The 144,179-nt window shown below is 43.7% G+C and overlaps 2 protein-coding genes across 3 annotated transcripts in view; both read left to right on the forward strand.

The window, feature by feature from the left end:
* Positions 1–6,220: 6,220 nt before the first annotated feature.
* On the forward strand, positions 6,221–115,970 carry KCNIP3 (potassium voltage-gated channel interacting protein 3). 2 transcript variants are annotated; one of them, XM_066593078.1, is made up of 9 exons: positions 6,221–6,276; positions 23,202–23,367; positions 96,910–97,034; positions 101,750–101,819; positions 110,668–110,738; positions 112,670–112,777; positions 113,992–114,096; positions 114,185–114,247; positions 115,609–115,970. In XM_066593078.1, exons 1-9 carry the CDS (start codon positions 6,271–6,273, stop codon positions 115,654–115,656), a joined length of 762 nt encoding a protein of 253 aa, XP_066449175.1. In that variant the 5' UTR covers positions 6,221–6,270; the 3' UTR covers positions 115,657–115,970. The 2 variants fall into 2 exon arrangements, with proteins under 2 accessions (XP_066449175.1, XP_066449176.1); XM_066593079.1 differs by lacking the exons at positions 6,221–6,276; positions 23,202–23,367 and adding an exon at positions 57,349–57,451.
* A 16,661-nt stretch (positions 115,971–132,631) lies between these two features.
* The window catches only part of LOC136612611 (fumarylacetoacetate hydrolase domain-containing protein 2-like), a 21,466-nt gene continuing 9,918 nt past the window's right edge, over positions 132,632–144,179 (forward strand). Inside the window, exons 1-5 of the mRNA XM_066593080.1 lie at positions 132,632–132,718; positions 135,105–135,368; positions 137,198–137,414; positions 139,806–139,865; positions 142,734–142,893. Of these exons, the coding sequence (XP_066449177.1) occupies positions 135,109–135,368; positions 137,198–137,414; positions 139,806–139,865; positions 142,734–142,893 (697 nt within the window). The 5' untranslated portion in view covers positions 132,632–132,718; positions 135,105–135,108. The remainder of the gene's footprint in view (positions 132,719–135,104; positions 135,369–137,197; positions 137,415–139,805; positions 139,866–142,733; positions 142,894–144,179) is intronic.

Raw genomic sequence — 144,179 nt, forward strand, 5'->3', positions numbered from 1 at the left:
TCCAGCTCCCTGAACACAAGCGGGCTATGAAGAACACAGCTGTCCAGGTGTGTTCTGCATCCCCGCTCAGAGCGCTCAGCTGTATAACATCCGGGCGCTCCGAACAGAGAACAGCTGGATGCAGAAGACAAGCGGCCACGTTTGTCATCTGCATCCCCCGCTCAGAGCGCAAGGTGATCGCTCAACGTTTGAGCGATCACCTTGCGCTTAAAGGCACACAACGATTATCACTCAAAAGATTTTTTGGGCGATAAATCGTTGTGTTTAAACCAGGCTTTAGTTTTACTTTTGACATCCATGTTCTGCAGCCCCCAGGGGTCCGTGTACCACACCATCATGTAGCACACCTATGCCTTCCTATTCAAGTACGCTATTGTTACTTCAATATAGGACACCAGTTCTCAGATATAGCGCCGGATCCGTCTTTTTTACTTCACCCCTTCCATTAGTGTATGTATGCTTTGCATTAGTGGAGTACTACGATGTGTCTATACTAAAGGGTAATTGTATTCTGCAAGTTAACAGATCCCCTCTCTCCTATATAAGGCACTCCTGCCCCTGCCAGTCATACCCTTCTACTTCTTCGGAGCGCAGCTGTTTTACTTCGACACTTCATTCTGAGATACAACTCCCTGGTGTACGGAGCTGAATCCTCTCGTTCCCATGAAGCCGTCTTCGTGTCTATCCGTTCTCCGCGCTGCACAAGTTCTGCAAAGAAAAAAACCCTAATAATAATAATAATGGTCTCCTCGTTCTCCGTGCGAATAGTGTTACTCCGCTAACTGAACCGCGTCTATTTTAGTCTCTGCATTATAAATAGCTGGGAGTGAGCGCAGCCCGCACTCCTTCTGCAGCGTGCATACATGGATGGGTTTGGGTTAATAAGGCATTCTTCACATTAGGGCCCCCACTCTTGATGTATGGGTCTTGGGACTTGGGTTCGGTTACCATAGAGATGTGAGGGTGGGTGTAGCATGCTGCAAATTATCTGCATCACTTTCCAGTGTGATAGTCCGCGGATTATATGAGATATCTGCACTGTGCAGCTATATCCTCAGTAGTAAGTGCCTATGAGGTTAGCTCAGATGTAGCAGAGCTGAACTTGTCAATCAAGCAGGTTTTGTGGGCTTAGGCTGGCTTCACATGGGCGTATTTGCGCACAGTTCATTTCATTGGGTTCGGACGCATGCTCTACTATCTATAATCCTGCGCATCAAAAGTCCCCATAGAAGTCAATGGGGATGCGCAAATGGGCTCAAAATACATTAGGGGATGCATGAAACACTGCGTAATTGAGCAGGAAAAAGAACACATCTGGAACTCATTAGACTAATTAGCTAATTCAATCGTTTTTTGGGTTGTTTTTATATGCGCAAATGCACACGCCTTTCGCGCGGAAAAAGGACAGTAAAATACGCTGATGCGTGCTCAAAAAATCCCACTGTTCATTCCGCAAAAACACTATGCTCATGCGTGTGCAAATACATGTGCACACATGTGAATCTGGCCTTAGGGCTTCTGCATACCGGCTTTTTTGTGCACGCAAATTTGCACGCACCAAACAGAGAAAGAACCTATTGATTTCAATGGGTTCGCTCACATTCTGCGTTTTTTCCTGCGCATTTCGCTCACACGAAAAATACGTGACGTGCTCTATTTTTGTGCACATTTGCACACCAAAGACATCATAAGCAAATGTGCACCTGATCCCCACAAAATTGCACAATGAACTGCGCAATTTCAAGCGAAAATTGATAATACCGGGTACTAATTAGACTGCATACCCTGTTAAATCACACCGCGGGTGTGTCCTGCGCCAATGTGAACAATCCTGGCAACGCAGGAAAGTACAATAAAAAGCACTGATACGCGTGCAATAGCCCATGATAGCGCTCCCTCCACAGAGCAAATATGTCTCGCTATTGCAAGTGTATCTATGCCTACAGTCATCTGCAGGAGCCCGGAGGCTGTGTTTACCCGGGCGAGTGCAATATAGGTCAGAGAAAGTCTGACTTATATCACACTTGTTTAACCTGTGATTTTCAGGCTTCTGCAGTATGTTCATGCAACAAAAAATGCGTCATTCGTATCACACATATAAAAAATCGCATGTTGTTCCAGTAGTTGAAATGAAAAAAAAAACTCATGGAACTGGCATGCAAGTGCAGTGTAATCTTGTCACGTACCCATAGGAAATACCGGACGATTCTGGCCCAAAAATAGGACATGCTGCAATTTTTCCATCTCGCAGTGTCGCTCACGTAAATGAACCCATCGGAGATATTGGGTTCTTTTCACACGCGAGTTCTGTGAGTCTTGCAATCACACAGAACTCATGCTTGAATATCATCCATATAAATGCAGCCTTAGATATTGATGACCTTTCCTTAGGATAGATCATCAATATCAGATCGGGGTGGAGTGACTCCCAATATCCCTGCTGATCAGCTGTTTGAAGAGGTAGCAGTGTTTGCCCAAGCGCCGCAGCCTCTTCCTTGGCCCGTGATGTCATCTTCATCGGTCACACAGTCTTTGTATAGGTCAGTCCCATTCAAGTGCATGAGACTGAGCGTCAATACCAGGCACCTCCACTATGCAATGTATGGTGCTGTGCTTGGTATGCAATTAAGAGGGCGCTGTTGTCTTCGGAGGGTCAGGGCCCCTTCAAACAGCTGTGGTGCTGGCCGTCAGACTCTCACCGATCTGATATTGATGGCTTATTCTAAGGAAAACTCCTTTAACAATTCATTAGCACTTCATTGTATATGACGCCCTAGATTTCTTTAATGCAAAAGAATAAAACATCATAAAGAAAAGTGCCCGTTTCACACATTGCAGAAAACTGATGCAATGGTACCGAGTAAACAACTATACGAACATCCGCAGTGAAATCCACATGTTGTATGAAGAGTCCATGGTCAGCTTTCATGCTAAATTTCTGCCACCATTCTGTGTCAATGGTATCGTCTTCTCATTCTGATCTTACTGTTTTACTATGACATAAAGGAAGGATGGAAGGCTGAGTCAACCTTGAGCCGGCTACCTGAAACAGGCGGGGATTAAACCTGCAACCTTCAGGTCGTGAGCGAGAGCTTGGGACTGCATTTCTGCTGTCTTAGCACATCACTGAGCCCCTCTCTCCATGGACCGCATAATGGCTACATGGTATGCCTCTATGGTACGCCCTTTCCATTATTCCATTATAAGAATGGGGATAAAAAGTAGAATATTAATAGATCCTCTATAAATCAGTAGCACCATAAATAATTTGCACAAACTCACATATAGCATAAAACATCAGATGTAATGTAATGGGCTACCCTAAAGGGTTAAAATGGAGATAGACTGTGACTCGATTTAAAAATTGCATGAAAATTACCACATATGCCAAAATTTGTGTCAAATTTAGGCACTTTGTAGAGAAAGACTGGAGCATTTTTGTGCTTAGTCACAGTGGAGAAACAGTACCAAAGACTGTCTGGTGTCTGGAGCCAAGAGAGAAGTCAGTGCTGCATCCTCAACACCTAGACAGTGACAATGATTGATGGAAACTGTGGCAGAGAAGTGCTCCTGACTCAGGACTAGCCTTGCTTGGTCAAAGTGAGTACTCCAATGCAACATATTGTAAGTGAGGCTAGCCTCAATCTGACAATAAGTGTGTACACCGATAAAAGGGTTAAAGACAGTGTTTAGCAGGCCTGCTATAGGAAATAGGCCCCATATTGTGCAGTAATATTGTGCAAGTGTCTGATGATCAAACCCAAGTTATGAATTATGTCATTTAAATGGGCATTATACATGAATAGGGGAACTAGCTTTTCTTAGAGACTGTGTTGGAGTTTTAACCTCTAAGGGGAAGCTGAGCCATATACTCCCCAACTGGACATTGTGTGAAACGATACTGATAATAGTTGAATTTTATTTATATTCTTCTTCCGGAAGTATCTCATACGGTACACAACCTTTACCAGCATTGACATGTAGTAAGGCCGATTTCGAGTAAACTCGTTCCTTCAGCCAAAATTTTGTCCTATGTAACACCACATAGAACAGAGTGATAACACTGAGGATAGATAATGATGTCACCTGCAGTCCTATGTAACAGCACAGAGAACACAGTGATAATGCTGAGGACAGATAATGAGGTTACCTGCAGTCCTATGAAGGACAGATAATGAGGTTACCTGCAGTCCTATGAAACACCACAGAGAACACAGTGATAACACTGAGTACAGATGATGTGCTGTAGCACAGCAGATGTCAACTGCAGTACTATGTAACAGCACAGAGAACACAGTGATAATGCTGACGACAGATAATGAGGTCACCTGCAGTCCTATGAAACACCACAGAGAATAGTGATAACACAGTGATAACACTGAGGACAGATGATGTACTGTAGTACAGCAGATGTCACCTGCAGTCCTATGTAACGCCACAGAGAACACAGTGATAACACTGAGGACAGATGATGTACTGTAGTACAGCAAATGTCACCTGCAGTCCTACGTAACGCCACAGAGAACACAGTGATAACGCTGAGGACAGATAATGATATCACCTGCAGCCCTATTTAACAGCACAGAGAACAGTGATAACTCTGAGGATTGATGATGTACTGTAGTACAGTGGATGTCACCTGCAGTCCTATGTAAGCATTACTATACAATTACACTCCAGTGTATCAGCGCAGAGAACACAGTGATAATGCTGAGGACAGATAATGATGTCACCTGCAGTCCTATGTAACACAACAGAGAACACATTGATAACGCTGAGGACAGATAATGTACTGTAGTACAGCAGATGTCACCTGCAGTCCTATGTAGCACCCCAGAGAACACAGTGATAAGGCTGAGAACAGACGATATAGTAGATGTGACATGCAGTCCTATGTAGCATCACAGATAGCACATATTAAGGCCGCCTGCAGATGGGCGGGTCGGATCCGGCTGCGAGGATTCTCGCCGCGGGACCCGACCCGAGCGCCTGCAGAGAGCAGCGCGTACTCACCACGGCCACGCTCTGGCTGTTTGATGTGCCAGCTTGCCGGGCAGCCGGCGCATGCGCAGACCGGAGCCGGTGGCCGGGCGGTGACGTTTCTGTGCGGGGCTCTGCGAGCCCCACAGAGAATAAGAACATGCTGTGGTTTGTTTGCCGCGCGAGATTTCACGCAGACAAACCGCGGCCGTCTGCCTAGGATTGCATTTGCTAGCGCAATCCTATGGCAGCTTCCAAGGGCGGAAATTCCGCGGCAAATCCCGCCGCAGAATTTCCGCCTGTCTGCAGGCGGCGTAAATGTTCATGTATTCTTTACAGTAGTCTTTTATATTCATTTATTATTGTTATTGTTTTTGCTATTAAGACTATATTTATTCTCCATTAAATGTGTGTTTTTTGGAATGTCTAGAACGAATTAATTCGATTTACATTGATTCCTATGGAAATAATTACCTCGAGTAGCAACGGTTTCAGGTAAAGCCAATTGGTTTCGGACGGATTACCAACGTTCGTGGATCGTTTTACTGTATTATCCTTAGGATCTAGTTAGCAGTGGTTGGCACAGGTGATTCTAAGTAAAAAGGCTTAACTGTGTAACCCTTATTACTATACTATCGTTGTTCATTTCTATGTTTATCAATAACATTGTAAACTTTGGTTACTCCATCTGCTACATCCTATCCTGAATCCTGCGGCACATGCACAACCTGCCACTGCAACTAATGCCAGAACCCGTATTTAATGGGTGAAACAATATTCAGCTATACTCCTTTCATTTACTAAATGTACAAACAATCTAAATGAATCCGCAGAGCAAAAATTTATATAACTAATAACTACACAATGATGCCATATGGTGCAAATAAACGTATCCCACGAGGCGCGTATGAATGCAAAGATTCTCATATTGCTTCACTTCCCTGTATAACATCTACGTTTTGGTGGTAAAGTATATTTAAAGTCAATACTGGGTATAATTTAGGCCATGATTGTTCCCATCCATTAGAGGTAATAGGCATCAGACAATACGAAGAGAAGAAATATCGGTTTAATCTTTGTGGGATATTGTGGAAATAGCGGCTCCAAATGCAGCAGGATTAGCCGGAGTGGTTCAAGACGTGTGGTGAGTAAATGGTTAATGCAAAGGAGGCTTTTTTTTCCTGGAGACTGGGATAAGAGCCTGAGAGGAGAGAGGAGGCAGCATAGTGCTAGCACTGACACAGACATACAGGCGTGCAGCATCCTTCTGCTCCCCCATCTCCAGAGACCATGCAGGTAAGAAGGGACCACTATGGGGTCCTCTATACGTCCGACTCAATGCTATCATTGCGGCTCTGTCTTCCGTTTCTTGTTTCTTATTCCATTCATTCATTGTTTCTCTTGACTCTATACACTTTTTTCTAAAAGGCACACATAGTGCACAATTCTTTCCTTGTCCTGTACGACCAATTCATTAAATGTTGCAAATCGCTGTCAGCGAGCAGCTGTTCTACTTGCGTGCTGCTAGTTACTTGCCCGTTACAGATGTAGCAGAGCTGAGTGGTGACAGTACTATCACTATGTGTTAGCAATGGTTTCCATAACCTATAACCTTATCTGAAGTCATCCCAAAGAGCCGGTGACAAAATCAGTTCTGCTGCAGCTTTTTATTGTGTTTTTACCATTATAGCTCTAATTTCGTGACTTTGGATTCTGCAGATTTCTGCAAATTTGTGCGCAAAGTGGATAAAGACGATAACCACTAACACTGTTTCCTGAGAACCCCTTTGCTGCCAGGCTTGGGTGCTGCCCATCCGACGATGGATGACATTTCTCATTTTTCGTCAACCACCTGCATCTTATCACTTAGGGCGGCTTCACATGTGTTTTTGCGCGTGGCTCAGCAGAATGTATTTGCGCCATGAACACGTCTTTTTTGCACGCGTGTCGGTGCAGTTTATGGACTTTTTGCACGCATCGGGCATGTTAATTTACGTGCAGCAAACGAACACGCCCTGATTTTAAATTCCAGAGGGGGACTCTTGCACACAAAAATAGAGCAGGTCCTATTTTTTTGCACGTGAGAGAAATGCGCGCACAAGAAAAGGAAATTAGAGCAAACCTATTGAAATCAATAGGTTCTATTCTCTGTGTATTGCGTGATCAAATACGCCCGTGTGAAGCCGCCCCTACTCTCTTAACGCCGGCTTCATACGACTGGATTCCTATAGCGGAATCCGCAGTTGGTGTCCGCACGGAGTATCTGCATAATCGCAGGCAGTGAAAGGTATGTACTTTCGCTTTTTCCTTGACGCTCACAGAAACGGACTGTGCATTCCGCGAGCGGAGAAAAAAATCGCGGCATTGATGTCAGTGGAGGCTGGTCAACTCGCCTCATTGCTTAGCGTGGGAAATATAATTTTTTTAGCAGGTTCGTGGGGTCGCCAGCCATGGTCACAGCCAGATTCCGCTATGGGAACCCGTATGCGGAATCTGGATCGTTCGTACGCAGCCGGCCTTAGAACATATAAGTTGTGAACGTAAAGGGATCCGGTCACCTGGAAAATTGTTTTCAATCTGCAACCAAATCATTAACAGTGTAACCCAACCAGGAAAGACATGATTGTACGCAAAGAAGCGTTTTTGCATTTGTAGGAAATCCTACTTTTGAAGGTTGTGCGCTGATTATGCAAATACGCTGCCTTGAGTCAAAAAGGCGGCACCCTGAGTCCTCCAGGTCGGCGCATCCTTGCCTAAACCCAGGCTCTCCTCCTGCTCGCCGCCACCTCCTTTGTCTTGACATCAGCGCTGGTTGATACGGCGGGCTCATAGCGTCGCCTCTTTGACTCAAGGTGGTGTATTTGTATAATTGGCGCACTACCTTCAAAGTAAGGCTGCCCGCAAATGCAAAAACGCAGTGTTAAAACCCCCATTCATTTACATTGGGTCATTCAAATCCGTGTTTTTCATGCACATGAAAAAAAACGCAGCAGTATCTATTTTGTTTCGTAATACACGCCTAAGGGCTCCGTCACAGGGCACAAACCATGCCCAGTGGGCACAAAAAGTGCTGTGAAGTATGGAAATGTGCGTGCAAAAAAGACTCGTTCAAGGCGCAAATACGTTGCGCTGAGGTGCTCACAACTGCACATATGCTCATGTGAAGCCGCTCTTAGGGCTTCTTCACATAGGTGTGATTTTGTCTTATTATGCGGCCATGGTAATCATAATGGGACGGGACAAAACCATTGATTTCAATGGTTTTGTTTTCATTAGCGGTAGTCTCGTGTGATAATAGTACGGGCGAAAAAAGATGGGGTTAGCCCTAGCTTCCCGCGGTTTTATTCAGACTCGTGCTCTGTCGTACAGAGTTTGAATATTCTGAAAAAAAGGTTCTGTACGGAAATTCCGCGACAATTCTGCCCCATGTGAACCCATCCTTATAGTGTTAATGAGCCCTATGTGTGCATTAGATATGCAGTGAATATGTATGTTACATGTATTTGTTGCATACTGCATATAATGCACATAAAATATATGCATAATACGCAGCCACAATACGCTGGTGTGAATAAGCCCTTTACGCCATGGCAGCCGATTGAAAGTGATTTTTCAGGTGATCGTTCTCTTTGCTGTTTAGCGGTATGGTTTGTCCATGATGGTATAGAAACAGCTTTAAATACAGTTTATTAGTAGACGCAAGACTTCATTAATATTAAAAGTGCATCTGTTCCTTCTAGGAAATAGATGGACAGCGGTAAGGCCTTGGGGCTTATTCACACAGGCGTATTTTCTGTCCGTGTATTTCACTGCCAGCACATGGACCTACCTTAGCTTATGAGCTTATGAGGTTTTTTGCGAACCCATTGACTTAAATGGGAGACTGTTGTCCGAGAAATTGGGCCAGTATAGGACATACTGTTACATTAATATCGCCCGTGTGAATATGCTTCTATATGTGGGAGGGCGTTCCTGAGCATCAATAAGCACGGAGGTTCAGCGATTAGTATTGATGTCTTGCAGCACTGGGTTCTCAGGTTCAGATCTGACTAAGGGCAACATCTGCATGGAGTTTGTATGTTCTCCTTGTGTTTCCTTATGTTTACTCCCACGTGATAAAACTTAGTAATAGGTTATTGACTTCCTTTGATATTGGACCTAAAATACGAGTCTGGTACAGGGACTGTCCATCTCTGTACACTGCTGCAGAACATGTTGGTGCGACTGTATAAGCAATATGTGATACAGTAAATGTCTGATATGTCAATGACATACATGCGCAATATTTCAAAAAAATTAGGCCAAGCAGACCAGAAATAACTTGCTTGATTGACCAAAACTAATTAAATTATCTAGCAACTGAGAAGATTTCTTAAGTATGTCCATCTAATGAAAATCTAGCTCTCCATTAGGGTATTTCCACAGGCGATTTCCCTGACCTGTACTACATGTCCTGTACTGCTCTCTACCTGTACTATACTGCTCTCTACATGTACTACATGTACTGTACTCCTCTCTAGCTCTTCTACATGTCCTGTACTGTTCTGTACCTGTACTATATGTCCTGTACTGCTCTGTACCTGTCCTCTACATGTACTACACTGCTCTCTACCTGCACTACATGTCCTGTACTGTTCTCTACATATACTACACGTACTACACTGCTGTCTCCTCATACTGTACTGCTCTCTACCTGTACTGCTTGTACTACCTGTCCTGTACCGCTCTCTACCTGTCCTGTACTGCTCTCTACATGTACTGCATGTAGTACACTGCTCTCTACTTGTGCTGTACTGCTCTCTACCTGTACTACATGTACTATACTGCTCTCTACCTATACCATACCGCTCTCTTCCTGTACTACATGTACTGTACGTCTCTCTTCCTGTACTACATGTATTGTACTGCTCGGTACCTTTACTGTACTGCTTACTACATGCACTGTGCTCCTCTCTAACTCTTCTACATGTACTGTACTGCTCTCTACCTGTCCTGTACTGCTCTCTATCTGTCCTGTACTGCTCTCTACATGTGCTACATACACTGTACTCCTCTCTAACTCTTCTACATGCACTGTACTGCTCTCTACCTGTCCTGTACTGCTCTCTACCTGCCCTGTACTGCTCTCTACATGTGCTACATACACTGTACTCCTCTCTAACTCTTCTACATGTACTGTACTGCTCTCTACCTGTCCTGTACTACTCTCTACCTGTCCTGTATTGCTCTCTGCATGTGCTACATACACTGTACTCCTCTCTAACTCTTTTACATGTACTGTACTGCTTTCTACCTGTCCTGTACTACTCTCTACCTGTCCTGTACTGCTCTCTACATGTACTACATGCACTGTACTCCTCTCTAAATCTTCTACATGTACTGTACTGCTCTCTAACTGTCCTGTATTGCTCTCTATATGTGCTACATGCACTGTACTCCTCTCTAACTCTTCTACATGTACTGTACAGCTCTATACCTGTACTATATGTATTACACTGCTCTCTGCCTGTACATTACTGCTCTCTACCAGTACCGTACTGCTCTCTACATGTGCTACATGTTCTACACTGCTCTCTACATGTCCTGTACTGCTCTCTACATGTATTATATGTACTGTACTGTTCTCTATCTGTACTATACTGCTCTGTACCTGTATTATATGTATTGCACTGCTCTCTACCTGTACTATATGCACTGTACTGCTCTCTACCTGTACATTACTGCTCTCTACCTGTACATTACTGCTCTCTACATGTGCTACATGTTCTACACTGCTCTCTACATGTCCTGTACTGCTCTCTACATGTATTATATGTACTGTTCTCTATCTGTACTATACTGCTCTGTACCTGTACTATATGTATTGCACTGCTCTCTACCTGTACTATATACACTGTACTGCTCTCTACCTGTACTATACTGCTCTGTACATGTACTGCTCTCTGTTTGTACAATACTGTTGTACAATACTGCTCTCTACCTGTACTATATGTACTGTGCTGGTTTTTTTTGCCGGAACTGTATTACTCTTTACATGTAATACATGCACTGTACTCCTCTCTAACTCTTCTATATGTCCTGTACTGCTCCCTACCTGTACTATATGTACTGTACTGTACTCTACCTGTACTGCATGTACTGTGATGCTCTCTTCCTGTACTATACTACTCTCTACATGTACTACATGTACTGTACTGCTCTCTACCTCTACTATGTGTACTGTACTGTTCTCTACCTGTCCAATATATACTGCACTGCTCTCTATCTGTACCATAATGCTCTCTACCTGCACTATATGTACTGTACTGCTTCCTACCTGTACTATACTGCTCTCTGCATGTAATACATGCACTGTACTGCTCTCTAACTTTTCTACATGTCCTGTACTGCTCTATATTTGTACTATATGTACTGTAATGTTCTCTACCAGTACTATACTGCTCTTTACCTGTACTGTATGTACGGTACTGCTCTCTACATGTACTGTACTGTTCCCTGCCTGTACTATATGTGCTCTACTGCTCTTTACTTGTACTATACTGCTTTTCACCTTTACTACATTTACTACACTGCTCTTTACCTGTACAATACAGCTCTCTATCTGTACTGCACTACTCTCTACATGTATTGCATGTACTGTACTGTTCTCTGCCTGTACTACATGTGCTGTACTGCTCTCTACTTGTACCATACTGCTCTCCACCTTTACTACATTTACTACACTGCTCTCTATCTGTACTGTACTGCTCTCTACCCATAGTACCTTTCATGTAACATTGTCTGCCTGTCTGCCTTTCATGTACCCCTGTCTGCCTTTCATGTACCATGTCCTGCACTGCTCTCTATCCATACTAGCTTTACTGTACTGCTCTCTACCTGTACTATACTGTTCTCAGCCTGTACTACATGTCCTATACTGCTCTCTATCTGTACTACATGTAGTGTACTGTTCCGGTGGAGACGTACTGCACTACTACCGTCAACCATTAAGCAAAGGGAATAGTGGAGAAGAACTTCTGTGTAGTGGCCAGCGCTTGTAACTGCATGCACGGCTCTCATTGAAATGTACCTGCAGTTACAAGTGTCGGCCACTATACAAAGGTCAGCGCGGAGACTTACGCTGCTTCAGCTCCAACCTCTGTGTTATTGTGGAGCTGACAGCATGCACTCGCTCAACTAATCGGTCAGAGTCCCGAGCGACGGACTCCAGCCGATCAACTATTGATGACCTATCCTAAGAATAGCTTTCTCCATTTAACCCTTTCTAATCCATTGTCGGGTCTGCCCCGACATCATAATTTTCCTCCACAGTTCCAATATCGGGACAGGCCCGACACTGCAGTGCAGGGGTGCATCTGCACCCGATCATCAGACACATCGGGTGCAGACACACTTCTGCACTGGTCCTCATCAAGGGCCCCCAAGGAGAAGGCAGAAAGGGTTTTTAACCCTTCCTGGCTTCTCCTTTACACATTACATAGCACTCAATTAGCGCTATGTAATGCACGGAGATTCCGCCCGGCGATCATGTGATCGCTGGGTGCCACCTGACTCCAGCTGTCACATGATCGCCAAGTCGGGAGGCTGAAGGGAGAATGCAGAAGTAATACTTCCGCATTCCCCCGATGGTGATATGACCACCGACACCCTCCTGAACTCTTTCAGATCAGGAGGATGAAGGAAGAATTTATTTTTTCTCATCCATTCAAATAAATTGGAGCTGGGGAGAATGGATGAGAAAAAATAAATGCATTGGAAAGGGTTAAAACCCCTTTAATGCAATACACCACCATGCATCTTGGGATTACAAACGCTGTGTTTAGTTGTAGCGTATTCATAGTACTGCAGTAATAATCTTGTTCCAAGTTCATAATTATCAATTCTGTATTTTTAAATAAAACGTTGTATATTTTTGTTAACTTTAAGGTTCCATCGTATCCTGAAACCGTATCATGCACCACCTCTTCGCTACAAAGCATGTGACATACACTGCCCAACAGGAGACTATATCATCTGTAATCTTTTGTGCACAACCAAATAGACTTCTCAATACTCCTTATTTTAGGGTAGGCAGGAGCACTTTGACACTAGAACTGCAGCTGTTTCAGTCTTCGAAGCCATGACCTCTGTGGTATAGAAAGAAGTGGGATCTTTCAGAGCTGGCAGATGTTGGGTGGCATCTTATACTTTTGATGGGTTGTATTTATCACATATTGTACATTCGATTGGCTTCTGTGAATTTCATTTATATCATATGAAAAGAAGCTTCAAATGTACAGTAAAATCTAAGAAATATTATGATAAAACATAGCAATTAATTGAACCTGCATTATGCTAAGCCTTGTCTGAGATTCAAACAAGTCTAATTCTTTGATCTTGATGTGTTTGAAGCGCCCTCAGAACAAATTGACTAACAAGGCCATGGAACACTGACACTTCCGTCAGGTGTAGAAGAGAATGTATTTTATTATATATATATGGGTGTTATAAGTTATTGCTTTAACCTGTTAAAGGGAACCTGTCACATTTAAAATGCTGTCTGGAGATGAACGAATATACTCATTTCGAGTAATTACTCGATCGAGCGCCGTGATTTTCGAGTACTTCCGTACTCGGAAGAAAAGATTCGGGGGAGGCGTGGCGGAGCGGGGATAGCAGCGGGGAACAGGGGGAACCCTCTCTCTCTCTCTCCCTCTCCCCCCCACTGCCGCTGCAACCCCCACTCACCCACGGCGCCCCCCGAATCTTATCACCCGAGTACGGAAGTACTCGAAAATCGTGGCGCTCAGGCGAAAAAGGGGCGTGGCCGAGTAGGTTTGCTCATCTCTAATGCTGTCCAATCTGCAGGCATCATGTTGTAGAGCAGGAGAAGCGAAGCAGATTGATATATAGTTTTATGGGGAAAGATTCAGGAGCGCCAGTAATTTATTCATTAAAACCTGTGCTTGTTTTGGGCTTAGGAGTCCAGTGGGCGGTCCTATCAGTGATTGACCATGACATTAAAGATTCGAAGAAGCTTTATTGACAGGACTAAATAGACATGTGTTGCCAAAGGGATTAGAAAATAGGGATTGGGCTATACGGATAGCGGATTGGGGCTGGGGAATTAGGAGATAGGGGTACTTCCGGGGTGGGGGTATAGAGGTCCATGGCATATTATGTAAGGGGATATGACATTCTGGTGGAGATCAGAGAGTTTTCTGAAGCGAACACCCCTCACCAATGGGGGTATTGCAGCAGGAATTTGCCTCATCTGCCATGGCCGCCTGGTTGCACTGTTGGCACAGTCTGTTCTCCCTGGACTTGTAGTTCTGCATGTGCCATCCTGATTCAATGGCCAGGCTGTGGGCGCTCAGTCTGCAGTCGCTTCAGATCTAGTGCTCTGTAGGGTCTAGTAGGATTTCCAGATACGGAGCCAGTTTACATGGCTTCTGTATATTGTCAGTTTCCAGGTGTAGCGCCTGAGTGCAGACCTTAGAGGGGGAGCACCAAGGAATAAGATGGTAGTCACAGTGGCTTTGCTGCTTCTTCTGGAAGATAAAATGCGGTTTGGCGCGGAGCTACACAGTGGTAAATTTGGCAGTTCTTATTGCATGCTGCCTGCGAGGTTGGGAAGGGTAAGATGGTGATACCCCAATGAGGTGCTACCCATGAAGTTGTTTTGTCATGGTAGAACAGGGGTAGAGCCTCTATGCCCCTGGAACATGTAGTGTGGTGAGAAGGTACAGGCTCATAATATGGAAGAATCTGTCTCAAAATGGACGCTAGATACAGAATGGAGCAATATAAGATGTGAATAGGCTTGTGTGTATTAATTTGGACCTCAAGACCTGAAAGGTTATGTGACCGGGCAGCCGTCCTTAACAGTGGTACCTCAGTGCAGATGTTACGTTGGTGGAAAGGGTCTCCAGAAGTCAACCAAAAGTAAACCAAAAACAGGTTTATTTCCCCAAGAGCAGATGGCAGTTCAGGTTAACATTCTTTCACCAGTTCACTTGAGATGACTTTAGAATTAACAGTTACATTTACATCCATTGATTGCTTCTGTGCTTTTCTTAGGGGATTGGTACAAGAAACTACCTTGGTACACTCTGCTGATCCTTCCAGCTTCTCTCTCTGGCTGTGTCCATGGCTGGCTGACTTAGTTTCCTTTCCCCTTCTTAATCTCTCTTCTTCTTTCCCGCCAAAACTCTCAGTTCTTGCTTTTGATGTATGCCAAGTTGGACCAAACATACATTTCTATGAAAGCGCATGGAGGTGTCGGGATGCGCCTCTTCATGTATTAAGTGCACCATGCACTGGGGAAAATTGTACTAAACTTGGCGTCGAAACGCCAGACTCAGTAAATTTTCCCCATGGTTCCTGAACACTGATAAGATCCCAAGAGGAATAAGGCTAAAAGACCCTTAGGCCTCATGTCCACGGGGAAAATCAGGCCCGCTACGTATTTTCCATGGAGAATCCGTAGCGGGTCCCTCCTGCCCCGCAGACATGAGGCATAAAAATAAGAATTAACTCACCTCTCGCCCGCTCCGGATCTTCCCTTCGCCGCGGCTTCATCTTCTCTCCGTCGCGGCCGGATCTTCTTTCTTCGGCCCGGCGGATGCGCAGGGCACGTCGGTTGCGTGCCCCGCACATGCGCCGGCCCGAAGAAAAAAGATCCGGCCGCGACGGAGAGAAGATGAAGCCGCGGCGAAGGGAAGATCCTGAGCAGGTGAGTAAATTCCGATTTTGGTCTCCCACGGATCCGGACGGCTTCCATAGACTTCAATAGAAGCCTGCGGGAGCCGTCCCCGCGGGAGACCCGCACGAAAATGGAGCATGGTCCAGATTTTTTCATGTTCTATTTTTTTAAAAATCACTTTTATTGACCATCCGCGGGTATTTATCTACCCGCGGGTGGTCAATGCATCCCTATGGGAAGCGGATCCGCGGGCAGGTGAAGAGTTAAAATCCGCTGTGGATTTTAATTCTTCTTTTGCCCGTGGACATGAGGCCTTAGGGTATTTTTTATGTGGGATGATTGTTGGGCATTTAAGAGTCCAACAGTCGTCCCAATGACACTCAGTAAATGCAGACGCAGTGCATTGGCAATCTCTTCTGGCCACTTGCTTCCATTCACTCTGAACAGGCAGTTGTGCAAAGATGAATGACTGCCTGTTTACATTGATCAAGAAGTCACTCGTTAGTCACTTTGTTGCACTGAATTGAAATTAAATGACTAGTAAATTATGAGCTATCTCTCCCTCAGTGCCCTGTCTGGCCCTGTTTTTACACAAAACGACTATCACTGGAAATCACTCATTTGAGTGGCTTTTTAACCCATAGTCAGCCTATGTAAAAGTACCCTAGATAACTACAGCATCGCCCCATTCAGTGGTTGGCCGCAACCGATAAGAAAGCTATAGCTTGCTAAGGTAGGAATACCCTAGACATCCTTGAAACCTGACCTAGACATATACCTATTTATGGGAGATATCCCACATGCAACTTGCTGTATTTGCAGAGGCAACCTATAATGAATTCCTATGAGAATCGCCTCGCTCTGGGAAAAAAAGACTGCATCAAAAGTGCGCAGAAAGTAGAATAGCAAATACTTAAGCATCTTTGCCTGCAGGTACCATAGTTAATTCACAATTTGGCCCAGAAATGACCCCATAAATGGAAACTATACTTCTCATTCTAATACTGTGACTAAAAGTGCATGGAAATCATTTGTGCCTCAGCCACCCCCTCCCTCTCATTTACTCTTCTTTGAATCCCCAAGTCCAACTCATTTGCCAGTATTTATCTCCCTCTATGGCTTACCCTCTCACTTTCTTCCCATCCTCATTGTTCATCAAAGGTTATTTTTTTTCATCTTGCATGAAGACGGAAGCTATTTTAAACACTTTGATGAACAAGCTGCATAGAATAAGATAATAATAAGTCTTATTTATCCTGCAAGAGATAAATTAGAACCTTTGATGAATAGACCCAATTCTCTCAATCTCTCGCGCACTCTCGCTACATTTCTTCGCATTGTGTCTATTGTTGATGAGAGTGGGACGTGCCTGGCTTATTTCCCCTGCATATTGGCAAGTTGATGTCCCATTTACTGTAAATGAGATATTTTTCTTCTACAACATGGGCTGTTGTCTGGTATTGTAGCACAGCCCCGTTCCAGCAAACCGTTCTAACTAATCTCATGCATCCTGTCTGTAGATGAATTCATTACCACATTTCTATAGAAACCAAGAACTCATCACTTTGAGAGAACTTGCATTGAAATAGATCAGTGATGTAGACACCCATCAATTTCCATCTTTACTGTGATCATTGACTGTGTTGTTGCTTCATACCTAACAGCTGATTATTTAAAGGGGTATTCCACTTACACAAAGTTGCTGTCAAATGAATGAGAATTAAAAGTTATTAAAGTTTACAATGTGGTTCTGCTTTGAATTTTGTGTCTGTCACTCTATAATTCATCACCTTCTTTGGTACTTCAGAAGTGGTTTTTCCCAGGTTGCCCTGAATACGTCCTGTAGATATTCCAGTACTACAGATCGGGCTTGCTCAATCGGAATGACCACGAGTGGCTTTTTTTCTATTCAGCTCTTGAGATCGAATTACTGACCAATAGCATTGCAGCTCTTACTGAGGAAGTACACAGGAATGAAGTACAGAGCAGGGAATTGTGGTGAATGTAGTTTCAAGCTGCATGGCAGCAGGGATGCGAAGGCCATCTTGGATAAGAGATAAGAAGGTAATAGTTGCTGGGTTCATACCCATAACCAGCTGTGCATAAACATGGTGCAAACACCTTTCATATCTGAAATTTTTGAAAACTCGCTTCACAATTGAAATACCCCTTTAAGTTCCAAGGAATGAGCCCAATGTGATCAACCCAAAAATGAATGGATATGCCATTGCATTATGACTTCAGCTTTAGCCCATCACTTCTTTCCACCCCTTGAACAAGAGGAATAAGGCTAAAAGACCCTTAGGCCTCATGTCCACGGGGAAAATCAGGCCCGCTACGTATTTTCCATGGAGAATGTGACATATAGTAGGAAAATAAGAAAATGTGATGCAAGGCATTATGTGCGAAGTGATGCCATGGGAAGATATGTGATATACTGTAACAGGACAACAAGGCACTTTGGCGTAGCAACGCTATGCACCAGAAAGAGATGATATGAGACAAAAGTGTATGACAGGTGTCATTTTGCACCTACGGCACACTAAATCTGTAGTGAAGTGGAGATCTAAAATTGGTGATGTACTCTGGGACCTCCCGATGTCGCCATGCAACAGACCTTCAAGAAAATAGTACATACTTTGACAATGAGCATGGAGTGCTACAAGGCCAATGGTTAGTAAGGTTTGAGTTTCGAAGAGCCTTTTCTCGCCGGAGTGATCCCCTTACATGGATATGTAGAGACCTATAAGTGAACTATGGTTAAAAACACATAACATTAAAGTATCAGTGCCATCCCATGGAGCGCATCCGTTAACCTTTTCCGTAAAGATTATTTTTATTTTTAAAAAGTGCTGTACACAGAAAAACCCTGCTATTTTTACAGAATGTCCAGAAGATTATGTACCGTTGGACACTCGCCTCTCAGGAAGTAATGGTTTATCCTCCAGATATATCCTTTACGGTTGGCCAGTGCAGCCATGCTTATAAGGGGGCACTGTGCCTGGCACTGCTATTGGGACACTATTGCAATGACGGAGTGGTGGTTGAAATGAAGTTCCATCCTCTGGGGATATATACTGTAGAATGACTTTAATGTAGGTTTTACACGCAAGACATTTTACGCATTAAAGGGGTTGTCCCATGAAAAATATTGTCTATAGAAACTTTTTCCTGATAAGTGCAAATACAAAAAATGTTTCTGATTAAGGTTGGATAAACAATATTTTTTTATAGGACAACCCCTTGTAATTAAGAAGTGTAATGACTTTCACTTTAAGCAATTTAAAAGGCCACATTAACCCCTTATTGACGTGGCCTACTTTGGACCTAAGGACTCAATGAGTTTTCGGGATTTTCATCTTCACAATTCAAAATCCACAATTTTTTTTTTTTTTCCGTCGACATGGCCATATAATGGCTTATTTGTTGGGTGATGAGCTGTGGTTTTTATCAGTACCATTTTGGGGTACATATAATGTATTGTATAACTTTTATAAACTTTTGGGGGGAGGGTAGGGTAAAAAAACACATGAATTCTGCCATTTGTTTTTATTTTTTTATGGCGTTCACTATGCAATATAAATGACAGGATAACTTTTTCCGTGGGTCAGTACGATTATTATTATGGACAAATTATTATTTTTTGACTTTTTTTTTGACTTTATAATATTTTTTTTGCATTGTACCACTCAAAGACCCACAACTTTTTCCCCTTTGCCATACACGGTGAGGGCTTGCTTTTTGAGCGACAAATTTTAGTTTATATTGGTACCATTTTGTGGTACAAATGGCTTTTTCATCACTCTTATTGCGTTTTTGGGAAGCAAAGTGAACAAAAAAAGTATTTTGGCTGAGTTTTTTGCTTTTTTTATTATAACAGTTGCCATGCAAGATAAAAAGCAAATACATTTTCAAATTAATTGTACAGGTCAGTACGGATGTGGCAATGCCAAAATATATAAAACTGTTTTAATATTTATTTATTGAACAAAATAGAAAAGTGAACAAAAAAGGGGTTTTCAATTATTTTTTTCATGATATATTTTTACTATCTTTATTTCTGCACCTTTTTTTTTCTTTTAGTCTCTTTAGGGGACTTAAATCTGCAATCCTATGATTGCTCAGAAAATATACTGCAGTACTTCTGTACTGTGGTGTATTATATGAGTTACTTGCCAGTACTTGTTACGGCAGACCTTGAGCCCACTGTTAGGCCTCCGGTTGCCAAGGCCATCTATTGGCCCTCCGCGTCTTCATTGCAAAATACCGATAATGTCACAGAGGGAGCAACCTCCCTTTTTACCTTCACGTATGCCATGATCAACATTGATAATACATGGATGAAATTAACGGCAGGGATTGGTCTTCTCTTCCGGGAGTGGCTCACCCAAAATCCTTGTTACTCAGGACTCGGTGTCTCATGACTTGCAATCTCCAAGACCATTCCTCCAGCCAGTACAGTGTGCCCAATACATTTTCAATTTCAGTGTCCTTCAGATAGCACACAGTAGGCCAACTAAGGTAGTGCAGCACTCCTATGTGCACTACTCATCCGGGGGTTGGTGTACCTTAATGGCAAGTGCCATTCTCCACCTTTACTCTAAGTACTGCCACGAGGTACTGTAAGTGTGCCCAAAGACCCAACCTGGATGTTTGCCCATCACCTTCAATTTAGAGTCTGCAATTCTCATCATGAACATTGGATATTAATGTACCATATATTTCCCAAAGTCCGCATAATAGCAGCAATGTCATACTAGTGCAACATATAACCTAGTAGAGTACACTTATACACAGTTGAAGGATACCATGATGGGCGGCTGGCTATACTGACAGTCCACATCAGTGTCCAACCCTCTTACAAACAGGTATCAGAATAGGAACTTAACACCATCTTAAGGCAGCCTCAGAAAGATCTCCGAACAATGGCCCCCACTTCTCCTCTGCACGCAGATGTAGCTAAGGGACCAAGACAAACATGACTTAAGCTAAACTACCTGAAATATTCATACCAAGAGCCTGATGAAAAATTAACTCTTTCCTCTCGAGGGATAAGAGGCTTGTTCTTTATAAATGCTGTTTCTCTCTTCCTGATTAGTCGATGGGTAATGCGCAGGGACAGTAGGGAGGAGTCTGGCCTTATTTCAGACGGAAACATTTACACCTCGATGAGCAGGAAGAAAAGAGACTCTTTACATACCTGTCTATAGCGGCTTCGTGTGTCCACTAAGAAACAAAATATCATCACACCCTACAGTTGTCCTCTTCCGTCATGTTGGTAAAATGTAAAATCATGTAGAGGCAGAAGAGAATTTATAACAATGTGACAAAAATTGTACAATTCGGGGACTTCTAATACCAGAAAGGATTTGGGGAGAAATGCATAATATGCTAATGGTTCCTCAGAATCATGGTTTTGTGGTAAAATCACAGCATTAGTGCAATTTGTCTTTGAGCTCAATGTTTCCCTTTGAAAAAAAAGATCATGTTAAAATGCTTGCAAGTCACGAGACTTTTCTCCCGATAGGGAAACATTGAAATTTAGTGCGAATCTGGAGAAAACTTTGCTAGTAAAACTTGTGGGTGACCGTGTGCCGCTGCTAAGTCCTTACATAAACCTGTTAATGCATCAGGGGGTAAATGTATGGCATCTAAAGGGGCTGCTTCACTCAGCAAACCCCTCTATTAGCTACTTTCTGCTATAAACTGTTCATCCATTCGTTTGTCGATCTGGCATGTATGGTAAAATGGATTTCACTTGCTCCAGCTTTTCGCATACTATTGGCTGATCTCCAGGGATTTTTGTTGAAATGCAGGACTTTTGTCATGCAGCCGCTGTAGACCACTGTGCCAGTGATTGATTTGACTTTGGGCTACTCCTGGGGGCTGCATCTAGGGGTTTTCTAGGTTTTCACCCTTTAACTTTTTTGGGGGATCTAGTCTTAGCTGCGAGGAGCCCTTATGCAGTTATATGGGGCACCAAGGGTCAGTGAATCAGCCTTCTGCTAACTAGAGTGGGGTGAGCCATAAAGTACCTCTGGAGTGCCGAGGTCAAGCAATGCAATGCAGTTACCGGTCGTAAGCACAGGCGGCTCAGGATGCACTAGATCCACATGATTAACAGGTCTCCCAAATTATCACCCAACCACATCTTGCTGCTCAAACACTAACTTTAATAAATGGTAACAGGAATACCTAAGTGTTCAGCGACCCGGTTCGCAATCTTCTTCCCAAGAAGAGTCACTGCTAGCAAGTGTGTTCACTTTTTCTCTCCTGTGTATGAAGTAGAATTCACTCTCGTTACATAGATGCAGTGTCTTTCTCACTTCAGGATACCGTAAGTGGTGTTCTCTGTGTACTATCTCCCACCTCACCTCTAACTTTATTCCCCTGTATACAGTCTGAATATGGCTCTGACTCCACCTCCAATTATTTGACTCCTCTCTAAAGCCGGAATTTCACTCAAAGGCCCATTAGCTTAATAATAAGTTCTACATTGACAGAAACATCATAGTAGCAAAACACTTTAACCCTTTCCAATCCACTGTCTGACGTCTAAAGACATTATGATTTAAGGCTGTACAGCTCCGATGTTGGAAGACATCTGTCAGGGTTCTCTTACTGTATATTGCCAGCCTCTCTGCTGTCAGAGCCTATCCAACGTGTCACCTCATGCAGTACTGGCTTTAGCCAGCATATAGCGCTGTTGTATAATGGCAGAAAAAGAGTAAGCCCCCTAGGAAAACCAGGATACAAATTGGATTGGTAAGGGTTAAGGGTTACCTCACCACCATTACACAGTCACGCTAGAAGTCCCGCTGCAGTAGCATCTTACACCGACAGGCCAAAAGCACTGTAGGGAGGTACTAAAGGTACAAGCAGAGAAGTAGCCGATATATCAGGCCAAGGTGAGGACAGGTGAAATTCATGCAAAATGGAGATGCAGGCAGAGGTCAGGACAAGTAGCAATCAGGTAAATCATAGTCAAAGTCGAGATCAGGGCAGGCAGAAGTCAGGAAAGCTGTGTGCACAAGTACAGGTCAAAACCAGGAGACAAGAAAAAAAGCCAGTATTGCTTTCACAGAAGCTTTTGCATAAGCACCATCAAGTGGGAGGAGGTGCCTTATAAAACACAAGACACATCAGGATTGGATAGGGATGGGAAAGATGGCAGTGCTAGCTGGCCCTCTGGGCAGAACTAACGGCTGGGGAGACAGAGGATACCAACAGCCATGAGGAGACAGGTGAGGCACTGCCGGCTGCAGCCAGCAACCTTAACAACTGTCTTGGTCAAACCATTTAATGGATCATGGAGCTTTGATATTCAGGTGGGCGCATTGCTCATGTCCACCCAAGTAAAACAAGAATTTCTAGTATCACATATATCAGAACTTCAGCTGCGATGGCAGCTACAGCCATAGTTTTTAAGCATGCATAAGTACTAGCTAACCTGAAAAGTTATGATGGTAATTATTGTAAACCGTATCATAATGTTAACTGACTCCATTTTGTACTTTTTTTTTTTTTTTTTTTGCAGGAAGACGTTAAGGAGAACGATGGAAGTTTATTGGGTGACCCTGGCCAAACCTCTCCTGAGAAGAAAGATGGTGTGAAGTGGCAGAAGCCTCGCTTGACCCGCAGGACTCTGATGAAATGTTGTCTGGTTAAATGGATCCTGTCCAGTACATCTCCACAAGGTCCAGGTACCCGGAGTCACATGTTTACAGAAAATTGTCTTCTCATTGGTGTAATATGGCTACATGAAGCCTGAAATCCGGATGAACTAAACTTATGTGAGGCTGTTTGATGATCTAGGAAATCTACAGATCTTGTGTTCAGTTGTACCCACTGAGCAGCACCCTAAACATTCATTAGGGTGTCATTCAAATGATACATCATATTTTAATTATGGGGCCTTCTAGCCTGATTAGAAGCACTACATGGTAGTGGTTGCTATTCCTTTCAGCACACAAATGCTGCATCCACAACCATGTGAAGCCTCCCAGCCAAAGGTGACCATACACCGGACCATAATCATGTTGCCCATTTTGCTGACTGCTCGCTGGTCATCGTGAAGAAGAACAACAAAGACCTTTGCACACAAATAACCTGATTAATATCTTCAGAAAAGGTGCATTTACACACACAGATGATTTGTCAGAAACTGACAGTTTTGATTGATCATTTTGCATAGGTACTAATAGGTTAATCAGCCCTTTAAGTAGCTAACTAGCTTCATTTGCATGTATTTAGAGAACAGTGGGTGGTCTGTTCTCTAAATACATTGCTATTGTTCTCCAGCAGGACAGCAGCTGTTAAAGAATGTTATCGGCACTGCCCACGGAGAACTCTGTGTGCGGTCCGTCTTATCAGGGATGACGGATTTCATGCTGACCTGAAGTCAGTGATGGACGACAAGTGCACAGTAAGTGCATGATGGGCACACATTTACAAGCAACGATTATCGCTCAAAAGACGGCTTTTGAGCGAATTTTGAGCGATAATCGTTGTTTGTAAAAGGGCGTTTACTCAAGATAAACCTTCAGTAAATACAATAGTAGAATAATTGAGCCAAATCCCTACAAGCTGCATTGTTCCCTGTTTATTGCACTCGGGACTGATCTCCTTCTTCCTTCTGACACCATTATGTCATGTATCAGCATCATAGAATGTCATGGTGCTTCCCTTAGGAGTTAAGACCTGAACAGCAGACAGAAAATCCAGATACTTTAATGGAGAAAGACTAATAGAGAATGAGGAAAAAAGAGCCTGTACCAACTTAGAACAGTATCCATTGTATGGACCACCTAATCCCAAACCATTAGCTTACATTTTTAGAATTCACCACCACAACCTTTGCCCATTTATCTTTTAATATTTCTAGTTCTTGGAGCATAAATTACTTAAGGGTGCCTTAGCAAGTGCCAATGTGTATTTAGCATACATGGGGTAATACACTGGCATAGACAGGATGTATCTGCTATCATACTACAAAGAAAAACATATAAAAATTCCCAGTTTAGAGAAAAAAAAAAAAAAAGGTTTAAAAAAAAAAAAAAGAAGCTCCTCATCATACGTAAATTTGATCAAGGCAGGGCTCACATCAGCACTGGACCCTCCGTTCAGAGGTTCTGTCGTAGATACACAATGAAATACTGTCATAGATACACTATGAAATACCAGAAGAAATAGCGCTGCATGAAATTCAGTTTTTTTAAAAAACCTTATTGAAATCTATAAGGAAAATTAAAAAATCTCTGCGCTCGTTCAGTCAGGGAGTAGAGGCTACCACTGTTGCTTAAATAGCAATATTCATTTATTACAGATATACAGAAGGTTTCAGTCAGTATGCAACGCGTTTCGGCACATGTAAGTGCCTTGTTCAGGCTTGAACTTACATATGTATGCTTACTGTGGATCAGTAAGAATTCATCTCTCAGCGGCTTTCCTGAAAGATCAGGATACAGACGGGCTTGGAGGAGCTCCACCAATACAAAGCGGACCAGGACCCTGAGGTGCTAGTGGGGTGCTCCTAACCAGGAACCCCACTGGGCACCTGATAAGTCCCCACATCTATACATGCTAACAGCACAGAATGTATATCATTACGAGGCGCTGACCAAACTATTTTTATTGAAATGGGGGTAAAAACAGAACAGTTTAATTCAATTTTAATTCCATCTCTCTGCTTCAAAAACGAAACAGAGAAATGGAAAGCCTGGACAGAGGATAGATGCTGATGTGAATGAGCCCTAACTATTAACTGGAAGACACCAATTCCTATACCTAGGTAAGGCAATGGCAAACCACCCCGCAAAAACAGTCTGCCAAGAAAATGTCACAATGTGACGTCGGTCATGACTCGGGGCTTTCATCAGGGGGCTTTACTAACTGCAGCTCAGATGAGATGGCCGCCCTCATAGTTATGTGTAGACAATAGAATTTTAAAAAATTACAATCAGAAAATAAAAAGAGATTAGAAAATTGGAACATGCCACTATCCGGTTGTAAGGGCTCCTGCTCTGCGGTCGGTGTCCACACCGCGACTCTGCAGTAAATACCGCCTATCACTTACTATAAAGATCCACTGCTTCCTTCACACCAGCGGAAATCAACTACGATTTCTGCTCATGCAGGGAAAAAAAATTGCCGCATGCTTCATTTTTGTGTGGATTCTGCAATGGAAGCCATCTGATGCGCGTCCCGTTTCACAATGAACATTGTGAACAGGTTGTGATTTCCGCGTCATCGCTAGGTGACAATGTGGGTGAAACAAAGAATGTGGGGGGAAAAAAATCTGTATTGCGCATGTGCATCCGCAGTACAGATTCTCCAGTGACAGAGCAGGTGCGTGCGGACCCAGCTTGCGTTTACAAATATGCACAGTTAATTCCGAAAAAAACCACTCGCCAATATGCATACTCTGGTGTGAAGAGGCCCTGCAAGACAGATAAGTGAAATGTAAAAATAGTGACTTGCGAGCTTGTGACAGATTTTTTTTTTTGCCTTCCTCTGGATCAACAAGGTGTCAGGGGGTGGAAACAGGCTGAACTAGATGGACATTGTCTCCCTAACATACCATGTTACTATGACTTTTGCAAACTTTCCAGCAACACTCACATGCAAGTTTTATTTGCAATGTAGCTCCAGCCTGGAATGTGAAAATGTGATGATAAAAAGGTAATTCACCAATGACCCCTAGATGGCGCAAGAATAATGTGAATCATTACCTGATGAGATATAATGATAGTATGATGTGCCATTGTCACTGTATATGGGAGCTCAGAATGGGGGATCACGTATTCTATATACAAGAACTAGCTGATATAACCACCTTCGCCCAAGTCAATTTGGTACAGGTGTTTACCTGTTTGCACAGAAAATTTTATGAAGTCATGGTTACGTCAGAGGAACCGAGGAATAAAATAAGTGGACACATAGAGGAGCGTTAGATTCTCCTCAGACTGCATGTACCGATGTCCCTCTGCAGAATGTGCCACCCCTCCCACTCTTCTCACTTTTTACCCTTAAAGATAACACCCCTTTTTATTTAAATTTACCTCCAGACTGGAGGTTGCAGCCCCTTCTTAGCCTTAAAGGCATGCTCCATCCTTGCAGTCCATGGCCATTTCCTTATGTACTATACAGTGTGCATAGTGTTATTTTAAATGGGAGTAAATGAATGGCAAAAAAGCATTTATGTAGCCAAATGCAAAAACTTGGATTAAGGCCACCTTGACTTATATAAATGAGTGACCATGGCATACATGACTGTGTCCACACAGCAGGAGATGCTCTTACTTAGCACCTTCCTGCTCCCACTTATAGAGGAGAAGCCCAAGTTGCAGAAAGTTGAATTAATGGGCCAAGGGCAGAAGACAGTCCCATTTGAGGTTGACTTTGGAGTCAGTCACTTGCTACTAACAAGAGCAAAACTACCATAGAGGCAGCTGCTATTGAGTCATTGGAGATCCAGGCCTGATTTTCCATATCCCTTATCTTAATAGGTGCTGATCCAGTCCACCAAACTAAATAAGGGGTGTGAAAAACTAACCAAAGTATATGGAACAGAGATGAAGAGGGCAAACAGGTGTCAAGATCAAGGGCACTGTAAGGTGGAGCTATCAGTGTATGTGCCTTGGGTGCTTGGAGCAGGAAGGGGCAGCAACAAGCCACTGAGCCTTGGCTAGGAGTCAAGGTTACGGCAACTAACTGAATGACAGATTTAAAGGTGGTAGAGGGGTGCTATCCACCACCAGAAGAGGTGTTCTCGTCTCCTTGTATGCCAATGGGCAGTGGAAGTTACTTTTTATAAATTCTTTCAGAAACAGAAGCGTTAATAGTTAATTTTTGTCAATTAACAAAATGAATGAACAAAAGAGAAATCTAAATCAAATCAATATTTCGTGTGATCGCCCTTTGTCTTCAAAACAGCATCAATTCTTCTAGGTACACTTATACAGTCAGGGAGTTTGTACGATTGTTGTCAGGTGTATGATTAACCAATTATACCAACAGGTGATAATGATCATCATTCCAATATGTAGGGTGAAATATAGGTATTAACTGTAACAGATACAGCTGTATAGGAGGCTTAAAACTGGGTGAGGAACAGAAACTTATACAAAGGTGAGGTTGTGGAAGACAGTTTCATGTTACAGGTTATACACCATGGAAAGACTGAGCACAGCGACAAGACACAAGGTAGTTATACAGTAAAGTCTCTCACAGGCAACAATTTCTTCACAAACTGGGGTTTCAATATGTTGTTCAAGCTCTTTTGTAGAAGCCCCAAGAAACAGGCAATGTTGAGGACCGTAGACACAGTAGTCAGTCAAGGAAACCTTTTGGAGCAGATGAAAGACACATCATCCTTTTGAAGTCAGAAGATGTTCAGCAATGCCGTAAGCTCAGAACTGGCAGAAACCAGTGAGACCCAGGTAGACCCATCTACTGTTCGGAGAAGTCAGGCCAGAACATAGTAACATAGTAACATAGTATGTAAGGCCGAATGAAGACATTGTCCATCTAGTCCAGCCTGTCTATCCTACTGTGTTGATCCAGAGGAAGGCAAAAAACCCCAAGGCCAGAAGCCAATTAGCCCTTTTGGGGGAAAAATTCCTTCCCGACTCCCTAATGGCAATCAGACTGTTCCCTGGATCAACCCCTAATAGTTCCTACCTGCCTGTATACCCGGATTGACACTTAACCTAATATTTATATCCTGTAATATCCTTCTCCAGAAAGACATCAAGTCCCCTTTTAAACTCCTCTATGGATTTTGCCATCACCACTTCCTCCGGTAGAGAGTTCCACAGTCTAACTGCTCTTACAGTAAAGAACCCCTTTCTGTGTTGGTGATGAAACCTACTTTCCTCTAATCGTAGCGGATGTCCTCTTGTTACCGTCGTGGTCCTGGGTGTAAACAGATCCTGGGAGAGATCCATGTGTTGTCCCCTCATGTACTTATACATGGTTATTTGGTCGCCTCTTAACCTTCTTTTTTCTAGAGTAAATAGTCCCAATATTGATAACCTCTCGGGGTATTCCAGTCCCGTCATTCCATGTATTAGTTTAGGTGCCCTTCTTTGAACCCCCTCAAGCACTGTGACATCTTTCCTGAGCACCGGTGTCCAGAATTGTACGCAGTATTCCATGTGAGGTCTGACAAGTGCCTTATATAATGGAAGGATAATGTTCTCGTCCTTCGCCCCTATACCTCTTTTGATGCACCCCAAGACTTTATTTGCCTTTGCAGCGGCTGACTGGCATTGGTTACTCCAGTTTAGTCTATTATCCACTAATACACCCAGATCCTTTTCCATATCACTTTTCCGTAGTGGTACCCCATTAAGTGAGTATTTGTGACATCCGTTCCTCCTGCCCATGTGCATAGTCTTACATTTTTCAACATTGAACTTCATTTGCCATTTTCCTGCCCAAGCCCCCAGCTTATCCAGGTCCGTTTGTAGCCGCACATTGTCCTCCGTTGCATTAATTATATTGTATAATTTTGTGTCATCTGCAAATATTGATATTTTGCTGTGCAGCCCCTCTTCTAACAGGTCATTAATAAATATGTTGAACAGAGTGGGGCCTAATACTGAACCCTGTGGCACCCCGCTAGCGACTGTGGTCCAATCAGAGTACGAACCATTTATTACCACCCTCTGCTTTCTATCGTTGAGCCAATTTTTTACCCACTTACACACGTTTTCGCCCAGTCCGAGCTGCCTCATTTTGTATATTAGCCTATTATGTGGCACGGTGTCAAAGGCTTTAGAGAAGTCCAGATATACAAGATCAATAGATTCTTCCTGGTCCAGCTTAGAGCTTACTTCATCGTAGAAACTGATCAGATTTGTCTGACATGAGCGACCCTTCATGAATCCATGCTGGTGAGGAGTTATTCCCTTAATCTCCTTGAGGTACTCATCGATGGCGTCTCTCAGAATCCCCTCGAAAATTTTTCCCGTTACTGAAGTGAAACTTACTAGACTTATTAGAAGTGATCTTCATGGAAGAATTGTGGCCAAAAAGCCATAGCTTCAACATCTTGAAGGCAAAGGGCGGACACAATAAATATTGATTTCATTTACATTTTTCTTTTGTTCAGTCACTTTGCATTTTGGTAAATGACAAAAGGAAACTATTAACACTTCTATTTTTTAAGCATTCTTACTTTGTAGCATTTTTCCCACACCTACCAAAAACATTTGTACGTTACTGTATGTATATATGTGTATACTAGGCCATGCAATGGCTCAACGTTTTTCTATTGCGATCTATAGGGAGACAGGCTGCTGCTGGGTTAAATAATGTAACAGTGCCATGTCCAGCGGGTGAAAGTAGTCTGGAGACTGTCCGTTTTATTACCTCTCCTTGGTGTGCTCGGATGGGCAATGAAGTTAAGCGTTAGCAGCATGTTAAATAAATGATAGTGTTTGGTGTAATGTTAAAGAGGTTGGCCTTGTGGCATGGCCCACAGATAGTTATAGCCACAGGGAGTGGGGGCACAAATCTTTGCCAAGTTGCATGACTTCTCCGAAACACTAAGAACTGAGATACAATGTATTTCTTCTTTACTTCATGGCATTCTGTAAGCGAGAACTGCTTTATAGGTCATGAGGATGAGTAAGGGCATTAAGAATACTGGAGAGCGGACAATGGACAAACACAATCTACACCGTGTGACCTTTTAGTATATTCTGCATGCAGTTAAACGTTAGGTTTCCGGGCATGGATGATTTATCTTCTGGCAAGGCTAGAGTACAGGTATGGCATACGTGGCTCGTACTCTGGGCCATGTACCATCCGCAGTTAGTGGCCAGGCGGGTGCGTTCAATCAAGTTTCTCAAATTTCAGCCTTAACAGTTTGTGAGTAGAGATGAGCGAGCATACTCACTAAGGACAATTACTCGATCGAGCATTGCTCTTAGCGAGTATCTCCCCGCTCGGAAGAAAAGGTTCGGCTGCCGGCACGGGTGAGTGGTTAGTTGCGGCAGTGAGCAGGGGGGAGAGGGGGAGAGAGAGATCTCCACTCCATTCCTCCTTGCTCTCCCCCGCCGTTCCCCACCCGCCGCCGGCAGCCGAACCTTTTCTTCCGAGCAGGCAGGTACTCGCTAAGGACAATGCTCGATCCAGTAAGTGCCTTAAGCGAGTATGCTCGCTCATCTCTATTTGTGAGACAACAACCCCCAGCATGTTCTTACGAATCATACTGGACATGTAGCTTCACATGAAGTAACATTGTACTTGCCCACCCTCCTGAATTGTTCAGACCTCTCCTGAAATAGGAAAGATCTACCATAATCCTGATAGAGCAAAGAAGTTTAGCACGGAGGCTGCCTGCAGATTCCACTAGGAGGCACTATCGGCATATGTATTCGTATCGCTCCCATTGACAGTAAATTGGAGTTGTGTAAATATGCATGTAGGAATCTCCTCCAGAATTTTATGATTTTATCAATGCTGTGAATATGTGAAGGGAAGCACTATGCTGACGGTACTGGCAGTATTATATATTAGGAACACTCTGCTGACACTGTTTATCAGAAGTCACCCTGTGGGCTGTATTGTTCATCGTATACTTGCCAACATATGAGAAATGACATTAGGGAGATCATAAGAAATGATGCATTAAAGAGGTATTCCCTAGGTTGACTTTTATTACCTATGCATAGAAAAGGTGATAAAATTCTGATTGTTGTGGGTCTCCCTGCAGGGTCTCAATTCAGAAAATAGGTCTCCTTTTCCTCCTCACGGTGGTATCACTCGCACAGACGTGGAGATTAAATTCAATGTTGACTGATAATATACAGTGCCACTCTATTCATTTCAATGGGGCTAAGGGAAATAGCCAAGTACAAGTACTCAGAATCTCCTGCCATCCCATTGAAGTTAAATGGAGCAGTAATGTGCATGCTTGACCACCACTCCATTCAGTCTCCGGCTCAAGGTGGTCCCTGTTCTCGGGATCGGTGGGTTTCCAGCAGTGAGATCTCCACCGATCATACTTTTATCAACTAAACTGTAAACAGATGATAAAAGCATGCTTAGGAATATCCCTTTAATCCAGACTGCAAATCAGACAAAAAAAAATATATTATATATATATATATATATATATATATATATATATATATATATATTCATTCAAACCTCAGACCAGAATTTATACTGTACTTACTCTACTTGTGCACCTCCATGTGCCATTGCACTTTTTCTTGATGCTAAACAAAAGTTAGGATCAAGTAGGGTAAATACATAAATCATAATCTATTGGATTAATTCAGTAGATAATGGCCATTTTTTATGTGGAGATGGCCCATGCAAGGCCTCTCTTCACATTCTGTGCCTGAGGCAAGTGCCCTAATAGTCCCCTCAGGGATGCAGCAGGAAAGCTAAAACTGGTTTTCCAGTATTTCATTAGAACAATGCAACAAATCAGCTTATGTTTGGAAGAAGACAGAAAAAAGGTGTTTTATAATTATCAACTTGTACGATAAAATACAACCTCAACTCCAAAAATGTTGGGACTCTATGTACAATGTAAACAAATGTAAGAAAAAAAAAGATAACCATTAGTTATTGACAATAGAACACCGAACATATCAGAAGGAGAAAGTGAAATTTTTTTAATGAAATGGAAAAATAGCTAACTAATAGGGATGAGCGAGTATACTCGCTAAAGCACTACTTGTTCGAGTAATATGCCTTAGATGAGTATCTCCCTGCTCGTCCCTGAAGATTCGGGGGCCACCGTGGGGCGGGAAGCTGCAGGGGAGAGCGGGGAGGAACGGAGGGGAGATCTCTCTCTCCTGCCCGCTCTCCCCTGCTCCCCGCCGCAACTCACCTGTCAGCTGCGGCGGCCCCCGAATCTTCAGGGACGAGCAGGGAGATACTCGTCTAAAGCACATTACTCGAGCGAGTAGTGCTTTAGCGAGTATACTCGCTCATCCCTACTAACTAATTTAGAAATTGATGGCAGCAACACATCTCACAAAAGTCGGGACAGAGTTAACAAAAGGCTGGAAGAGGAGGGGGTACTAATGAAAAACAACTGGAGAGTCCATTTTCTACTAAGTCACATGACTGTTTATAAAACAAAGAGCATGTTAAAGAGGCAGAGTCTCTTAGAAGCAAAAATGGTCAGAGGTTCGCCAATCTGTGAAAAATTGCACCTAAAAATAGTGTGAATGATTTCAGAAAAATGTAAAATTGCAAGGGCTTTGAATATCCCACCATTTATAGTACATATTATCAAAAGACTCAGGAGAATCTGGAGAAATTCATGCGCACAAGGGACAAAGCCGATGGTCAATATTGGATGCTGGAGATCTACAGGTCCTCAAGCATTACTGCATTAAAAACAGGCATGATTCTGTAATGTAAATCACTGCATGGGCTCAGAAATACTTCAAGAAATCATTGTCTGTGAGCACAGATCCCCATGCAATTCACAAATTGAAGTTAAAACTGTATAATGCAAAGAAGAAATCATCTATCAACACAATCCTGAAACACCGATGTCTTCTCTGGGCCAAAGCTCATTTAAAATGGATTGAGGCAAAATGAAAAACTTGTGGTCAGATGAATCGAAATTTGAAATTCCAGCTTGTTATCAGCGCACAGTTCAAAATCCTGCATCTCTGATTGTATGGGGTTGCATTAATTCCAATGGCATTGCCAGCTTCCACACCTTGAAAGGCACTATCAATGCTAAGCAGTATATAGAGGATTTAGAACAACATAACTGGCCAACGTCTCTTTCAGGGAAGGCCTTGCATATTTAGCCAGGCAATGCTAAACCACACACTGCATTTATCACAGCAGCATGGCTGGACAGAAGAAGAGTCCGGGTGCTGAACTGGCCACCTGCAGTCCAGATCTCTCACCAATACAAAACATTCGGCTCATTATGAAACTAAAAATCCGGTAAAGACCCAGGACTGTTGAGCGGCCAGAATCCTACATCAGGCAAGGATGGGACAACATTCCCCTACCAGCAATGGATCTCCTCACTTCCCAGACAGTTACAGACTGTTGTAAAAAGAAGAGGGGCTGCTACACAATGGTAGACATGGCCCTGCACCAACCTTTTTTGAGATGTGTTGCTGCCATCAATTTCTAAATGAATTATTTTTTTCATGAAATGGAAAAATATCTAACTTTCACCTTCTGTTATGTGTTCTAGTGGGAATATATGGTTATATGAGATTTCCAAGTCATTGCATTCTTGTTTTATTTACATTTTACACAGCGTCCCAACTTTTAGAATTGGGGATGTAAATAAAATTGGTAATTATGCTCTCCTGATAGTGTTGTGCAGCTGCCTACAAGGTTCTTCAGTCTGTACCTGATGAAGAGGACTGTTGGGCTTTGATATGCATGGTCTGAAACACAATATAATCATGCTGACCAATTGATGTTAATTTTCGGAATCATTCCATGATTTGAAGGCGGCATCTTAATTGTATCCTACTTCTTCCCATTAATAGTTCCTCCAGTTTAAATGGTAATCATTGACTAAATTTGGCTGAAAACATACCCGTGTTTTCCAAATGGCCACTACTGAGGTTGTATAAGACATGATTGCACCTGAATTCTGGAGCCTTAGGGGGCCCAACAGGTCTTACGAGGAGACAAAAAATGATGTGTCATAGTTGGAGGCCCAACTACAGATTTTACACAGTAACTTTAAGAAACTTCAAGTTATCCCTCAGTCAAAACCCATTAGGTATTTGCAAACCAAGTTTTTGTTTGGCAGTGGGATTTACTGCGAAAGATAATGAGAAAGTTTTAGTGTGCAGGTGGGAGATGTTACAAGGCCTTGGCAGCACCGCCTATTAAAGGTAGCTCTGCTACAAGTCAATAGTCAACCTTAAGGGCTTGTTCACACGATCGCTGTTTTAGAGCAGTATAGGCAAGTGAAAAGATCACTAAAGATTGTGTGAATGGGTGAATCCCAGCTATTTTAATTAGCCAGGTCACACTATCTGAGCTGCGTGGTGCATGTGTTTTCCAACTCCCAGAGGAGTCTATGGGAAGCACATGGCAAAGATAGGTCAGGTCCTATCTTTTCTCACACCACGGACCTTAGATGCGAGCTTTGCAGTCACCTGTCCTATCTTTGATTGGTGCGAGTATTTAGCGCGTCCAAAATTCCTTCATGTGAACGCTTCTATAGGAAACCATTGGTTCTTATAGATGTGATCTTTTCATGAGTCTCTAATGTGCAAAAACAGCGCTTGTGTGACTTTACCGCGAAGAAAATGCTGCAAAATCGCACCTTTGTTCCGGCGATTTTTGAGCGTCGGCGATGCTTTTTTTTTTTTTTTAGAATAATCTCGCATCACATCGCTGCCACCCGCGATAAAATTGTGCACTTTTTTATCACAAAAGTCAATGGGACTTTCTAATGTTAAAAATCGCATTGCAACACAAGTTTGTTGTGTTGCAATGCGATAACAAGGAGACTCCATAGAGATACATGGGCGCTAAAAAAGGGAAAACGCAGAAAGATAGAGCATGCTAGGTCCTGGGCTTTAATCCCAGCCAATAGTAAAATTACAGCGCCGGATTAAAGCTCCTGTTCCTGCAATCCGGCAGGAGCAGATCGTGTTCTCGATTGTTAGTCACAGCCGAGGATCCGTAAGAGAAGGCAGAATCTGTTTCTAACCGCTTCTGCCTTCTCCTTTGCAGGCTACGTAGCACTCATTGAGCGCTAAATATTAAACAGAGAAAGTAGAAGTGCTCCTTCTGCTATTCGACCCGACTACTGTCACTACAGGGGAATATTTTCCTCTGTTACTGGCACTCCTATGGATGCCCCAGCTACAGTGGAAAAGTAAAATTTAAAAAAAGACTATGTTAATGAAAATGACCCAAAGCCGACGCCAACCACAACTGTTGCAGTTGTAATCTGAGACTATACAAATTATATATCAAGGAAGTGAAAAAAGATATAAAAAAAATAATTTTGGAAGCTGAAGAAAGAAAATAGGCCAGTAAAACCACTGCATGAGTGAAATACCTAAAAAGTGTCTGGTCCATTTGGACCAAAACATCCTGGTCGTTAAGAGGTATAGGAAGAAAAGATAAGCATGTCCAGACAGGCTGTTTCAGGGTTTTTGTCCCTAGTCAGTGTACAGTAGGCTTCTGGCAGGGTGAAAGCCCCACTATATGGGTCAGCATAGTAAAAACTGTACCCCTCCCAATCCATGAAACTTATTCACAGGCACCACGTACTGCCACTATTCTCAACTGCATTATAGGTATGCTGAGTGGTGTACCTATAGGGGTTGCAAATGGACCCAGGCCCGTGAAGCCCACCAATACACTACCACACCAATAAAGCAGGTGTGGTGTCCTGCAGTAACCGAGACACAAGGCACACACTGAGGATATGGCGGGGGTATAGATGGCACTTGTCACTGTGGCTCTACCAAACTCCTCCCCAGAGGGATGCGCGTAACCTCAGCCAAGGCACTGCTAGGCCTCTTCCAGGCAATGCTGGGACAGTGGTTACCTGTATAGTGGTGTGGTGGACTTGAGAAGTTGTGACTCGTTACGCCACCGTTCCTTTACTCCATTGGTTGTCTGGCAGGAAAAATAATAGACTCCACACACAGTTTTATTTGATTACCTCAATAACTGGGAATGAGCAGGGGCTGGAACTTTACTTCTCCAATGCAAACTTAACATACCAGTGCAGGAAGAACAGTTCGGAAAAGGTCAGAGAGGAGAACACAGGATGACATCGGGCCTACAGGCTGAGTATGACTCTGCTCCTGGACACACACTCCGGAACACAGGATGACACTGAGCCTACAGGCTTAGTTATCTGTATGACTCCTATCCTGGACACACACACCGTTGTGGACACAACACTCCACTGACACTCACTTGCGGTTAGTAGCTTCAACACTGCACGGCGGGCCCTTCTTTCACTCGCACTCAAGGTAGGGGTCCTGGGATGGGGACATCAGGATACCTCTCCTCAGCTTCCATTCTTCACCACATGAGGGTTGAAGGTACCCCCATGTGGCCATCACTCTCCCTCCACACTCTACCGTTAAAGCAATGGAATTCCCCCTCTCTCACCTCTTGCAATCACATATATTGTGCAAACATCATGTGACAAGGCAATTTGATACATTTTCCAGACATATCACAGACATTAACCTCTTACATGCTGCAGCTGTGCAATACACATAACTAGAGACAAAACAATTTGCACAGAGTATCCTAAAGACATGACACATATGACAATTACGGAGGAGCAAGATATATACACTTCGGCCCACTACACAGGACCTTAATGCAGGCCACTGTTGCACCAGCTTTAAAGGGGTTGTCTCGAGGCAACAGTGATTTTTTTTTTATTGCCCAGTCCCCCTTCTTAAGCATACATTACTATGCAGCAGTGTAAACTGCTTTTAAAGCCGGTTTCTACTCACAGTTCTGGTGTTTCATCAACTTATAAAACGGTTCCCAAAGATGGCCGCCGGTTCTTTTCCCAAGGTGCACCGCGGTTTTCTCCCATGGTACACCGCGCTTGCTGTAGCCCGACGTGCACGCTCCCGAGACGCTACCAACTGTGTCTCCCTGACAACCAGACGCCCCGCAGCTGCCGACCGGACCCACCGCGGCCGCCAACCGGACCCCACAGCCACCGACCGGGCCTCGGGATTGAACGCGGCCGACCACGGCACACGCTCTTGGGCCACAGTCACCCACCGCCAGGCAGCAGGTAACCGGCGGTAGGCCCCGGCTCCCCCGCGCTAGGCCCCGGCTCCCCCACGCTAGGCTCCTGGCCCCAGCGGTAGGCCCCTGGCCCCAGCGGTAGGCCCCGGGGCCACAGCGGTAGGCTCTGGGGCCACAGCGGTAGGCTCCGGGGCCACAGCGGTAGGCTCCGGGGCCACAGCGGCAGTCCCCTGACAACAGATGAAGGCCCCGAGGCCCAGCGGTAGGCCCCGGGGCCCAGCGGTAGGCTTCGGGGCCACAGCGATAGGCCCCGGGGCCCAGCGGTAGGCTCCGGGGCCACAGCGGTAGGCTCCGGGGCCACAGCGGTAGGCTCCGGGGCCACAGCGGTAGGCTCCGGGGCCCAGTGGTAGGCTCCGGGGCCACAGTGGTACAGTCCCCCCTGCGCACACATCACCCCCGACCCCTCACTTACATGGGCGGCTGGGCGGCTTCGCGGCTGGGCGGCTTCACGGCTGGGCGGCTTCACGGCAGGGCGGCTGGGCTGCTCAAGTTTCTGCACCCCTCTCTAAGAGAGGATGGTAGCAGAATGGCCGCTCCAGCGCGCTCCCGAGAAGTTACACGGCTCGTGCTCAGAGCAGAAGACCGGACTGCGCAAGCGCGTCTAAAAAAGCAAGAAGCCAGCGAAATTAGACGGAGCCATGGAGACGGGGACGCTAGCAACGGAGCAGGTAAGTGAATAACTTCTGTATGGCTCATATTTAATGCACGATGTACATTACAAAGTGCATTAATATGGCCATACAGAAGTGTATAACCCCACTTGGTTTCGCAAGAAAACCCCTTTAACCTTTCCAGTAAAGGGCAGAGAGAGGAGAGAGTCCGTTCAACTGTCCATGAATGCATTGGAGGTGCCAAACCTTCACTCTAGGTTTCAGAGCCCATAAGTCCCCAGGTGCACCTCTGCATGCAAACCCCCCCAATCCTGTTTACCGTTAGGCTAATGTATCCAAGTAATTTCCCCCTACTATAGACCATGATAATAACAATGACATCACAAAAAAGGGCAGTCCATGTGATCTGGCCTGTGTTTGAAGTTCTCCTGTCTTTGATGTTCTAACACAAAGGTGTTTTCAGATCTCTGTGTGAGCAAGAAGGGTGTTAGTGTTTTCAAAGGCAGATATCTATAAATGTGAGACCTTCTTTCAGACCAACCACGTAAAAGAGAGTCTACTTCATACACATCACATCCGCACAGGTTATCAATGGGAGCCGTTATGAGCTTCACGAAGATCCAGACAAGCTTAAATGAGAAGATACAGAGAGGTTTATCACAGAAGACGTCACTCAAGGAGCAACGGGCAGCAGGTGACAATCGTACTCCTATTTCTAGATGTTTTGTAACTATGCATGGCTGTTCAAACATCACTGATAGGACTTGACTGTTTGTATGAGCTGCTTATTATAACTGAAAATGAAGGATGCCAAATTTTGTTTATTTCTATGAGGATCAAACTTATTAGGTGCATCAGTGTTCATTACTCCCTTTACAGGTTCAAAGAGAATATTATTTTATGATGGAGGTCAATAGGTGAAGAATTAAAAAAAATTCATGGGTACTGGTGTGCTGTGTCAGGCTTAGAATAGATGGTACCCTTTGTTGAATTTTTTTGGATGCCTCCACCACCATCATAAGAAAGAAACAACTTATTGCACGGATAGGCAGTCTGTCTGAATTTGTGCAAAAAGCAGCAAGATAGCAGCATACCCACACCATAACAGCTAAGTGAGTAAGTACTGTACCAGAACCAAGCTCAATATAGAAATACTGCACCAGAATCAAACTCAGTACATGGGTACAGCACCAGAACCCAGCTTAGTGCATAAATACAGTACCAGAATAAGCTCAGTACATTAACGCAATGTCAGAACCAAGCGGATAACATAAATACAGTAGAAAAACTCAGCGACTGTGGAACACCCGATGCCAATTGCCCCTAGCCTACACAAATCCTCCTGGCGCCTGCCCCTTCAGGCTGGTGGCTGGCACCCTGTGCAACAACAAGGGTCACAGATAACTATGGCCAATTATCCGGATACATAATCATGTCAATTTTTTTGTATATATTCTTTATTTTTGATTGGTAAAAGGAAATGTGGGGGGGGGGAGCTTACAGAAAGCAAAAGGAAACAGGGGGAACAAAGGATAATCACAAAAACAATAATCAATCAAATACATAACATATATGAAAATGGTGACAGCTCTGTTGGAAGTACAATGCGTAATGGTTTGAGTGGCGAAGGCTGGATGGGACTTCGGGGGTAGGGTGTGATGGGCTGATGTGTTGAATAGAAGAGACTTCAATAGTTAAGGGGCAGCAGAGGGTTGAGAAAGTGAGCTATGAATGAAAGAGAGCCACATGTTCCAGATGTTGTCGCGTGACCATCTAAGGCGTTGGTTTGCAATGTATTCGTTCACACGGGCGATTTTACGGCGCGTAAAAACGGCAACCCGAAAAAAAAAGGAACATACGTGACCGAAATACGCGCCAACGCATATTCGATGGCCAAAAAGATAGTTTGCAAAGTAGGAAAAAACGATAATACGCTTTCTAGCTCTGGTCATGATCGCCGAAAAACGTTCTTTCCGGCGATTAAACGCTGCGCATGTGCGAACGTAAATACGCCTACGCTCGTGTGACCGCGCCCTAACACTATGCATTCCCACAACTGCCGCCACCGCAGTAGGCCAATTATCCATTTAATTCAGGGTGGGGGGATTTCCTCGTCTGTGTGAATGAGCAGTGCCTGCACAAATACGATCAGTATTTGCGCAGGCAAGAACGAAAAATGCTCCTTCACTACATAACAAAACTGCACGGGAGCAAGCAAATTGTGATGTACACTCGTCTGTTTAAGTCCCAAATCAGTTACTTCCCGGATTCTGTACTGAAGAGCAGAGGGTTAAGCCAGTGTACTGAAATAAAAAAAAGACGCAATTGTTTTTATGGCATGCATGGTGCACTAAAGAGGACATATTCATTTGAGGGCGCATTCAGACGACCGTATATCGGCTGGGTTTTCACGGGGCGGAGCTAATTCCCGAAACTTAGCCCCGCCCCATCCCGCCTCCTCTCATTGCAAATAGTGCCGAGGGGTGGAGAGGAGGCAGAGAGGGGGCGGGATCTCAGAGCACTGCTCCCGACTCTTCCAGCCTCCTCCCCCTGCAGAGAGAGAGACGCCGTATATCGGACGGCGTGAATACCCAGCCGATATACGGTCGTCTGAATGCACCCTTATTCTGCAGGTTAGTACATTTACAGTGATACCATTTTATATATTTTTAGGTTTTACTACTGATTTTTTTAAAAATTCTTTTTGTCGCCACATTCTCATACCCATAATTTCTTTTTCCACGGATGGCGCTGTGTGGGGGATTGTTTTTTGCAGAACGAGCTGTAGTTTTTATTGGTGTCATTTTTAGGTACATACAACTTTTTGATCACTTTTTATTCCTATTCCTTTTTGGGGACAAAATGGTGCCCAAAAATGCAATACTGGCCTTGTGTATTTTTTTACTACATTTATGTGTGCATTATAGATAATGCAATACTGTATTTTAATAGTTCAAACTTTTACAATTGTGACAATACCATTTTTTTTTTGCTTTGATTTTTTTATGCTTATACTGGGAAAAGATTTTTTTTAAATCCTTATAAAAACTTATTTTTTTCTTTTTTAGCTCCTATAGGGGACTTGAACTTGCGATCATTTGTACAATATACTGCAGTACAGGAGTATTGTAGGTTTCTCAGCAGCCTATTGGGTAGAAAAACATAGCAAGCTTGGAAGTCATCAAAAGATTCCAAGCTGCCAATGCAACCCACATGCTCCACTTAGTGCTCTGAAGATGCACTTCATCCCGGCTGGTTGCTTGCAAACGGTTTACACTGACACTGCATCTGCATTGATAAATGTAAGGTTATGCACATAGGAAGGAGAAACGGATGTCACCAATATACACTAAATGGGGTACTGCTAAAAAAACTGATATGGAAAAAGACCTGGGGGTACTAGTGGACTGTAGACTTAACTGGAGCAGTCAATGCCAGTCAGCTGCTGCAAAGGCAAGTAAAGTTTTAGGGTGCATTAAAAGAGGTATAGGGGCGAGGGGCGAGAACATTATTCTTCCACTATATAAGGCAATTGCCAGGCCTCACATGGAGTACTGTGTACAGTTCTGGACATCGGTGCTCAGGAGGATGTTGCATTGCTTGACGGGGTGTTAAAAAGGGCAACTAAACTAATAGATGGAATTGGAGGACTAGAGTACCCAGAGAGGCTGTCAAAGGCTATTGATGAGCTCACAGAGCCTAAAAGTAACTATGCTGCAACTCAAGCGAGCGTGTTATTATAATTGTATTATAGATTTTGAATAAGAATCTTTTGAACAAAAATTGGGATTATTCACCCTGGAAAAAAGACGGCTAAGGTGCGACCAAATAACTATGTATAAATACATGAGGGGACAATACAAGGATCTCTCCCAGGATCTGTTTATACCCAAGACTGCGACGGTAACAAAAGGGCATTCGCTACGTCTAGAGGAACGAAGGTTTCATCCCCAACATAGAAGGGGGTTCTTTACTGTAAGAGCAGTGACACTGTTGAACTCTCTGCCTGAGGATGTGGTGATGGCAAAATCCATAGAGGAGTTTAAGAGGGGACTAGAGCACTATATTACAGGATATAGACATTAAATAAACAGCGGGGTTGTTGATCTGGGTCTTGGAGTCGGGGAGGAATTTTCAAACATTGATCCAGGGATAATTCTGACTGCCATTATGGAGTTGGGAAGGAATTCTAGAGGCTTATTGGCTTCTGACTCATTGGGGTTTTTTTGCCTTCCTCTGGATCAACAAGGGGGGAATGGAAACAGGCTGAACTAGATGGACATTGTCTTCATTCAGCCTAACATACTATGTTATGCAAGCTTTGGCCACCACACTAGGTGTGGCGTGATGCCTCAGGTGAGTGGCCAAACTTGTCTCATGGCAGATGTGCCCAATGATGGAGAGGGTGCCTTCCCATAGCTTGCCTTGAACAGCAGAGAGGCTAGATTCACCCCTGTGTGCCTTTATATAAGGAAAACATGCAATCTTTTGCTCAGGCCCATCCGTTTGTTGTACCTCCCGGTTCCCATGCAACTCCATGACCCAAGTTACTCCGAGTGTAATATATTCTGTAACCACCCACCTCCATCCTGTCCCACTACAAGGGTGGTTACTACGTTTCAGTCTAGGGCCTATGAATACACTATTAGGGCCTTTTCACACTAGCGGTTTACTTGCAGTTTTGCCCATTCATCATGGGAACAGCAAAAGGGAAACAAAATGTTTCTGTTTCAAGCCCAAAGAAATGTATTCAAGTGGAAGATCCTCAGCGTCAATCCGTTTCTGTGTTTTCCATCTCCATTCTGTTTTTTACATGAGATCAAAAGTGCAGACCGTGGATGGAACTTCAAGACAATCCATTTTTCATTTCCAGTTTATTTATTTATTTATTTTTTTGGGGGGGGGGGTAACAGAGTAAGTACCTCTGCAATGAATGTGCCTCAGTGGTTAGCACTGTTGCCTTGCAGTACTTTGGTCCTAGGTTAAAATCTCATCAAGGGCAACATTAACTCCGATACTCACCAAGGATGATGGCGGTATGGAGTTTTTCAAACCTACATCTCTAGCGCTGCAAGGCAGCAGTGCTAACAACTGAGCCACCACACTTTTTTCATTGCCAGAGAAATAGAAGAGCAAGAAGAAAAAAAACACAAAGAGAACATAAAAACCCAATATACCCATCACCACTCGTCAGATTAGTACGGCTCCAGCACTGCAAGGCAGCAATGCTAATGACTGAGCCACCATGCTTGAGAATACTAATACAATGAGAACATACTGTACATAAATGGATGTACGTGGAAAGCTTCTGATTTCCATTTTTTAAGAAAAAAAAAACGCTAGTGTGAATGTAGCCTTAGGCCTCATGTCCACGGGGAAAATCAGGCCCGCTATGGATTCTCCATGGAGAATCCGCAGCGGGTCCCTCCTGCCCCGCGGACATGAAGGCTGAAAATAACAATTACTCACCTCTCCGCACGCTCCGGATCTTCCCTTCTTTGCGGCTTGATCTTCTCTCCGTCGCGGCCGGATCTTCTTTCTTCGGGCCGGCGGATGTGCTTGGCATCCACGGGCCAGAAGAAAGAAGATCCGGCCGCGACGGAGAGAAGATCAAACCGCAAGGAAGGGAAGATCCGGAGAGTCCGGAGCAGGTGAGTATATTCTGATTTTAGGTCTCTCGCGGATCCGGACGGCTTCCATAGGCTTCAATAGAAGCCTGCGGGAGACCCGCACAAAAATGGAGCAGGTCCATTTTTTTTCATGCTCCAGATTTTTTTTAATTCACTTTTATTGACCATCCGCGGGTATTTATCTACCCGTGGGTGGTCAATACATCCCTATGGGGTGCGGATCTGCGTGCGGGTGATCCGCTGCGGATTTTAATTGTTCTTTTGCCCGTGGACATGAGGCCTTAGCCTTGATTTTTGATCCCTATATTTTCTTGGTCTCAATTATCTTTCCCATTAAGGCTATTTTAGATGGAACGAATTATTATTCAAAAAATCGTTCAAACGAGCGAAAGTGAATGATAATCGTTCGTTCTAAACGCAAACCAACAACTGAACGACCGATGCGAATAGTTTGGTTCTCGCTCGTCATTCATATTCTGCAGGATACAAACCACTGTTGGCTCGGTTATTTCTCGTTTAGTTTAAACAGCGATCGTTCATTGTTTCTCATAAGCGAATCTGAAAGACCGAACAATTCTTGTTGAATCTGCCTGTGTAAACAGGCTGCACGATAGCAAACGAGCCAACGATGATGTGAATGGCTCGTGCAAACGAGAATCGTTCAGTGTGAAAGGAGCCTTAGAGCAGTTTCACATGACCGTGTTTGCAACCGCAAAATCTGCACACGCAAAACACAAAATAGAACCCATTTTGATGTGTTAGTTTCATGCGTGTCTTGTGCGGCGTGCGCATTTTGTGTGCGCAAAGAACCCTGCAATACGCTCAATTTTTGTTCGCGTTTGCACATAGGAGTCTATGGGAGGTGCACAAATATGCAAGTGGATGCGTAAAATAGTACTGTGTAATAGTAGGCAAAACCACAAGGAAAAGAACACATCTGGACCTCATTAGGCTAATAGCCATTTAATCCACAGTGTGGACTGGCCCTGTGTGTGCAAAACGTACAGCAGTATGCACCGATATTTACGCAAATCTACCTTGTCCAACTTCATTCACAGTGCAAATACGTTGTGCTGCGACAAGCATTTTGTGCATACATTTGCAGCCTTGGGCCACTTTCACACACAGCACTTTTTGCAGCATTTACTGCAGTGTTACAAACGCCACGGTAAACGCTGTAAAACGCCTCCATTGACTTCAATGGGGCTTTGCAGACTAGCGTTCGATTTTCTAAGTCCGCCTGCACACAGACCGTTCAGACAGGTCGGATTCTGCATACAGGATCCCGCAGCGGAATCTGACCTGTGCCCGGCCAGCGACCCCAGCATACCTGTCCGATGGTCTTCTAATCTGTACTGCGGGTGGCTTGGCCGTTACACCAGCGCCCATGTGCAGTACAGATTATGCGTGCCGTCACTAGGTGATGACGCGGATCCCACAACCTTTTCACAATAATGATTGCGGAAAGGGCCGCGGGTCAGACTTCAATTGAAGCCGTCCATGCAGAGTCCGCACAGAATCACAGCATGCTGTGATTTCTCCTCCGTAAGTGGAAAAATCGCAGTCGATTTCTGCTAGTGTAGATAAAATCGTGTTTTGCCGTTGCATGCTATGGGCCAGAGGTGTAACTTGAAGCTCCCGGGCCCCGTTGCAAAACTTGTAACAGGGCCCCCAACTATAATGCTTTACTTATAGTACTGGGTTCCCAATATGGAGAAGAGAGGCCTTATGGGACCCGTAAGGCTCCTGGGCCCGGGTGCAACCGCATCCCCTGCATCCTTTATAGTTACGCCCCTGCTATGGGTGGTACTTGCTGCGGAATCCAGATGCGGCTTCCGGTTTCCGCAATGCAAATCCGCCTGTGTGCAGGCGGCCTAACACAGTCTGCTTCATTTTCGTGTTGAACACTGTGAAATGCGTCATTTTACCAAGGAGCCTTACTCTGGTATCTTTTGCACCCCTCAGTGCTCTATAGACAACCGCTGTCTCTGTTTGGATCACTTTTGTATAAGACCGATTGTATGTTTTTAATATTACAAGGTACGTCGTAGGCTTTTACGTTCACAGTGATGGAGTTCACATATAACGTAGGCCGGTTCGTACCGTTCCATGCGTCATCTATCACTAATTAGGACAGAAGCTGAATCGGGCCTCACTTGTTAGGTTCATTCATAGAATACATAACTAGGGGTTGGAGCTCCGTGACGGCAGAGTAGAGCCCCGATCTCTATAAAGATAGAGGGATTGATGAAGATCCCGTGTTTACATGTTGCTGTCCTCCGTGACTCCCCCCTTCCGTGCTGCCACGGTTATCGATCTCAGTGCTAAGTACACGGCTGGCCCCGGCCCAGTGCTAGAGGCAAATACACAACAATAAAATGAAAATATTTACAGCCATTAAAATGAGGCCTAAATCAGGTGGATTTATTGATTTGGCTAGTGCTTACCGCAGCGATAAGGCACTTGCTTACTCATAGTTTATTACAAGCAGCCCTCTTTTGTCTTTAATAATTCACAGCGCTAATTGTCTTAAAATACAGAGTTTGAAATGGCAAAGCAGGCAGATTGTCTTTCCCACCCTCCGTCTCCATACCGAGCCTCACTACATCCTCCGTGTAGTAGATCCTCGCACCGAGGTGAAGGCCCATCGATGCGGAGAGCAGGTCTAGTAGAATGTATATGTAATGAGGTCTTTCACAGTTATGAATGTACATACAGGGGGTGGACAAAAATATGGAAACACCGTACGAAATGGCATGGCAGTATAAATCATATATCAATAAGACACGTAGAAACTGATTTTAAGTGGAGGTAATATGACACAGCCGCTACAGGGCAGAAGTGAACATCTGCCCGAGCAACAAGGTTCCATTGATCAGGGCTTTGAGCTACTCATCTCCAGTTACTAGCTGCTCTTAAAACCACCCAGAGCAGGGCAAGAGGTGAAGTAAACACAAATTTGGCGGGAAAGCTCTGGGCTAAGCAGTGGTCAAAAGGGCAGCTCAGTGCTAATGATTACCATCCCATGCATTTCATACAGTGTTTACATATTTTTGTCCACCGTTGTATATTCTGCACTATGTGGCAAATATTTTTAACATAAAACTCAAACTGTATAGGAGATAAATAATAAATCAGTCTAAACAGTGGGAAGTCTATTGAGGTTCTCTGCCCAACTGTAGCAAGGAGGTGTATGAATAGCGCAGCACCCAGCGAGTAGCTGGTAAATGCTTGTGATTGGAATACTTCTTTGAAAAGGTTTTCCAAGTTAGGACTAATTCACACAAGCGCATTTGCATACGCAGATTTCTGAATGTGCAGAGAATAGAACCCATTGTTTTCAATGGGTTCATTCTCACTTTCGTTTTTATGTGCCCATTTAGCGCGCAAAAAAAAACAAAAATATGGCATTCTCTATTTTGGTGTGCATTTGCTACCAAAGGTACCATAGGAATGTATGGGGGTGGGCAAATGTGTATAATACCCACGCAATTGTGCGATGAGTTGCACAATTTCACTGGGAAATCCGCACAATGAGAACTAATTAAGGCTGCATAGCATTTTAAATCACAGTGCAAGCGTCCAGCGCAAAAGATATAATAGAAAGCACAGATTTGTGCACAATAGCGTGACCTTCACTGCACAAAAAGTTGCGCTGACGCCTGTCTGGAGGAGCCTTTAGGCCAGTTTCACATGGCCATGTTTGTGCACGCAAAATTTGCACATGCAATACATAGAACCTAGCAATTTCAATGGGTTCACTCACAAGCACGTATTTTCCTGCATATTTTGGTCATGCAAAAAAAACACAGCATGCTTTATTTGCGCACCAAAAGGCTCCATAGAAGTCAATGGGAATGCAATACGCTAGAAGATGTGTGATATGCTGTATAATTGAGCAGGAAAAGAACATATCTTGAATTCATTAGAATAATTATCCATTCAATGACTCGGAGCAAAATATACGCCAATCCCTTTCACTATACTATTAAGTGGCGCATCGTACCACCAGAAACATTGGCACTAGTATATTTATATTGGCTCCGTATTACGGTCCACAAAACACGGACTAAATACAGATTAAAAATACACTTATAGTATGGGTACGTTCATGCAGGGTACAAGTACAACGCCTCTCACGGATGTCACCAACACATCAGACCAAGATGGAATCAATGTCCACGATGGACTAATATAAACATATATAATAACCCCCATATATGGGAAATACAAAATAGGGCAAACAGCAGCAACAGAATTGCAGGGATAGAAATGCTGTCCCTAACCAACTTTGGTGTGACCGATCCTACCTTGAAGCAGGTTGATCAACCCAATATGGGTAGCCACACTTTCGAAACCTACGGAGATTAGTCTGTTCCTCGATGGAGGATAGAGAAGATGCAAATGGAAAGACCAATGTGTATAGCACAGTATAAAGGTAGAAGTCAATAAGCCCCACACAGAATAAATAAACACAGGTACTTAGCGGACAGGAGTCCACTGCCTCACAAACACCACAGGCAGAACAATAACCAGCGCCCATTTAGAGGTGGGCTCAGAATAAATACACTTCCAATATAGCTGATTGGACAGCTGGGGGAAACACCCAATCAGTCCATACACTACAGGAGATGTTGTAGTAGGGGTGTGAAAAAGGGCACATTAAACACTGAGGGATTTCCTACAGATGACACCTCAATGGCCTTCTATAATAACAGGAAGAAGGAATTCTTTGGCGCCCAGCTTGAATGGCATGCGCCATAGACGCGATCATGTAGGTCAGAGCAGATGTCGTGATGCCACCCTGACTCAACCACCTGGCACGCCTGAACAAATGTGCCCCATCCATTTTATTACATTCGTCATTCACTTGAATGGACAAACATAATACTACATTTCCCTTGTAAATTACAAAAAATTTTATAACATTTTTACTTAAAATTGCAGAAAAGACTCCACTTTCTTATACAAGGCAGCTACAAATACCAATTTCCAGCAACATGCAACACCAGAAGGTTATAAATTAATATAAGCATTGTGGTGAATGGGACGGTCTGACTTTCCATTTTTGACCATCCTCGGAGCATAAAGACTTAGCCCTGCAAAAGCAGAAGACTCCTCTAACCTTCAATAATCATATACCAATCACTGTGTGCACTCGGTAATCCTAATGTGTTGTTATAGATGAGGCAATAAGACCTAGACTTGTTGACTTGATTAATAATCATTTAGGATATCTAATGAATCCAATCTGTGGGATTCCCTCTGTAGTATTTATGCTCTGTGTTCCGGAAATCTGTCTGCGCTAGACCATTGCAGAAGTGCCTGTAACTTTATTAATGGACGTCAGCCTCCTCCCTCTTCACCAACCCTAATTATCCATCCATTGTCATTGATCTGTGGTCCAATCTGCTCTGCATACCCACGCCACGTGGATCAGAATATTTAAAGGGACACTCATCACTTAGCAGTCCCAAAATAACTATATAAATCATTGGCTAAATGACCTCAAATTGCGGTTTTCTAAACTCTCAGTCTACCAGCGCAGGAATGAAGTACTGGATCATGTTGCTTTCTGAGGACAAGGGAAGCAGGAGAAAGGAGAAGCAGGAGAGAGGTTTATATAATTAGAAAGGAGGACACGTGTTTTAACGACTTTGCAAAAAGGGTGTTGGTTTTTTAGGTCAGCTAGTAGCGATAAACAGAACATTGACTTCAGCGAAAACATGAGGGCTGATTCACACGACCGTTGCAGTGTTCACTTCAAGAATTCAGACGATGTATATTCCCTGTATCTAGTGATATCGACCATAATTGTGAAGCCTTGGTATCACCTGTGTGTAATTATATATGTAGAGCTGCTATAAGTTATACATCCCTTGTATATAGTGATGAAGACTATGCTGGTATAACCTGGGTATCTCCTTTATGTAATTATACATGTACAGCTGGCATAAGTTATTCATGTCCAGTATATAGTGATACTAGTAATTATCAGTAAATTATAGTACCAGTGTTTCTGGTGGCACAGTGCTCCACACAGCTGTGCTACATGGTATATCCATTATGATTCCCACACATCACACACACAGCTCTACTACATCCATCTTGATCCCCACACAAGACAAACACAGTTTGGCTTATCCCACAGCAGTGACATCACCACAGGTCCTTTAGCTCACCGGATCTCTGTGGTGGAGAGAGGTCGGTGTCTTTTGTCAGGACTGCTGAGTTGTGTCTGAGATAACGGATTAGTTGTATTTTCATTTTGTTATTTTTGTCCTCCCCTTCCAAGAGCCCTAACTTTGTTGTTCTTCTGTCGGTCAGACTCTGTGACCTTCGATGATGTCACCAGGGGGCTGAGTGATGATGTCACCAGGGGCGGAGCATGAGAAGCACTCACATACTCACTGACAAGTGGTCGTTAGTAGTTTGATGGGCCATAATAGCATAACCTGGATATTTGCTGTGTGTGTATGTATGTGTATATATATATATATATATATATATATATATAATTATTTATTTATTTATTTATTACACACGGCTGGTATAAGTTAAAAACACAGTAAAAAATGGTACAGGTACAAGTGGGGGGAGAGGGCACGAGCTGAACTGTACCCAGGCCCCAGAACTTTTAACTATGCACCTGACTATTCTCTATATACTCTCCCCGCCGTTGCAGAAGAAAACTCCACAAAGTTGGCAGTGTATAAAATGCTGGCCCCAGCTAGTCTACCACTGATGACCAGGCCTCATTTTTCCATTCTAATATGGATTCACATTCAAACTGATCCACGGAAAACGTGCTTACTCGATGTTATGCTGCACTACGTGGTCATGCCTAATTTCTATACAGAAAAAAAGCGCTAATCATGAAATAGCTGGTGTGTCTAATAAAGTGACCATCCAATGTTTAGAGATCACGACAAGTTGTTCACCCCCCCCCCTTCTAAGACCACCACTATTCCCATTTATCTCAGCATGGCTGCTTAGTATATCTCCTCCTTCTCTCTTTTTGCTGCCCTAGGTTTCTACGGCTCTTCTATTTCCTTTCTGCTTTCTCAGATAAATCACTAGAGTTATCGTGCTGTGTAATGTGTAAACAGGAGTATCCCCTACAAACTATTTCCCTTTCTCAGCATTCAGACTTAAAGGTCTTGCTTTTAATGGAGCAGGGATCCTATTTGTATAATGCAGAATAGATTCCACTGTCTAGAGCTTTTATCCATTTAAACATCTTTAATATTTTACATTGAAAGAAAGAGGAATCAATCTCCGCTGTATCTTAGCTCTCATTCTGGGGCTCAAATAACAGCACTGGCAGAAATGCTGAGAGAGAGAATCAGAGTAGGCAAATACTGTATATGATAGGCCTGATGGGGAGGGGCACGTAGGGGTGAGCCTGAGACCTGCTCAAAATAATGAGGAATAAACAGGCAGCAAATGAGCAAAAAGAAAAACAACAAAGTAATGAAGTTCTATAATATCCAAATGTAGTCAAAATTCTAAATTCTAACAATTAAAGTTGTAGAATCAAAGGTGGGCAAATATAGAGTGAGCTCCATCCTATGGTGGGTAGCCCAACTCAACTTAGCCCCAAGCCTTCTCGCAAGGGGTAGTAGTTAAAACAAGACTCCTTTTCCATAGGCATCACAACATTGGCAAATAACGGAAGGGCAATTGGAGGATTACACTACCGTGCTCTTCTATATGAGAAAAGGGATATGACCAGGGCCATTCTGGCATAAGTGAGTTATGGTTATGAACCAGTAGAAGAAAGGTTGGGCCATAGTCTGGTGGGGCTTTTTTAACTATATAAAAGTAAAATGAGTTCCTTCTGGCTGAGTTTAATAGGTTGTTGTCAATCAACTGTGGGATCAAGGCAAACATGAGATGCATAGACAATGAGAAGATAAAAAAGTCAATGAAGTATATAGAGACACGAGATGGATTATAAGGCTATGGGGGCAAATTGTTTTCACTTTAACGTATTTTGCTCTGACAATAATTTTTGCAATAAGGTTTATTTAAAATGTTGCACTCTTTGTCTTCTGCAACTTCTACATATTGCTGTGTATAGACAGTGCAGTCTGAATCTCAATAGGAGATCTGTCAGTGTGCTGGACTGATGGCTTAGTTAGCATCTGCTCTCTCCTCTCCTGGATGTTTTTATCAGCTAATCTGTGACCACAAAAAGATAAACTGTGACGGGGTCATAAATGAGCTGTTAAGAAGTTGCAGAAGAGGAGAGAGCAGAGGGAAGCTAAGCTGTCCAACCAGCACACTGACAGATCTCCTATTGAGACTTAGATAGCAGTTTCTATATACAGTGATATGTAGGAGCTGCAGAAGACAAGCGGTACAAAAGTTTTAAATTAAACCCTGCTGCAAAAATGATTGTTGGCCAAAAATACATGCATTTAAGTGAAAACAATTGCCCCCCAAAACATTTCTAATGGCATCCATCAGGTTTACGTCAGGGTTTATGGTTGAACACCTCTGCAGAATATGGAAACCTGATGGAAATGGAAAAAAAAAGTGTTGACTATGGCATCAGATCAGATTCTTGATCTCATTTTTTCTGTTGGTGAGAAATTGATTTGCTTGCTATGGGGCACCCATTGACACCTTAGAACAATCATTTGGGGAGCTACCAAATAACCCCCATGTCATTTGTATTCTATTTTGAAATGTAACCGTTGTTATCCACTTTCTAACCATACAGCACAATCGATTTTGTTGTTGAAAGGTTTCCTCAATCATGTCTGTTGAGAACAGTGATGAAATATAGATTTTCCAGGATGCACATGAGGCCAATGTGCCATTCACTGCCGCTTTTTTTATCAATCTTTAGCTTCCTGAAACATTGACCTTGGATTGCATAGTTCTATTCTTTGATGGGTATTTGAAGAAGTGCACTGAAACTCAAGTCTACAATTTCCAACCTGTTCTTCTGATCACGCAAGCCCATGTTCTGATGGATCTCTGGTCAGTGAACTGTAAGAGAGTTGGCCAACCCTTTTTAATAAGCAGCAGCTCCATATACCCATACACTTCTAGGAAACATGTAATATAACACAGCAGTCTCCTATATCCATGCATTACATGGCTAGTCATTCATTTCAATAGCCTGCATGAAATTGACAAAACAAATAATGCGCCCAGATATGCAAAACTCAGCCAGCAGGTATGTCACAGGCAGATATGTAAATGATTAGTGGTAGTTTGATTATACACTGGGTCTTGTCACCAGATGCCATAAAAATGCTTCCCACGTTGCCCTATAAAAAGGTTCTCGGAGGCTACTCTTGTGTTGTAGACCTCTTGTTGGGAGATCGTTGACCACTAGACATCTCTCTATGATGCACTCAGACATTTTGCCTAGTTAAATATCTTTGATAGGGAGCTCATCATTGGAATGAGAGAAGCTGGATGGTCATTTCGACAAACCGCCCGCCATGGGAGCAGTGGTTATGTGAGGGCACGCTCACACGATGAGCAGTCTCCAGATGGTCCAGACAGACCACCAGTAGAGAGGATTGTTTAATTTACCAACAGGTGCGAGCAGCTCCAACAGTTTCATTTTCCACCATCCAAACATAGGTGGCTGCTCCATTACAGACCCCTACCTCTGACTGGACCATTTCCAGGTGCTTAGCATAAAGAAATTTGGTGTCACTGAACCCATTACATCCTGTCCTGCCATTAACACGTCAATACTATTGAATTTGCTTGCAGTGGTGTTATGAACAAGAAACCTGGACTGCTACAGACTGGAACTGTATTGTCTTTAGCAGCAAATTCAGGTTTTATTTGGAAACCAACTACAGTCGTGTTTGAGTATGAAGGCCCCGTGTTTAGCGCTACAATCCTTCCTTTGCTGTGGAGCGACACACTGTCCAAACTGCTGGTGGGATGATCTAGGGAGCCATCATATATGACAGGTGGTCACCCATAGTAATGATCGGGGCCACTTACATCTCAGCTATATGCAGGAAATCCTGCAGCCACATGTGTTGCTTCTTATTGCTAGCTTTCCAACAGAGATTTCAGCAGGATAATGCTCACCCACACACTGCAAGGGTTTCCCAGGAATGGCTCTACCAGGTTGCCACACTTCTTTGGCCTGACCACTTGGCAGATTTATCTGTGCTCAGGCATTTATGGGACCAACTGGGATGCCAGCTTTGGCAGCATATGAGTGTGCAGGATATAGAAGCCCAACTGCAACATTTGTGGGCAAATGTGGCACAAGATAACATTCAAAGTCTGCATGCCTCTATGGCCGACCAGGTATTAGTGTATCTTGACGCCACCGGAAGCTAGGGGTTTGACAGGAGGAACGCGCCTCTCACACCCCCAGCTTCCGATAGGGTCAAGGCACAAAGATCCTAGCAGCACAGGGTGGGTTGATTTGTCCCAGCACTGCAGCCTTAGCCAGAGGGTTACTATAGTTCTTAGACCTAAATTATTACCTGTAAATGCTGCCATGCCAGTAACATGGCAGCATTTACATGTCATAATGTAAGGCGAAGAACTATAGTTCTCCTGATGTTGCGCAGTGTTTGAACAGCAAGGGAGTATTCCGTCCTCTGGCAGGGCGCCGCGGCCCTCGCAGCCGGGGAAGGCACTTGCTGCTAGGGGTGCGCGCAGTTATTATCTTCTCTAGTGGCTTTGCAGGATCTGCTGCCTAACACCCTGTGCAGCCAATCAGGTTCAGTAGGCGTCACCCCCTGTCAATCTTGGCTCCACCAGGAAATCATGGTGGCGTCAAGATACACTAATACCGGCTGACTATATCTTATCATGTATCCAGGCTAGAGGTGGTCCAATAGGGTACTAGAGGCTCCATTGTAATGTATAGTTTTCCCCAATAAACTTTTAGGGGCTCTTGTTTTCAGAAGGGTGTTGTAACAAAAATGGTGCCTATACAATTTAGATCAGGTCTGCACAACTTGACAGTAGGTACAGGCAAAAATTAACATCAGCAAACCTCTTGGGGCCACAGATAGGTTTTTAGAAGCTTACTAACAAAGTGAGCCGCTAAAAACCTATTTAATCTATAGATTAATGATTAAACTAAACATTTGAAAAACTAACAATTTACATTTACAATATACTTAGGAAGCGGAGAAAAAGCTCAAGCAGAATCACAAATAACTATTTACCCTGTAATACAGCATAACACAGCATATACACTTACTGCAGCCTATACACACGACTCTAAGTACTGTAGGTACTACCCTGTTTCCCTGAAAATAAGACATACCCTGAAAATAAGACATAGCATGATTTTCCAGAATTTTTGAGGATGCAAAATGATTTTTCAGGCTTTTTGAGGATGCTTGAAATATAAGCCCTACTCCAAAATTAAGCCCTGCTAACAGTTAATTAAAAAAATCAATTTAAATAGTATCCAGGCAGCTATACATGTAAAAAAGTTAAACCTTTTTGAACAAAAATTAATATAAGACACTGTCTTATTTTCGGGGAAACACGGTAGTGGCTAGAGTGACATGACTGCCACATACTGTAACATGACTATGATGCCAAGAGGCTAACAACTTGCCTCTTGACATAGTAATGTTACAGTCTGCGGGTCACCAGAAATCTCACGGGCTCACAGGTTGTATGTTGTGCAGGCCTAGAGGAAAGGCTGTCAATACTTGTGAGAATGGCTGAATATCTAATGTTTAGGGGGGGGGGGGGGGGGTCCTGGTTCTTTAAAGGTGTCAGGGAAAAAGAAAAATCAGTATGTTAGATTTCAAAATGCCTGATCCTTTGTTCCGGCGGGACACAACCCGCCGCCAAAGGTGCCTGGTAGCAGCTTATTGTCCTATACCCATCAAAAACACATACGTATTTGGGTTAGTCAAGTGTGCATGTACATGGATGAGTCAGGAAGAACAAGTCAACAGCTATTGAAGGTGTATGGGCACCTTAAATAGTCAACTTTTCAAACAACATGTGCTTATATGAAAGCCAATGTGATAACTAGCAAAACTGTTATTTACTTTACGTAGGTAAAATTACATTCTTGTGCTGAAAAATCACTCTAAAGGGTTGACCACTAGGGGTTTATATTCCTCCTAGCTTGCTGTCCACTGCCTACTGTGAAGTGTGTTATTGGAGATAATAGGACAGCAGTACAGAGGAGGGGGATGAGTCATTGTGCTCATTGAAAACTATGAGAATAGAGGGGAGGTGGAAGAGGAAAAGGGCAACACACACACAGACCTGCTGCTGGGGCTAATCAGGAGTTATTTACTGGTATTTATTCACATCTCCACTGCTCAGTCCTGCTGTAGATGGTCTTTCATGATGATGTTACATCTGTGTGTGCTACAATTAGAGACCAGAATCCATAGTTCTCTGCATCCCATTCTATACAACACAGCAGAGCAGTCAGGCTCTTTCCATCAGTTCCATTGAGAATCACAGAAACAAAAAGCAGAATACAAGTCATATAATGCACAGATACTCCTAAAGCACATACAGCCTGCTGTCATTGCGGACAGCACAGGAGGAAAATAACACTGTCCATATTGCTGTGGCCCAGTTTAGTATTGCAGGTCCACCTCCCTTTGAATTTGCTGTTCCTGTAGTCCCGAACTGAGTAGCTTAAGAGGTGATCAATAGTAAATGTCGTGGAGACCCCCTTTAAAGATTTACATTTTGAGTGTTGAGGTAATGTATAAAGTTGGTGGCGTAGTTATAGGGAATGCAGAGGTAGCAGTCAGACAACCTAATGACTGAGGGGACTCAAATGCCCATCTACAAAATAGCACACCAGTACTATAAATGGCACATGGTTGGTGGGGATCCCGGTTACAGATTTTGCATTGGAGCCTAAGAGCTTGCATGGACATTATAAAGGAAGACAAATACTACAATGATTATATTGTATCGCTTTCAGTGTTTAACCTTAGAGAATACTGAGAAGCAGCTGCTCCATCCTTCCTTTCCTCCCTCCTTCCTTCTTTCTCTCCCGTGTCACCTCTACTCAAACACAATTCTTCACGTGCATGGCTGAAAAAACCTGCAGCTCACTTTTCAAAACCGCGGGCTTGCTGAGGTAAGTCGTTTTCTTCCTGAAGACCATCATTCTGTTATCTCTATGGAAACCTTTATCTCAATCAATGTATGTAAGGAGAGAGTGGTAGTCCTTTCTCTCGCTCCTCCCCATCCCATGCTGGAGAGAGGTTGGATAGGGAAGGGAGGGGGGGAATTGATAAGAGCCGGCTAGTTTCCCAGCTTCTAATGGGACGTTATTAGGCTAACACCCACTGCACAACAACGTTATAGGTAGAGATGACCCGCTGCTTCTTAAGGACCCAACACAAGAGACCACTTTTGGTCACTTGAGAAGCTTCTCTAGATGCTGCAAGTGGTTCCACCTAAAATAATGCTGACCTGAAGCCATCTCCGCACTTTAATGCAAGTTCTAGCTTGTATTCCAACGTATTTTTGCTTACCACCTAAGGTGTTTCAGGGGTCTAGTTACCCATCCTGGAGCCTTTCTTCCCCTTTGGGATTTTTTTCATTGGTCATATCTGGAAGTATGATTTCAGATGTCTCCTAAGGGATTCTAAATCAAGAAAGACGACCTGGAGGCCAGGTTGATTTTTATGCTTGGTGCCACAGACCCCGTGTTGAGTAAAACTGGCCTATCATGGGGATCCATGGAATGGAACTGTGTGCAATTGCTGTGGTTATTGTACTTTTCATAGCCGTCCTCAAGCAATTTGGAATACTGGAACCTATGTCTATGGAAGGTAATTAAGAATCAATTCTGTTTCCTTGCATTACTATGTTAAGACTGGGTCATTGCAGGTGATTATTAATCCTATTAACAGGTAAAGCATTGCTGACCACTATTGTTTGCATTGAGCTATGGTAGTACATTACATGCGGTGTTGAATAAGTGACATTTGACAAACTCAACTCTGCTGCATCTGTTTTACTTACCTTCATCTGTCCAAAGAATAAACTTACTGCAGCAAGGCGAGAAGTTTTCAAGTACTGAGGTTGTACATGCAAGATTTGTAGGGTTTTGCCCACCGCCTGCACTTGAATTCTCCAATGCACTTAGATAATAACAACTCCTGTGTGGCACAAGCAGGAAACATTGAGAACTGGCATCTGTGATACAGCTTTTATGTAAATCAATGTGCAAGGATGAGAGATGAGCAGCCGAAAGGGAGGAAGGATAGAGGGCTATACCACAATGACTTCTATGGCCACTGCAAATTCGACAGTACGAAGAGGTCTGTGCTAGAGTGGCACATGGGATGCATTTTTTGGGAACCTAGATCAGCAACCTGCTGCCCAATTATTAGTGACAGGTGACATGAAAGTACCAAAAAAAAAAAAAAATGTAAACATTTCCACCCGAAATCGAAAAATACTTAGTCAATTTAAAGCTTTTATTAAAATGATACACAGACGTGTATTTATCCGCTCCTGGAAAAGCTTAGTGATGATAACCATATGGTTTCCTTTACAGCCTCCATGGGAGTTGTCACCCAGCTTTTCTGGGCCCTCAGTGGCAAATCCGCTTGGTTATGCAGAAATACAATTGCAGGGAATGCAGCAGCTCATAAGTTTTCAGATGGAAGATGAGATCTGCACTGCGATCAGTTGCTTTTTGCAACAAGGGCAGTTTTTCGGTGAAGACTGTTTTGAGAAATGACACTAATCTAAGGCGTACTCAGTCGTTCTACATTAGTACAAGGTGACGGTGAAGTCCCTGCCATCCAATAGCAATGCTGCTGGTAGAACGCCTCTGGGAGAGATAGGTGGTTGCATTGGTGAGAGTAGCGCTCTTCCACTAATCTTAGCTCAAGGGCGCAGGTACACAGGTGATTGTCCCGCACGATTTCTATGCGTTGTGAGATGCACAGAAAAAAAACCAATTTTTTTTGAATGGGGGCATATACATATGTAATATTTCTTCTTAAAGAATTGCCTTTTCTTCCCTACGAGAGCAGGGAAAAAAGTGAGTGCAATGTGATGCACTTTTGCTCCCAATAGGGAATAATGGGCAATTTTCACATGCGTGAAAATCACAAGTGCAGCGACGCTATTTTTTTGTAAAATACATTGCACTCGCATAAAAAAAATACAGATGTGCAAGTGTGATATCGTTTTGAGAAACTCTACATGCGTTTGTGTAAATGCACCCTAAAGAGAACCCGTCACGTCCAAAAAGCACCATAAACTAAATTACAGGGAACATGGAGTCCGGGGGTGTTTGTCTTATACTTATCTGTCCCCATACTGTCACCCCTCAAAGTCAGCGCCCGGTCCATGAGCGCGCCTTTTCTCTTTAGTCTGTGCACCCGCATATATACAGTGTATCTATGGGAGTGGGCACGAACTGACTGAAGAAAAGCCTTACACTAACAGTGCCAATTCCCAGGGTGACCATGGGGGACATGCAGTTGGTAAGTACAGTATAAGTACACCCCAGACTCCACGTGTCCTGTTCTATAAACACCATAAGGCCGGCTTCACATTTACATTGGAGCCTCTGGTCGAATGTTCCATTACAGATCCGGCTTAAAATACCATGCTTTTTCTTCCGTTCAAAAGCTGGACAGACCCCATACATTCAACAGGGTCCACCCAGCGCTGTTCGGTTCCATCCCAAGACAGAGCCGTTCGGCTGCGTGGATTCCCCTTTTCTGCTCCCCGAATAGAGCAGGAAAGCAGAACCCCGGGTGCAGATGTGAAACCACCCTAATTAGTTTATGGTCCTTATCGGATGTGACCGTTTCCTATCACATTTGGTCTGTACATCACAGGTAAATATCGGGAGTATTTCCCGACGAAGGTACAACTCCAACTTATGACACTGCCTAGCTATGTAGTCGCGCACATCAGCCATTGGCTACAATGCAAAAAATTAACTGTATATATCCCTCTTTTTCCTTACGGTGGCCCACTCTTTAGTAAAGTGCTGTCGGCTGAACTTTCCTATATGTTAAAAAAAAAAATATATATATATACTGTATATATATATATATATATATATATATATATATGTCAGTGTATACTATAAAGACGGAGACCAAAGGGGCACTCGGAAGAACGAGGTGTGCGGATATGTTCAGTGTACCTGTCGGGAACTTCCCTGGTGCTTACCGAACGTGATTTGTGAAGATAGTGTTACACTGATGCAGGGGGTCAGGATATAGAAAGCTAAGTCCACACTGCGTTGGTACGCTGTGTCTAATGTATGCGCGGAGAAAAGTTTCCAGCATCTATGTTACAGTAGCCATAGGCCCCAGCTTTTCTAAAAAAAAAAAGTGTCCTCCCGGTTCAGTCATGCCAGTATACCGCTTTCTTTTTTCAATTTTATAGGGTAACGGAGCAGACTGTGCTTTCTTGTACAGAAGTCTACTGCAAAAAAGTACATTTTTATACAATAGGAGCCAATGGGTTCCACAGTATGGCAATTGACACAAGCCTCCTCTGGAGGGGAAGCCATGAACATAATGAATATACAGCCTACTACCGTTGCTATATGGCCAGGGCTGCTATAACAGCCCCCTCCTACTAGGTGCCATTTACTATACTGACCTTCTTTATATAGCAGAGGGACCTTTGTGCCCCCTTAGGTGCCAGGACCTGGGTGCTACTGCCACTGCACCCCCTATAACTATGTTCTGGACTAAGGCAAGCTTCGCACAGACATATTTGCACGCGGAATAGGCAGCGAATAGAACCCATTCATTTCAATGGGTTTGTTCACATTTTTGTAGTTTCCTTGCACATTTCGGTCACGCCAAAAAAAAAAATAGATCATACTCTATCTTTCTGCATATTTACGCACCATAGAAGTCAAATGCAGGCGCATTACGCAAGGAGATGCGTGAAACTTGCATAATTCTGCTTGAAAAAGAATACATCTAGAGTTCATTCGACTAATTAGCCATTTCAATTGGTGTGTATTTGTTTGCCGCGCACAAATAAACATGCCTTGTAGGCGCAAAAAGTACAGCAATAAAGCATCGCTCAGTCCGGAAAAACGCTGTACGGAAATATGCATACGCCCTTGTGAAGCCGGCCTAAGGGTGCATTCACATGAGCGAGTTTCTTGCGTTGCAAGACACACAAAACTTGCACTGAAATAGACCCTGTTGTTTTCAATGGGTCTTTTTACATTGCGACGCTGCAAGATAGATCGCTGCATGTTCTATTTTTCTGAGAGTCCGCAGAAATCTCGCCCATTGATTCCAGAGGGTAAGAAAAAAAATCATGTACCTGCGAGTTTCATGTGCGTGCGATGCGGTTTTTAATATTTCCTATTGAAAATACGTGCAATTTTCTCACAAATTGCAACGCACTCGTAGTGATCATCGCAATTTCACAAGTGCAATATCGGGCTGAGTTTCTCGGACCGTTATCGCACTCACCCGCGTGAATGCACGCTAAAATGTAGATTAGTTCACGAACGAGTTAGACTTTGTTCATCGCTGCATTGGAGGCTCCATTGGAAGATCCCTTTTTACAGTGTTTAATACTGTAAAAAAAAAAACATCAGACTCCTTAGAGAAACCCACCAGACCTCCATTACAAGTCAGTGAGGTCTGTCAGGGGTGTTTTAACATGTGACATACGTTAAAAAAAAAGTGTTGTTGCTCCCCTTATAAGCCATGTGAACACAACCCATTCGTAAGGATTATTGGCACATAGTAATCATTGTAGTAATATGCTGTATGGTGGGCAGTGGAAAAGTCGGCGGCACCGCACTGTTATGAAGGAGCATCTTTCTTTTTACCTCAGAGCTACCAGGAATGAGAGCCGAGCTGTGACGGTTACCTATAGCAACCAATCACAGCGCAGCTTTCATTTTATCTTAGAGCTGTGAGGAATAAAAGCTGCGTTGTGATTGGTTGCTATGGGTAACAGTCACAATTCAGCTCTCGTTCCTCATAGCTCCGAGGTAAAATGAAAGCTGCGCTGTGATTGGTTGCTAGGGGCAACAGAGAGATTTTCCTTTAGGGTACGTAGTGGAAATGCTGCAGATTTTCCATATCTGAAATCCACCACTGATTTCAGCATCTGCAGCGCTCCCTCACTTCAGAATAATTTGCACTGGCAGCGCATGCCATCACCTGGCAGCATTGCCAGTCAGGTCATACCACTTCCATATCACCTGACCAGTGGCACTCACTAACAGCTGCCAGGTGATGGGGTGCTCTGTTCTGCGCAATGTCATCAGAGGTGTGGGGGCGCTGTAGATGCTGAAATCTGTTGTGGACACACAGCTGATTCCTAGTCAATATCCACACCAATGGTGCCGTTTTTGACTCGGTTTTTGATGGAGAAATGCTGCAGATTTTGCCACAGATTTTCCGTTACGTGTAAACGTACTCTTAGACAGATTTCATAAGAGCGTGATGCCGAGCTATATTTCCATGGCCACCCTGTTCTTAGACATTCATACTGTAGGAATATAGATATGTCCATCTCACCTTAACCCCTTAGTTACTGCCAATACGCCTTTTTACTGATCTCACTAATTGGCTTTAAATCTGCGCATGCATCTTTTTAAGGTGGTGGCTTGGCTGACTACTGACAGCCAGCCTCCTGCTCTAACTGCCAGGAATGGAGAAACCTCAGATCCTGGGGCAGTTTAACTCCCTACATGCCACAATCAATAGCAAATGTAAAATCAGGACGCGCTGGATCCGAAACCCGGAAGGAATCACGGGCAGTGAACCAACAGACCACAAGTGTACACAAAGCAGTGGTAAACAATAAAGAAAACAGACACCAGGGGAACACTGTCCCCATAAACCCTTTACCTAGTAAAGGGACCTGCCTATACTCAAGTAACCCGCCCTAACAAGGGTGAACCTGACCACGTACCTAGGCTACTAGCAGACCCTACGTAGGAGAGGAGAAAACCACAGAGAACAAGATATCAAAAATGGTAACAGTATTTAGCTTAGTGAAGAACCAGGAAAACAGGAGATCCAGCACCAAACTCTGACTTCCACCGCAGTCATGGGGAGACTGAAATAAACAGCAATGAGCTAAGTGCAAGGCCAAGTTAAATAGTCCTCTTAAATACCTACAGGTGAGGCTAAGGCTGCCTGTCCACAGGCGATAAATCACCCATGGATCACGCTCTGTAAAGCTTTCCAAAGGATTACTGTCCTTGAGCAGAGAATCATAGCGATTCTCCGCTCGCGGGATTTAAATCGTGGCATGCGATTCTCAGCAGTGAACCTAGATAGGCTCATCTCGGAGACCTGTCAGTGCCCCCCCCCCCTCCTCCCCCACTTGCGATTTTTATGCGCTGCGATTTTAACATTAAAAAGTCCCATTGACATTGGCATTAAAAAAACACAGCGCTATCAGAACATTAAAAACACTAGTGGGTAGAAGCCCTTAGATGGATAAACAAATTTAAAAAAAAAAGTTAGGTATTATTGTCGCGTTCGTAATTACCCAGACAATGACAATATTTGTTCATTCATCACACACGGTGAACGCCGTGAAAATAATTTTAAAAAGTAACGCCAGAATTGCTATTTTCTTTTATTCACCTTCCAAAAATGCAATAAAAGCAATCCAAAAGACACATGCACCTCTCAATGTGTAAAAACTACAACTCGTCACGCAAAAAACGAGATCTCACAGAGCTTCGTTGTCCGAAAAATAAAAATGTTATGGACCTTAGGGTGCATTCAGACGACCGTATATCGGCTCGGTTTTCACGCCAAGCCGATATACGATGTCCTTGTCTGCAGGGGGGGGGGGGGGGGGGATGAAGGAGCCAGGAGCAGGAACTGAGCTCCCGCCCCCTCTCTGCCTCCTCTCCACCCCCTCTCTGCCCCTCTGCACTATTTGCAATAAAAGAATTAGCCCTGCCCCGTCCTGCCTCTCCTCATTGAAAATAGTGCAGGTGGGTGGAGAGGAGGCAGGGAGGAGGCGGGAGCTCAGTTCCTGCTCCCGACTCTTCCATCCCCCCCCCCCCCCTGCAGAGAGGGATGCCGTATATCGGCTGGACATGAAAACCGAGCCAATATACGTTCGTCTGAATGCAGCCTTAGACTGTGGCGATGCCAATGCAATTGTTTTTCTTTAAAAAACTATTTTTATTGTGCAAAAAGTAATTTTTTGAAAATCTCCATAAACTTGGTATTGCAGTAATCCTACTCATCCACATAAGTGATTATGTTATTTTTATGGAACGGTGAACACTGCAAAAACCAAACCCAAAAACAATGGCGGAATTTCAGTGGGTTTTTTTCATCTCTCCACCAAAAAATGTAATAAAGTTACACAACACATTATACATACCCCAGAGCAGTGGTGTAACTATAGGGGATGCAGTTGCACCCAGGCCCAGGAGCCTAAGGTGGCCCATAAGGCCTCTCTTCTCCATATAGGGAGCCCAGTACTATGAATAAAGCATTATAGTTGGGGACCCTGTTACAGGTTTTGTATTGGAGCCCAGAAGCTTCAAGTTACGGCTCTGCATTAAGGAGTTAAGAGAAGTTGGGGGGCCCCAAGATAACTTTTGCACTCAGGCCCGTGAGCCTTTAGCTATGCCCCTGCCCTAGAGTGGTGTAAAATATACAACTCATCCCACAAAAACCAAGCCCACATACAGCTATGCCAACGAACTATGGCTCTTGCAAAGTGACAATGAAAATCACTTGGTCCTTAAGGCACAAAGCAGGTCCGTAACTAAGGGGTTAATCTCATTTTCATGGGTTGATGAGTTACTATCACTCATTTATGATATTCTGTTTTAGTACAACGGACAGCACATTTATACAGCGTGGAGCCACCTAGGTAGAGCGGACATATAAGTATATACTGGTCTACATTATACACAGCTCCCCATTGGAGGCCAATGATTGGGATCCCGTATATTGTATTGCACTTGTTTATGCTCCTCCATCAGTGATGTTCCTCACGCCTACGGGAGAGTGTTTACCCAGAACACTTAGGAGCGAGATGTGCGCAGAGCAGGACAGCCCCTGGTACCGTGCCAGGATGAGCCTCGGGGGAAATTACGTCATGATAGTCAGCAGTAAATACTGAGATCCTTGGTCATTAGGAACCATATTCCTTACTAAACCTAATGCTCATTTGGCAAGATGTTGGGCTGGGTTGCCATCGGGCCATTATATATGGCAAGAAGTGCAATATACTGCTGTCTATAGACTTTACTCCACAGTCTCTATGTCTGCATCATAACGTTACCATCGTAATCTCTTCTATACTTACATCAATCCCTTTACTCTGTCCTGCCAAAGTGCAGAAGCTCCAGTTACTGAACTTGGGGGTCTGTAGGTTAAGGACTCCTTCACACAAACATTTGCGCGCATTTTTGCGCACGCAAAGCAGAGAATAGAACCCATTGACTTCAATGGATTTGTACACATATCCTTTTTTTGCATGCACATTTGTCATTTGTGTCCCATAGAAGTCTAATTCACACATATTGTGCAATTAAATGCTGGAAATACAGCGCAAAACCACGGCGAAAAAAACACATCTTGACCTTATTAGGCTGCATAGCCTTTTATATCAGGGTGGGGAGTGCTGTTCCCATGTGAACTGTCCCTGCATGCACAAAAGAGTAGAGTAAAATGTGCAATACGCGAGCAAAAGCACTTCGTTCAAGACTTAGATGCATTGCATAAAAAGGCATAAACCTGTGTGAAGGAGCCCTAAGGTTTTTCCATTTTTACGTATACGATCCATTCAATGGGTTCATTAACATGTGCGTATTTTTCCTGCACTTTTTAAATGCGCAGAAAAAAGCGGCATGCTCTATTGCCCTGAACCTCTGTGCATCTGAAGTCACCATAGAAGTCAATGGGGTGCGCACATGTGTGCACAATATGCTAGATGACGGGCGGTGCGAATCCTAAATTCCTAGCACGTCAATTTATGATGCAGATTTTCACCGCGGATTCCACCCTTCGAATGAGTGGAGCTTCATAAATAAGCCCATGTGTTGTTTGCTCCAGCAAACCGAATGGTTCCATCTCTAATTACAACTGCTGCTGCCAGATGTCAGCTGACACCCACCATACAAACCACATGCAAATTTGCAGTACAAGTACAGTGGATGCTGCCAAGGAGTAGACCTGGCAGATAACGTGCACTGTGGTGTTGGCAGGGAATCGGCACCAAATCCATGATATGGGCAGTAAAATCTGCATGTGTTCCATGATTTCTGTGCAGAACTTTTCCACGATGCAGAATTTTCACGGCATGTCCAAAGCAAATCTGTGATGTCTGGACCTAGCATAAAGCTAGTTTCACATGGGCGTTTATGATTTTGCCGCTCAAAAATCGCAGCAAAATCGCATCTTTGTTCCCGCAACTTTTGAGCATCTGTGTAGCTTTTTCTTGAGAATAATTGTGTATCTCTGCCGCCCGCGATAAAATCGCATGATTTATTAGCGCAAAAGACAATAGGACTTTCCAATGTTAAAAACACATGAAAATCGCAAGTTTCGTGCACTGCAATGCGATAAAAAAAGGCTACATAGGGTCATAAAAAATAAAAAAAATTGCACATCGCAGAAAGTTAGCGCATGCTGCAATTTTTTTCCCCACAATATCGCATCAGTGAAAACATTGCTAATGTGAAGGAAACCATTGAAAATCATCGCGCAAACATCGAGTGATTTTATTGCCCATGTGAAGGCACCCTAAGTGTGCAGGTAGCAACAAGATATCAGCTAAAAGAATAACTTCCAAATTATGGAATAGATAATAGAAGAAGCATTTTTTTAGATACCAAAGTCTATATTTTTGGCCCCTCCATAATTGTCATACATGTCTTCAGTGTAGATGCTCTGTGCAAATCGTCCTATCTCTAGTTATGTGTATTGCACAGCTGCAGCATGTAAGAGGTTAATGTCTGACTGGCTGGGATATGTCTGGAAAATGTCTTGTCACGTGAGTATGTATGAGATATATATATATATGTCTGCAAGAAGAAAGAGGTGATTCAGAGTTCCATTGCTTCAACGGTAGAGTGTGGAGGGAGAGTGCCGGCCACATAGGGCTACCTTCAACCCTCATGTGGTGAAGAACGGAAGCTGAGGAGAGGTGCACTGATGTCCCCATCCCAGGACCCCTACCTTGAACTTCTCCTGCTTCTGCCCTGGCTGACCCTCACTACACAGGCAAACAGGATCTCATTATTAGCCCTTTTTGGGACCCACCTATTGTCTTTTTGTTCTTGAGAAAGGAGCGTGCCAGCTCTGAAACGTGTTGCACCTTACAAACGTCTGGAGCTCTGTATAAATAAACACATTTTTATTCTACTACAGAAAGCTCCTTTTGCTTCCCGCTTGCTCTACGGACCTGTGTGGTCCTCACACCTACACTTCTACCCTATAGGTAGTCACGGTCGGCATCTTATGGGTTACCCTGAGCGCAGGAGTTATTTTTACTTATTTTCATTTGTTACAATTTCTGGAGGCCCCAAACCCTCCAGACTCTTCTCCATGCACGCTCTCTTCTGATGTCCCCCACCTAGGACAGAGTTTCCTCCCACCTCTGACCACCAAAAGTCTTTCTTATTTCTCCACGTGTTCCTGATCATAAAATATCCTAGGTACACAAAAGGCGCTGTCCCATTTTTTTTTTCAACGCCATTCAGGAGCCCTACCTCGAGTGAGTGGAAGTGAGTAGCCAGCCGTGCAGTGTTCCAAGTGAATGTCAGCACAGTGTTTTTTCTACCTCAAGTGTGTCTGTCCAGGAGCAGAGCCTTACAGATAACTCAGCCTGTAGGCCCAGTGTCATCCTGTGTCCCAAAGTGTGTGTGTTCTGACCAGGAGCGGAGTCATACAGATAACTACGACTGTAGGCCCGGTCTTATCCTGTGTTCTTTTCCCTGACTGTTATTCTTGCACTGGTGTGTGAAAGTTATCTTTAACCCTTTCCAATCCACTGTCTGACGTCTAAAGACATTATGACTTAAGTCTGTACAGCTCCGATGTTGGAAGACGTCCGTCAGGGTTCTCTTACTGTATATTGCCAGCCTGTCTGCTGACGGAGCCTATCCAATGTGTCACATCATACAGACTGGCTTTAGCCAGCATATAGCGCCATTGTATAACGGCAGAAAAAGAGTAAGCCCCCTAGGAAAACCAGGATACAAATTGGATTGGAAAGGGTTAAAAAAATACAGTTCCAGTCACTGCCTGTTCCCAGTGATTGAGGTATTCAACTTGGATCATGTGTGGATTCTTATTTTCTCCGCCAAACAACCAAAGGTGTGAAGGAACCGTGGCGTCACAAGTGACAACTTCTTTAGTCCACTACACATATATACAGGAACCGCTGTCCCAGCATTGCCTGGAAGAGGTCTAGCGGTGCCTTGGCTCAGGCCATATGCGTCCCTGTGTGGAGGAGTTTGGTAGATCCACCGTGACAAATGCCATCAATATCCCCACAAGCTACTCAATGTCGTGCCTCGGTTGCTGCGGGTCGTTACATTTTCTTCTGTCGGCCCTTCAATCCACCAGTTCTATTCCAGGTCCCATTTTCATCCATTCAAGATGGCTGTTAGTACAGCAAACCTGCTCTCTGACTGTCCAGAGCTGCTCATGTGATCAGCACTAGTCAATCAAGCAGCAGGACACAGTGTGCATTAGCTACTTAAGAAATTTCAGTAGCCATCTTAGATAGCTGAAAATGGGGCCTAGAATCGGGGGAATTGGAGGGGCAGCAGAAAAGAACAATTACAATTAATTTTATCTTAACCGGAGGGCTACTTTAACTTTTGACCTGCCTCAGGACTTTCACCATATTTCTAACATGAAATCAAATACTGCAATCAACAAAGCCCTAGCCAGTTCAGGTGTTAAATGAATGGCTGAGCGCTGTGACCAATCACAGGCAGTGCTCATCTGTCATTCAATGAATGGCTGAGCGCTTCCTGTGATTGGCTTTTGTGCTCAGCCTATCAGACCAGCACTTTTTGAAGGCGGGAATTTTAAAATCCCTAGGGAGCTGAACGTGCTTCACAGCAGTCTCGGCATGGAAGAGGGAAGACACGCCGAGGCCCAGACAGCGGCAGAAGATGATGTGTATATATATATATATTTTTTTTTTACAGCAGCTAGGTATGATTTTCAGGGAAAGGCTTATATTTCAAGCCCTTCTCCGAAAATCACTGTGGGAGTTGCCTGCATCCCTTTGCTTTCAATGGGGCCGGCTGCAGCGCATTTTTAACATGCGTGGAGCGAAAAGCAATGCTCGTCTGACTGACGCCTCATATTGTAATGTGCAAAAAAGGTGTCCAGGCCCCTCTTGTTCTCTTTTAGCAAGTTTGTCATCACCACGTCCTCAGGCAGAGAGTTCCATAGTCTCACTGCTCTTACAGTAAATAACCCACTTCTATGTCTGTGTAGAAAACTTCTTTCTTCTAGACGTAGAGGGCGCCCCCTTGTTACAGTCACAGTCCTGGGTATAAATAGCTAAATTAAATTTTAAAAATTGCCCCTCAGCCATCTTTTTTCTAAACCAAATAACCCTAGCGAGAATCTGAACAATTATCATTTAGTTTAAAAGGGCCTTAATAAGGCTCTTGATTAGTTGCATCGGGTGTGCTTGAGGGATTCTATTCAGCGGGTAGAATAATTCTGAGACTGCAGTGGTCATTAACGTAGCGTTTTGTGTTGAATTTGCAGAAACTACTTATTTTACTGTAGTTGTGTTGAGCTATTTAAATTTGTTGCTGTTTTTGTTTTTTTTGCAAATAGCTGAAAGTTTAAAAATTAGAAAATGTTTTAAACCTAATTTGCAATGGGGGTTAAATAATTTTGATTGCAACTGTACCTATGCAAACTCTAAGACAACTTTTATAAGGCATCCCCCTAAGATATAGCGTCTCAGCTCCAGCATACCTCTAAATAATGCAATCACCATATAACTCAGATAGCAGTCTACACAGTGATAGTAATTACTAGTGCAGTTACCTCCAGTAATCACAGGTGACATACTCTCCGATTGATGTCCATGTTTCCTTTTCTTCTCAAACCAGGTCCAGACCTCAATTGAGTCCTTTCAGCCACAACTCTTCTCTGCACACTCGAACGACAGTCATCCTACCACTAATCCCTGTAGTACTATAGCCTCCTTTGTGCTCTATATAGTACTATTTCCCCCTTTTGAGCTCCACAAAGCAATAGTACCCACACACAGTAATAATTATCTCATAATGCCCACCACAAGAAATAATGCTTCTTTTACGCCCCACAGTAATACATGCCCCTATGCCCCCACATATTAATAATAATAATCCCCTTTTTGTCCATCACAATAATACTCCCTCTGTGTCTCACAAAATAATTTTGCCCCCACTGTGACCTCCACAAAATAGTGTTAAGGCAACAGAAATGCAGTCCTAAGCTCTCACTCATGACCGTAAGGTTGCGAGTTCAATCCTTGCATGGTTCAGGTAGCCAGCTCAAGGTTGACTCAGCCTTCCATCTATTGCAGCGGTTCTGGGATTGCTGCCATGCTGATAGTCTGGTGCAGGTTTTGAAGGTGGTTCTCCATCTTCTGGGCCTGGTGGGTGTGGTATTAGGTGAGACATGCTTAGCTGCACCTGAGGCTAATTGTCAGGCTATTTAGTCTGACTGAGGTTGGACGGAATCGCCATTTAATCTTCAGTCTAGCTCTGACTGTGATCTCAGTTAGAGCTCTCATCTGGCTCGTTTATTTGCTTGCTGCATCTAGGCTAAGTTTGTGTTTATCTTCTATTTGTGTTCTTTGTTTCCCCGGTCCCATGTAGGGTTAAATAAGGGCCGAGGTACGAGGTCAGATACGCTTTTGTCAGGGTGAATTGCCTGCGTTTCGGCAGGGCCCCATCCCTGAGGTTATTTAAATAGGGAAGGAGTTCCCACATTTTGGTTTGTTTTTGTTGTTACACAGCTTGCGATCTGCAGGTTATAGATCCAGCACTTCCTGGGTGGATGTGATACCATCCTTCCGAGATCGGTAAAATGAGTACCCAGCTTGCTGGGGGGTAATAAATAAATTACCTGAAAGTGCTGTGGAATAAGTTGGCGCTATACAAATAACAAGATTTAATTGTGCCCCTCTCAAATTGTGCCCCTTTGTGTCTTCCCCACATAGTAATTGAGTCTCCTCTATAGATCCCCACAATTTGTACCTCCTCTGGGATGCCCCAAAAAGTACCCTTGTCTCTGTAATTTAAGCTCCTCTGTGGCACCCTCACTGTCTGTGCCAACTCTGTTGTCTTCCACAATGTAATTGTTCCCCCTATTGTGGACCCCCTCAGTTGCCAGCCCCCTAAACTCCGTACTGCAGCATACATCTCTTGTACAGCAGCACTGGGTCTCTACTTCTTCCTGTCTAGACACTGTCTGCAGCGAACATCTTTACTTTTTCTCATACCGGTAGTATAGCAGTGCTACATGTGTCTGTACCTTGACGACTCCTCCTTTCTCTGTTTAGAACTCTGAAGATTTGAAAGGAGGAAAAGTCAAAGTACAGATACAGTACTGTTCTACACAACTGCAAGGGCAAGTAAGGATGTGCACTGTAGGACGGAGTTTAGACAGGAAGTGTTATTCACCTTGCCTACACGAATGCAATCTATTTAAGGCTGGAGGAAAAGGATATTGGATATACACTTGATCGGACACCGTTCACACCAAACATAAACTGAACGTGCACGCAGCAAAGGAAAAACAGGCGCATAAACCCTACACCAATACCAGGCAGCTAAATACTTACCAAAGTACTAAAACAACAACATAGATGGAAATATAAATAAATACTAGGTATTAGATAGTATTTTGGCCAACGTGCATAAGCTCACAAGGCCACGTCAAGGGGTCCCTACACTAAGAAGATAACTAAGCCCAGAAAAAGGAACCCTGCCTATAAGCAGGGTAATTGTCCCAATAAGGACGACAACACACTGGAACCTAGGGACAATCTGTCTTGCCCCAGATAGGCATAGGCAGGAACACCAACATAGAACATACACACCAGGTGCCTGCACACCTACGGACGCAGGGAATTCCAACATACAACATAATACACACCAGATGTCTGCTCACCTACAGACATACACAAGTAATTGTGCACGCCTTCAAACGGACATTAAATAAGTCATTGTTCACACCTACAGACAAAGGGAAATCTCACCCAGAACCTCCTGCATGCATGGATACTTACATGGAAACAGACATACTTTAAACATACACACAGGTAAGGTACAGGGCATCAGACATCACCCATCTGATGGAGAAGGGACAAGGTGTCAGACATGGCCCCTCTGACAGCATAAAGGACATCCAATGTCTGTAACCACACCTGACAGAAGCGTAAGGGAGCAATGGCCTGCATAACATGCCAACAGGGAAACTAAGTCTCCAAACCATCCTCAGAGAAAATGTGGGAGAACTACTCATACAAGCCATACAGCATGCATGACTCCAACCCCCAGAGTTCTAAGCGGGAAGGATGATAAATGGATAATGACGAGCACCCTAGTAAGAGGGGTTGGTATATATATATATATATATGGTGATTGGCTGGCTGAATAACTGCACACCATCAGCCAACCAAATCAACTATACATGCAGAAGTGTGCTCCTGGAAATACATAGAACTACAGGTCCTAGGAGCACAATGTGACAGGAAGTAGGGAACCAGTGCTGCCATAGTGTCCTGCTGTGAATGCCAGTGATGTACGCTGCAACATGGAGTAGAGGCCCAGTGATGGCAGTCCTGTCATTTTATGCTTAGGGGCCCGGCTGCAGTTGCGACCTCTGTTACCCCTATAGCTATGCCATAGGTAACAAATGCAATAAATCTTGACAAAGCCTCTATAAAGTGATATGAAACAATGTGTCAGTTACAAGAGTGAACAAAACAGTCTTCACTTTACTGCAACTGGAGTGCTGCTATTCTTCAGTTCAGTCTTAGGGCCCTCATAACAGCGCTATACGAAGTGCCCCATAACAGTGCCATATTGTCACCAAGTTAGGTATCAAACGGACTGGTGTATGGGAAGGATTCAGTTAAACACTATAGGGTATCCCTCTTCATAAATGCCTCCCCTAACAATGCGTCATTGCACTCAGGAAACTCTATCCATGGCTTGTGTGTGCTGCATATATCAATTGCCTGTCTGCAGCTGGGTCTATATTTAGGAGGAAGATGGTAGAGATCTCAGAAGGACAGAGCACTGAAAGATGACACTGCAGTCAGCTAAACCTATGTCACATTATTATGCTGTTTTTAGGTTATCCCAAGACACGACAGAAATGTTTTCCTCTGTGGGCAAGAATGATTTATGTGTAAAAATGTCTATTTTAGAAGCAGAGATGTCACTAATTTCTGAGTTTATATTTTGGGATTACGAGATCAATAAAAAAATAATTTATGGGATTAAATAAAGAAAAATGTACAGGTCATAGGCAGGCGTTTTGTGTTGTGTAAAGAGAAACCACTTGTTGTATTAGTTGTGTTGAGCTATTTAAAGGGAAAGTGCCGTCAAAAAATGACCTATTAAAAAAAAACAAAAAAAGAACATTTTTATGTTAAATATATTTTTTAGGAATTTTTGGTGATTTTTTTTTTTTATCTCTTCAATTTAAATTCAGTTAAAAGGCTGAAATCTATTGCATGTCAGCACCAAAATCTGCAGAAAATCAGCTACGTATGAACATACACTTAAAGGGGTTGTCCCGCGAAAGCAAGTGGGGTTATACACTTCTGTATGGCCATATTAATGCACTTTGTAATATACATCGTGCATTAAATATTGGCCATACAGAAGTTATACACTTACCCCCTCCGGTGTTGGCGTCCCCGTCTCCATGTCGCCGACCAAAGCCGCCTTCTGCCTGGATTAGACGCGCTTGCGCTGAAGGGGCCGCTCCGGCGTGCATGCGCAGAAGACCTGTGCGGCGCCAGCACGCCGGAGCGGCCCCTTCAGCGCAAGCGTGTCTAATCCAGGGAGAAGAAGGCTTCGGTTGGAGCCATGGAGACGGGGACGCCAACACTGGAGGGGGTAAGTGTATAACTTCTGTATGGCCAATATTTAATGCACGATGTATATTACAAAGTGCATTAATATGGCCATACAGAAGTGTATAACCCCACTTGCTATCACGGGACAACCCCTTTAATGCTCCAAACGCTGCTAAATACCGCTCAGGAGAGATGGCCGCTACCATAGTCATGTATAGACAACAGAATAAAAAATTCTATGCTAAGAAAATAAAAACAGATTAGGAAAATGGAAAAAAAATTTTTTATCTAGTTTTAATTAATAAAAAGTGGATGATATAGTTTGTTCTTGTTTAATTGTTTTTTTTTTTTTTGCAAACAGCTGAAAGTTTGTAAATTTGGCAAATTAACCCAATTTGCAATGAGGGTTGAATAATTTTGATTGGAAATGTAGATAGACTTTTGTTTCTATATTCTTTTGGTTAATACACAAATTAACTAGGACTCCTTCCCACGGGCATGTGGTGACAGCGTATTACACGCACAGGTTTTGTGAGCGCAATATGCTGTACCAATCTGCCATATTCTCCCATGTTGCCACTTATACATATCGTGCACAATCCGCCAAGATAGTGCATGTTGATTGGCAGCGCTCAATGAATTACGGCTGTGTGAGCCTGGCCTAAAGCCTATAAAATACACATGTACATCTGTATAGATCAAGGTTGGACCCAAAGAACCCAAGTTCAACATTGTATATCCTGTATACACGTATCGTTTGTGTTGCAGGCGGTGGGATAGAAATGTAGGATTCAAGATACGATACAGAAGAAGGAGTAACCAGAATATACAAAATTTATTTTAGGACACAAAAAAAACAGTAGAAAAAGGATAATGATGGTTAAGCAAATGAACTTGTGCTTTCGAGTTCTTAGGCACAATCTACCGCTAGCTAAAACATAGAAATAACAACTCTATGCATAATAACAGTAACACTTTGTGGACCATGTCAATAACACCCGAAAATTAACGAGACCAAATCAAAGAAATGTAGTTGGTGAACTATAATGCACAACTTCCCTTTTGTGATGACCACTCTAATGCAGTCTTTTACAAAAGCCCATATACATATGCAATATCTCTTTAACTATATGTCCATTACCCTGATTCAAGCACCAGAAATGTGCAAAATTGGGCTTTCAATCAGGCTAGACTCACAGTTCCATTGGGGCAAAGTGATTTCTTCTACTGGCCATAGCTTGTCTGGGGTCAGAAGTGTGACTCTTCCACTAGGCCCCTTGTTCCCAGTCTTTGTCATGATGTGGCTGTAGCGCATCTCCTTTTGCACTCCGGACTTCAGGCGCACTGGCGAGTCTTCTGCTTCCACCCGGAAACCGCTGTTCGTCTTCCAGTAGCCCGGCGCTCTCCTTAGTTCAGCTCAGTTTTCATTCTGCTTTGGAGCCCACAGATTTCCGGTTTCTCACAGTTCTCTCTCTGTGACACAGCTCAAAATTAGTCCAATCAAAGCTGGAGCTGGGAGCATGCTCATTTGTATGCGCCAACATTATGGCACACATGGCGAATCTGGCACAATTAGTGGCGCATCTTGGCAGTCTAAGGGCTCACTCACATGCTAAAAGCCCATTGATTTCTATTGGGCCATTCACACCCTCATTTTTTTTATTACACACATGAAAAGGAAACTCAGCATGTCCTATTTTGGTCCTTAATATGCGCGAGATACGCACCAATATAGGCTATGGAGATTTAATATACGCATTTTAGGTACATAATACACAGGATACATACGCCCTTGTGAGCGCTTATGTGTAGAACAATCCAAGGCACTAGAGGTATACAAAAATAAAATGCAGTCTTTACTTATCTCATCCTTTTAAAAATGCAGAGCAATACACGTTTCAGCCGCACGGGGCCTTTATCAATCTTTTACCTTTTCCAGTAATTCTTGCTGCATCATCTTTAGAACAGACAAATACATTATGTCCATATTGCATCCAATACGGATTCAGGTGTGCAAAATAAGGCAATGGAGATATCAGCAAGAAAGCAAAATTGTTCCCTGTATACCACCTGGTCCCCTGTGTATAAAGGCATTGCTCAAAGACTAACAACATTGGAAAGAATGAAACTTGGAAACTACAGAATCAGACAAACCTATTTCTCAATGGGTGGGCAGCTTCAAGGGTTTTCCTATTATTGGACAACGTAATCCTTGTAACGTGGTCCATCGTATCTCAGAATGCATATATCTGAGAACTAATAAAACAATGTTAGGAAAACTGGCCAATGATGACCCAGCAGAATGCGAAGCGGTACCCTAAAGAAACAAGAATCTTCTTCTGGTGGGCTTGGTGTTGCTAGTACAGACTCCTGCGGAACCCTTCTGAGGCAGTATGCCAGCCCACGCTGCTGGCGAAAGTTGAGTTCGGCTTGAGTGATATGCTTTTTCAATAAGTTGTTTGGTTTTTCACCTATTTTGTGATGGCTGATTCCTATGAACAGCATGCAGCTGTGAAATTTTGTTTACTTTTGCGAAAAATAGCAACACATACAATTCTTATGCTACAAAGATCCTATAAGGGGAAATGCCATGAGTAAAACAAGTTTCAGAGGTGAAATATCAATTAATGATCAACCTCATTCTGGACATCCTTTGGCAAAGAGGTGATTGTTTTTTTCATGATGACAACGCATTCAAGCAACTTTCTTCTATTTCCTCGGGTTAAACTAGACCTCAAAGGAAAACATTTTGCTGATGTTGGAGGTATTCCCTTGTATGAATCAGCCATCACAAAATAGGCGAAAAGCTGAACAACTTGAAAAAATAAATCACTAGAGCCAAACGCAACCTTCCTCACCAATGTCGACTGGCATAACGCCCCAGAAGGGTTTTATAGACATTCACCTACCAACAGAAGTCAGTACTAGTAACACCTAGCCCACCAAAAGAAGACTTCTTTTTCTTTTGAATACCCCCTCATAGCACACGATCACACAACTACTAATTGAAATGTAGATACCATGTTAAGAATCTGTTCTTAAAGGGATGCGACCCTTATATGAACATATTGCACAATGGCGCTGGGATTAGGACTTGATTTTTTTCATTAACCTGTTGGTTGACATCAGATTTTGTATTGGTCTTGAATAAGGATGAGCGAGTATACTCACTAAGGCACTACTCGTTCGAGTAATGTGCCTTAGACGAGTATCTCCCTGCTCGTCCATAAAGATTCAGGGACCGCCGCGGCTGACAGGTGAGTCGCGGAGGGGAGCAGGGGAGAGCGGGCGGGAGAGAGGGAGAGAGAGATCTCCCCTCCGTTCCTCCTTGCTCTCCCCCGCAGCTCCCCGCCCCGCGGCGGCCCCCGAAACTTTATGGACGAGCAGGGAGATACTCGTCTAAGGCACATTACTCGAACGAGTAGTGCCTTAGCGAGTATACTCGCTCATCCTTAGTCTTGAGCATTTCTTTGTGCTGTGTTAGTGAATAATTCCGTACCTGGACCCTATTAAAGTGGCAAAACTATATCTTTTGGTACGCAAGATGGAAATGACAAAATGCCCTACAGGCTATCTGTTTCCAACAGCTATTTCTACATTAAAGGGGTTGTCTAACAAAGACCACCTAATTTTAAGATTACAGCTGCTGAAAGTGGGTCTGACTTGCCCCATCCCTAGCAAATAGCTGATACTATCAGGGAAGTTGACATTGGCTATACATTTTTTCAGCAGTGGAAATGTAGTATTATGTGCACCCACATTTATTACTCTGAATGTCCTCGTTATCAGAAACCCACAACTAGTAGCATGTTGGACCTTCTATCACGTCTCAGTCAGCACGTGGTTTATTATTTGCCAGCACACCTAGTTTCTGTTGGTTCTATCCAGACTAGCCAGGGTTAACAGCTCCTGTGCTTTCTAGTCTAGGTTAATTAGTCCTGCTAGTGTTTTAGAGGTGTGCTGGTGATTGACATGTCTGTCAGCCAATCGGCTTCTCCCTCCCTATTAGATCCAGCTCTTGCTGACTGGGAGTTGCAGATTAATTTCCAGTGATCCCTGAGCAGTCAGCCTGCTCAGAGCTGCTGTGTGTCTGGCTCCGGTGTTTTGGTTTGTTTCCTGTTTGTGTCTATTGTTTGTCTGTTCTTGTTCTGTTTATTTCCGTGCACTGTACCCTGAGTGTTCAGGGCTCCCTGGTAGGGATTTGTAGTGGCCTAGGTACGAGTGTGGGTCCGCACCTGTCGGAAGTGATCAGCCCGCCGATTAGGCAGGGCTCCCTCCCGGGGTAGGAGTTTGCACGGAAAGCATTTCCCTTAGTTTATTCTGCATTTACGTTGCACGGTCGAGATATACAGGCCTTTATCCTCCTGCAGAGGTGCTCTCTATCTGTTCTGCATCTAGCCACCTGTACCACCGCTTTCCCGCGTCCGTCTTGACTTTCCCCTGTACCCTGTTCGTGTTGGCAGTCCAGGACGAACATGACACCTTCTTTGGCCTTCAACTACAGCAATTTGTCATGGCGTTGACTCCACTAAATGTTGAAATCGTTCTGCACGAATATCAGCCCATATGGACAGGAAGCTTCTTGTAGTTGCACAGATTAGATGGAGGTACTGACACATTCTGAACAGCCAAGACGAAGGCTTCATCGATTCATGCTGTTTGCGTCAAGTTCTGACCTACTATCAGCATGGCGAAACAGAAATCTGGATTCATTCGACGAGGTGATGGTTTTCCATTGCTCAGTGATCCAATTTTTGTGCTTTTTTTCCCCACTGGAATCTCTCCTTTCTGTTTCTGTTTGCAGCGGCACTTGAATTAGTCATCTGCTGTTATAGCCTATCTGTACTAAGGAATGATGAGTTGTGCAATTGGACATGGTAATTGGAGCACCAGCATTGTATTTGGATGAAATTTGCTTGACTGTGCAGTGCCTGTATGTAAGAACAACATCCTCCTGTGATCCCCTTTTGTCATCAAGTTGTCTATATCAACAGGATTCTCTTTCAACAAATGCTTTTCCTCAGTCACTCCATTCTTGGTATATCCTCCACGACATTGTAAGAGAAAACCGCACAAGGTTTGTAACATATGAAACACTGGCTCCGGCTACTCCAACTCTGATGGCCAACCCTCATTCAAAGTTGCTCAAATCGCTCTACTTTCCCCTTCGAATGTGGATTGAAACTGATCCACAGAAAACTTTCTGACTTAATTTTATGCTGCACTCTGGGGGCTATGAGCATGACCAGATTAATCCCTGTATGGTAAATTTTTTTAGATCATACTGCATCACAGTAATAATGCCTCTTTACTGGCTCTCATCACAGTAGTAATGACCCTTAAGTCACTGCAGACTATACCTTCTTTCTTCCGGGGAGCACCTGTACATGCCAGACACGTGCCTGGCACTGGCCAATACCTAGTTTTAGAGTCTGAGGCCAGGCATTGGCCAGCACCAGTCACATGCAACGGTGCGTACATGTACCCGGAAGTCAAAAGATACAGTCTGGAGTGGCTTGGGGTTCAAGCAACAGGTATGTGAACCCCAGGTGTCAACAGTTGTGCTTTTATGTTGACTCTTCATGAAAACAACTAGCACAGCTGTCAACACTTGGGGATCAGAAACACTGCTTAGACCTCCAGTTTTCAGTTCCTCCTGAACACTACCAGTTTCCTTGAATGTCTAGATCAGTTTCCTGTGCGTTCACTGGCTGTCTTCCTGGGTGTTCTTGTTTGAAAGCCTCAGGCACTTCATGTAAACTTCTATTACCGACCATCAGGATGATCTCGATTCTGTCCTGAATTATTAATAGCATCTTCTGGTACCAGAAGCATAACTTGAAGCTTCTTGGCTCCAATGCAAAAACTGTAACAGGGCCCCAAATTATAATGCTTCATTCATAGTACTGGGCTCCCTATATGGGGAAGAAAGGCCTGGTATTATTGTATCTTGACGCCACCGGACTAGAGGGTGAAGACAACTAACGCCCCCAGCTGGATTGGCTGGCCAGGACAATGGGTGGGCATCATCTCCCCAGCCTGCTCCTGTGAATGCGCTCGCTCGGGCATAATGGGCTCCTGTCCATGTCCCCTCCATCGCCGCTTGCACATCCAGCGGAGAAGTCCGTGACATGAGTTCCGGCGGCCAGTGTTACAGCAGGGGAGGGAGCGGACAACATAGATCGACTGCAAGATGGAGGACCGTGCTGCACACATAGCAGGACAGTGCATCTCAGTGCCGGCCACCAGAGGGGTGGGGACACAGACCCTGGGGCTGGGAATGACAGTGCTGGGGCAAAAAGGGAGAACAGACACTGCAGCAGAGACCCCAGATTGTGGACACCCAGCTGGGCAATCACAGAGTCTCCGCAGCTGGGGATCTGCACACTACTGGCTGCCAATTTGACGCTAGGGTCTTGACAGGGGGCATTAACTCTTGCTAGCCCAGGTCAGCCCCTAGCTTCCGGTGGCGTCAAGATGCAATAATACCGAGAGGCCTTATGGGTCCCCTAAGAGTCCTGTGCCCGGGTGCAACTGCATCCTCTGCATCCCTTATAGTTACGCCCCTGTCTGGTACCTGAAAAGACCTGTGATTAGTTTTTTCTTTCCAATAATTTGTTATGGTATTTTCAATAACATAACATACAAGTGTAATTATGATTGTGGACATCAGTATTAATTACAAAGGATAGATTATACATTCTTACACAGCATATGGTCCGAGTATGCAGATTTTTTACATAAGTTTAACTGTAGCCTGTAATATCTGTAATATTCAGATTATTTTATTAATAACATTGTTAACATTTGGAACAAGAAATAACCATCGACCAGTGTGTAGCATTTTGATAGTTAATGAGTCTTGGGGTATTGATGGATGGGGGTATAAGGGGAGGGGTTGAGTTTTTAGATTGACGAAGGATAATGGTTAAGCCATATGTTCCATTTGTTGGTGAAGGCGTCTAGTTTCCCACCTTGGACTGCTAGCATGTTTTCGTATAAGCAGTTGTTTGAAACAATCAATATGATATCTTCTATCGAAGATATTATATTGGTTTTTCAGTTTTGTTCTAGCGTACAATGGGAAGCATGAAGAACATGTCATGTGATAGTTCTGAAATTCAGTGGGAGGATGTCAATACCGAGCAGCAAAAGGGCCAGGCCCGGACTACTTTTAATATAGGGCGAAGGAGAGAGTGATTTCAACAGACGGAACACCAAACCCCACAGACTAGAAATAAGTGGGCAGCCCCAAAAAATATGGAAAAGCGTGCCCCTTCAACCACAGCCTCTCCAGTATAGAGGTGAGGTGTCAGTAAAATATGTGCAAGTCTATCCGGGGCGTAGTACCACCTTACTAGTCATTTGAAATATTGTTCATGGTGGGAAGTGCATGCCATAGACTTAATAGCCCACTTTATAGCAATTTGCCAGTCCCTAATAGAGAACTGGCTTGCTAGGTCTCTTTCCCATTTTAGGAAGTGCCTGATTCTCTCCAGGAACATGTTATCTGAAAGTAGTGTATACATTTGTTTGTGTTTTTTTTAGAGATTATTGGTGGGATTCTGTATCTGTTCCCTCAAAAACATTGGTATGTGGGCGTGTGTATCTGGGTGGGAGCAGCGAAATTTCCTGATTTGGATAAAGGTGTAGAATTCTGATGAGGGAACTTCGTAACTTTCTTGTAACAGTGAAAAAGGTATAAGTTAGTCGCTGTGATAAAACTCTATGACTGATTTGATTCCCGAGCAGGACCATGCTTCAGTGGAAAGATTAGGGCATAGATGATTTAATGCTGAAAAGGGGATGGGAGCTTTCTGATTGTTTTGTGTTTTTTGTTAGACATTCTTTCCATGCGGAGAGACGCTTGTACTGAAAGTATAGGTGGCAGTTCCAAAAGAGAATAATATTTATGGAACGTCACTAGATATGCCTTCCAATCCATAATTTGTGTTAAATGGGATTCTATAAGAGGCCACGTTTGGTCGGGGTGGGAGTTGCATAAAAATTTGGATTGGTTTATTAGGAATGATTTGTAATTTTTCAGTTTAGGAAGGCTCAATCCTCAGTGTTTCCTGAATTTAATCATTGTATGGAAAGTGACCCGGTGTTTTGAATTTTAGTATTATCCATACCACATCCATAACTTGTAAATGGTTGCAGGTATTGAAAAAATTACTGCGCCTATCAATTTCTGATGAAATGCTACCCATAAATCATGTATCTCATGACCCTCTTTCCATTGAAGTTTTTTGGGCTGAATCCAAGTTGGCCAACAGGCACCACCATAGTGCCAAAAAGTGTTCTACAGAATTTCCTACTTGAATCTCTTATTATTCAGAGGATATTCCGTGTGGACCTGAATTATAAATCACCCTGTATTTCCCTATACGGATACAATTTCTGTATTTCCCTGCATTGGCTCACAGTGCTAGAATTTCCTTAGGCAGTGAAGGATGGAGCCTCTAAAGGTGCACAGATTGTGGTTGAATGCTGATACCAGAGATTTATCAGTTACATAATTTAGGTCACAGGCTGCAGTCACATAACACAGGATATTGGATGCTGGATATTAAAAGCATAACTCCTATTTCACTTATCTGCAGTTATTCTTCCAGTAACTTGTATTATCCAGCATAATCCTTTTATGATGGCAAAATTATTTTCATACTGAGCTACCACAAAAGTATTACAGAACTGAATGTGAGATTGATATTTGTGGTCTTTATACTGTACATTCCTCAGAATATAGGCTGAATCTTATGTAATATATGCTCAAGCAATAGGCGAAATATACTACAGAGGGTGCGGAAAGTCTTCAGACCCTTGCACTTTTTTTTACATTTTGTTATGTTGTGGCAAATTTAAAAAATAAATTTAGTTTTTTCCCATCATTCTGCACTCAGTACCCCATAATAACAAAGTGGAAACAGAATGGGAGAAATCTTGCAATTGTTTTTTAAAGTATTCACACCCTGTACTAAGTTGAAGCAATTACAGCCGTCAGTCTTCTTGGGTCTGATGCCACAAGGTTTGAACACCTGGATTTGGGGATTTTCTGTAGATCCTCTCAAGCTCTATCATTTTCAGGTCTCTCCAGAGATGTTTGATTGGGTTCATGTCAGGGCTCTAGCCGAGCCACTCAGGGATATACACAGAGTTGTTCCTAAGCCCCTCCAGTGTTGTCCTGGCTTTGTGCTTAGGATCATTGTCCTGTTGGGAGGTGAACCTTCTGCCCAGTCTGGGGTTCCTTGCACTCTGGATCAGATTTTCATTAATAATATCTCTGTACTTTGCTCCATTCCGCTTTCCATCGACCCTGACCGGTCTCCCTGACCCAACTGCTGAAAAGCACCTCCACAACATGATGCTGCCATCACCAGACTTCTCTGTAGGGATGGTATCGGGCAGGTCATGAGCAGCGCTTGGTTTCCTCCAGCTATAACACTTAAAACTGAGGCCAAAAAGTTCAATCTTGGTTTCATCAGACCAGAGAATCTTGTTTCTCACAGTCTGAGAGTCCTTTAGCTGCTTTTTATTGAACTCCAGACAGGCTTTCAAGTGTATTTTACTGAGGAGAGTCTTGTTACTTGTCATTTTATAATAAATGCTAGATTGGTGGAGTGCTGCTGTGATGATTGACCTTCTGGAAGTTTTCCTGCACATTGGATCTTTCGATCTCAGCCAGTGTGACCATTTGGGTTCTTGGTCACTTTTACCAAGGACTTTTCCTTGATTACTTTGTTCGGTGGGTCAGCCAGCTTTAGGAAGAGTCCTGGTTGTTCTATACTTCTTCCATTTGAGAATTATGGAGGCTCTTGAACTTTCAGTGCAGCAAAATATTTTTGTAACCTTCTCCAGATCAGTGCCTCCACACCATTCTGACTGAGCTCTACAAGCAGTTCTTTCCTCCTCATTACTTGGTTTTGGCTCTGATATGCATTGTGAGCTGTGAGACCTTATGTAGATTGGACATAATTTTAAAACACTTACTTTAGCCACTGACTTTACCACAGGGGACTCTAATCAAAGTTGAAAAACTTCTCAAAGATTATCAAGACAAATACGAGGACCCTCCCCCCCACCCCCCACCCCCCCCCCCCCCCGAGCTAAATTTCATAGCAACATAGTATGTAATGCTAAAAAAAAGACATATGTCCATCCAGTTCAGTCTATTACCCTCCAAATGTTGATCCAGAGAAAGGCAGGAAAAACCCAATGTGGTAGTAACCAATTTTCCTTATTTAAGGGGAAAGATTCCTTCCTTAATCCAATCTGGCAATCAAAATAATCCCTGGTTATAACATATAATATTGTATCGCTCAAGAAAGACGTCCAGGCCCCTCTTGAACTCTTCTATCAAATTTGTCATCACCATGTCCTCAGGCAGAGAGTTCCATAATCTCCCTGCTTTTACAGTAAAGAACCATCTTCTATGTTGGTGTAGAAACCTTCTTTCTTCTAGACATAGAGGATGTCCCCTTGTTACAGTCCCAGTCCTGGGCATAAATAGATGATGGGAGAGATCTCTGTATTGTCTCCTGATATATTTATACATAGTTATTAGGTCACCATTCAGCTGTCTTTTCTAAACTAAATAATCCCAATTTCGATAACCTCTCTAGGTATTGTAGTCTGCCCATTCTGTTTATTATTTTTGTTGCCCACCTTTGTACCCCTTCAAGCTCTGATATGTCCTTCAGAGTTAAAACCTGGTGAAAAACAATGCCCACCTGGTTTGACGAGCTGTGAGTCTCTTAGCATTGGCGAGATATACCAAGGTTTTATGATCAGTATATACGGTAATGGGATGCCTTACCCCCTCAAGATAGTGATGCCACTCTTCTAGAGCCCACTTAATCGCCAATAACTCACGATTACCCACGTCGTAGTTACGCTCTGCCGAACTGAACTTCCGTGAAAAGAACGTACATTGGCTATACCCAGATCTCCCGCTGATTTCCTGAGACAGTACAGCCCCCGCCCCTACCTCAGACAGATCGACCTCAATGAAGGCTGTACTCGTACTGGGGCAGCATAAACGCCCTCTTGAGATGACTAAAAGCCTCTAGGGTCTCTGGCGAACATCTTATCAAGTCGGCCCCCTTGGTCAGATCGGTCAGGGGCTGCGCAATAACCGAATAATTCTTAATGAATTTATGGTAGAAATTTGCAAAACCTAAAAACCGCTGGAGAGCTTTCAGGTTATCTGGTCTGACCCATTAGGAGATTGCTGCCACTTTATCATACTCCATCTGAATCTCCGTGGGTGAAATCACATAACCCAGGAAAGACACGTGTTTAGTGCCAAAAATGCATTTCTCCAACTTGACAAAAAGTTGGTAGTCACGCAAACGGGTCAGAACCAGCCTCAGGTGCCGCACATGAGAATCCCAGTCTGGGGAGTACACCAGAATGTCATCGAGATATATGACCAAAAATACCCCCAGGAAGTCATGGAAGACTGCATTCATAAATCCCTGATATACAGCCGGGGCATTACAAAGTCCGAAGGGCATGACCAGACATTCAAAATGTCCTAACTGGGTGTTGAACACAGTCTTCCACTCATCTCCCTCTCGGATGCGAATTAAATTGTAAGCCCCTCTTAAGTTCAATTTGGAAAACCAGTGGGCCCCTACCACCTGATTCAATAAGTCAGGAATCAGGGGCAAGGAGCACTGGTTCTTCACTGTAATTTTATTCAAAGCCCAATAATCCACACAAGGCCTCAATGTCCCATCCTTCTTCTCTACAAAGAAGAGACCTGCCACAACAGGGGACCTGGACGTCCTGATATGTTATTTGGCCAGAGACTCTGAGATATAGGACTTAGGAGCTTCGTGCTCACGCCCCGAAAAATTGAACATGGCTCTCTTAGGGATGTGACTGTTGGGGATCAAATCAGTGCCGTAGTCCCACTTCCTATGGGGAGGCAAAGTCTCAGAAAGTTTCTTGAAAAATACGTCATGAAAATCAAACAAATACTCTGGAATAAGTACGGCATCTGCTGAACACATAGGCATAGTAGTTAAGTGACTATGACAGGACAACCCCCAATGTGTCAATACCCGAGTGGACCAATCAAATCGGGGATTGTGCAGTGCCAGCCAGGGCATACCAAGCACTACGTCCACAGACATCGTTTCCATTACGAGGAACGACAGATTCTCTGAATGGAGAACACCCACAGTAAACTGTAGAATGTGAGTCCTCCATTGTACAACACCTGCAGGCAGAGGGGTAGAATCAATATTAGTCAAGTGTATGGGGATCTTTAACGCTGAGAATTCAGTTATCAGAGGTCTGACAAAATTTAAATTAATCAAATTGGCGGCAGCACCCAAATCAATAAAAGCCTGACCGGACCGAGTAAAATTCCGGAAGCCAATCTGACAAGGCACCAACAACATAGAGTGCACCTGTGATCCTAGGCGACCCTCCTGACAGTCGCCTAGTATCTGAAGTTCTTCCGTCGGTTCAGGCTGATGTTGCATCTGCTTCTAAGGACAGGTCGCTACCCGATGTCCGGCTTTCCCACAATAGAGACAGAGATGCTGAGCCATCTGGAACTGTCGCCGTTCCTCGGGACTTAGCTGGTCCACTTCCATAGGCTCGGCACCAGAAGGTGGCATGGGAGAAGTGGGAGCAGGTCTTCTGGATTCCCTAGCTTTGCAGGCCTGACGCTCCTCTTTTCTAGATGTCAGCTTTGACTGCCAATTCCATCGCATCATTGAGTGCGGGATGGGAAATGAGCAGATCCTTGACAGCGTCAGACAGCCCCAACAAAAACACATCTCTGAGGGCGCCATCGTTCCACGAGGTTTCACCTGCATACTGTCTAAAGTTAGAGCAATAGTCCTCTACCCACTGCTGCTCCTGACGAAGGGACATGAGATGAGATATCGCCAACCCCGCACGGTTCGGCTCATCAAAAATACCTCCAAGTTCCCGAAAAAATAAATCAACTGACTGCAGGCAAACCGAACTCTTGGGTAAGGAGTAGGCCCATGTCTGGGGTGAACCCCGAAGTAAGGACATAATCAATCCCACTTTCTAGGACTCTGAGCCGAATGAGCGAGGACGCATCCGAAAGTACAATCTACATGCATGCTGGAAAACAAAAAAACTAGCTCCCCTCCCCTGAAAACACCTCAGGACAGGACACTTGGGCTCCGGAATAGAAGGGTCACCAGAAATATGCACAAACTCCCGCTGCTCCTGGGCCACCATACAACCAGACAGGTCTTGCATCATGCTCACTAAACCCTACAACCGACTTGTGAGGGCACTCATGGCCCCCATTGGAGAGCAAAAAAACAAAACCCGCTGGGTAATTTTAAGGGCCAGTTATGTTACGGTATACTGCCCTTGATACGCCAGCCTGGGTTGCCCTGATCTCACCCGCAACCCCTGTCCCTACCTACTTGCCTTCACTCCTGGCTAACCCCAGGCGGGCAACTGGTCGGCGGTCCCTACTCTCACTAGGGACCGAGAAGGGATGCTGGTGTACCTGATGGAAAGGGCAGAATAACAACAGAAAAGGCAGATGTAATAAACCAACACAAAAATACAAAGCAGACCTACCTGAGGCAGAAGGAATAACCTGGCAGAAATAGCAAACAAGCTGACAAGAGCAGGAGACCGACAGAGGCAGGCTAGCTAGCTCACTGAGGGAAACCAATAACTGGCAGTGATTGCAAGTCACTGCCAGACTTATAAACAAAAGCCTCTGCCCAGGGGCGAAGAGAGGGAGAAGCCAACTCCCAACAGACAATATAAAAAGGAAGCTAGTGCACAGCAGCTGCACTCACCAGTGCATGCGCGCTTGGCGCCGCGAACCACTAGCACACTGCCGGCCAGGCACCCGTGCCCCCGGCAGCTGGACCACAAGCCGGGGGGACATACCCCGACCGCGGCACCCAGCACCCCGCTGCTCCGGGAGGAGCCACAACAGCCGCATGGTAACATTAATTCCCTTAAAACCCAGGGGTGTATGCCATCGGGACCTGGCATTTTATCAATTTTAATCATTTAAGACAGCTCTGCACTTCTTCCTGGGTTAGACTAGTGACATTTAGTGGAGCATTTACTTTTTCACTCTGCATCACATCTGACACTTCATTTTTTTCTGTGAATACTCTGGAGAAAAAGCTATTTAATAGATTTGTTTTCTTCCCATCCCCCCTTAACTTTTTTTGCCACATTATTTATTAGAGGGCCAACACTTTCCGTATTAATGTTTTTACTATTTATCTAGTTAAAGAACAGTTTGAGGTTAGTTTTACGCTCTTTGACAATAAGTCTTTCTGTCTCCATCTTTCCTTTTTCTATCTGATTTTTACATAATTTATCCTTATAGGTTTTTAGTGCTTCTTTGCTGCCTGATTGTTTTAGTAGTTTAAAAGCTTTCTATTTGCTTTTTATTGTCCTATTTACATTTTTATTAAGCCATATGGGTTTTCTCCTACTACTAAGTCTTTTATTCCTGTAAGGTTTGAATCTCTCACAGTAAGTAATTAGGATGCTTCTAACGTTTCCCATTTATTATTCGTACTCTTATTTTTGAGGACATTATCCCAGTTATTAAGGTTAAGGGCATCACTAAGCTGATCGGATTTGGCCTTCCTAAAGTTTAGTATTTTCGTAGCTCCCTTATACACCTCTCTCTTGAAGAACAAGTTAAAATGTATTATATTATGGTCACTATTTCCCAGGTGCCCCCCAACCTGCACCCCTTGTTTTTTGTCAGGTCTGTTGGTTAGTATTAAATACAAAATGGCCGCCCCCAATTAGTTGTGTCCTGTACAAAATGGGTAAGGTAATTATCTTTAGTAATTGAGAGAAAGTTGTTACCTTTATGAGATCTGCAGGTTTCAGCTTCCCAGTTTACATCCAGATAGTTAAAGTCCCCCATAATAATTACCTCATTGTGATTTGTTGCCTCATCTATTTGCTTCAATAATAGAGTTTCAGTAGCTTCTGTTATATTTGGTGGTCTAAAGATAACCCCTATGAGAATTTTATTGTTGTTTTCCCCTTTATATATTTCCACCCATAGGGACGTCACATTTGTAAAGACAAATCCCCCCCCCCTTTCTGTTTTTTACGATCCCTTTTGAACAGACTATAACCTTGTAAATTCACCGCCCAGTCACAGCTTTTATCACTTGTATATCACTTCACTCCTGTCCATACATCACCCAAGTGTGCTCCGCACTGCTAACATAATAAGCCTAATCACCCCTCTAATACAAACCTCACACACTCACCTCCAGGACTTCTCCAGAGCATCACCAATCCTCTGGAATGCTCTACCGCAAAGTATATGAACAATCCCCAACGCACAGAACTTCAGACGCGCCTTAAAGATGCACATCTTCATAGAAGTATACCAAACTCCTGATCTTATCCCCACCCACAATATGCCCCCTGCCCCTCCCTATAGCTTTCCACTTTTGCCTATCATGTACATTTCCTGCCCCATACGTCTTGCACTACCCCCACCCCGTTTTGTGTCCTAAAAAGTGTATATCACATGTTATCGTTGCATTGCAGTGTTGTTTTTTCCCCCTTGTTCCACCTCCTGCCCCTGTACCTTCTGTATCACCCCACCCCATTTGTTTCCAAATAATTCAATAGTTTATCTAACTTTTGTCATTTCTGTAATTTTCATATTGTTTGTGTTCCGCATGTGCCTCAAAAGCGCTGCGGAATAAGTTGCCGCTATACAATTAAGATTATTATTACTTCATACACAGATAAACAAACTCTGAGGGGCAGCATCTGAGCCAAGGGGGAGCTAGAGAGAGAGAACTTACAAAATCTGAAAATCCTCTTTTTCCGACTAACAGTAAATTGCCCACCATGAAACACTGTGCCTACGTTTTCTACAATACTCACAAAATTCTTATGAAGATTCTTTGTTGCTTGTCTAAAGCTTGTGTCTGTAGAAAGCCGAGCTGCAAGGTTTTAAAGAACCAACAGTTTCTCTCAGCGTTGGGGTGATTTGTTAGCTGCTGTACACAGGATTGCTTGAAAGTTTACATAATATGTCTTTAATGACAGCAGGACAGAGGAGAGGTAAGCATGGCTGTGGCCATCTTCCACACCTCCTTACTTCTCACTCTCCATCTCTAACTGAACTCCTCCCTGACTCACTCCATACTCTCCCTTGACTTCTGCCTCCTAATTTCTAACTTTGCCACTGGTAATAAGCCAGAAACCCCCTGCCTCTGGGGCTTGTCACAGCTCAGCTCCAGCTATGTGATTTACAACTGTGAACTGCTTAATCACCATAACTACTTAGTTCCCTATCCTGACTCCTTCATCTTATTAAACTCCAGCATAACTACATTTTCTTAAATGAACTGGTAGTTAGAACAGTTGCTCTTAACTTGCAGATGAAGTACTTCTATTGTGTAGTGCCAGTCCAGGTCACTACATGCGTATCTCCCATAGACCTCTGAGGCTCTTTGGTGCGCAAACATGCACAAAATTGTGTGGAAAAAAAATGTGTCGTCAAAACAAGAAATCGTCGCAATTATAATTTAAGTTAGAATTTTAAAAAATCAATAAAGTAAAAAAGAAAACAACAACCACATATTTGGTATAGGTGGTATATATCATATTTTTTTTATAAGCAGTGCAGTAAAAACCATTAAATTTGGTAGTGTTGTAATCATGCTGACTCACAGAATAAAGTTATGTCATTTTTTCTGTAGTCTGTACACTTTAAAAACAAGGCCCACCAAAGATTTTAAAATTGCATTTTTTACCACCTCACTCAATTTAGGAATTTTTAAAAAGTTCATCAATACATTATATGATACATCACACAGTACCATTGAAATTCATGGTATGAGAAAAATAAGCCCTCAGAAAGCTACATTGACTGAAAAATAAGAGTTATTTTTTGAAAGTGGGGAGGAGAAACCAAAAATAGGAAGAAAAAAAGGGGGGGGCTGCGTCTGTAAGGGGTTAAATACTGCGGAGTAATGTAAAATAACATCAGCTTATAATACAAGTCTCCCAGGAGCAGACTACACACAGATGTGATGGAAACAAATACACTTAATGAAGCTGAGCATATCAGGGATAAACATAGTGTTATACTGATAATAAATTGAATACCCTGAAATGGAAAGATTATAGGGCAGGCGAGATGAGTCAGTGTTGGCGCGTTGGTAATTTGATGCATCATAGGGTGCACTATAGAGATGGCTTCAATAAGTCAATAATTTGCAAAAATAGAGCATTGAGAGGTGAGGCTAAAGATGCAGCGTTACTGGATCGGTACCAAGTCTTGGTCTTCTGAACACCTTCACAAGTTTTACATCAGATCAGTCCTGAGAGCTGCCAGCTTTAGATTGGTTTAAATAACAGAAAAAGAGATGCCCCGCTCTTGGACCTACTCTATAAACCCAAAGCCAAAAGACACATCAAACATAAGTCTTGCAAGACCCCACAGAAAGTGGGGACAACCAAGGTTCGCTAGGATGGTCAGAGATGGCTATATCTCGGTAACCTAGTGGAAGTCCACTGTAGGTTTCCTAATCAGAAATTGAGTTAGGGTCATATGTTTGAGGCAAAACACAAGTGTCCTTTTTACTGGCAGTACTTAAGTGGTAACGATGCAGTACCAGTAGTTCTTTGGGCTCATTTAGACCATGGTTTCTTGACTTATGCGGGTCTGACCCAAATGAGTCGGATTCCTCATGTGGCACTGACCGTGGGCGGCAACCCCGCATACCTGAATTATCTTTACTGCAGATGCTCGCCGTCAGTCATGCGCAGTACAGATTTTTTTTTAATATTTGTGTTTTCCGCACTGTTGCTAGGCGATGATGCGGGTACTCGCGGTCTATCTGCAATGTCATGTGAGCAGACATGCGAATGTTCTTTTTTTGTAATGTATGCGGAATGCCGTGGATTGTCCACACAGGTGACAATAGTGAATTCCACTATTCAAATCCGGTCATGTGAAACCGACCTTAGGCAATCCCCACCACTTTCAGTCACACCGAGTATCTATAGGCAGTCTCTCACATCCTTCCAGTCACTCGCTCCTGGCAGGGACTAGGCAGCTCTGCTCACACTCTGCCAGCAAATCAACTATTGATGACCTATCCTGAGTATAATTCGTCAATAGTATTTTTCTGGAAAACCTTTGTAACAAAAGTCGTAACTGACAGAACCTTCAGGGACCACAGTATAACAAAAATGGAAAGGTGCTTGTGTGAATGCAGCTCTATTCAATCTCCTGCTCACTGCAGGGAATGCAGTAAGACAGTAGTAAGGAGGACAGGAAACACAGAACCTCCATTCTTTGGATTAGTGGGGGTCTCATTGGTGAGACCCCACTGATCAGCAAGTTATCACCTATCCTGTGGATGGGGATAACTTGTAATTCTGGTACAACCTCTTTAATCTTAAGAAAATCTATACTGACTGAGGAGCTCGCAATAGCTATTTTAGCTGCCAGAAACCACAGAGAAACCCATCTACGAGGGGTGACTGAAAAGTTCTCGGCCCACCCAATAAAGGTTGTCAGTAGTCCAAATGTTTATGGCTACTTTTCAACCTAGTCCCCTTTTAGGGCCACACACTTTGCCACCGGTGCTGCAGGCCCATTATACCCTCATTGTAGAACGTTTCTTCCTGCATGACAAAAAAGTCCTCCACCGCAGCCATGACATCTTCATCTGATCGAAAATGGGTTCCAGCTAGATATTTCTTGAGCTTAGTGAAGAGATGAAAGTCAGAGGGGGCCAAATCGGGTGAATAAGGTGGGTGCCGAAGCCACAGGACTTGATGGCAGATATCGCAATGGCGGATGTGTGCACGGGCGCATTGTCCTGATGAAAGAGCCCTCGTTTTGTCAACATCCCGACACGTTTCACTTTGATGGCCTCCCTCAAACGCATTAGATGAGCAGCATAATATGCTCTGTTCACTGTCTCACCTTTTTTGAGATACTCAGCCAGACTAACACCCATCAAATCCAAAAAAACAGAGACCATCACCTTACCAGCTGATGGGACTGACTTGAACTTCTTGGGGGTGGGTGAGGAGGGGTGTTTCCACTGTTTCAATTGAACCTTGGTTTTGGGTTGAAAGTGGTGGACCCATGCTTCATCCATTGTCACAAAACGTTTGAGAAATGTCCCAGGATCTGCCTCAAAAAGGGTAAATTTTTTTGGCGGACATGACGTGTCTCCGACGTTTGTTTTCTGCTGTCAACATTCTTGGGACCAATCGACATGAGATCTTGTGCATGTCAAGTACAACTCTTATGAGGTGTCCAACACGTTCCTGAGATATGTCCAGTCTCTCAGCAATGCATCATTCTGTCACACGCCTGTCTGCCATGATGATATCCTGGATTGCAGTGATGTTTTCCTCCGTACTGGCCGTTACCGGCCTTCCACTGTGAGGTGCATCCTGGACAGAGGTGTTGCCCCACTTGAATTCTGCCACCCACTTTTTTACAGTGGAATAGGAAGGGGAATCCTCCTCTAATGTTTCCATCATGTCATTATGGATCTCCTGTGCACTCATGCCCTTTTTCAGCAGGTATTGGATGACCGCACGCTTGCTCTCTTTTTCCATTTTTCCAGATGTGTACACCTTGGACACTTCAAACTCCAATATCTGAAACAAAAAAAAAAGGTATTAATGAAAAACGTGGTATGTAACCTAGCAAAGGAATGTACTATTAGTTGCTAAACTGACATTCTGCTTAGACAAGTATGTGTAGATTAAGAAATGTTGGGTATATTGTCTAAAATCAAATTAAACAGGACAAATACAGACTAAACCGAACAGACACAGACAGGATGGATACAAACCTGGGAATACATTACCTAAATGAACCAGGACATTGGTGAGCCCTGCCTGAAAGTAAGGCGATTGTCCCGATAAGGATGTCTCCACGTCTTGTACATACTGGGCTTAGTCTATCCCTGGATGACAATTGGGGGACAGGAGGACATACGTACAAGTCTGGCAGGGAACACTGCCACAACAAACATACAAGACTCACAGATGGAAGGGAATCGGGCGTCTACACACCTACTGACAGAATGGAATCGGGAATTCACATGCCCACGGACTGACTGGAATCAGGTGTCCACGACAAGGCCCTAGGGTCCACCTACCAACAGATGAAGAGGAACGAACAAGAAAAGACTCGGGCATCCGGCTACCAATTTGATTAGTAGATCAGACATACAAACAAACTAATAGACAGATGGACAAACTGACAAGCAAGCAAACAGACAAAGTGACAGACAGACTGATAGAGAGACGAGTAAGCAAGCAGACAAATTAACAGACAGATGGAAGGACAAATGGGCAAAATGACCAAACACAGCATAGCATGCACACATCAACATGACAGACAGACCGACCAAGCGAGCTTAGGCAAAGCTTCCTGCACAACGAGGAAGATATAGGGAAAATGACCAGCACTCATGGCAGGACGTGTTTGGATTATATAGCATAATGATATTTCTCTCATTGGTCAACCAGGGAAACAAATATTGTGCATCGACACCAAAATCTGTGTCAAAATTCACATCAATGATGACGATTTTGAAGCTGCTTTTGATGCAGAAATGACGCTGATTTTGGTGCAGATTTTCAGCTAATGAATCACTCCCGGAAGGCCCATACACACCTCATGCAGAGCAGAGTATGAGGTGTATGACATGACACAAGGGTTCAAAGAACACCAAAGAGAGAGTCCTTGTCACATGAACTGTCCCCTCAGGACCCACATTAGGCATTACAGTGTAATAAGTAGTTATAAGTTTTGCGCAGTGTTCCTTTAAAGGGAAAGCAGCTGCAAGTTTCTCATTTCAGCCAGGAAGTATTGATATGGGAATAGCCCTTTTAAGAAAGATAAATAATATTGCAATCTTGGATACCCTCCATAAGGCCGCCTGCAGACGAGCGGGTCAGATCCGGCGGCGAGAATTCTCGCTGCGGGACCCGACCCGAGAGCCTGCAGTGACGAGCGCGTACTCACCCGCGCCTGGCGGCCCCGGCTCTTTCATGTGCCGTCTGCCGCGCAGCCGGCGCATGCGCAGACCGGAGCTGGCGGCCGTGTGAGTGTGAGCCCCGCACAAAAATAGGACATGCCGAGGTTTGTTTGCCGCGCGAGATTTCGCGCGGCTAAATCGCGGCCGTCTGCATAGGGGTGCATATTGTAATGCACTCCTATGCAGACTTTCAGTGGCGGAAATCCCGTGGGAAATACCACCGCGGGATTTCCGCCCGTGTGCAGGCAGCCTAAAGGTCAATATTTGCTCCCGCATATGAAACAACATCCATATTGCATATTAAACATTTGAATCATATGGCTTCTCTAAAAAAAAATTAAAAACATGGCTACTGTCTTCCAAAAACAGGACCATTCTTGTTCATGGGTTGTGTTAACAGTAGGCTCACTATAAAAGAGAATGACGGCTCCTACATTGTCAAGAATGATGAGGCCTCGGAAGTTCTACTGATGCGTCCGAAATTCCTATGATGGAAAAAACATTTTCAAATTAAATGTTAATGATCATAAATTTTGTAGTACTAGGAATTTCATGAAAAAATTTAACTTATGGTTTTATAGGGCAAAACAGGATTATGATAGTATTGGATGCAACAAAAACTTGTTCAATCCATACCAAAAGCAAGATACTGTATTCATTTATTCTATGGTGACAAAACAATTGTATCAATAAAACAAGGACTACAATGTATGATTTATAATGCATGTTTGTTGAAGGCAGGAAAAAAAAAACTTATGCCTGTATGCTATATGTTCAAGCTATACAGCTAGTGTTGTTGTTGTTAGCCGTTTAGTAGTTCACGACCCTCGGCGACCCTAAAGTTGAGCTCCCTCCATGTTTTTCGGTTTTACACTGCTTCTTTCAGATATGTGATATCCATGCCAGTATCAGCTCTGACAGTATCAGCCATTGTGTCCTCTGGCGGCCGGGTCTTCTTTTGCCACTGATCTGTCCAAACATTATAGATTTTTCTAGTGACTCTGCTCGCATTACGTGGCCAAAATCCATGAGCCTGGTCAGCTTGCTCTCCAGTGATAATCTTATACGATTCAAGACCTCTCTGTTACTCTCGCCGTCCAGCATATACGCGGCAGCTTTCACCAGCACCACAGCTCAAACGCATCAATCCTCCTTCTATCAGCTTCTTTCGCAGTCCAGCTTTCACATCCATACATGGCTATGGGGAAAACGGTGGTTTGCACTATCCTGCGTTTAGTGGCTATGTTAAACATTGCGCTTCGCCCAAATGCTATCCTACGTTTTATCTCTGGCATAGATTCTCCAGCATGGTCAATTTTGGAACCAAGGAAGATGAAGCCTCGCACGCATTCTATGGCCTCATTGTCGATTTTGATTTGAATTTGGACATTTTTTTGCAGCCGTCATAATTTTAATCTTCTTTAAATTCAGGTAGAGACCCATTTTTTTCACTTTCAGTTTTAATCTTCCGTATCAGCGGCTTCAGACCTGCTTCAGTTTCTGCAAGCAGAGTTGTGTCATCCAGATAACGGAGATTGTTGATGTTTCTGCCACCTATTCTCACCCTCATTTTTCAATTTGTCCAGGTCCAATTTTCACATGATCACTTCCGCATAGAGGTTAAACAAGAAGGGTTAGAGGCTGCAGCTACGGAACAATAGCCCCCATTCCGCATGCAAGCAAGATCCTTCTCAAAATTATACAGGAAAAACTGAGATCAGTAGTCGAAGCAGCACTCCCTGATGCGCAGGCAGGATTCCGGCAATAGACCATGGAAAAAACTTGAGAATACCAAAAGAATATCTACATGTACTTCATCGACTACATCAAGGCTTTTGATTGCGTTGACCATGACATGGTTATAGTAATTTTGCCTTCTGCAAAAAAAAATGTCTGGAAATGCTGCCATTGTATCCAACATGTGGATGACACAATATTGCTATGGAGGCCTACTACCCTTAATTAGGTTATAACTTTTTAAGAGGGTCAAGTCATTTTAAAGAACCTGCAAAGATCAATGAATGTGGAGAAATTATAGTGGCTTGTAGGTTAATGGGAAGGATAAAAGAAATAATATATCCTGAACTGGGATATATACTGCATAATAAATACTGCTATAACTGGATAATCTTACAAGTAAACTATCCAGGGTGTGACACTGTGGTCCTGTTTTGCAGATAGCAGTGACAGTGAGTTGGAGCTATCGACAGTGCGCCACCAGCCAGAGGGACTGGAGCAGCTTCAAGCCGTCACCAAATTCACAAAGAAGGAGCTTCAGTCCTTATACAGAGGATTTAAAAATGTAAGTATGTTGTCCATGATGATGTCACCACACATAGTCTGTCATATTAGGGACATTTAGTGTTGAGTTAACTGAACCAGTAGAATCAGGTTTCGGTTCGAACCTTGCTAAAAGTTCCATTTGACATGAACCCAAACCAAGCTTTTAGCAGAATTCTCTCCGAAACAGGGTTCTACTGGTTCAGTTCGTTCAACACACTAGTCCTGAGCACTGTCTAAGAGCCATAAAAGCCCTGCATGACACTTTCAGAGTATTATACAGGCCTTTTACAGTTCTTAGGCAGTGTTATACACTGGTTTTAGGGGTTTTGATTAACTTACAATTTGGTTTAAACGAATTCGGACTGAGCCAAACATTTTGCAAGAGTTTGACAAACTGTCCGAACCAAACTTTTCAAAAGTTCATTCTTCCCTATTCCCAATATAAGGCAGATAGAACCCTATGAGAGATGAGTTACATTGGTAGTTGCACAGCACACTCATGGTTGTTTTGTTTCTAATAAACATCTAACTTAGGGCTTGTTTACATCTGTGTTAGGACTTTCCATATGTCTGTTCAATTTTTGGAACAGTAAAACGGAATTAAAACTGAAATAAATGTTTTAGTTTTCTCCCCATTAATTTCAATGAGCTTTAAAAAAAACGGAAGGCTTTCAGTTTGCTTCCATTCTGTTATGTTTCCATCTTTTTAAATGTAACAAGTAGCGCAGTCTGCAGTCTGGAAACAGAACATAAGAAAACTGAAAGCTTTCCTTTATTTGAAAACACATGGAAATTAATAAGGAAAAAAAGCAAAGGTTTCTATCAGCTTCAATTGGGGTTTTCTGTTCCAAAAACTGAACAGAGATGGAAATGTGAACGAGCCGTTAAGTTAAAGCCTACAACCTAATAGCAATGACAATACCCTATAGAAATAATTCTACATGTGAAGGGCAGTTCTTTTTGGATTGTAGTGAAAAGTCCAACAGGGCTAATGTGAGCAGGTGGGGACTTGTATCACTGGCCCCAAAGGTCTGGAGATATTTAGTCTCAGTAATAGCTATTTTTCAGCAAATGTTCTTATTTAGAGTCTGCTCACCTGGCATGTCTGTTTTAGTAAATACTGGCAGTCCCCAAAATATAACAATTCTGAACCTTGTATTAGGGCTAATGCCCACGGACGGATTTCTGCCGCGTTTTAAGCCATGGAAATCCGGGGCATTGTCCCGCAGCTATTAAGTTCTATTGAACCTAATAGCTCAATGTTCACGCTGCGGAGTTCCGCAGAGTGAAAGAAAACACGGCATGCTCTATTTGCCGCGGGAATACGCACGGCCAGCTTCTATTGTAGTCAATGGAAACCGGCCGTCCCGCTACACTTCCACTGTAGTACAGCGGAAGTATCGCGTGAATATGCGTCCCCGCCCACTGACGGCTGCGTCATCCGGCATTGCGGGCGCATCACACACTGTACTGTGCATGCGTGCCGGCCCGCCAGGTGGGACGTGTACAGCGGATCTGGAGTGGTAAGTACGGGGGTTTTGGGGGGCGCCGTGGCTGACTCCGCTGCAATATTCCACTGGTGGAGTCTGTCACGACCGTGGGCATGAGGGCTTATGCTGCTCCTCTGTTATTACTCCTGGAAATTTTGTGAATAAATTATCATCTGTGTGCTACCAGTTATGGGTGTATTCCTGCATAGTCTTACATTGTGCAGTCAGCGCTGACAGTGCTTGACTATGTAGGGACACACGAAGAATGGCAAGATTCAGTTGTCAAGTTATTCAACCATATATAGAAGGAATAACGGAGGAACGGCATAATACAGAGTTAATAATTTCAAGGGGAATAATGCGATTACTAAAACATACATGTAAGGTGGTAGGTGACAGAGAGTTCGGGATACGACATAAACACCGGACATACAGAAATATAGATTTTTATTACAACTAACAACAACAAGACAATATGCTTGAACAAGATGGATGAAAAGTAGGTATATGTTACAGAAAACTCTAAGGGCTCCTTCACACTGGCGAAAAAAATCACTCGATTTTCTCATTATGCGAGAGTGAGTGAAAACGCATGAGTATGAAACCAATGATTTTCAATGTTTCAATCATTCTCATTTGTGATGTTTTCACTCCTGCGATGGTGCATGAAAAAAAAATCGCAGCATCTCCTTTCTTTTTACAATATCGCCCATTGTTTTCAATGGGGTCGGCGGCGGCAGCGCCAGCCCCATTGAAATCAATTGGAGAACATTGTGATCCACTGCTGCGGCTGTGACAGCTGCGGCAGGGGATTCCTTTAGCCCTGCAGGGATGTAAGGCTGTTGCATCCAAGGGGTCAGCACATGTTCTTAATGGGGTCGGCAGGGATGAAGGGAACCCCCGCAGTGATGCGAAGTAGTTTCCTTGTGAAAACGCCTCGTATCCAGGGGTTTTTCAGAAGGATTGCGAGGGAGATATCGGGTCGTGAATCACAGCCTGATATCACCCTCGCTGATGTGCAGAAGCCCTTAAGCTTAGGATAACAGGACTAACTATCGCTAACTTAGAGTCATCACACTTAGTATATAAGTCTTGCACTTTACAGTAGGTGTACACATGTACAGTAAAGTATCTTGTGTGATAGAAAATTAAAGGAGATGTCCCGCGCCGAAACGGGTTTTTTTTTTTTTTAAACCCCCCCCCCCGTTCGGCGCGAGACAACCCCGATGCAGGGGTTAAAAAAACCACCCGCACAGCGCTTACCTGAATCCCGGCGGTCCGGCGTCTTCATACTCACCTGCTGAAGATGGCCGCCGGGATCCTCTGTCTTCATGGACCGCAGGGCTTCTGTGCGGTCCATTGCCGATTCCAGCCTCCTGATTGGCTGGAATCGGCACGTGACGGGGCGGAGCTACACGGAGCTACACGGAGCCCCATAGAGAAGAGGAGAAGACCCGGACTGCGCAAGCGCGGCTAATTTGGCCATCGGAGGGCGAAAATTAGTCGGCACCATGGAGACGAGGACGCCAGCAACGGAGCAGGTAAGTATAAAACTTTTTATAACTTCTGTATGGCTCATAATTAATGCACAATGTACATTACAAAGTGCATTATTATGGCCATACAGAAGTGTATAGACCCACTTGCTGCCTCGGGACATCTCCTTTAACTTTTCTGGAGACAGTACTAATTCAAATACTGCACACAGTCTGTATTTCACAAAAGCGTCGGCTGAGAAACTTGTACCCAATGGGTGAACAGATAAGTTTTCTTGACACAAAGTTCCAACAAAAGTTTGTCTCTGGTACTTTACTGCACTTTTGAATGTAGAACTTGCTATGTCTATGTCCTTGACTAGCAGGCCTGCTTACTATCTGACACCAGTTATTCATGCGCACACACTTGGTTTTAATTGAGGTCTATCCTCACTTACATCCTCCAGTGTCCTCTTCTGCTGTTGTGGGTGTAATGATACTTCCAAAGTCCTTTGGTGGTCTTTGTTCTGAGTAGCTGTGGAATAATATGTCCTCCTCTCGAGCACTTCCAGAAGTGGTCCCTATGGCTGTAAGCTTTGGGATTCTGCAATATAAACTCCTGTTGCAGTGCACTCTCAGTGGTCCGCCCTGACACAGCGTTGGCTCAGGCAGTGGTAAACAGCCCACTCGATCTCTCAGCTGCCTCTCCACTCAGGCAGTCAAAGGCTCTCTCTCTGCTCTGCTTCTTCTGCCAGAGCATTAGAACCTACCTCGTCTCAGGAGCAGAATCTTGTTTTTGCACCAAAACATTGTGTGAAAAAATGTTCACACATAAATATTCATTTGGCTGTGTGAATGTTCACTAATGCCCTTACATGGACTCCTTTAAATTAGATCCTCTTTAAAAGGACACTAAACATAAGGTCTACCATGCCTATATAATGTAGTGCTGTCATAAGCAAGATAAGGCTGTTGTGCTCTTCAATGGCATTCATGACAGAGTTGAATAAAATTTCTGTGTGGTATAACATAATCTATCTAGTAGCAATATCTCTTTAGATGATAGGTGAACCGTTTCTAGTTACAGGAGATGACATAAGAAGGTAATACAACCGTATATCGGTGCATTTATTTTAATGTGTTTTGACAGAGAAGGAGGTTTTGGTTACATAGCCTCTCATTTTTAATTTGTTGTGGTCACTGTCGAAATTGCTGGTGGTAGCAAAATTGCTTCCAGTAAATAGTGTTGCAACAAAAGCATGTGCTACTTGAAATGAAAAGTGAGATGACACTTTGCCACTCAATCTTTGGAGATCTGAAAGTGCGGGAATGGGTTTTATTTCTACCAAGATGCTGCACCCTGTAGTCAGGGAAGGGTGCTGCCTGAGGCAAAGTTCTCACCTTGCCTCATGGATGATGCACATCTGGTAGTAATATTTGGTGATGGTTGCCCTACTGGTGGTAGTCTTATTTCTAGTGGTATAATGTCAGTTTGGTAATATTAGTTTGGAGTGATGTATTACACTGGTGAAATTCCAGTGAATAAATTGGTATTGGCAGATCATTGGTCAATCCAGTAACAAGAACCATCTGACTCTGTGGTGTTTGATGAAATTCATCCTAGACATTTCCCAGTGAAATCAGTTGATATTCTGCTTGGCTGACAATGAGATGTAGTAAAGAAGAGGCAGATTATACAGTAGTTGTAGATGGCTATACTCAAGAACAGTGCAATGTTAATGACCGTCATCCACTTCATTGCTTTTCAGGAGTGCCCTAGTGGATTGGTGGATGAGGAAACCTTCAAGCTGATCTACTCCCAGTTCTTCCCCCAAGGAGGTCAGTACATTCTCAATAATCTCTTTATCTTCTTTGCGGCTCTTAAATTGCTTTTAGACTGGACGACTCTTGTTTGCAAGAGCAAACAAACCAGTGATGTCATCGCTAGCTCATTTGCTCTCATGCAGCCTGTTTAGACAGGCAGATTCATCCTTGACTCATTCAATGAGAATCGTGCAGTCTCATTCAGTGTTTCACATTCACTATGTGAAACAATGAGCGATCAGTGTTTAAACTGAATGAGAAGTGAATGAGCCAATGAAGATTTTCATGCCTGAATAAAATGAACGATGCGAGAGCACACAATTCTCATTCAGTCGTTGGCTCGTGTTTAGACTGAATGATTATCATTCACCTTCGCTCGTATGAACAATTTTTTGAACAGTAACACTAGGGAATACAATTTTCATTACACTTGTTTTTTAATAACTTTTGACTTCTGAATCCAAAAATGAAAATTCACTGAGGCAGAGGGAACTTAATAATTGAAGTCCTAACTACAGAAGATCCCTAAAATCAATTTTTATTAATATAAATTAAAAACACTGGGCCTTTGGACAGACAAAAGAAACAGAAAATGAACGAAAAAAGACGAAACAACAAAAATACTCGTAGTTAGAATATTCTAAATGGGATTCTAACAACTGGTCTTAGATGTCCGACACAGTTACTATTTCTATAGACTAAGATAAGGAAATCCCATAGAGATAGGAGAATAATCAGCTTCCAATAGTGTTTTGCGTCCAACATCGCAGGTACATGACGCCTATTCGACCAGACGTCGCCCCTCCGCGGGACGCAAGTGAATGCGTCTGACGTCACTGACGCATGACGCACATGTAGGGGAGTGACCTGAAGTCCCAGCGCTAGGTCTATTGAAGCACTGATCGGGATCATCGGTACATAGCAACAACAACGAGGGTTGAATATTGTAAGCATCGCTGGCCCACCACCTCTTACTAACCATGCTAGCATCAAAAAGGAGGATTTTTGAAGGGATATAGGATTAGGATTAATTGTTATGGATCCACAGTGGAACATCGGTAAATTTGAAGTTATGCGCATGGGCAGCAGAAACAGATGTCACCAATATACACTAAATGGGGAACTGCTAGGTTCCAGTTCATAGTTGTTTGCAGACTGTGCATGTAAACAAAAGTGTTTTCATTCAGGGAGCACATACACATGTGAGTGCGATATCTGCACGAGATATTATTCAAAGTTGTAAACTTCTGATTTTTCCTGTGAGCATGATGCATTTTGCAAGAAAAATGCGTTGTTGCAGCTCATGCGGTTTTTATGCATGTTTTTCACGTGCATGAAAATCACGTTATTTCAGCAGTAAAGATAGAAAATTACACTTTTAGGGATTCTACCCACTAGCGTTTTTTTAACGCTGTGATATTGCTGCGTTTTTTTTTACTGCAAAACTCCTATAGAAGCCTATGGGAGCCTTCAGCGTATCTCAGCAAAAGATAGGGCAATACCTATCTTTTCCATCTGCGTATAAAATCGGTCGCTGATGTCCTATTATTCCTGGTGCAAAGTTTTTACGTGGCTAAAAATTGCTCATCTGAATGAATACGTTGGAATCCAAGGCTTCAGATGTCGAGATTTTTTATTGCGGCTAAATTAGCCGTGGAAAAACGCTCATGTGAATAAGGCCCTAAAGAGATTTTCAAGGTTTAACCTCTTCCCACCCTGTGACATAATTTTACATCATGCGAACAATACTGTACCTGCAATTTGAAGTAGCAGTACGTTGTGGTGATCACTCGGGCAAGGGCTAATTTTGTAACTGTAGGCCATTGGCCCACTGCAGTGGCCAGGATCACAGATAATTCTGATCCTGGCCAATAACCCCTTTAATGCTACTGACAACTAAGAGGTTAACAATGGGCGCTGCCTCTGTCACATCATTGGCACTCCTCTATGCAGTGGCCGTGGGCTGATGGCTTGCTTTGGTAACCATAGACCTAACACTGAGTGGACACTGAGCTTGCCATGGCTGTCTATATGAAAGATAGGAGATGATACCCTGCAAAAGTGGAAAAACCTAAATATAAAAATATATTTAATCTCCAACTTTAAGCTGATGTCATTAAAGTTGTACCATAATGTCAAGTTATCCCCTATTTACAGGTTAGGGATAACTTGCTGATCAGTGGGGGTCCCACTGCTGAGACCCTCGCCAATCTTAATAACGAGGATCCTGTGTCCCTCATCCTCCTTACTGCAGGATTACTGCACCCCCCATAGGGAGGAGTAGACTTAATGGAGTGCTGTTTGTGCAAGCCCATCAGCACTCTATTCACTTTCAATGGGACTGAGTACCCGAACGATGTACCTGCTCAGCTATTTCCATCACTCCCATTGAAATGGATGGAGCACTGATTGCGCATGCTTGGCCAGCGCTCTAGTCAGAGTGACGTCACTATGAGATGGGGGAAGCAACCTTGCAGTGAAAGGAGAGCGGGACACAGGAGTCCCAATCTCCAGAACAGTGGGGATTTCAGTGGTGAAACCTCCACCAATCAGCAAGTTATCCCCTATCCTGTGGATAGGAAATAACTTGATACTCTGATTCAACCCCTTTACTAAAAATACATTTGGAGAGGTCAATACCTGATATATCAATACCAATCTAATATATCAATATCAATACCAATATGTCATTCGTCAATCGGGAAAACATAACCAAATTATTGGCAAAAGAATTGTCAAATGAAGAAATATATTGCTCCTCCTACCAAGCCATCAATAATATCGCAAAAGTGGGGGGAAATTAGAGCCCATCACTTGCCGCTGGTTACATTGTGCCTATGTTACTGTATATATGGCTAGGTCATGTGATGCACGCGTCCAATGAAACTGCTGCCAATATGGAGGATGGAAGACACATTTGGTGACATCAGCAAGGCTCCCTGGTTGCTGATTGGTCGCATACTGACATCTGCGGGAAGCAATACGGGAAATTTAATTATCCCTCGATTTTAGCCAAAAATCAATTTGGACTAAACTGATACGATTTAGCGAAAATTGGGATGAATTTCCTGATCAAGATGAGCAACGCTACGTGTAATCTTACCACCAGGGAAATAACTATTTTTTCTTTAATTGCTTCAATTCTTGCTCCACAAGCTGTTAGCTGTTGCTAAGTATCTAAATCCAATATCCTAGATTGAAGTGGATAGTAATTGGGATTGGACAACTCAAAAGTATCTGAATTAACATTATCCTGTTCCAAATCTTGTAAAACTAATAAAGCATGTTGATCTTGAAAAAACATTTGGATTTTCATTGATCTCAAGTGCAGTGACACTTTCCTTTCAACATGAGAATGGCGCTTCCCTGTCAAAGAGCGGACAAACCTATTAACATCAAGTATCATTTGAAATAATTCAAATGATAAAGCAGATAAGGGGGACTTGTTATTTGTAGAGCGCCAACTTACTCTGCAGGTAATTTATTACCCCCACCAAGCTGGGTACTCGTTTTACTGACTTCGTGAGGATGGAAGGCTGAGTCAATCTTGAGCGGGCTACCTGAACCAAGCGGGGATTGAACTCGCAACCTTCAGGTCATAAGCGAGAGCTTAGGACTGGATACTGCTGTCTTAACACTCTAAATTGAGGTACTAAATTGAGGGTGGTTTCACCGGGAGCAGGAAAGAGAAGCCTCCACAGCCAAATGGCTCCTTCTCTAAATGGCACCAAACAGTGCTGGACAGGCCCAATTTACTATAATGGGATCTGTCCACAGGGGTTCCAATATGAAAGTGTAGCCGGCCTAAGGCCTCATGTCCACGGGCAAAATAAGAATTAAAATCCGCAGCAGATTTTAGCTCTTCTCCTGCCCGCGGATCCGCACCCCATAGGGATGCATTGACCACCTGTGGGGTAGATAAATACCCGCGGATGGTCAATAAAAGGGATTTTTTTAAAAATGGAGCATGAAAAAATCTGAACCATGCTCCATTTTCATGCGGTTCTCCCGCGGGGACGGCTCCCGCGGGCTTCTATTGAAGCCTATGGAAGCCGTCCGGATCCGCGGGAGACAAAATTCGGAATTTACTCACACGCTCCGTTTCTTCTCTTCGCCGCGGCGCCATCTTCTCTCCGTCGCGGCCGGATCTTTTTTCTTCGGGACGGCGCATGCGCGGGGCACGTCACCGACGTCATCATGCGCATCCGCCGAGCCGAAGAAAGAAGATCCGGCCGCGACGCAGAGAAGATGACGCCGCGGCGAAGAGAAGAAACGGAGCGGATGGGAGGTGAGTTTATTCTCATTTATTCTTATTTTCAGCCCTCATGTCTGCGGGGCAGGAGGGACCCGCTGCAGATTCTCCATGGAGAATCCGGAGCGGGCCTGATTTTCCCCGTGGACATGAGGCCTAAGTCCTTTAGATAAAATCTCAATTTGAACTGCAGACATAATAAAGGTAAGGTCTCCTGGTCAAGCACTGAGTCATGACTGACTCCTAGTGTGATGTCACAACGTGACGTTTTCTTGGCAGACTGTTTTTGCGGGGAGGTTTGCCATTGCCTTCCCAAGTCATCTTTTACCCCCCAGTAAGCTGGGTACTCATTTTACTGACCTCAGAGGGATAACCTTGAGCCGGCTACCTGAACCATGTGGGAATTGAACACACAACCTTCAGGTCATGAGTGAGAGCTTAGGACTGCATTTCTACTGCCATAAACACTGCACCACACAAGGCCCTTTATGTAGACATAATAGTACGAGTCAAAATAGCAATATTGGCAAACATTTCTTGAAGATCTACCGTTATTTCTTCTTTCTTCTGGTGGAAGATCTGACAACTTCCGTGCCTTTTACCCCCTCTCCGTTTTTGACACTTGTCTAGATTAAACTGTAAACATGTCTGCACATTGTTAATGTTTTTGTGTATAAAATAAAGACATTTAAAATTTTCTTCCACAGTCAAATTGAAGGATTTTTCTTATTGCTATTATCGTTAAGTAAATCGCTGGGTCATGTGACACTACAAGCACAGTCAACAACCGATCTTCGATTGCTTATCATTCAACATTCATTTGATGCAAGCATCAAAGCCTGCCGATAATCAGCCCCTGTAAGCAGGCAGCCGCTCATCTATGGACGATTGCTTGTTTATTCTGAAAGAAGATGGGTGGCCAGGACATATCTCCGGCCCCTATGGGGCCTCTAGACCAATGTACCGGGTTATAGGTAGCTTTCACCTCTGTGTTCCAAAGACCTATCCTCTTCTAGCTTTTGTCACACCTATCCCTATGTACTCTTGGTTATTTGTTATTGTATTTTAATACTATCACAGCGGTCCAGAGATCCTCAGGAGACCATCAAGTCCCCTGATTTAATCAGGAAATCCTGAGGGTAGAGGAGGTACTGTCACGGAGCGCTGCTGCCACTCCCTTGGCTCTCCTGCTGTATGGGGTGTTTGATCCAATGTTGGCACTCTGCTGTCTGCCCATAGGGCATGTGCGCTCCTACCTCTACATTTAAAGGGCCAATGCACACGCTCCTAACAGGTCCCCCACCAACCACCATCCACTTCCCACTGTACTAGGCATCCTTCCCCCATGGAGGATGCCTAAGCAATTGGTCTCATCAGCCCCCGTTTGTATTTGTTCCGTTTCTGAGTCCACTTGACTCTTGCCAATTTTGACTTATGTGCTGACTGACCTCGACTCTGGACTTCATTATTGCCTACTGCCTGCCCTGATCTTCTGCATGGACCTTGTTATTGCACCTGAGCATGTGTTCACATCATCAGATACTGCGTCTCGGCCCTGTGCAGCACCTGGAGCCACACTACTGAGAGTATTTGTGCGAGTAAAGCAAAGACCATACTCCTCTTGGAGGGGTTAAGAGTTAAAACTTGGGTTCTTCAGGTTCTGCCTCCTTAGGTAGTCCAAAGTCAAACCGGTGTGTGGTAAGGCGCATCCACATCCAAACTGAATATGAAAAAAGGCAGTCTGCCCTATGAAGATTATTAGATACCTGACTGAGAATAAGATGCCCTGTTGCGAAGTGGGGGGTCTTTAGTTTTAATATGGCCGTGGAGGTTGATTCTTTAAAAAAGTTTCTTCTGTTGCAGAGTCTGTGTAACTTATTCACATAGTTGGCTGTCCTGCTCCTTCCGACATGGATATACTGTAACAGCACACTATGCCTGATTGTGTTGGCTGTCTGGTCACCCTCTCTTCTCTCAGTGTTATGCCTCATTCACACAGGTGATATGATTTTACGCCGGCCGCATCTCGGCCGAAGATTGCATCAATGAGGAATAGCCTCAATCGAGTCCCGAGATTAATTAGAGTTTTCTGTCCATTGACATGGGCGTATCATGTGAAAAATACGCTGCAGTGCGGAATTACATCGGTTGGCAGAAATCCTCAAAATAACTACTAATGCTTAAATAGAGCCAGCTGTCTTTTTTTCCGAGCGTCGAACACAGGTAAACTTCCTCCTCCCTTTTTTTTCCAGCTCCCATAGGAGTCTATGGGAGCCTCCAGCGTTTTTCGTCAAAAGATAGATCGAGACCTATTTTTTGATGCAGCATGAAAAATCGCTGTCCGAAAATGGTCGGCAAGTTGACGTATTGCCCGTGTGATTTTGTCACGTGCACGAAAATCGCCCATGTGAATTAATGCATTGTAATCCAATGATTCACATGGTTGCAATTTTCATCCGACGTTTTATTGCGGCAAAATAGCCACGAAAACATGCTCATGTGAATTGGGCCTTAGGGCGAGCACCCACTGGCGTTTTTTTACCTGCGTTTTGCGTTTTGCGTTTTTCCTGCACAGGCATAGAGATAAAGTGTGCTCATGTCCACTGGCGTTTTTAAAATCGCCCCGCCCCGCAAAATCGCATCGCAGCTGTCCTTACACTCTGGCTCCTTTTTTTAATCTAACTTCTCCCATGGTTTTCAATGCTCCCGGAAAAAACGCAACGCAACGCAATTCGCACGCGTCGCGTGGCGTTTTTGCAGACAACATTACTGAAGACTGTGGAAGGGCGGGCATTCTTCACAGGTGCTGTAGGGTGTGTTGGTATAGAAACGCTATGCAACGTTTTAGGATGAGACATTCTCCGCGTTTTGCGTAAAAAAAAACGCAGCGAAAAACACAAACGCGCAGATGCGAAATCGCTGCGTTTTTCACGCACTAACAACGCAAACGCCAGTGGGTGCTCGCCCTTAGAGATAGTAGCAGGTAGAGGTAGGAGGATGTACATAGCAGATCAGAGAATGGGGGGAGGGAGGCATCCATGTCTTCAGGGAGGGTAGATTACACAGGTTATATCGAATCATAGATAAGATACGAAAAAGAGTAACAAGGACAGTCTGCAGGGGAAGGGGGTGAATCATATAGTCTGTGTATTTGTGTTAAGAGAGATGAGAGCATTTTTTCGTATGAAGGGTGTCCATAGAAATATACATATCCAAAACCAGTCCAGGTACCAGCAACTCTACTTCTGTCACAGCTCCTAAACTCAGGCCACATGATACAGAGCTTCCTCCCCTCTCCCTGGGTCGGTGATGTACTTTCAGAGGGTTGGTTTACTAGTTCATTGCTATAACGCAGACACTCCCCTGCAACAGAGGCGTAACTTGAAGCTCCCGGGCCCCAATATAAAAACTGTAACAAGGCCCCCAACTATAATGCTTTATTCATAGTACTGGGCTCCCTATATGGAGAAGAGAGGCCTTATGGGCCCCCTAAGGCTCCTGGGCCCGGGTGTAACCGCATCCCCTGCATCCCCTATAGTTACACCAGAGTGGGCCTGCAAGAATATCACTGACCCCAGGAAGAAGGGAGAGGAAGCTCTATATCACATGAGCCAGTATTGGAACAAGGCCGGGAGTGGAGATATCGGCACCACTGGACCCGCACTGGATTCAGTGCAGTACATTTTTCAAGCCATATAGGAAATAGAAATAGATCTGAATGTACTGAGCTGTCACCTGCAAGAATTCTACAGTTTCAGAATTGCTTGCTTTAAGTTAAAACAGATTATAGTCTGCCATTGTGCCTACGACTACACAGAACTTCCCATACTGTATGAAATTTGGATCTCAATCCCTATACAGATACAAAAGAGATCCTGGCCGGGCCACTAAATATCCAGAAGTCCCCAATCACCATTAGAAGTATCATTCTAACAGATAATGACAAAATGGGAATCTGTTATTTGTTAAGCCCTGCTAAACTGCCTCCCTCCTTTCCGCTCCCTCGCTGGCTCTCAGCAAGGGGAGGAGGCGGGACTTTTCGGCAGCCTGAAATGGGAGGGGGCGGGACAGGGCGGTAGCTTAACAACTACCTCCCACCCCCTCCCATTACAAACAGCCGGCAAGGGGCAGAGAGAAGGAGGGAGTTTAGCAGTCACGCTGCTAAACTCCCTCCCACCTCCCTTCTCCATCAGCTGTCATAGGCTCCCATAAGAGTCTATGCAGCAGCTGACGTATTCTGGCCAGGAAGATAGTTCCAGGACTATCTTTCCTGCCCGGCTTAAAAACTCCCAGCCGAAATGTGCTTTTACGCTGGGGAAAATAGACCATCTGATCTGATGCGTTGAAATCCAATGCATCAGATGGTACCATATATCGTCCGACATACGCTCATGTGAATACAGCCTAACACTGCTATAGGGGAATTTAACACTTGCTGCAGATCGCTGGGTGTCCAAGCAGCAGAACAACCTGTGAGCTGCTAATTTTCTGGAGACTTTAATCCTGACAATCCCTTTAAACAGATTTGTTGAAGTGTCTATTTGATACAGTTCACATTATAAAAGAGCACATTTTCTTCTGTAACGATGACTAAATCTCCTGTCTTTGCAGATGCCACAATGTATGCACACTTTCTATTTAATGCCTTTGACCTGGACAGAAGTGGTGCCATCCGGTTTGAGGTAAGCCCCCCCCCCCCCCGTATGTTATCTAATTGTTCAATTATCCCCATGTAGTATCCCTAACCAGAAAGATAGATGGGTGCATCCAGCGCTTGGGATCCCCACCGATCAAGCTGATTCCTGGGCCTGCTATCAGTGTGTATAGTGCTGGAAACAGAGAGCGCTATCAACATTGCAGTGGCCTGGTTTGGTACTACAGCCATAGCTCCTATTGAATTCAATGGCAGCTGTGCTCGCAGTACCAAACCGAGCCACTGTAGTACACACAGCACTGTCTGTTTCCAGTGCTGTTCGCACTGACAATCAAATTGCTCACAATTGATGATCTGTCCTGAGGGTGTGGGATTTTTGCCTGCACTGATGAGAGGTAAAAATAGGAGAGTGCTGTTTGCAGATGGGTGTCTTTTCTTTGTGGAGAGGACTCGGAAACGTACAATCTTTCCTGTGGATAGGTTTTTTTGTGTCGAAAACGCCTCCAATCACTTCAGGAAAGTAGCGATCCTCCAGTGCAGCTGAAAGCCATGCAGGAAGATCGGCAAGTGTTTCCCATTGGTTTCAATGGGTAACCACGCATCACATTGTAGTGCACTCGAGTGCACCTCTCATGCCATGCAATGTTTTTGCCAGCCCCACTGAAAACAATAGGCGCGGCATTCCGAGGGAAAGCCCAAACATAGGACATGCTGTAATTTTTTCTCCCTGCACTGCAATGTGTGTGTGGGGGGGTGGAAATCACCCATGTATATGACTCTATTCAAAAGAATGGGGTTCATATTCGTGCAAGATTTGCTCGGCCGTGTGAAAGCAGCCTTATCTAAGTGCAAATATAATACTAAGCAGCCCAGCCTTTTCCAAATATGAGGTAGGTGTGTGAGTGGTTGTTCATTAGTACCGTGTTTCCTCAAAAATAAAACCCTGTCTTTTATATTAACTTTTTGCCCCAAAAGAGGCACTAGATATTCTTTTTGGGGGATGTATTATTCTACTTACCTAGCAGGCTCGGTCTGCATCCCCCCTGCTGCTCTCCGGAGCTCCAGCAGGCTTCCTGCAGTCCTTGGCCGCCCACAGACGATCGCTTCCTGGTTACGAGATTCATAAATCCAGCCTCCAGGAAGTGATGGCTCGAGAACCAATCAATGCAGCGCTGGATGAACCAATGTGATGGCTGTAATTGATTCATCCAGCACTGCATTGATTGGTTCTCGAGCACTGCTCAGCTAATCACAGCCATCACGTTGTGGAGGCAGGATTTATGAACTGGCCAATGAGCCAATTCATAAATCCCGCCTCCACAATGCAATGGCTCTGATTGGTTCATCGAGCGCTGCATTGATTGGCTGAGCAGCACTAAAGTACAGTACCATGTGCCAATATGCATACAAATCAACCTTGTTCATTGTGCAAATACGTTGCACTGCACTTATAGCTCTGTAACTGTGGCTCTTGCTGGCCGCTTGCTTACAGTTAACACTGATGCCTTAAATGCTTAGTCTAAGCTCCGGCCTTCACACCACCATCCCTGCCTGCAAGGTGGCGCTGCCTGAGGCTTAACTTGGTGGCGCTGCCTGAGGCTTAACTTGCCTCCTGATATAGGCATTCCTGGATGGAAGAAGGGTGCCTGTCTACGGTTCACAGAGATGCTATGTTCACCCCTGTTATCTCCATAAGGAGAAACTTTATCCCTCTAGACAGAAATACTGAGAGACAAAGAATAATGCAGCTACACAACCTCCTCCTTGTCTGCTGTACTTTGTTACTGTTGAGAAAACTTGGGGATTCAGGAGGTTTGTGACCATTTACTACATGCTGCTGGAGGCCGATGCTACGATCTACTTCAGTACAAAGAACTAAAAATGTATGCAAAAGAAATTACAACGACTATGGAAATGTCCCACATTGGAACATCAGATATTGTCCTTTCTGTTTCACAGGATTTTGTGGTCGGATTGTCTATTCTTCTACGGGGCAGTGTCCATGAAAAATTAAGATGGGCATTTAACCTGTACGATATAAATAAGGATGGATACATTACCAAGGAGGTAGGTCAGAGTCAGTATGTGAATTGGATAACACCATCACCCTTTCTACTAACTCCTCTTTCCATCCACCAGCCCTAAAGATACTTGTCTACTAGTAAGAAGTCACTAAGGCCATATTAAGATGAACTTATGCAAGTTGCACCTAAGAAACTGTGCCAGAGATGTCCGTGTGCTGTTTGATATTCACACTACATATGTTATTTACATCCAGGAAAATTTTCAAATGGATCACTGGTCTGTGTGAAAGCCCCATTGGTTATTACGGGTCCGTGTGTTGACCATGGAATACATAGACAGCATACAGTTCAAATGTACAACCATCAGAAAGGGCCTGAAGGCCAAATTAACATGATCGTGCCTAATTTTCGATCATGAAAAGTCAACCTATTTTAATGTGTGTGAATGTCCATGTTCTATCCGTGTCCGTTTTATTATTTACATGTATCATCCATTTTGCTCACTTGTGAAAAAAAAGATGGAGGCCCAATTTTTTTCTAAATGATCCATGAAGTGGACATAGAAATCAATCCGTGTACACTCTATTTTATTTGACTTGAACGGGTGACTGTCATTTGAGAAATTGGACCAGAATGAGCCCTATTGTGATTTAAAAATTTTTTTTTATATAGACCATCAGTTGTGTAAAAAAACTACATGTCTGAGTAGCCCTATTGACTGTAATAGGTCCATGTGTTGTCTGTGTTCATTTGCTTGTACATATAGAGAACATACACCTGTCTGAATTAGGCCCAAAGTTGACCAAAACAAGAACCTAAAATTGATGGGTCATTTTTGTATGGGAAGGGGGTGCGCCTGTGACAACCACTCATTAGTTTTCATGAAAAAATACAGTTGTCACCATTAAAATCCAGATGGAATATCATCATTTAAAGTAGAGGAAAAGATGAGCCATATTTTGACCAAAGGCACACGGCCAGTTTAATGGGTCAAACGCTGTCCTCTTATATCGTGTGAGGCTACTCACATGAACTTCATGGCATGTCCTATTCTCGGCTGTCTTCACGGATGAGTAAAGGACAAGTATGTTCTGCCTGATGCAAGTTGTGCCTGAATTTCTCAGATACACCTCATAGCCTTTGGCTGTAAAGGAATACAGGAGCTATCCATTTTGCGTGGAACCTTCTAGCAATGCTACCATATTAAATGAGCATAAAAGTAGATATTTTAGGCCAAACTACTACGTCTGTGTTTAGGAGATGCTGGCAATAATGAAATCCATCTACGACATGATGGGACGTTACACATACCCCATGCTCCGAGATGATGCCCCCATCGAGCACGTGGAGAGGTTCTTCCAGGTAACATTAAGATTTCAATTATATTAGAAAATGCTTTTCCTACTGGACACTCGATGCTAGACCTCATCCGTTCTGATTTACCTTACAGAAGATGGACCGAAATCATGATGGAGTAGTAACCATTGATGAATTTCTGGAGACTTGTCAAAAGGTTAGTCGATCATAACTGTTCTCTGCCATTAGAATAGAAATAAGCAGAATGGGTCATGGAGGTCAGTTAGGTTGTAAAAGGCAATTTGTCTTATACATCATTCAATGCTAAACTAATGCCAAAGTGATTTTTCTAGCCTTTCCTTGTAAGAGTATAGTCATACAGTATGACAAATGTTTCCTTCAGACCTTCACTACTGTAATTGTTGCAACCGCGCCTTACGTGTGTCTGCACATCTAATTTATGTGTAGGAAGTGCTCAGTCAATTAGTTTTTTGTTGTATTTGCATTTGTGGAGGAGTGGCACTCCATCCACCCATCATACCCAAGTCTTTTAACCCCTTAACACTACAGAACGTAAGTTTACGTCCTGGCTGGGGAGGGGGGTGGCACTTAACGCAACAGGACGTAAACATATGTCATGTGGATGGCGCGGACACAGAGGTGAGCCCGTACCATCCTGCAGTGGTAGCCACCTGTGACTGCTAGCCGGCCTTCCGCTGCAACAGCGGGGGTCGAGGAGAGCATCGATCCCTACTCTTAACCCCTAACATGATTAATGTACATCTTGTCATGTAAAAGGTTCACAGAGAGAGCGTTTGCCCTCTGTGATATCATCGGCCAGTGCGTTGCCATGGCAAAAGGACACCATACACTGGTGTCTGGGCCTGCTCTGTTTCCTTCACATTTGTGATGTTTTCACTCATGCGATGTTGCAAGAAAAAAAAATCATGGCATCCCCTAATCTTTCTGCGATGTGCAATATTTTTTTTATCCCCCATGTTTCCCTATGGAGCCTCCTTTTTATCGCATCACAAAGCACAAACTTGTGCTTTTCGTGCGATGCGTTTTCAATATTAGAAAGTCCTATTGACCTTCGCGATAAAAAAAATTGTGGCAAAATCGTGTAGGAAAATCCCGAGAGGCAGCGATGTTTTTGCAAGAAAACAGCAGCATTGACGCTCAAAAACCGCGGGAAAAAAGACGTAATTTTCTCACAGCGATATCACGATCGCCCGTGTGAAATAAGCTGTACTATTATCCCTAGTTTTATCCCATTTAATGTATATGCAGTAACACTATTCCTACAACTTGGGTGCATCGCTTTACATTTATGAAATGAAGGGGTATAAAGTTAGGAAATGGTTCAACCACTAAGGTCCAACTGTTGGGAAGAACGAAGACCTCAAACCCTGGCTGTGGAGCAGGAGGAGCATGGGCCGTGCCCCTCTACACAACGGTTACCTTCACAGACCGGGAAATAGAATAATAGAATAAAATGGACAACTCTCGTAGACGTATTTTCAGATGTTTACTCCTATGTTATGTGAGATATCATGAAGTTTCCCCTTCTTTCCTCAGGATGAAAACATTATGAAATCCATGCAGCTCTTTGAAAATGTGATCTAGAAGAAGACATTGCATTCCACCCATGCCAGCACTAGAAAGGACCCATCCGACGGAGTATGCCCAAGACTGGATCACATCCACCACCCTTCCTTGTGTCACCAACAGTCCATGGATGGTGTAATCTCTCTCCCAGGGAACAGACAATCCTACTTACTGCCTGCCTGTTTGCACTGATCCCTTCCTAATCCTCACCGTAACAAACTCACCTTTCTAAGGACTGTTTTATATGATTACAGAACAAAAAGCACATTTATGTCTGCAAGAGCCAGGATTCTTAAATCAGGGATTTTTACAGAAAGCCGCTCTTGCCTGTTTCAGATGTGGGAACATATGATGCATACCCCCCCCCCCCCCAACCCCACAAAAGTGAAAAGAAGAAATATATTTGATGGTTTTAAGAACAAAAAGATGAATTATATGCAGATATCTGCGCTATCTGCGCTATGTGCTTCCTGATAACCTGCCAAATTTCCCCGTCACCTTAGCGCTGTTTTTGCAAAAAGAAACACAATGGTCTCTTTCTCTGCCGGTTGGTGGCACTGCAACTTACCGGCACTAGAAGAGTTTAGAGCGGGTACAGATATCATGGTTGTTATGTTTAAGGCTTCCATATCTTTTACTTTTCTTTCTTTTTTTCTTTGGTAAAACAAGCTGTCAGTATTTGAGTGCATGTTCTCTACAAGACCCGGAGCAGGAATACCAATAGACCCAACTGATTACAGGCTTTACTAATACTGTGTATTTGAAGCAGAAATTGGGACATGATTCTAGAGATAACAATATATCAATTTTTGGGTTGATTCTCCTTGTATATTTTGGTGAGGTACATGCCCTATCTAACTCTATATATAATGACATGTCGTTTGATGCCATACATTGCTAAGAGTCCCTGTGGGCTTGACAAATCAATTTACTTGAAATCTGATTTCAGCACAACGGACAGCTCACTTAGATATGTTCTACAGCAATATTACCCATGTACAGATGTAGCAAAGTTTAACTTGAGTGTGATGATTGTGTAATAAGTTATCTTCTCTTTAGCCAGTGAAAAGCTATTGTTACCTTATCTTAACATAACAGAAGCCACTGTAAAGAAACTGAAATGGCAAGTTATCTTACCGCATTAAATGTACCGTAAAGTCCCATCTACATGGGGCAAACGATGCCCAACACTCATCCCTGTGTGTACTCGCTCCTGTGCTGTTACACAGGAGCAAGTATCGTAGCTTCACAGCAGGGCAGCTGGGGGAGATTCCACTCCTCGCTCTCACCCGCCCCTATCCATTCACTTCTGTTCAGTACTGAACGGCTGCTGTATTAGGTGAATGGAGAGGGGTGGGGGAAAGCAAGGAGTGAAATCTTCTCCAGCTGCCCCGCTGCGAGCCAACGATACTCGCTCCTGTGTGACAGCACGGGAGCGAGTATATGCGGGGACGAGTGTCTGACATCGTTTGCCTGACATCCGTCCCGTGTAAATGGGGCTTTACACTTAACAGCCAAGTCACTCAAAATAGTCGCTGAAATCTTTGCAAATGGAAAGATAGAACAATACCTCTAAAGCACCACCTATTAGAAGGTAGCACAACTGCCAGTCAATGTCCAAACTTTAAACAGGTCTTGCAACATGACTGGCAATATAAGCCCAAACTAGAGTCTTCTCAAAAAGGTAAAGATAGCCATGTACCCACGGGCTGTCTCAGGGCTTTTTCCCTTCTTCCATGTATACTAGGTTGCTGCCTGGCTGGGTGAGAAGAATATAGATGTAGGTTGAGTGAGCAGACCTATAAGGCCATGCAAGCTCCTCTGGGAAATTCATTCAAATGCAAAGATGGAACAATGTCTCTACAGAGCCACCTTCCTCCTAATAACTTCTATCATCGATCTTCTAATTGCATAAATTTACCAAAGGAGCATGCATGGCCTTTAGAAGTTCCCTCATACCTAATAGATGCTCTACCTAAGGATAAACTTAACCCTTTCCAATCCAATATCTGACCTGTGAAGACATTATGACTTAAGGCTGTACAGCTCTGATGTTAGTAGGCATCTGTCAGGGTTCTCTTACTGTACATTGCCAGCCTCTCTGCTGTCAGAGCCTATCCAACGTGTCACCTCATGCAGTACTGGCTTTAGCCAGCATATAGCGCCATTGTATAATGGCAGAAAAAGAGTAAGCCCCCTAGGAAAACCAGGATACAAATTGGATTGGAAAGGGTAATCCCTCCTAACCTTTTAAATCCTTTACACAGAGCAGTTATTGTTTATATGCTGTATATCCATGCAAATTAATTTGCATGTTGTGACACCAGACAACTTTTGATCATCCAGCGAATAGCGACTAGTGAGTGTATTTTTACTCATCACCCTGCTGGTGGCCATATGTACACGGAACAACTGTCTCATGTCTCAGTCTCATGTTAAACTTTGCTATATTTGTACATTAATCTTGTAGCTTTAGGGGTTATTGAGGAAAATACATAGTTTATGTGATCTAGTTCGCATCCAGCAGTGCCGACACCTCTACTTCCATCGCAGTTATGATACCAGATCACGTGGTATGAAGTCTTCCTCCCCTCTGTCATTGCAGGTGAGGTCATACAGAGGGCTTGCTGTCATTTCAATAACTAGGACAGCTCCCTTCTATGTCTCTGCATTAGCTGTGGCTTACAAGGGGGATGGCTTAGTTAATTAAATGAGCCAAATAGTAAGTCTTCACAAACAATAAGAGAGGGGAGGAAGACTACATACCATGTGACCCAGTGACAAAACTGTTCTGGAATTGGAGGTGCTAACACCATTGGACCTGGACTGAATTAGAAAAGTATTTCCCTCCATGACTAACCTCTTTAAGCTACCCACACCAGTTGAGATTTCCTGCCAACAAAATAACTATTCTATTAAAAAGGACCCATCTCTCCTGACATATCTGTTTTAGTGAATACTTACATGACCCATAGAAAATGCTGGCGCTCCTTTTCTTAGGACTCATCATTATGCCGGCTTTCTGTTATTCCTCCTGGAAATCATAGAATTGTAGAGTTGGAAGGGACCTCCACAGTCATCAGCCCCAACACCCTGCTCAATGCAGGATCACTAAATCATCCCAGACTGATGTCTGTGTAGACTCTGGTTGAACACTTCCATTGAAGGAGAACTCACCACCTCCCGTGGTAACCTGTTCCACTTATTGATCACCCTCATCATCAAAAAGTTTTTTCTAATATCTAATCTGTGTTTCCTCCCTTTCTGTTTCATCCCATTGCTTCTAATCTTTCCTTGTGCAGATGAGAATAGGGCTGAACCCTCTGCACTGTGACAGCCCTTCAGATATTTGTAGACAGCTATTAAGTCTCCCCTCAGCCTTCTTTTTTGCTAGCTAAATATTCACAGATCCTTTAACCGTTGCTCATAGGACCTGATTTGCAGACCGCTCACCATTCTGGTATCTCTTCTCTGAACTTGTTCCAGTTTGGCAATGTATTTTTTAAATTGGCATGCCCAGAACTGGACACAGTATTCCAGATGAGGTCTGACTAAGGAAGAGTAGAGGGGGATAATGACCTCATGTGATCTAGACTCTATGCTTCTCTTAATATAGCCCAGAACGATGTTTGCCTTTTTTGCTGCTGCATCACACTGTTGAATCATGTTCAGTCTGTGATCTATCCCTCCTAGCTTTGTGTCGTCAGAAAATGTATGACTAGATTGACTACTCTTGTGAATAGGATATGTCCCTAAACAGTCTGATTGATATTCGCACAGAACTTATTGGACAGTGTCAAAGTGTAACATGTCCCTTTGACAAAGTAACTGGTAACTCAGTTTAATAATGCACTTCCATAAGGAATAACAGAAGAACCGCACAAAAAAAGACTTCTAAGAAGAGATGCCCCAATATTGTTATTTTACAAGGAATACAAGTATGTACTGTAATTTTACGAAAATGCTAGGAGAGCTAACAGGTGCTTTTTAAGAAATGTTACTGGGTAGTGGTACCAATGTTGACATAATTGTCTTATGATTACCAAGGCAATCCAACAAGTTTCTACTAAAGCTGCACCTCTTCTTAGACAACAATGTCTATTGTTTTAGCCAATTATCTTTCACCGTTTAAAACACATTATTGTGCATGCAAGTAAAGATATAGCACAGTTGTCAAAAAAAATAGTCACTGCAATTTGCAGCATTTTTAAAGGGGCTAATTGTTAAAAAGAGTTGGGTGTAATGATGCCAATGTATAGTATGTAGAAGCAGTGGCTGTGGGGAGTCTGGCTGGAGGATTCTTTAAAGTGATTTCTAGAAAAAAGTTCATGAAGGTATCAGCCCCCATACACTTGGACTCCTTGTAGCTCTCCAGAAACATTTATGTACCATTCTTTTCCAACTCTATTGCTGCACTGTATTGAAAATGAGCAATACATAGTGATAAAGGTGACTGTGGGGCACCTAGCAGTGTGATGCCAAACAATCTGCCCATCCTGGGAGGACCCACAATCTAAAATAAGGTTGTAAAACAGGACAGACACTTTAAGGCTTTAGAAAGGTTTCTCAGTTTCGATATGTAGAGTAGCTAATTTGTAATTTTTTTTGCCTAATTACTGTAACTTCATAAAGACCTCTATACGATCACAATGTCAGTGCCCACTTACTACCATCCTCAAGTGAATGTGACTGATCTTGTGAAGAACATGCACCCATGGTAATTCCTTTTGATGGTGGAGATTAAAAATAGCATTGTATAATGATTTTAATAACCTTATTCTTCGTGAATTGTACAAGTTTTATTTGTACTTCTTGGTGCATACATATGACATGAAATGTAGCATCGCTGATTAATGGGTTGAGGGTTACCGTCATCCTCCTTTCAAGCAAAAGCACAATTCTTGATAACGGCATGGGACATCCTGAGAGAGGGGAAGGTACAATGGAGCCTGCTTCAGATATCACGTGCATCACCCTCAATTATGAGATAGGCATCACTATAGGCCATTACGTTTGCTACTATGAAATTGTTTCTGGCCTTTGTCCAATACCTTCCCTCTTGATCTATAGAAAGCATTAGTTCTATATTGGTTTCTCAATATAACCATGCCCCTTCAGTCTCACATTTACTTTTCATACGTGCATAAGGTATATACTATGCACACAGAGACAGGGGCCACAAAACAATGATAAAAATTAAAGGGGTTGTCCAATCGCTGTAACAAAAAAAAAAAAATTCCCACTGTGGTATCTTACTTGAATAACATTCATAAATGGCTTCTGATGGGCAAGGTACTTTGCAGCAGTCTCCTAAGTTATATTACAGCTCTGTATAAATATGGCCGTCTGCATGAGGCCTATTCAAAGTATACGGCCCCATCAAAATCGTCAAAATCTTACAATCCATTCCATGTCTCTCCTTTTCTTCATGTATCAACATTTTTAGTTGGTCCTGAAGATATACTTTCAGTCCCTATATAGCCCATATTCTGTAGAGTATAAAGTCTATGGTTATAGTTCCTGCTAAACTCCAGTTAGGTTTACTACTTGTATGTAAAACCCTCCATTCGACGAGGGTCCTTCCAACTTGGGGAAAGCCAAGACTGTACGGGACTCACAACCTGAGACTGCAAAGTAATTGCATTTGAAGCTTTTTTTTCCTCAAGCCACACAGTGAGCTCTGGCACTACATTGGATCATGTGTTTCAGTTGAGTTGTCCGGGTCCTGGTTGGGCTCCGTTGGGTAAAAAAAAATTATGTACTTGCTCTTTGTAAGCTCCCTTTCCGCCCGCTAAAATTGGTGCCAACAGACATAACATCCCTCTAAAACTAGGTTGTTTCTTCATTGTAATTTAAAGGCGTTTCCCAGGACTTTGAGCATTTTTTCTATTGATGACCTATCCGAAGGACAGATCATCAATACCTGATCGATGGGAATCCGCCACTGTCTGTAGTGCAGTGGCCTGAATTTATAGTGCAGACACAGCTCCTGTTACATTCAATGGGAGCTAAGCCTGTAGTACCAAACTAAGCCACTGCAATGTTCACAGCACTATCAGCTACTTTCACTGACCACATTGACAGCGAAATCAGGAATCAGCATAGATTTTAAGCAGCAAACCCCAGATGCTCATCTATTAATGACCTATCCTGTGGATAGGTCATCAATAGAAAAAAACGTCCAAAGTCCCAGACAACCCCAGTTCTCTCTTTAGTACATTTAACTACAATTACATTACGGGTTATTCTATAACTATTTTTTTCTTGTTTCCATGTATTATCACTCCTTTTTAAGAATTTGTGTAGCATATATGAATCCTCTCCGTCATCCCTGATAGGATAGGGACCAGTCCATTACCAATTTCTTACACTCTCATCACTTTATGTAATAGCAGTGCTCTCTTGACAGGCTCCAGGGTCCTTCCCTCCTCCTGGGATTAATAAAAATTTGCACTAGACCAGAGAGGCATGTATAAGAATGAATGCATGTTAAAAGGGGAGTCTTCTCTCTTATATGCACTCACCTCACTACTACATGATGTGTCTGTGTATGGCAGCACCCAATGGCTCATCACTGTATATTTTAATAAAATAAATGGAAAATATGTGTCTGGTTCCAAATTGCTGTATACTAGTACTATAAACATTAGCTGAACATGGGTTCAATCTGCAATGACTGAAATCCTCCAGCAATGCACAAAGGTCTACTAAAAACTAAGTTTGACTGGGGATGAAAAGTAAAGAAGATTTGCGGTGGCGTTCCAGTCTGTACACATACACCAATAACCCTAAAACAGTGTTGCTGTGGTTGGGTGCCACAACCATGGCCGTTGCTGCCTGGGTGCAGAAGTTCAGAACTTTAGACATCATGTCATAGAAGAAACCTATAAGCATTTAATCAATCAAACTTGTAACCTGCATAAAAGAAATCAAAGTTTGTGTTTTAGGCTTATACTGGAATAATATTTTTTCATCATTTTAAACCATCCTAGCATTGATGGTCTATAATTACAGAAGAAACAATAAGAGAGGGCTCAAAGTGAAAAATCTGCTGTGACTGCAACCCAGAAAATCCTTCCTGAATTCTACTAACATCAGCATCATTCCAAAAAAATACTCCAAGCCAACAGTGAAGGTGAAGGGACTAAATATAGCCAGCGAGTTATTGTAAGACAATGTCACTCACAATGGTGCAGACATCTTAAAGGAAGACTAACGTTCAAGGCCTTTAGTATGTCATTGAATTGATAGAATCAGATGTGCAGGTTATCAGAGATTCGGGAGTATTGAATCGTCAAAGAAATATGCAATACTCAAAGACGTAACTTGGGAAGCTCCTGGGTATTGATGCAAACCTTAAAATGTTCCCCCTTGCCAAGTATAATGTACCATTTATAATGGCAGTGAACGTGTTGACCCATTAAGGCGCCAGAGTGGGGTGCAGCGGCTGCATCTAGACCCCCTATACACTATTCTGCTGAAAGTACACTCGGCATGCAGTTACATCTCTGATATGTAAATGATTGGAGTTGTGCTGTGATTCGATAGATGGTCTTGCCACCTGAGGCCCTAAAACTCATTCCACCCTTGGGCTATAAAAAGGCTCCTTGTGTGTGGTGACCTCTTTTTCCACTTGTGTAGAGCTTGTTGACTGCTAGACGCCTCTACGATGCAGAGAAGAGATTTCTCCTAGTTAGCAGGGTTTAGGAGGGGGTGCATTATTGGAATGCGAGAAGCTGGATGATCATATCGATGAATCGCCCGCTACCTGGGCCGTCAGAGTGTTAGGAGTTGTTGGGATCAGTCAGAACCATATCCAGGCACTTGCCTAAAGGACATTTGGCCTCACGGCACCCATTACATGTACTGCCTGTGACACTCACTGTCGCCTCTGCTGTAGTCATGTTGTGAACAATGAAACCAGACTGCTGCAAAATAGAATCCGGTTGTCTTCCGGATGAATCCAGGTTTAATTTGGGCCTAGTTCATGTTTGGAGACCTAGGGTAAGCGCCTCAATCCTGCCTTTGCTGTGAAGCGGCACACTGCCCCCTGCTGGTGTGATGGTCTGGGGGGACATCGCATATGACAGTCGGTCACCCCTAGTAGTGGTACGAGGGACAATAACAGCTCAGCGATTCAGGACATCCTGCAGCCACATGTGTTCCTCTCATGGCGGCTTCCAAGAAGCATTTTCCAGCAGGATAACGCTCAACCGCACACACAAGGGGGTCACAGGAATGTCTCCACAGCATTGGCACACTTCGCCAGATTTAATGCCAATAGAACATGTATTGAACCATCTGGGATGTCAACTTCAACAGCCTATCAGTTTCCATGATCTAGAGGCTCAGTTTGAACAAATATGGAGTGTTTTGCTGCAGAATACTATACTGAACCAGCATGCCCAGTCGTTTCAAATCTTGTATCAAAGCTAGAAGTGGCCCAACATGGTACTAGAGCCTCCAAGCCCATCCATATCATATTTTACATCTAAGCTAGAGGCGGTATAAGAGGGTACTGTAGCCTCCATGTCCGCCTGTTACACATCTTATATTCAAGCTACAGGCGGTACAACAGGGTGCTAGACCCTCCATGCCCGCCCGTTACACATCTTGTATCCAAGCTAGAGGCGGTACAACAGGGTACTAGAGCCTCCATGTCCCCCCATTCCACATCTAATATTCAAGCTAGAGGTGGTACAACAGGGTACTAGAGCCTCCATGCCCACCCGTTACACATCTTGTATCCAAGCTAGAGGCAGTAAAACACAGTACTAGAGCCTCCATGCTCACCCGTATCACATCTTGTATCTAAGCTAGAGGTGGTACAATAGGGTACTAGAGCCTCCATGTCCGCCTGTTACACATCTTATATTCAAGCTACACACGGTACAACATGGTACTAGACCCTCCATGCTCGCCTGTATCAATTCTTGTATTCAAGCTAGAGGCGATACAACAGGGTACTAGAGTCTCCATGCTCACCCGTTACACATCTTATATTCAAGCTGTAGGTGATACAACAGGGTACTAGAGCCTCCATGTCCACCCGTTACACCTCTTGTATCCAAGCTAGAGGCGGTACAACAGGGTACTAGAGCTTCCATGTCCGCCCATTCCACATCTTATATCCAAGCTAGAGGTCGTACAACAGCGTACTAGAGCCTCCATGCCCGCCTGTATCACATCTTGTATCCAAGCTAGAGGCGATACAACAGGGTACTAGAGCCTCCATGCCCGCACTTTACACATCTATATATACAGTTAGGGCCAGAAATATTTGGACAGTGACACAAGTTTTGTTATTTTAGCTGTTTACAAAAACATGTTCAGAAATACAATTATATATATAATATGGGCTGAAAGTGCACACTTCCAGCTGCAATATGAGAGTTTCCACATCCAAATCGGAGAAAGGGTTTAGGAATCATAGCTCTGTAATGCATAGCCTCCTCTTTTTCAAGGGACCAAAAGTAATTGGACAATGGACTCTAAGGGCTGTAATTAACTCAGAAGGCGTCTCCCTCATTAACCTGTAATCAATTAAGTAGTTAAAAGGTCTGGGGTTGATTCCAGGTGTGTGGTTTTGGATTTGGAAGCTGTTGCTGTGACCAGACAACATGCGGTCAAAGGAACTCTCAATTGAGGTGAAGCAGAACATCCTGAGGCTGAAAAAAAAGAAAAAATCCATCAGAGAGATAGCAGACATGCTTGGAGTAGCAAAATCAACAGTCGGGTACATTCTGAGAAAAAAGGAATTCACTGGTGAGCTTGGGAACTCAAAAAGGCCTGGGCATCCACGGAAGACAACGGTGGTGGATGATCGCCGCATACTTTCTTTGGTGAAGAAGAACCCGTTCACAACATCAACTGAAGTCCAGAACACTCTCAGGGAAGTAGGTGTATCTGTCTCTAAGTCAACAGTAAAGAGAAGACTCCATGAAAGTAAATACAAAGGGTTCACATCTAGATGCAAACCATTCATCAATTCCAAAAATAGACAGGCCAGAGTTAAATTTGCCGAAAAACACCTCAAGAAGCCAGCCCAGTTCTGGAAAAGTATTCTATGGACAGATGAGACAAAGATCAACCTGTACCAGAATGATGGGAAGAAAAAAGTTTGGAGAAGAAAGGGAACAGCACATGATCCAAGGCACACCACATCCTCTGTAAAACATGGTGGAGGCAACGTGATGGCATGGGCATGCATGGCTTTCAATGGCACTGGGTCACTTGTGTTTATTGATGACATAACAGCAGACAAGAGTAGCTGGATGAATTCTGAAGTGTACCGGGATATACTTTCAGCCCAGATTCAGCCAAATGCTGCAAAGTTGATCGGACGGCGCTTCACAGTACAGATGGACAATGACCCCAAGCATGCAGCCAAAGCTACCCAGGAGTTCATGAGTGCAAAAAAGTGGAACATTCTGCAATGGCCAAGTCAATCACCAGATCTTAACCCAATTGAGCATGCATTTCACTGAAGGCTGCGGCTGTAAAGGCCTGGCAAAGCATTAAGAAGGAGGAAACCCAGCATTTGGTGATGTCCATGGGTTCCAGACTTAAGGCAGTGATTGCCTCCAAAGGATTTGCAACAAAATATTGAAAAAAAAATATTTTGTTTGGGTTATGTTTATTTGTCCAATTACTTTTGAGCTCCTAAAATGTGGAGTGTTTGTAAAGAAATGTGTACAATTCCTACATTTTCTATCAGATATTTTTGTTCAACCCTTTAAATTAAACGTTACAATCTGCACTTGAATTTTGTTGTAGAGGCTTCATTTCAAATCCAATGCGGTGGCATGCAGAGCCCAACTCGCGAAAATTGTGTTACTGTCCAAATATTTCTGGCCCTAACTGTATAAAGACGAAAGCCCTCACTGACTCACTCACTGACTGACTCGCCAAAAGTTCTCCAACTTCCCGATGTCGTAGAAACATGAAATTTGGCACGAGCATAGATTATCTCCAAAATAGGAAAAGTAATTGGGTCCCAACTCGATTATTCAATTCTATGCGCAAAAGAATTAGCGTCCAAATTTTATGTACGGAATGTATTTTTCTCACTTTCTGATGTCATAGAAACTTGAAATTTGGCACGAGCATTGATTATGTCATAAATAGGAAAAGCTAATGGGTCCCAACTCGATTAATCTATTCTATGCGCAAAAGAATTAGCGTTCAAATTTTACGTACGGAATGTATTTTTCTCACTTTCTGATGTCATAGAAACTTGAAATTTGGCACGAGCATTGATTATGTCATAAATAGGAAAAGCTAATGGGTCCCAACTCGATTATTCAATTCTATGCGCAAAAGAATTAGCGTCCAAATTTTACGTACGGAATGTATTTTTCTCACTTTCCGGTGTCATAGAAACGTGAAATTTGGCACGAGCATTGATTATGTCATAAATAGGAAAAGCTAATGGGTCCCAACTCTATTATTTAATTCTAGCGCAAAAGAATTAGCGTCGAAATTTTACGTACATAATCTAAATCTCTCATTTCCCAATGTCATAGAAGCATGAAATTTGCCATAAGCATTGAATATGTCATAAATAGGAAAAGCTAATGGGCCCCAACTCGATTATTCAATTCTAGCGCAAAAGAACTAGCGTCCAAATTTTACATACAGAATCTAATTCTCACTTCTTGGTGTCATAGAAACATGAAATTTGGAACGGGCATTGATTATGTCATAAATAGGAAAAGTTAATGGGTCCCAACTCGATTGTTTAATTCTAAGCGCAAAAGAATTAGCGTCCACATTTTATGTACGAAATCTAATTCTCTCACTTCCTGATGTCATTTTATATAAAGGAAACGTCGCATGGTTATCTCCCCGTGGTGTTTCCTGGGTAACGCAGAGAACTATGCAAAATGGTGAACATATGTTTTTATCTCTAAAGTAACCACGACTTCATAAGATTTTCCGTGTGAACACCAGATAAACACCAGTACCAAATTAACTCGGGCAAAGCCGGGTATATCAGCTAGTCTTATATACAAGCTATAGACGGTACAACATAGTACTAGAGCCTCCATGCCCACCTGTATCACATCTTGTATCCAAGCTAGAGGCGGTACAGCAGGGTACCAGATCCTCCTTTTTAAGGGGTCAGTTTTCCACAAAAAAATTACCCTTTTGCTTTTTTATTGTAATCTTAAATGTCTTTCTAGAGGGGAAGGATATTAAAGGATATAAATTTTAGGTGACCAGCGGGTTGTTGATCCGGGTATACAGACAGGTAGGAACTATTAGAGGTTGATCCAGGGATTAATCTGATTGCCTTTAGGGAGTCAGGAAGGAATTTTTCCCCCAAAAGGGCTAATTGGCTTCTGCCTCTTGGGGTTTTTTGCCTTCCCCAGGATCAACTACGTCAGTGATGGCGAACCTTTTAGAGACGCAGCGCCCAAACTGCAACTCAAATCCCACTTATTTATTGCAAGGTGACAACACATCAGGCGGCGGGGCTTATCACAACGTATGATTTTACCCCTGTCATTCTAAAAAGGACAGGGCTGCTTCAAGATAGACAGCGTGCAGATTTTGACTGCTTTTTGGATGCGGAAATACTGCAGAATGTCCTCAGTGGAAATTTCTGTGGAAAATTCTGTAGCATTTATGCATCTAAAAAGCAGTCACAATCTGCACGCTGTTTATTTTGGAACACCCCTGCCCATTTCCGCCAAATGTAAACATACCGCAGTGGTAATAGTGACACCCCCCCAGCAGCCCAAGCGGTAATAGTGACCCCCACATCACAGCGGCCCCAGCGGTAATAGTGACCCCACAGCGGCCCCAGCGGTATAAGTGACCCCCCCCCCAGCGGTAATAGTGACCCCCCGAGTGATAATAGTGCTTCCCCCAGCGATAATAGTGACGCCTTCAAGTATAATAGTGACACCCCCCCCCCCCCCCGGTATAATAGTGATACCCCACAGCAGCCCCCAGTGCAATAGTGACACCCCACAGTGGCCCCCAGTGCAATAGTGACACCTCACAGCGGCCCCCAGTGCATTAGTGACACCCCCAGCGGCCTCCAGTGCAATAGTGACACCCCACAGCGGCCCCCAGTGCAATAGTGACACCCCCAGCGGCCTCCAGTGCATTGACACCCTACAGCGGCCCCCAGTGCATTAGTGACACCCTACAGCAGCCCCCAGTGCATTAGTGACACCCCACAGTGGCCCCTAGTGCAATAGTGACACCCCCAGCGACCTCCAGTGCATTAATGACACCCTACAGCGGCCCCCAGTGCATTAGTGACACCCTACAGCAGCCCCCAGTGCATTAGTGACACCCCACAGCAGCCCCCAGTGCAATAGTGACACCCCACAGCGGCCCCCAGTGCAATAGTGACACCCCCAGCGGCCTCCAGTGCATTAATGACACCCTACAGCGGCCCCCCAGTGCATTAGTGACATCCCACAGTGGCCCCTAGTGCAGTAGTGACACCCCACAGTGGCCCCCAGTGCAGTAGTGACACCCCACAGTGGCCCCCAGTGCAGTAGTGACACCCCACAGTGGCCCCCAGTGCAGTAGTGACACCCCACAGCGGCCCCCAGTGCAGTAGTGACACCCCACAGCGGCCCCAGCGCAATAGTGACATCCCACAGCGGCCCCCAGTGCAATAGTGACACCCCACAGCGGCCCCCAGTGCATTAGTGACACCCCACAGCGGCCCCCAGTACAGTATTGACACCCCACAGCGGCCCTCCCGAGACCCGCATACTTACTGACTTCTCCTCCTGGAAGCTCAGCTCCTCTTCTGCTCGGCGTTGCTGATCCCGGTACACACTGTGATGTCAGTGTGCTGCTGGACGCCTCCTCCCCCTGCTTTCACGGAACCTAAGAGGAGACGTCAGGGAAGGAGGATCCTGACTGCACACTGAGATCACAGTGTGCGCTGGGAGCGGTGCCGCTAGCAGTGCTGTGAGTGAATACTGGCAGGGGAGCCGCAGCCCCTGCCGGTATTCACTAGTGGTAAGCGACCAATGGCGGCGCATGCCAGAAGGGAGGGCTCTGTGTGCCGCCTCTGGCACATGTGCCCTAGGTTCGCCACCACTGAACTAGGTGGTTAAACAGGCTGAACTAGATGGACATTGTCTTCATTCGGCCTTACATACTATGTTACTATATCAACATTACAATCACACAGAGAAAGTTTCATTCGATTCCAACAACTCCTTATAGGAGAGGGATAGTTTTTTGACAGGCATGTGCTCAGTCCCTGCGTGTGCAAAATGTACAGTGCTGTGTGCCGATAGGTGCGCAAATCTATCTCATCATCCTCGATTACAGTGCAAATATGATGCATTGATGTCTGCGCAATTGTGCATACGGTCATCTGAAGCTGCCCTGAAATGAATCAATCTTGGGATTCACTGCTGTCCTGTTCTAGTACCCGACTGAAGGCAGCGCTGGTCCATCTCTCTTGAGGACTCCCTTGAAGCGCCCTACAGTCTGTCTATTTCAAATACTGGCCGCCTCAACAGCAACAGTCAAAGTGCCCCTATAACAGTGGAAAAGTGACCTCATTAAACATTTGTCTCATTAGAGTCAACCCTTTTCTGATTCTTGTTGCTGTGAACGATTTTGCCAGGAGAAGCCTCTGCCAACCAGGCGGTTCCCCTGCAGTGGCCGCTGCCAGTCTCATGGACTACCTAGCTTTGAGATCACTTTCTTTTCGGGATCTTCGAGGAATCATAGTTGTCAGTTAGGTCGTAACACCCAACTTGGTGGGAGAAAAATGATAAGAAAAACTTTTCACAAGTCACTGTGACCCTATAAGAGAGCAAAGCAAATTGCCCACAGTGCCAGCCACAATGCCAGTGCCAGCTACAGTGCTCTCATAAGGCCGCTTTCACACAGCTGAGAAAATAGCGCAAGATTTGTGTATTGCATGAATATGCACCCCATTCTTTTGAATATACATGAGTGATTTTTTTTCCCACATTGCATTGCAGTGCGGGAAAAATTTGTGGCATGTCCCATTTTTGGACGTTCCCTTGCATCGCCTATTGTTTCAATATCCGACATTCGTCTGTGCGGATATTTCTGCGTCACAATGTTATCCCTATGGGGCTTAAATTTCGCACCTGTAAAAATCTGTGAATCTTTACTTCAAGACAGCAATATTAGAATGCGGAATATCTTTCTGCTGTGGAATTCGGCCCCTTTCATACCAGCGCAGGTGTATTTGCAGAATGAACTCTGCTTTTTTGCGCGTACATCAGTGTTTTTCACGGTACTTTTTGCGCCTGCAAGGCATGTTAATCTGTGCGCAGCAAACCAAAACTCACCAATTAAAATGGCTAATTAGTCTAATGAGTTCCAGATGCGTTCTTTTTCCTGCACAATTACAGTGTTTCACACATCTCCTAGCGTATTGTGTGCGCATTTGCGCATCCCCATAGATTTCTACGGGGACTTTGGGTGTGAAAATGTGCAGGAAAGTAGAGTATGCTGTGTTTTTTTTTTTTTGTGCAACCAAAATGAGCAGGAAAAATATGCGTATGTAAAATACATAGAGAATAGAACACATTAATTTCACATTTGCACACCCAAAGTCCCTATAGTAGTTAATGGGAATGCGTAAATGTGGGCACAATATGCTAGGAGGTATGTGAAACACTGGAAATTTGCGTAGGAACTTAGACTAAATAGCCATTTAAATCGGTGCATCTTTGTTTGCCCCGTGCAAGTGAACATGTCTTGTGGGCGCAAAAAGTACAGTAAAATACATTGATACTGCGCGCAAATAAGTATTATTAATTCCGTAAATATGCGGTGCTCAGGCGTGTGCAAAGACACGTATGCTTGTGTAAAGGGGGATTTAGGGACGTCTTGCGGAATTGTTGTCGACGTTTCCAACATACCGGAGATGTATTTCTGCAGTTGAAGTCAGCAGAAAAAAAGATGGAAGACGTTCCACAAGACATTCTGCAGTAAAAAAAATGGTACAAAATCCACAATTGTGCTGCGCCCTTCAGCCCTAATTCCACTATTTTTTCAAGTAATGCTAATTTCACATTGGCGAGTGCAATACCGGCTCCAAAACTCGGAATGATATCACGCTCGCCAACGTGATTTCACCGCGGATGCAAGGCGTTTTTTGTATTGAAACCGCCTCACATCACTTCGGGGAAGTAGTGATCCTCAGCCACGCCAAAAGGATGGCAGAGTGTCTCCCATTGTTTCCAATGGTAAACCTCGCATCGCCCTCGTGTGCACCTAGCACGCGGTGTGACGCTGCCCAGGGCCCCATTGGGAACAATGGGCGATGCGACGGCACGCCCAAAGATAGGACTTGACGCAATTTCTTTTGCAGTGTGATATGAGGAAAAATCATATTTTTGTGAGATTTGTGAATCTCACTCATGTGAAGGCGGCCTAAAATGAAGGAGACCTTGACAGAAATCTGATGGGTTCCATGATAGTCAGTGGGGTCCTTCATGAGACAGGTTCGTCCCCAGAATGTAGGTGTAAACAGAAGCTAAAAACATGGTAACATGGAAGACAGTGTCGCCAAGCGTGTACGTGTATCAACAGGGCTTCGAGAAAAGGTACGCAAATAAGTGCCATTAGCAGTAATTACAGACATGGTGACTAGGCCTCATTCATCAAAAGTGTCTGTTGCCCATAGCAACCAGTCAGAACTCAGCTTTAATTTCTAGAACTGCTCTGGAAAAATGAAAGCGGCGCTGTGATTGGTTGCTATGGGCAACAAAGGTAGTTTTAGTTTTTCTTTTACATAGTTTTGATGTCACCTTCCGTGTGCAGAGTCCTCACCCCATTACTGAACCCACATAACACACAGTACGGGGTTTCTACCATAAACCTGAGTGAACTGTCACCGAGCTCCCGGGATGCACTGACGGCACTCCGCCAGCTCATAATAACTCATTTAGCCGACTTATCAAACATGTAGCAATGTCCTTTGTAAATAAAGCTTGTTGAAGCATCTCTGGCGCGCAGTGCACGCCGGGAAGTGTAGTTCTCCGCCTGACAGGTGACTGAGCGCCGCTTTCCTCACGCTGGGTCTCGTCTCGCGCTGTCGCCTTGGAAACAGGTCTGTGGCTGTTGTGTGTGACGTGTTAGTTGTAGCCACTTGTAGAGTGTCTCGTCTCCTCCTGCCGGCTGATGGCTGCCATGTCCTCTGCAGTCCAGTCTCTAGGGGAGAGAAGGCCTCCATGTCCCACAGGCTGTCATGAAGAAGGACCGTGCAGCCAGCTGTCCATAGAACACAATGGCTGCCGCCTGCTCCTTAACCCCATAACCAGCAGTGGTTTAGTCCTAAATGACACTTTTTAGTGATTTTGCGCACCTGGTGGTTTAACGGACATAACCTTTTTAAATTAATTTGTTGGGCTGCCAAAATAACTTTTCTGTAGCTTTTTTTGTGACGAATAGAACTAAAAAATACCCTTTAACCCCCTAATTCCCCCAATAAATGATGTACAGTTATATAATGGAGGTTCAGGTTTGTATGGAGTTTTCTTACAGCCCACACCCACCTGCAGCAGCTGGGATCAGCGCTCCAGCCAATTGCAGCTGTTAACCCTTTAAATGCCATTGTATGTTCTGACAGCGGCGTTTAAAAATGGACGCCTGCACACAGCAGAGCCAGATCCTGCATGCTGGAGTTGGCAGCGGCGTCTGCTTTTTACCTGTCTTTTCCCGTCTTCATCTGTCTACGGATAGACCCAGCAGTTGGCCATCGGACATACGCAGTACAGATTCTTTTTTCACATTTTTTTCCCCGCGCCGTTGCTAGATGATGATGTAGAATCTGCAACCTGTCTTTAATGTTAATTGCAAATGAGTTGCGGGTCAGGCAACTTCCATTGACTTCAATGGAAGTGGTCCGCGCAAAAATGGAGCATGCTGCGATTTTTCCTCTGCTTGTGAAAACCACAATTGGTTTCCACAAGTGTGCATGAAAAAGCGTTTTTTCATAGCATGCTATGGACGGTATTTGCTGCGCTGCGGATGCCCGCCGTGGATTCCGCAAAAAAATCCGCCCGTGTCCATGCAGCCAAAGTAACGCTTTATTTACCCACACACAATGAACGTATAATGCCAGAATAGCGCTTTTTTGGTGAACCCATCTCCAAGAAAAAGTGTAATTAAAAGCTATCAAAAAGTCATATGTACTTCACAATGATAACGATGAAAAACTAGGAGATCCTGCCAAAAGCCCTCACAACTATGTCAGCAGAAAATGTAAAAAGTTAGTGTTCAGAAGATGGCGGCAACAAGGGATTAAGTCCTTTAAGGGATTAACACTTTCCAATCCAATTTGTATCTTGGTTTTCCTAGGGGGCTTAATCTTTTTCTGCCGTTATACAATGGCGCTATCTGCTGGCTAAAGCCAGTACTGCATGAGGTGACACGTTGGATAAGCTCCGACAGCAGAGATGCTGGCAATATACAGTAAGAGAACCCCGACGGACGTCTTCAAACATCGGAGCTGTACAGCCTTAAATCATAATGTCTTCAGAGGTCAGACAGTGGATTGGAAAGGGTTAATAGAGAAATAACTTTTTTTTTTTTAGGCATAAAAAAAAATTAAATATTTTTTAAAGTTTTTTTTTTTTTTTTCCGGCCTACTATATTAATGACCTCTACTCATGCTGGTTAATTAGTATCAGGTCAGTGGGGGTCCGCCGCTCGGGATTCCCACCAAATAAGCTGTGTGAAGTGGCTGCGGCATACCAGGCTCAGCAGTCAGAGCCCATTCACACGGGCGTATTTCCCATCTATGTGCTGTCCATGTATTTCACTGCCCACACAGGGACCTATTCTAGCTGATGAGCCTATTCACACAGGTCTCCTTACACACAGACGGATGGTCCATATGAAAAAACAAATGACCGCAGAATTAGACTCTTTTTATTCGGCGTGGGGTTTTCCGCCCCAAGTGAATGACATTTGTTAATATCTCATCCGTATAGAATGCTTTGGGAAAGTCTTCAGACCCTTTCACTTTTTTACATTTTGTTATGTTGTGGCCCTGTGCAAATTACAAAAAGCAAGCATGTTTTTCCATCATTCTGCACTCTATACCCCATAATGACAAAGCGCTAACATAATGCTAGAAATCATGTAATTACATGGTTTTAAATGAAAAACTACCATTTTGCATTGACATAAGATACTCAGTTGAAGCACCCTTGACAGCGATTACAGCCGCCGGTCTTCTTGGGTCTGATGCCACAAGGTTTGCACACCTGGATTTGCAGATTTGTCTACAGAATCTCTCAAACTCTGGCAGGTTGGATGGGGGTCGTCTGTAGACGTCACTTTCAGGTGTCTCCAGAGATGTCTAATTGGGTTCACAAGTATGCAGGTGATTCACAGTATGAGGAGCCTCTAATCGAACTAGTATCTACAGCACAAGTGAATGTTTGTGGAACCTTCCCATCTTAACATAAGAAATCTCTCTTTCTTGAAAGGTTGATGTTGGGGTCTCTCCGAGGTCTCCTGCGAGCCGTCCAGCACAACGCTCTCCACTTGTTGCCCCAGAGAGGCTTTTCTCGCTTTCCTGCACCGAGAATGCGGCTAATTCAGTTTCAGAGCTCAACGTCTGCAGGCCGGAGGATCGGATTAGAGCTGGATGGAGAAAGAGTCATCGACCTCAATGCCTTTGATTCATCCCTTCCATGTGGGATGAGAGAATTCCTAGAAGGTGGTGATGCCGCGCTGCAGATAGCCAAGAGGTACAGACCAGGAACGTCTGGGAATATACAGTATAATAAAGTGATGTATGGATTGAAGGGCCACTCAGGTGAAATTCTTCTTTCATTCATTATGTAGCTAGCTCCCCAGTATATATGTCAGCTACAATTACCTTGGTATTTATTCATTTCTTGGGATTTCTTCTCCTAGGTGATCATGTGATCTTAGTTCTGACCATCTCAGAATTACTGTACTTGGGTTTATATGTTCTCAGATTAGTCAGTTTTTCAGTAAACATAGTTCCTGTGTGATGGACCCTACCACATAAGCTCTTCAGAGGGGGAAACACTCCTATCGGTTACTGATAATGATTGTCACAGGTGCTTCTGTCGCAGCTCGCCTGCTCTTGCAGCCATACTCTTGCTTCTTCTTCTGCTCACTCTCTGAATTCTGCCCATAGGGCTTGTGCATGCTTCCACCCTGTCTCTTAAAGGGCCAGTGCACACTCCCATAAGGTGTATGCCTAAGCAATTGGTCTCATACTGTGACAAAACCCCTGGTTTTGTTTGTTCTGGTTTTGACCTTTGCGTGATTTTGACTATCCTCGCTTCTGTGCTTCTGGACCTTGGCCCTGTACTCTGGACTTTCTTGTTGCCTACTCCCTGCCCTGACCCTCATCTTGGACCTCGTTTCACCTGTAATGCCATCTCTGACTGCAGCCTGTTTTTTCCACTACCATCAGGTATTGTGCCTCGGCAAGAGCAGCTTCAGCTGCCAAATAACTGGGACTATCTCTGTGTGTGTAACCACTTTGAGATCCTACAGTATCCCACTTGGAGGGTTAAGCATGAAAACTGGGCTTCCCCAGGTACTGCCACCTCACATAGCCCACAGCCAAACCGGTGTGTTGCAAAGCAGATCCACATCTGCCTTGCTGACAACGATCACACAGTTATAACAGAGGAGATCACAGCTCATCCTCCTAACTGTATACTTATGGTCTGCAGTTTATTTAGATGAATATAAAATACAGTAATAGCACTGTCCTCCCTGCAGGCAGAGATAGTACATGCTGTAGCTGCTCATGTGATGATGTGCTGATTCATCATGGGGTTAATAGCACAGGATAGTGAAGGAGAAAGTAGGGACATATCTCTACATCAAGAAGGTGCTGGTAGGCATCAGACAGGAGACTGCAATATAGAGAGGAGAGCTCCAGAGTGTGAAAAATGAAAAAATGTGTTTTTTTACTAGAGTTGCCGTTTAAGCTATATTAAAGCATACCTGAGTTTTCGGCAAATTTTCTAAAATATAACAGGTTCTTCTTACCCACTCATTTGCTGTCTGTAAGTTCTGATTTTCAGGTGATCTTCCCCAATTTTTTGTTGTCCTGCTGTTTTCAATTCGCATGGGACATGTAGCAACCCTTATATACTGCCAGTAGTTCACTGTCCTGCACTTCCTTGCCCTGACTTCCCATGCTGCATTGCACAGTCTGTGGTCCAGTCAGCAAGGGGTAGTATCTGAATGCCTGCCCCTACTTTTCTCTCCTAGGGTAATTCAGGCATTCTGGCCAAATAGTGAGTAAGCCCAATATAATGTGTATACATACATGATAGGCAGAGGATAAATAAGGGATAACTCTTTATCTTGGCACAACCCCTTTAAAGGATCTCCTGCTAATGGCTTGGCACGAGATACCACCCGCCACCTTCAGAGATCTTGTGGAGTCCATGTCTCACTAAGTCACTGGTGTTTTCTTGGCACAAGGGGACTTACACAATACTAGGCAGGTGGATATAATGTTATGACTGATCGGTATATTGCTGAAAGTCCTCCTTTCTTCCTGACGTTCTTCATTGCCTTCCAGGGCCCTGGATTCTGGTCAGCACATCCTGAGCCGCTCTCAGCTCTCCATTTTGGCTCCCATCACCAACCCTGAGAAGGTTATTTGCATTGGGATGAACTATGTGGATCACTGCCAGGAGCAAAATGTTCCTGTGCCAAAAGAACCCATCATCTTCAGCAAGTTCCCCAGCACCATCGTTGGTCCATATGACTCCATTGTCCTTCCTGCAGAAAGTCAGGTGCCCGTGGCGATGTAGAAAGTGGGAGCAGCGATAGACGGGGGTTACCAGCAGATAGTTAATATACTGTCTACCAACCATGGTGAAATAGTAGAGTTACCAGAACTGTAGAACTTCTATTGACCTCATATAACCGGGAGCGTACCTCATGGTGATAAAAACGTACAGAAAAATATGGCTGCTTTCTTACCTAAACAGCGCCCCTTCTGTCCACAGGAAGGCATTGGTTTTGCAGTTTTGCCTCACTTAATTTACTTTGGAATTGATACCAGACATAACACATGGACGGGTGTAGTGCTATGATTGGAAGGAAGCAGCTTCGAATTCTGCACAACTTCTTTAAGATTCCCTCGTATTCTTATCAGGCTGCAGTGTGTGCAACATCTCTGACAACTAGAGGTAGAAATAACGTAAAAGGTGCGCTTCACATTAACAGTAGCCAGTGGTGCCACGTGCACCTGCTATTTCAGACTTCCAATGAAAATGTACTCTAACATATCAAAAGTGATGGGACAGGAACTAATATCATATAGGACTTCCTCTAGTCCAGCAAATGGCATCAATTCCACAAGTGGACAAAAGACGTCTGGAGGAATATTGAGCCTTGCCATCTGGATAGTCACCCACAGGTCTGTGGTATTCATTGGTGCAGGATCTTGGGTGCTAATAGACCTCTTCACCACACCGCATAATTGTTTGATTGGGCTCATGTCAAGTGAACGTACATTTACAGGAACTCTCCAGAACTTAGCGGCAGCGGGTAATAACTTGTTATGGAGGAGCAGTGGACACAGTCCATGCCATAATAACACACCCCACACCAGCCTGCATAGTGCCTTGTTGACAACTGGGGTCCATCGCTTCGTGGGGTCTACGCCACACACAAACCCTACCATCAGCTTGAAACAATTGGTATTGTAATTCATCGGACCACATGTTGCCTGTCTTCTAGGGTCAAGTTAGCAACCTCATGAGCCCAGATGACGCGCTGTGTTTGGGGTCATGGTGCTAACAAAGGCACTCTGGTGGGTCTTCTGCTCCCCTATCCCATGGAAGCTAAAGAATGCTGTGCTGACTTTTGGGATTAGCGTGCGAAGCCTGCTGCATTGAATATGCTTTCTGTTGGAGTCGCAATCGTTAACCTCCTAATAACATAAGATGAACAGTTTCGTTATAAAACAAGGTTGCTCAGAATGGCTTAAAGGGGTTGTCCCGCGCCGAAACGGGTTTTTTTTTTTTTCAACCCCCCCCCCCCCCGTTCGGCGCGAGACAACCCCGATGCAGGGAAGTAAAGAAAGTTTACCGGAGCGCTTACCTTAATCCCCGCGCTCCGGTGACTTCAATACTTACCGCTGAAGATGGCCGCCGGGATCCTCTGTCTTCGTGGACCGCAGCTCTTCTGTGCGGTCCACTGCCGATTCCAGCCTCCTGATTGGCTGGAATCGGCACGTGACGGGGCGGAGCTACACGGAGCCGCTCTCTGGCACGAGCGGCTCCATAGAAGACTGCTGAAGACCCGGACTGCGCAAGCGCGGCTAATTTGGCCATCGGAGGCCAAAAATTAGTCGGCACCATGGAGACGAGGACGCTAGCAACGGAGCAGGTAAGTAAAAAACTTTTTATAACTTCTGTATGGCTCATAATTAATGCACAATGTATATTACAAAGTGCATTATTATGGCCATACAGAAGTGTATAGACCCACTTGCTGCCTCGGGACAACCCCTTTAATTACATTTTTTTTTTCCCCATTTCACTCGACTTTTTAATTTTTGAAGGTTTTTCAGTACATTACATTGTGTATTACATAGTACCATTGACAAATCTAGCTCGCCTCCCAACACGCCCTCCGATAGCTACGTCACTAGATGAATAAAAGTTATGATTTTAAAAGTAGGGAGGAAAAAAATATGAAAAAAAGGGCTGCGTCCATAAGGGATCAGGCAATTAGCGCAGTGGGTTGTAATGCCTTCTATGACATTTTCCCGGTACAGACATGACACTGTGACTCGAGGAATGTTAAATGCTGCACAACTTCGGAAATGGAATGTCCCATCCATCTGGCGCCCACTTTCATGCCTCGTTCGAACTCCAATAATTTACATTACCTCGCCATGAACACGCTGGCCAGGGTTCAACCTCATTCACAGAATAACAGATCACGACATATGCAGCTGTGGGCGTTCCAAGCTGTCACCTGAGCCACTTCATAATCAATTTACGTACTGCTATCCCATGACTTTTGGCATGTCAGTGTATAATGACCTATGAGCTATCTTGCGTCATGTACGCCACTACAGGTTTGATCAACTAGATGGCACTATTACATTGCTTATAATTTGATGTGTGCCTTTTGTTCTGTAACTCTGATGCTCTCCTTCTGTTTTGTAGGAAGTGGATTGGGAAGTTGAACTGGCTTTTGTCATAGGAAAAAAAGGCAAAAACATCAAGGTAAAAATGAGAGATTAATGTCTGATCAATCTAATGAAATGTAAAATTCAAGCAGAATTGTAAATTATGATGATGCTCAAAATAAGACCTGACTCATACTTAGTATGTATCTACACATTGCTGCTCGCACACCGCCTTTGATGCTGGGGCTACATGATGACTTTGGCCCCTACTGGGGATCACAGTACAGTCCTGCCATATCGCAGTCTAATTGATGGCATTGTGATCACCTTGTGACTTGCACGTAGCCGTGATGAATCCATCATTTATTGACTGCTTGCAATATTCTGCCTGCAGCAACGTGATTATCACAACATGACTGCATTGACATCTATTAGATTGTGAGGTCGCGGGGCTACACTATAATCTTTGGCTGGGTGACTTATGTCACGGCTAAAGTCACTGTGTGGCATTACCCTTAAAGGGGTTGTACCGTAATTGCAAGTTATTCCCTATCTCAGCAGTGAGACCCCCACCAATCTGCAAGTTATTCCGTACCCTGTGGATAAGGGATAACTTGCAATTGTGGTACAACCCCTTTAAAGCTGATATGTAACAGACAAGTTTTTTTACACTATTTTTTTTGTTGTTTTCTTACACTCTTTATGTCCCTAAAGGGAACTTGAACCATAGCAGCTATGATCTCTATGATAAGGCATTGCAGGACTCCTGTTCTGCAATGTCTTATTGCTTGTAATAGCGATCATAGGCAAAGGCAAGCCAGGATGCCTGTATCTGGCATCCTGTTGGCATGGCAACCCATCGGCACTCCGCAATTACATCACGGGTGTTTGATGACGGCACAGAGGGAGCACTCCTCTTCCCCCCCCCCTCTGTGAACCCTTTACATACCGCACTCTACATAGATCATGGCATGTAGGGGGTTAGCAGTGGGGGACGCTGTCCCCATTTATCCCTGCTGTTTATCCCTATCAGTAATAGGCTTTCACTACATGATGGCGCAGGCTCACTTCTGATCCCGCGCCATCCATATGACGTAAGGTTACATTCTGTCGCGTTAAGTACCACACTGCCATGACGTAACCTTACGTCCTGTTGCGTTAAGGGGTTAAAGGGATCCCATCACCGGATTCATAGTGTCTGAATCACAGGCATGAACTCAGCACCAATGTCTGAAATGCTCCAGCATTTCAGTATATACTTCTTTTGAAGATGGAGCTCCAAGTCACACAGGCAGCGTAGCAGTGGCATCTGCCCGCCCAGATCGTGTAGAGTGACAGCTGTGTCCCCTTTAGTAGTCTGACTGCATCTGCTGACAAGTTTCCCTTAACCTTCCCCTAACCTAAGTTTAGATCCTGGCTGGGTAGGTTCCCGTCAATGGAAGTCAACTTGCTTCATATGTATGGCGCAGGCCCAGAAGCTGAGCCCGCGCTATCTGCAGTGGTAGACAGCTGTGACTAACAGCCGACTTCCCACTGCAACAGTGGAGATTGGTGAGAACATCGGTCTCCACTGTTTATCTCTTAAATGCCGCGTTCAGTGTTGATTGCATCATGCAAAGGGTTCACAGAGGGAAGGTGTTCGCTCAGTGATGTTATTGGCCCTCCGCCATGTGATTGCAGAGGGTCAATGGGTTGCAATAGCAACCATATGCCAGGCAATGGAGTCTGAATCTGCCATGGCCTATGATCGCCATCAGAAGCGTTAATGCATTGCAGTACAGAAGTACTGCAATGTGTTATCAAATCGATCACAGCGTGGCCAGTAGAGATGAGCGAACCTACTCGTTTAGGGCGATTTTGAACTCGAGCACCGCTTTTTCTGAGTAACTGACTATTCGGACAAAAAGATTCGGGGGGCGGGGGGTAGCAGTGGGGAACAGGGGGGAGCTCGCGCTCCCCCCGCTCCCCTCTGCAACCGAATCTTTTCGTCCGAGTAGTCAGTTACTCAGAAAAAGCGGTGCTCGAGTGCAAAATCACCCTAAACGAGTAGGTTCGCTCATCTCTACTTGCAAGTTCAAAAAATGTAAATAAACATTAAATTAAAAATGGTTAAAAAAAACATGTAAAAAATAATTTTGCACAATTTTTCCCTCTTGGTTTTAAAAAACAAAACCCCTTTTTGTATCGTTGCGTCTGTAAGGACCCGTACATTAAATTTAACATACTTCTTATACTATATGGCAAAAACTATAGAAAAAAATTTACAAAACTGAGCTAAAATGCTTTTTTTGTTCATTGTGTCTCTCCAATAAGTAATAATAGTGATCAAAAAAGCCATATATACTTCAAAATGGCACAGTAAAAACTAGAGCTAGTCAAAACTAGAGTGCGCTATTAATAGAGAAATAAATATTATGGGACTTTGAATGCAGCAATGCAAAAAAAAAATTATAAAAAAAGCGGTTTTATTGTGCAAAAGTGGAAAATGTTAGTATTGTCATAATCGTACTAACACGCAAAAAAAATGTATCAAGTAATTTATGTTGCAAGATGTAACACCCCACCACCACCACCACCACCAAAAAACAATGGCAGAATTATGTTGTTTTTTTTTCTCCCTATCCATCAAAAAAATGTAATAAAAGTTATACAGTATATTATATATACATCAAAAATTGTATAATTAAAAACTACAGCTCGCCCCGCAAAATACGAGTCCTCCTATGACCATTGTCACGGGAAAAAAAAGTTATGGCTTATGAAAGTGGAGATGAAAATCCCCCCAAAATCATTGTGTCCCTATGACCAAAATAGGTCACGTCACTAAGGGGTTAATGTCGTTTGGTAGGGAGACACCAGTAAAGTCCCTCATAGCCCTGCTGTGTTTTCAGCATGTAATGTGCAGGTCTGTCCTGTCGGTGTAGTACATGTGTGATGATGTAACGCCCTTCTATCGTGTACGCAGGTGGAGGACGCTATGGAGCACGTGGCTGGATATACTGTGGCTCATGACGTTAGCGCTCGTGACTGGCAGACAAGGAATGGCAAGCAGTGGCTGCTGAGCAAAACATTTGACACTTTTTGTCCGTTGGGTCCAGCACTTGTTACAAAAGACTCTATTTCAGGTACTACATAGTGTCGTTATTTTATGAAAAAATGTATTGTTTACCCCATTTTGATTAACCACTTAACGCCCAAGCTAGGTTTGGTCTTTCTTACATAGCCTCATTCTCCAGATCTGATATGTGACTTTACTTGGATTCTTTTAAGTTATCCAAGGGATTCTGCGATTATTTTTTATGACACATTGTACTTTTATGTTTGTTGTAATTTTTGGTTGCTATGTTTTAAATGTATGTATAAAAACATAAATGATAGTGATCATGGGAGACTTTAACTACACAGACATTTGCTGGAAATCTCTCTCCGGCAAAAGTTATGGTCCAACAAATTCTTATCCTCTTTTCCTGACAACGTTATCATCCAAAAGGAAAAAGAGCAGATCCCCGTGTTTTCTATCTTGGACCTAATTCTTATCAACAGGGAGGAAATGGTTGAGGAAGTACGGGTGGCTGGGACCCTAGGAGGCAGTGATCAGGCTAGCCTTGAATTTTGCATACTAAGAGGAGGAAGACCTGAGAAGACTCAGACTTCAAGATTGGCTTTCAGAAAGGCAAATTATAATGTACCCAGAAAGAGGATAGGAAGGATCCAATGGATGAATGTTTTTTAAGACACGAAGGATGGGAAATGTTGCAAATTGTTAGCAACTTATTAAAGAAGGAAGAATAGGAAGCATTTAAGGAGACGAAGATGGATGAGCACAGAACTTAAACACATGGTAATAAGTAAAAAAGAAATATTTATCAAATGGAAATGGAGCGGCATATCTAAGGAAGAATATAATGCAGTCTGCAGAAACTGTAGGACAAGTGTAAAAATAGCTAAAGCTGATAATGAATTGAGGCTTGCAACAGAGGCCAAAAGCAATAAATAAGGATTTGGGGGTATGTCAAAAGGAAAGTCAAGGGTGCTATAGGATGTTTACAGGATAAAAATGGTGAATTGGTCAAAGATGAAGTTGAGAAGGCCGAACTTTTAAATTCCTATTTTGTATCTGTTTTCTCTCAGAAAGTAAAGGTAACATCAGCTGATTTTCCCTGTGCTATTGAAGGAATAAAATAATCCAAGCTATCTATAAGCAGAGATATGGTGAGGGAACACTTAGCTAACTTACATGGCTTCAAGTTTCCAGGTCCAGATGAATTACATTCTAGGATACTGAAGGAAGGACGACCGGAACCACTTGTTTAAAAATTCCTGGAGAAGTCCCAGAAGATTGGAGAAGGGCAAATGTTGTCCCTATCTTCAAAAAAAAAGGGAAGAAGGTGGATCCAGGAAACTACAGGCC

This window comes from Eleutherodactylus coqui, chromosome 2, assembly GCF_035609145.1.
Source record: "Eleutherodactylus coqui strain aEleCoq1 chromosome 2, aEleCoq1.hap1, whole genome shotgun sequence".
In the NCBI taxonomy this organism is placed as follows: Eukaryota; Metazoa; Chordata; class Amphibia; order Anura; family Eleutherodactylidae; genus Eleutherodactylus; species Eleutherodactylus coqui.

Bases quoted from the DNA above. Each gene is read 5' to 3' on its own strand.
- KCNIP3 (XM_066593078.1), top strand. The intron at 97,035-101,749 runs GTAAGTATGTTG...ATTGCTTTTCAG, and splicing joins TATACAGAGGATTTAAAAAT to GAGTGCCCTAGTGGATTGGT. The intron at 112,778-113,991 runs GTAGGTCAGAGT...GTCTGTGTTTAG, and splicing joins ATGGATACATTACCAAGGAG to GAGATGCTGGCAATAATGAA.